The sequence below is a fragment of the Copadichromis virginalis genome, linkage group LG5, assembly GCF_057382275.1.
Source record: "Copadichromis virginalis isolate Kocher_CV1m ecotype Utaka linkage group LG5, C_Virginalis_male_GT1.1, whole genome shotgun sequence".
Classification (NCBI taxonomy): Eukaryota; Metazoa; Chordata; class Actinopteri; order Cichliformes; family Cichlidae; genus Copadichromis; species Copadichromis virginalis.
In genome coordinates, this window is record NC_140622.1 from 7625070 (window position 1) to 7753086 (window position 128017).

The 128017-nt window shown below is 41.8% G+C and overlaps 2 protein-coding genes across 7 annotated transcripts; both read left to right on the forward strand.

Annotated features, from left to right (window-relative positions):
- Positions 1 to 34985: 34985 nt before the first annotated feature.
- Positions 34986 to 110724, forward strand: klhdc8a (kelch domain containing 8A). 5 transcript variants are annotated; one of them, XM_085455693.1, is made up of 10 exons: positions 34986 to 35292; positions 38747 to 38797; positions 75214 to 75244; positions 75340 to 75538; positions 75824 to 76034; positions 84809 to 84973; positions 85052 to 85270; positions 105386 to 105487; positions 106093 to 106241; positions 109510 to 110724. In XM_085455693.1, exons 4-10 carry the CDS (start codon positions 75374 to 75376, stop codon positions 109561 to 109563), a joined length of 1065 nt encoding a protein of 354 aa, XP_085311819.1. In that variant the 5' UTR covers positions 34986 to 35292; positions 38747 to 38797; positions 75214 to 75244; positions 75340 to 75373; the 3' UTR covers positions 109564 to 110724. The 5 variants fall into 5 exon arrangements, with proteins under 5 accessions (XP_085311819.1, XP_085311818.1, XP_085311821.1 ...); XM_085455692.1 differs by having other exon boundaries at positions 75214 to 75538; XM_085455695.1 differs by lacking the exon at positions 38747 to 38797.
- On the forward strand, positions 60823 to 67338 carry LOC146708842 (sterile alpha motif domain-containing protein 3-like). 2 transcript variants are annotated; one of them, XM_085455689.1, is made up of 9 exons: positions 60823 to 61102; positions 62047 to 62242; positions 62412 to 62570; positions 62705 to 62792; positions 62988 to 63143; positions 63597 to 63803; positions 64068 to 64239; positions 64375 to 64454; positions 64559 to 67338. In XM_085455689.1, exons 1-9 carry the CDS (start codon positions 60823 to 60825, stop codon positions 64853 to 64855), a joined length of 1635 nt encoding a protein of 544 aa, XP_085311815.1. In that variant the 3' UTR covers positions 64856 to 67338. The 2 variants fall into 2 exon arrangements, with proteins under 2 accessions (XP_085311815.1, XP_085311816.1); XM_085455690.1 differs by lacking the exon at positions 62988 to 63143.
- Positions 110725 to 128017: the final 17293 nt, after the last annotated feature.

Genomic DNA, 128017 nt, shown 5'->3' on the forward strand with positions numbered 1-128017 from the left:
AAAAAAATTACACTGCAGATACAAGTGGCAGAAATTAGCTTCCCCAGAAAAGGAGTTGGGGTTCACCCTTAGAGATAGGGTAAAGAACTCTACTCTATCAGAGTAGAGCTGCTGTTCTTCCACATCAGAAGAAGCCTGTTGAAGTTACTCAGGCATTTGTCCTAGATGCTTCTTGGACATGTCCCAGGTGAGGTGTTTCAGGCATGTTCAACTGGATTACTTGGGGATGTCCTGGTGTCCAGAAGGAGCTACAAGAGGAAAACAGAGTCCTGGGCATCTCTCCTTACACTGCTGCCCCTTAAACCCAGAGTGGACAAACAGCAGAAAATGGATGGATGGATGGATGGATGGGTGGGTGGGTGTCCACTACTGTAACAGAATGTATGTGACAGAAAAAAATAAGGAAAAGCATGAAAAAAGTAACAAAATAACTGCTTGCATTGTATAAGTATTTGCGTTACTTGTTACAACAATAAAGTAACATTATTCTAATGAGTTTCTGTGTAGAGATTTAGCCAAAACAACATGACTGTAGTTTCTTTGTTTCTGAATGAAAACTGAAAACTTTTCAATAATTTCTTCTTCTTTTTTTTGTCCAGTTTACTCAAAGAAAAAAAAATGGAGAAAACTGAATAAGTAAATTAAACTAAACAGGAAAAGTGCAGGAAAGAAGCAAGAAGAGAGAGTGGAGTAGAAGAAATGTGAGGACGTAGGTGTGAAGAAGATGAAGCAGCGATGAGAGAGAGAGCGAGAGAGAGAGCTTGTATGTGACTGTGATGGCTCTGTCAGGTTCTGTTAGCGTGACTGAACCTTCAGTGTAGCTCCTGGTTTATGTTTGTGTGTTCATGTGAGTCCATATCTGTGTGTTTACGTGCACCTGCCACACTCCACACTTCATACAGAGTTTTTAATGAGGAGGAAAATTCTCTCCTCGGCAACCCGAAGTCTCTGCAAAGTCAGGGATGAAAAGTGAGAGAGAAACGGTTGTCTTCATAGAACAATTACAGTGACACTCCCCCTCTTTCTCCAGTAGTAAAGACACTGTGCAGCTCTGCACCAGCCACAGCAAATGCTTTGACATTTCAGAAGCCCGAAAATGGAGCAACAAAAAAAGTAGCTTTCTTTGTCAACAGAGCAAACGTCAGAGTTGAAAGGGAGATACAAGAGCGGTGGGGAATTTATTCCCTCTTTGTCTGTCAGTCTGCGTCTCTGTCTGTAAGTCTACATGTCTGTCGCACACATATTATCTCTATTTGTATGCTTTGCTGTTGTATGCATGCAGTAACTCCCCATATTTATATTTATTGCCTAAGGTTTAACCATATTAAATAATTCACACATATTCAGGTAAACACATTTGAATAATGCATCTATGACAATCATTTTTATTGTATGTGAAGGTAAAGGCTTAACGTTATGTTTATGTATTTCAGTTTGGGTTGGTTTTTTTTTTTTTTTTTACATCAGTGATGTACATATTATGCCCAACACCATGAGCCATGAACACAGCAGCAGAAGACACTCGTGGTGTCAGCAAAGAACAGGAAACTGAGGCTACAGCTCACACAGGCTCAATAAAGTGGAAAAAAGTGGCCTGTTCTGATTAGTGTTGAGTTCTGCAGTAACACTTTATAATACGGCCCATGACTAAGTGCATGAATTGCAATGCGTTATATTTAAAATTATAATGTAATTATCTTTACAGATAAATACTTAAGTTAAATTTAATATATTTAATATTATATAAAGATGTTAAAAGTCAAGTTTAAGCTACTTGATAATAAGGCCCTGAAAAGTACAGAACTTTTAGGATGTAAAATATGGAAATATTCTTTGTTTTCCTGTAAAAATTACTGTAATATTACTCAATACTTAACTGTACTTACATTTTAATTATTCCTTTGTTTCCTGTAAAAACCTTGTTACCCTGTAATTCTGGTGTACCTACCTTTAAGTACTTGTAAGTATATTTACATTATAATTTCAAATAAAAAACATTGAAATTCCATTTAATTAGAGGGTATTATGCCCTTAGTCATGGGTCATATTATAAAGTGTTACCCATTATTCAGATGGTACGGTCAGAATTTGCTGTAAACAACATGAAACAGAGCATTCTCATTCCTAACACGTAACATGGCAACAATTTGCCATGTCCCGAGGCATCTCATAGTAACGCGAAAGATAACCTTCCGTGTCCCTATGATACGCTTCGGATTGTGAAGGGAATCCAATAGAATAACGCTCCATGACACATACATATAGGGCCTTGAGGGTGGGCACGTTAACGGCGTCCAGTGGACGGTGTGTGTATTCAACCCCACCTCTGGCGCCGGTGCCCACCTCTCAATTTTAAATCCATGTAGACACTGAGGGTTCTCGGGAGGGGCCGTGCTAACACCTGCTGCTCTCTGGCAGCAGCACCATGCTCTCCCGTGTTTTAAATGCACCTTAGAACAACACGCAGCAACACTACACATGAGCAAGAGGAGGGAGGTTTGGGGTCTTCACACACCCCTGTTCTCTGCTGGCCATTGGGGCGGGGAGGCTGGAAGGAGGTGTTGGCTGTCCAATTGGGATCTGGGATGCGGGGCCTCCCTGCTGCTGCGGAGCCTGGGGCGGTCTGCTTGCCTCCACCCCGGGGGAAGGGTAACATCTCCTGGGTCTAGGTGCTGTTTCCCCCTCTGGGGGTTAGGGTACCTGGACCTGGGGTATAGAGTATGTTTGGGGAGTGTGATTGTGTGTACAGTATCCATTTATGTCTATCCCTACGTTGGGTGAGTGCTGAGTATTTGTATATGTGTGCATGAGGGTGGGAATGCATGTTTGTGTCTGTGTGTGCCTGTTTGTCTGTGTCTATATGTCAGGTCGGGTCTTACACTCCACCTCTCTGGGAACTCCCAGGCCCTCCAAAGGCCTGTCTCCCCTCACCACACTCCCTGCCAGTAAATGATGCCCTCAGGGGTGCCTTGGTGGCTCTTGGTGTCCGGGGCTGGGCGCTCAGGTATGTACCAGCTCACCCACGGTGACTACTTGGCGGGGCCTAGCGCCTGTTGCTCGGTCAGGCCCGGTGGCGCCTGTGTCCGGCAGCCTCGCCTCTGTCAGTGCGCCCCAGGGCAGCTGTGGCTACAATGTAGCTTGCCATTGCCAGTGTGTGAATGTGTGTGTGAATGGGTGAATGACTGAATGTAGTGTAAAGCGCTTTGGGGTCCTATGGACTAGAAAAGCGCTATACAAATGCAGGCCATTTACCATTTACCATCTTCCAGGGCGTAGGGGGCCCTCGGGCCTCCGGCCTCTGGGCCTGCGGCTCGGTTCACTCTGGCACAGCTGGCTGCCGGCAGAGCCGGTGGGCACACCACTGCAGCCCCCTCTGGCTTCTGCTTCGTGGCTTCTGGGTGACCCCTCATCTGGGGCTCTCCTCAGCTCTCCCCAGGAGGGTGGCATGGATGCCCCTCCGGTGGTCCTCCTTGGGGTCTCGCACTCTGGGGCCTCTGGATGTCTGGGTCCTGGATCTCGTCCATGCCTGCTTCATAAACTACACCTCTATTGGCTGATATTTCCAAGCATATTGTGCGCTGTTGGTCCTGCTTGCTACACAACAACATTCAATATTTAGTATTTACTGCTGTTTACACTTAGCTAGATTAACGTGATGGTGTTGTGTTCAGTATGTTGCTCTGTTTTTTTTTTTGCCTGTTTTCTCTTCTTTTTCTCTCAACAGGTGATCCAGGAGGTTTTTTCTCTCTCTCTTTCTCTTTTTAAGTGCCCTCTCTCACTGTCCCTCTCCCCTTCTGTTTTTCTTTTCCTTCATTTTTCTTTCTCCCTTTCCTATCCCTCAGTCATGTCTGTCCCGTCTGTAACAACTGAAAATAAAATAAAATAAATAATAACAACAAAGGTCGATCAAATGGACCAATACGGCAAGGCCGTGATGATCCATTTGGCAAAGTAAATCCATTGGGTATCCTTGTTGGTCCTCAGACAACAATTCTGACGGCTAAAGAACCAAATGGGACAGGCAAAAAAAAAAAGAAAAAAGAATGACGCTCCAGGCGGTAACACACACTCCAGCCGTGTATTCCAGCCCTAACCATTCCAAATGGTTCCAATGTTTCCAAAGGCGTAACATACAGACGGGTTGGGTGGCCGAAAGCATAACATACCAATGATTTGTCACATAGCGTCGGTACGTTACGTTCTGGGATGAGAACGTGTTGCATGAAAGTGTCGATCCATCCTGACTTGTATCAACTCTTTAGACTGGTGTTGTCGGTGTAATAATGTGGGGTTTTTTGTTGTTGGTACACTTGTTAGTTCCAGCTAAGCATCATTTAAATGCCACGGCCGACCTGAGTATTGTTGCTGACCAGGTCCATTTGGTACACACACCATCTGATGGCTGCGTTCAGCAGGGGAATGGATCATTGCTTGTTTTCCAGTTTCCAGTATTAGTTAACTCTCTTGTGGTTACCTTCTGAGATGACTTGCCTATCTCGTCCTCACTGTTTCCACCTCAGTGTACATCGAGTCCTGTCTCATCTCTGTCTTAGTTGGATTTCCTGCATTGTGTTTCTGACCTTTTTCTCGAATGCCTACCTCTCTGCACCTTTTTGTTGTATCACTCTTTTGGAATGTATTGAATGGCTTTTTAAATTCAGTTTACTTTTTGATCATTTATTGTGATTTTGCTCTACTTTTGTATGAAGTCCTGTATAAACCTCAGTATATCCCTTTTATATTTTACAGAATTGCTTTTAAAACATATCAAGTCAGTCAGAAACTATGACTCACTATAGAGGAGAAAATGATCAATAAGAAATGGTCAATTATTCTCCCCCATGTTCTTCTTTGGTATAAATGCTCTATCCTTATATAGGGCGACCATGGTTCAGGGGGTTGGGAAGTGGGGCTGGGTATCGTCACTGATTTCTAGAATAGATTCAATTCCGATTCACAAGGTCCCGAATCAAATCTATTCGATTCGATTTGAATCGGGGAAATTTTGCCTCAGTCAGAAATATTATAATTCTGATCACGTATCAGTACATTTCCATATTTTTATATCTATACAAAGAAAGCTGACACTTGCGAGACTTTATCAAAGGTGTAAGCACAACAGCAGATGCCTTTGTGTCAAAGTAGCTGAGGATAAAACACAGAAAAACATGAAGGTGATTTTCCTGGCCTGGGATTTTATAGCAGATAACCTTGAAAATATTCTGCAGTAGATCAAAAATGAAAGAAAGTCATTAATCAACATATGAATATTACCTGATGCTGCTGAAGTGAAGCAGAGCAAAGTTACAGGGGTTTTATTACAGACACAACTAAGCGTTTTGCAATTTTGCATAATTTTAAAAAGTTTACATTTGTTCAGAAGCCTACTGAACAGCAGAAATGAGGCTTTCTTTTCAGAAGTAAGTAAAAGAAAAACACAGCGGCCAACAGCGCTGTAAACAAGGAAACTGTTCTTGAAGTACACTGAGAAAGAGAGAGAGAGAGAGAGAGAGAGAGCTGTGCATGAAGTGTGATTTTATCGTGGTGGAAGCAAAACAGCAAAACTAAGAGTGAACTCATGACGATGTTTACGTGAAGCGTAGTTTGGATCTTCTTTTGCTGCTGGTTCAATCAATATTGTTTAGAGAGAGATAAAACCTGCAGCTTCAGAATCAGCGCAAAAAGGGCGTAAACACAAAGCAAGCCATCAGTGAGCTGTTGGCTTTAAGCCCCGACCGTGTCCGTGCTGTCGGGTGAGAAAGCCACATCTCACTGATTCTGAAACGCGGGTCCATGCTTTGTGTTTACGTCTTTGTGCAGAAGCCGTGTTCCTGCTCTCATTTACTGTTTTAAATGTTTGGTGGTTGTTGAAATTTTGTGAGGTTTAATTTGAGATTCTGGATTAATCGATTCAGGATTTTAATGAATCGATTTTACGTTATCCAAGCTAGAATCAATTTTAATTGATAAATCGATAATCAATACCCATCCCTATTGGGAAGCTCATCTTGTAACCGGAAGGTTGCTGGTTCGATCCCCTGCTCTGTCTGTCTTGGTCGTTGTGTCTTTGGGCAAGACACTTCACCTGCCGCCTACTAGTGTTGGCCAGAGGGGCCGATGGCGCGATATGGCAGCCTCGCTTCTGTCAGTCTGCCCCAGGGCAGCTGTGGCTACAACTGTAGCTGCCTCCACCAGTGTGTGAATGTGAGAGTGACTGAATAGTGGAATTGTAAAGCGCTTTGAGGGCCTCGAAAAGCGCTATATGAATGCAATCCATTATTATTATTATTACTTTGCAGGCCCAGCTGTTTCAGTGCTGATGTTGTGACACTTAGCACTCTCGGATCACTCGGGTGTAATAAAACAAAATGACCAAATAAATGATGCTGTACAAGTTACATGACTTAAATGGCATTAGTCACCAAAGAGATCGCAGTCAGTTGTTGTCAAAGTGACTTTTGTGCATCAAGATGAGTTGATTCCCTGTGATAAAGAGATGTGTCTAAGAAAAGATGCGTTGATCAGCACAGATTGATCTGATTGCAGTGTGTTTTTGCAACACTGGTGGACGTGGAGGTCGTCAACCTCTGGCTAATCAGCTGCTCACTGCAACTACTTGCAGTCAGTCTCTACCAGCTAAAAAAGTTCAGTGCTATCACTGGGCAACCACGTATTTCTGTTAATTACAAGGAGGTTGCCACAAGTTGCACACAGAACTTACACACTGGGGTGCTACAAAATTCTTCCTCTAAATCACTTTAAGGCAACATGAGAATCACAAATGAGGACTGCACAGAGGATAATGAAGTAAATATTGGAGTTATGGACCCACAGCGCAGTCATTTGGCGTGTGGAGTGTTTGGCTTCAAAGTATTTGGGTATTTTATTCACCAACTGCCTTTAATGGACCTCCATAAAGAACCTGATGATGTCTGCTGCTTAACAGAATGTGGAACTGACAATGCTCACTTATAGATTATATCTTTGTTCTTTTTTTATGACTGTCCTCACAAGAAAAACAGCAGGTTTGGGAACTTTTACAAATGTGAAAGAATCTGCCATATAGTGCAGGAATTTACAGTAGCAGGTGGTTGAATAACTGACACTGGTGAAAACATGAAGTACGGTGCAGTGAGAGGCTTTGGTTTTTGTTTTGGTTTTTTTGGGTTTTTTTTACTGTTTACAGTTTTAATGGGGAAGAAGCAAAGAGTGAGGAAAACGTTTTCCTCACTCTGGTTATTTATTTTGACCACACAGGTCGGTGGTCAAAAGTACAAAAGAAAAAGTCACTGGTAACTGAAAAGTAACTGAAAGATGGGTTGTTGTCTTCTGGACTCTAGACACGTTGATGTTCAGTTTGGTGAATTAGCAAAGGGGAGGCTGTGGCTGCCGTGTTGGCACAGTTGTCATTTTACACATCCATATTCCTAACTTCTAACCTTGGATAAGTTTGGAAAGGTAGGGTAGTTAAGGTAAGTTGTGTTTCCCTTCTACAGTCTTTTGTTTGTTGTTTGGCTGTGCCCACTCTGATGTTTTCTACCTCTAAAGAGAAATAAACTATTCTGTATGGAACTGAAAACCTGAAGCTTGGAGCAGGGGAGTCACTTTTGTGTCGCGCTTTAGTTTCCCCTAGGCTGTGAAACCAGCATGCACATGAATGAGTTTTTACTTTTATTTGATGGACAGTAAAGATTTTTTAGACAGGAAAGTGATGGAAGACACACAGCAAAGGCCCATGGGTTTGAATCAAACCCAGGTTGCTATATTAAGCCTTGCAGCATATGATTGCCTCCTCAACCAGGTCAGCTAAATTTATACCTGGAAACGTTTTTTTTTAATCCAGTGGATTATAACTGCTGTTTATTTGGGTATTTTGACATGAGCATCTGAGAGAACTGACTCACATGTACGGCCAGCCTCAAGTGGCCATTAGAGGAACTGCAGATCATTAACGTTTCTGTGTTTTCTTCATCTTGTAGCCCTGCAATGTGGTAGTCAATGAACTCCATAGATGTGTTTCAGTCACCACTAACCTTAAAGAAAATATTCAGCACCTTAGCTGCTACATCCTCCAGTACCAGTCCAGCCGGTAGCTACCTATACCCTGGTTGGCGGTCGTTGGTTGGCAAAGGGCATGATGCTTTTCTATAAAACCTGGAGCATCTTTCGAGAGAGCACTGTGCATGAACCAAGACACTGATGTAGGGCAAAGAAAGTGGAGCAGTTAGCTGTAAGATGTTTAAAGAACTGCCGTACACTCATGTAACAGTTCTATATAGCTTTTGCTATGACATGCAACATCTTTCACTTAAAGTAACCACATCTACTAACATATATCATCATCCTAGCAATAGATAAGCCAAGTAAGATGAATGCAGAAGTACAAAAACACATACAGTAGGTTGCAAAAGTGTTTGGGGCTTCTAGAGAAATGAATTAAGGACCAATCAGGAGCCTTGAAGATAGGAAAGCATGCTACTTTGTCAGAAGGGCTACATTTGATTTGGCAAGTTTTTTGCAGCAGATACCCTTCCTGACTCGACCACCAAGGGATTTACGTCTCCTCCTATGATCAAACTGGGGATCTTTTGCTTTTTACACTTTTGCACCTGACTAGACACAAACAGAGAAAAGAAGAATAAATCAAAGCAAGTGCTGCTCGTTTAAATTGGACTTGCAGTCCATTCACCTGTTCCTCAGGCGTATTAGGACCGGGGAGTAGAAAACCTCAGCAGCACTGACATTCTGATGGTGTTACTGGTGGAGCAGAGACACCCAATGGCAGCTTGGAGTACTGCGACTGCCTCAGACATCAGATCGTCACTTTGACACAGATCCGCTGGGTTGAAGTTGAAGTTGTGGTGACTCAGGTAAACAAATATGAAAATAACCATGTCTCTTCTGTATTGATGTAATTAACTTGCTTTTATCCAGCCTCTGATCAACTGTACGTGTTTGTGTGTGTCTATCAAATCCCGAGGCTCTTTGACCGTTATCAGAATTTGGATTCCAGTCCCGCCGTCTCAGTTCTCCGCAGGCTTTGTCAGCCACTTGGGATTTGGAGCAGACAGTGTTGCTACGTAGATATCCAGACATCAGGACAGAGGGTGTTTCCCCTGGGAGATAAGGGAGCTTGATGGGTGACTGTATCACAGCATGGCAGGGGCCCGTTTCCAGCCGAGGATAAGACATTGGACTGCAAATCGTTCTTCATCTGTGAAGCTGAAGGTCAAAAACTAAAGTTGTCTGGAGTCATGGAGGGAGATTTAATCAAAACGTGACTGAAATGCACAAATTGAAGGCTGTTGGTGCACACTGCTCCACACCCTCTTCTTTGACAAAACAAAGACACACTGATTGTATTTGTGTTCATGTTATATCTTAACATATATAGCACATACTGTATATATTTACATAGATATTTATTAGAATACCACCTCATTGAGGCGACTGTTGTGATTTGGCGCTATATAAAGAAAACTGAACTGAATTGAATTAGCACAGCATAAAATGACTTGGTGATTGCTTTTCTCATTTGCATGATGCAAAGTTTTGAATGTGAGGAGTAATATGAGCTTCATAAAGCAGAGAATTAATTGGAAAACGTTGCACTTAATTCCATCTATTTCCAGCAGGACCAGCATTGCCAGCTGGTGACCCAGACTAAAATACTTTAGCAGCAACTGAACACGATTTAGCCGACACTCCTGGTGCTTAGACAAAGTCAGGGTGTCATCAGAGTCAGGATCTCCTGTTCTCATGTTGCTTTCAGAATACATAAAATTGGTGAACACTTTTTATCTAGCACAATTACCAAACTTGAACTTTATAAGTCTCTATAACCAAATACAGTCGACATAAATAATGATGCAGGACACTTCTTGGAAGAACTGAACATAACTTAGTAACACACAGAATAGAGCTGAACTGTTTGGTGATTAGACTCCGATGACCAATCATGGCAGAACAGAATCTCAACAGTGATGGGATTTGGGATGGAACCCCTGGGAGTCTAGAGGCTGGTGCTGGTGCTGATGAAGATGGAGGTTTGGATGGAGCTCCAAGTGACCAGGGTGTAGCAGAGATGTTGAGGAGGGAGGTTGCATGAATGCGAGTCTGAAAGGCAGAATGCGAGTCTGAAAGGCAGAATGAGAGAAGACCAGTGAGATTTAAAGTACACAGGATTGAGGCTGATTGGCTCAAAGAAGATAAGCAAGATGATGATTGGAGCAGAGCAATGATGTCAGCACTGAGGTCGACAGCGTGGGAAAGTGGAAGTGATTGCAAGGAACAGACTAACAGCTGAACAACCAGGAAAGGGGGCTGAGGAGTTATAGATCCTCCTTATTGAACTTAGTCAGAAGCTTCATTATACTAGTTCTGTTTAACAGGGCATTGAACACTAAGCTAAAATGGGGAAGTAGGAAACTAACCTACTAAACACTAGCATTTTAGGGCTCTATTTAAATCTGCACACAGCTTTAAGAAGCTTCTGCAATGGTGTCACATTCAGAACTGAAAATAATATCAGTTTTGCATTAAAAATGGCATTCATTGTTCCGCTTTGTTGCAAGCCCAAACTCTGATTCTTTAAAGACACATTCTTTTTTGAATACACGTACATGTGTGCAGAAATCCGATCGTGATTGCCTTTTCTAAACACCAAAACCTCCCTAAGCCCTCAGCCCGGGGACAAAGCTGATATTTGGATTTTATTGTGCTGATTCTCTCAGCTCTGTGCCTGCTAGATTTATTGGGATGTTTCACCACTCGTTACACTGTGGATTCACACTTCCAAGGACATAAAAAGACAGAGTTGGTAATGATACATCCCTTGTATTGCAGCAAGCTGACAAGAAGGAGATTTCACCCTCTTTCCAGTTCTGATGCAATGCCTTATTCATTACAAGCCTATTGCAGCTGTCAGATGGTCTCTCATTCCTTTTTATTTCTTAGTCCCCTCAGGGTAATGTACATCTGATATCAAGTTAAATTAATTTTTTTTTTCTCATAGGCCGACTGTTTGGCGTGTTGTGGCGATGCCTTTTATGCGTTAAAATGGTAAAGCTCCCTCTGGAAGTAGGTGGGTGCCGATAGAAACTACTCCCCGGCGTTTCCCTCATGCCTGGTGTTGACTTTGGCTCGTTTTTCACTCTTTCATCCTCCCTCTCTGGTACATGGCGTGTCCCCCATTCTTCCACCCTCATCTCTGTTTGTTCTGATAACGAGCATCGAGGCGCACACGGCCTGCCCACAGAGAGAGCGGTGGAGAGAGTGGAGCTGAGAGAGAACGCTCTGTTTTTCATAGGAGACTCCTTGTGTTCCACTTTTGCCGTAATGGCCTATTTGTGTACGGCAATCTCACTCCAACACCTCGCCTCTGATGCCTGGTTTATTTTAAACAATGCAGCGTATGTTTCCCCAGACGTAATTATGCAGGCATGTGGGCTTGCGTATGTGCATTTGTCTTAATGCCTTCATGTGCATGTTTGTGTGTCTTTTTCCAACTATGTGGGAGGCCCACTCCCGCGCCTCTCATCTGTCAGCTCAGCAGGGTTGCTATGGGAACGACAGAGGGCCGACAAAAGTAATGATGATGCTCCGATTTGTTGCGAGGTGACCTTGAAAAAGCAGCCTCGTATGCAGGTGAGACACACCAGAGGCTTTATTTAAAAAAGGGTGAAGTTATGGCTCTGAGCCACCCCCACCCATTTCTGCAACGCTCTGTGACAAGAATCTCTCACGGTCGTCCTTTCAGCCGTTTTACATCTCTGAACTTGTTGAATCTCTCAATGGCCCATCTAGGGTTAGGGGTATGGTTTTTAATTTAACAAACTGTAAACCAAAACCCATCCCTAACACTTGACAGGTTTCTGTTGAATGAACGGGTGAGCCATCTATCCATCAATCCACCCATCGGTTTGGATGGAGGGCAGCAGGTGGCAGCATCACTTGTACCCCAATGCTTCCTTTTGAATGAACACGTGATTCATCCATCCATCCAGCCATCCATTTGAATGGAGGGCAGCAGGTGGCAGCATCACTTTATTTTGAAAGTAATAACTTCAATATTTACTTAGCATGTGGCCAAATCCTAAACCTAGCCCATGACAGGTTGCTGATCAATGGCCAAGAACAATGAATCAGAGTTTCTTGCTCACTTGTTTTCATCCAACCATCCATCCATTTGGATGTAGGCCTGCATTACTTGTACCCAAACCATAACTGTAATGGTTGCCAGGAGTCTGGTGTTAAAAAGCTGCTGCAATGAGGCAAACCTTCTGTTTCAGATGCTTCTTCAAATATTCAGAGTTTTACACACGAGAGCTGCAGATCACCAAAGCGCTGGTGTTGACGCTCAGCTTTTAATCAGACGCTGATGGAGTGGCATGGAAGCCAGGTGGAGACTCTTTCTAGGAAATTAGTGCCATTAACTGATCAAGTAAAGTAGCCAAAATGCACTGCAGTAGCATCTGTATTCCCTAATGGAGAGAAACTGCTAATAACTGTGTGTGCGTGTAGGTGTGCTCAAGTTGGGTGTCTGGAAAACAGCAAGAGTAACAAATGCTCATCTGTGTGCAGTCAGGTCGGTGCTCATGCATGTGTGTGCCGGCTGGGGAAATGAAAAATTGAGGTCACAGGAGGTGCAGACCTACTTTGAGAGATTCCGGTTTGTTTGTTAGTGTCAAGCAACCGCCATTTAACGCTGATCCCACCTCCTCATTGTCTGGTTCACATTGACCTCTATCACCTCCTTGTGTACGTGTGTTTGTGCGTGCATGCACTCATTATGACCACACCAATCAACCAAGGACCCACTATTGATTGCGCTGCTCTCTGTTCACCTTTCCACTTGTTTACTTGTTTTAGTGATTAGCTTGACCCTCAACAAGCTAAAGCTCATCACAGCTACTTTCCAATGGAAATGGGGAGGAAGAAGCACTCTGGGTAGGAAGGTCGGGGGAGTCGTGAATAGAGAGAGGGGGTGAGTGAAGGAGAAGGTGAGGAAATGAGGAGCTGAGGGAAGGAGGCGTGAAATCCCATGATGGGCTCTGCTCAGCATCCTGAGGATTACAGCAGCATCCACCAGTGCAGGGTAAGGCAGCATTCCTGATCTACACAACGGATATTTCAAAATGAAATATCCAGCAGTGGAAAGAAAACAGAAGTTCTTTTTATAAGATGATTATGGCACGAAAGTAAACAAAGGTTATGTTGGATTTATTTCACAACAGAGATCAAATGAAAAAAGATATAAGAGTGAAAAATGGTACCAAAATGATAGAAAACAGCATTGGATATTTTATGCTGGGTTCAGACATCCCATTACTTTTGTCTGTTGTGATAGTCACTGTGTCTTGCCTTTTCATGATTTAGAGACATGACAAATACTCTGATCAGTCATATTTGCAGCTTTTTCAAGAAGACATTTAACAGTCAGTGCGTATTTCATATATAATTAATATTTATTTTGCTCCCTCAGTTATATGAAGCTCACATCGGTCAACTTCACAGAAGGGTGTTAAGTAGAATTCCCTCCAAAAATCGAACATTTGAGTTTTTCTGTCGAGATATGTTGAGGCATTGGTTGGTTTTAAATTGAGAGTTGTGAACATGGATGCCCTCATTCTTATTGTAAAACCTAAAAATCTCAAAATGATTTCTTCCATCAAGAAGCCAATATTGAAGCACTTTTATATCCAACTAAAGAAATCTGCTAGTTAAAACCTCACTCTAGATGTTTAACATCTGTTTTGCGAAAAACTGCCATTTTTAATGTAATTTGGATTCTCACAGCTTGTGTAGTAAAATCCAATAAAACAGTGTCAAATTCTGTCATGAGAAACACAAACATTAACAGTGGATTAAAAAAAATCTTAGAAAGTCTGTCAAATTTGCCATGTTGCGGACATAAGAACACATTATACCAGTTTTTTTGTTTTGTTTTTTTGCTTTATTGTTGATTAACGATGCAAATGAACACTGATATAAAATTTTGCCAGCCTTTAAGTTGTAATGGTATTGGGTTGAACCTACTCATTGTTGTCTACAGAGACAACCAGAAAGGTCGATAAACCCGGGTGATGCCAATCTTTAATGCATTCTGCTCTCAACAATTTAAAGCCTCTGAGCAATAAATTAGGATACATCTTCTCTGTAGAATCCTTTTTGTTTCCACACTTCCACATCAAAGCAGTCTGAATGCTTAAGTAGAGTAGGAAAGCTACCATCCATCCATTTACAATTTTAACTCAACAGTGCATGAACACAACAGAGTTGAAAGACTGACTTCGAATTTCTTAAAGGGGACAATCTGAGACGCACTTGAAAACACAGTCAAGGTTAGCTGTTGTTAAAACTCTAACCACCTTCTATAGCTTCAGTCACTTCTGTTTTTGCATCAAGTTTGAAAGAATGAAGCCGCCATGGCAGCATGGGTGTTATACTGACAGCTTCTTCTCCTGATTTACAGGTCATGGCTAATGTCGTATTCAGACACATCCACCAGAACAAAACAAATAATTAAAACATTATGGTAGCCAATATGCACTGTGTTCCAACTACAGGGGGATCACACTCCTCAGCCTCCCTGGGAAAGTCTATGCCAGGGTGCTGGAAAGGAGAGTTCGTCCGCTAGTCGAACCTCGGATACAGGAGGAACAATGCGGTTTTCGTCCTGGTCGCGGAACACTGGACCAGCTCTTTATCCTCTCGAGGATATTTGAGGGTGCATGGGAGTTTACCCAACCAGTCTACATGTGTTTTGTGGACTTGGAGAAGGCATTCGACCGTGTCCCTCGGGGTGTCCTGTGGGAGGTGTTGCGGGAGTATGGGGTGTCTGGCCCATTGCTACGGGCCATTCAATCCCTATACAACCATTGCAAGAGCTTGGTTCGCATTGCCGGCAATAAGTCGGACTCGTTCCCGGTGGGTGATGGGCTCCGCCAGGGCTGCCCTTTGTCTCCGGTTCTGTTCATAATTTTTATGGACAGGATTTCTAGGCGCAGCCAAGTGGCGGAGGGCTTTCGCTTCGGTGGCCTCAGAATCTCATCTCTGATTTTTGCAGATGATGTGGTTCTGTTGGCTTCATCGGGTGAGGGCCTCCAGCTCGCACTGGAACGGTTCGCAGCCGAGTGTGAAGCAGCGGGAATGAGGATCAGCACCTCCAAATCTGAGGCCATGGTTCTCAGCCGGAAAAGGGTGGAGTGCCCACTCCGGGTCGGGGATGAGTTCCTGCCCCAAGTGGAGGAGTTCAAGTATCTCGGGGTCTTGTTCGCGAGTGATGGGAGAAGGGAGCCGGAGATCGACAGACGGATTGGGGCTGCGGCTGCAGTAATGCGGACGCTGCACCGGTCCGTCGTGGTGAAGAGGGAGCTGAGTGTAAAAGCGAAGCTCTCAATTTACCGGTCGATCTACGTCCCTACCCTCACCTATGGCCACGAGCTGTGGGTAGTGACCGAAAGAACGAGATCGCGGATACAAGCGGCGGAAATGAGCTTCCTCCGAAGGGTGGCTGGCCTCTCCCTTAGAGATAGGGTGAGAAGTTCGGCCATCCGGGAGGGGCTCAGAGTAGAGCAGCTGCTGCTCCACATCGAAAGGAGCCAGCTGAGGTGGTTCGGGCATCTGACAAGGATGCCCCCTGGGCGCCTCCTGGGTGAGGTGTTCCAGGCATGTCCCACCGGGAGGAGGCCCCGGGGCAGACCCAGGACACGCTGGAGAGATTATATCTCTCGGCTGGCCTGGGAACGCCTTGGTGTTCCCCCGGATGAGCTGGAGGAGGTGGCTGGGGAGAGGGAGGTCTGGGCCTCTTTGCTTAGGCTGCTGCCCCCGCGACCCGGCTCCGGATAAAGCGGATGAAGATGGATGGATGGATGGATGGAATATGCACTGACTCGATGCCCCTAAAGAAAACCTCTAAAAAGAAATTGTCCAGTCATAGCTTAGTGCCAAACTACCTTCATTTGGAACTTTAACCAGCATTTCTTTCAGTTACATGACAACCTTTTTCGTGGTGTTTCTATAGGTTTAGATGAATTAATCATTGTCCTGCTCAGTAATTGATACAGGAAGGTTTACACTCCATTGACATGGCTGATTCTGTTGTGGTACACTTCTGCTTTTGAACACATGCCATTGATTATGTATTGGTTTGTCAGGTATGTCACTGGGTCTGGGGGGTGGCTGTGGAGGTAGAGCAGGTCATCTGCTAAACAGGAAGGTTGGTGGTTCAATCGTTGGTGTGCCAAAAATCCTTCAGCGAGATAGTAACCCCAAGCTGCTCTCCAAAGCATCTGTTCATCCCGATTATGGACGTGTGTGAATGATAGATGGCATGCCATTTCTTGTTTTTTCATTTAATGTATTTTTTTGTATCCATGACCCTATGTATCTTTGTTGATCAACAAATGTATTGGCAAGCAGTCCACCTCATTACAACTACTCTAACATTGCAAACTAACAAGAGAAAAGATAATCCTTTATTAGTTCCACAGGGGAGGAGATTTCAAAAGAAATACAAAAAAGTACCAAGCAAGGTCATCAGTTGTTTCACTCATGCCTTTATAGATACATGTAGCCTGGCTAAAGTAAGTTAAAGTAGGATTTGGGAAGTGGGGGATCTCAAGATCATATATAATGTTAAAAAAAAGGGCAAAGGACTCACTCAGAAATAAATCCAGCAGACTTTTCTAAACAAACTATAATCCTCTGGCTTATGTCAGAGCTCTGCTCTGAGATTCACTGATATTTGTGGACCGAATCAACTGAATTTAACAAGATATAAGCACATGTTACATGACTTATTCAGCTAATTTCTAATCTAACACTCAGTGAGTGAATGTAATCAGCATCCAATATCTAATTTGAAGGTAAAATAAACATTTCCAGTTCAGAAGATTTCACTTTCCACGAAGTTCTTACCTTTGAAAATAATATCTCATCTTCCTCTCCTGTAATCTCTACATCTTTCTCCATCTCCAATGGTATCGCACTCTAACAGCTTTTGTGTCTCTGAGAAACACAGCAGCTGTACATTTAGCTGCTAAGACACAAACCACAGTAACTCTTTGTGTTTGGTGATATTTGATGAGCTGATTGAAAAGTTGCATTTGAACTTACGGCCCACGTCTCTGTTTTACACTGTTTATGCTTGCTCCTCTTTAGTATTGCTAGCTCAATGCTGAAGTTCAATGAATGCAACACATGAACCATGAATGAATCAAGAAATGAGAAGACAAAAATAAATGAGTTGAGCATGTGAGTGAGGTATGGGATGTAATTTTTTTTATTTCAGGTGAGGTATCTCCATGCTATTGTTAGAAGTGATGTCAGGTTGCAGCTCATGGAGGATTTACTCACGCCCTATTATGGAATAATCTGTCAGTCAGCTTTAAATACTCATTAACTGAAGGTTCCGATCACTTTAACCCATTCAGACGTCTCTTCTTCCTCATGTTAAGCAGGTTAATTGTTTTTTTTCCTAATTATAAAGATCATGGTTAAATCTGAGAGGGGCCCGCATTTGGTTAGCTTCCTCATGGCCTCAGTTGGTTTTTGCTCAATCATCTGGCTGTTTTAACAAAGGCTAGCTTGCAGTCTTTGATGTGTCTCAGGGATAAGGTGTTTCAAAAGAATGTTAGTAATCAAATGAAAGGACCAGGGCAGTTTTATGTTGACATTTATATTACAATCATGCTAGGAAAAATGTAGCTTGAAGACCATGGCACAACCAAAATCATTGGAACCTCATACAACATGCAGTCACTGTCTTAGAAACAGTTGTTTCACAGACAGTTGGAGAAATGTGGAGATTTTTATTTTGCATACCCAAGAGGACACAGAAGAACAAAGTCAAACTCAAGGCGAGCATTTATTGCTGAGATGTCCAGGAATATTAGGGAATGCAAATATCAAGAGAAGACTAGTAATACATGTCCAGGAATCACAGGGAAAACAGAACTAGGGAACAGAAGACTGAGACAACATATCTGCATATGAGTTGATGAGAGAGAAGAAACAGCTGGGGGACTACACACAGCTAAAAACAATCTAGATAAGGAGCAGGGGGAAGTCAAGATACAGAACAAACAAACAAAATATAACAGGAAATACGAAGGAATAAACAAGATTGGCTTAACCCGGGGAGGACAGAGGTCGGCAAAGACGAGAGATAAACACAGAGACGAGACTGAAGGAATAAAATGAAAATGCAAAGGGAACTAATGAGATAAAACCTCAAAGTCATCAGAAAACTACGGACTGGATAAGAATTAATACAGAAGGAAATCTGACAAACAAAACTAGAAAATAAATCATAACAAAATAAACAAAGTTTCTGTACTTTTAAATTAAAGCAACAACTCCCACCAATAGAAAACTAAGGACTAACTCAATACAAAAGATACCTAAAAAGCAAAGCACAAGTGGCAAACTTTCAGTTCAGTTCATTTTTATTTCAAACATTTCAAACATGTGCCTTCACAATCATTACAAAATATCTTTCCATTATTTGTTTGAAAAGGAGAAGGCAGAAGTATATACTTATTTGTCCCTACCCCCTCAGTCAACTTAAATATATACAAGGGCCACTGAAGAGGTAACAAAGAATATTAGCAGGACTATATTACTAAGGAAAAACTCCATGACAGAAATGAAGGACTGCCTGGAGATCCTTTATAGTTGTGTTCAAAGCAACTTTGGTGCATCTACACAGAGGTAAAAAGGCAATAGGACAGATTCAGTCTGCTATCAGACTATGATTAATGGGGTCAGGTTGGCAATTAAATGCAATCTGCTGGTGATAATGCAACAATCAACTGTGGCAACGTAGTGAAAATTGCAAACATGTTGCCATCTGTTGTTTGTTACACAGAAATTCATATTAAGTATTTACGTTCACAATTCAACCAGAATCTCATGACTCTGAAACAGATACATGTTGTTTCATGCAGTTATGAATTCCTCCACAATAGTGATGTAGTTGCTGCATGTCAGCAATTTAATTGCAAAATGACATTGGCGCTTGGCAGCCAACTTGCAAACCTTCACCAGTCTGTCTGAGAGGGATTACAGTCAGTGCAAGTCAGACCGTAACTGTGTGGGGGACAGGTTACCTCCAAATAGCCTAGACAACTTCTGCAATCGCCTTGCACGATTGTTCCATGCTCAACTTCTGGGTAATCAGTTAGACCTTAACTATTTGCAGTTGTTTGCTGAATGCAAAAAAATGCTTACAATGCCTACACCTGATGACCAGTGAGCTTTTTCTTTGCTGCAAGGTCACTGTCACTGCCTATTTTTGTTCTAGTAACTGAGCCATGAAGCAAAGCTTGTTGCACTACCCTGTCAATAAACGTGGATCATAATCAGGCAAGAAATTACTTTATCCTCAGGTTCGTATTAGAGCATGTTGAAGGACTTCTACTCTGCCAACCTACCCCTAGTTTTATTAAATGCATATGCGGAAGAACGGAGAGCGTAGCAGAACAAATTCGTACTGAAACAACAGAAATACAGTCTGACAGCATAATCCTGACTCAAGTTCCACTCAATAGACTTGTCACAGCAGGAAAGGCTCAGGTGTAATGGATCACCTTAACAGTGACTGGCTTCCATTAAGTGTCCCATTAATCTGTGTCAGTCACCGAGCATGCACAATATACAACAGAAGACTGGAAAGGGCTCATCTAACTGGAATGCTGCCTTCAATATTGACATCAGTAATGATGGCTGTGCCTTTAATGCCACCTCATGTGAAACTATTTGATGTGAAAAAGGTCTATTATACTTCAGGCTATGGGACAACTGTGTTTATTTTTTGTTGGTATTCAATACAACGAATCATTTATTCTTATTTAATTTCACAGTTTTTCAGAAATGTTACAAAAGGTCTGATCTTGGTAGAATCGAGACAAAGCACCAAACTTTCAGCATACTTCACTTCAGAGCTCTTGCCACAAAAACATGTCAGTTAAAAAATGTTTTCAGGGTAGAAAATGTTGACAAGCTGTACACCGTGTCCAGTCTGCAGAGCACTCACTGATACTTCACTGTTCACTTTCTATTTTGCGATTTACTTGTGATTCATCGCTTCTTGTGGGCAGATAGGGGACCTAAAATTTGAATTGGGCAACCACAGTGAATTTATAGCATCTCATTCAGCTGCAGTGAGGCACTCTTCTCTGCTGGAGGACCTCTTTCAGAAGCGGGCCAATATATTTTACATAATTATCCTGTCTTTCCCAGCATTAGCAGAGAATGTGATTACACCATGCATATTAAATGAAACCATGAAATGTAGAATATTGACTACCACTGTCAATTTCTAGGAAACAGAGACCAGGACACAACAAGAGATGCTAAGCAATCATCAGCACAACACATCATCAAGCTATTTCAGTGTGGAGTGTACTTACAGATGGCTGCAGGGCTGATTAGGATGCTTGATGAAGCATCTTGGTTATTTTACGGTACCCTTGATCATTTCTGCATGCTGGGAACATATGTAAGCTTTTCAGAGATACTTCTGATTGACACTGGTATACACGCCAAGTGAGATTATTGCTGTGTATTATCTGCTGAATGGATTCAACTGTCCATTTAGGACAAGATTTCTTTTTTAAATAAGTAAAATACCTGTTTTTAGGCCACTTGGGTCACATCCAGTATCGATAAGAAGACATGTGGCCGTTCAGCTTTTAAATGCTGAACAACTATGACTATGACTCTGTTACCACCAAAGTCTAAAACCCAGAAAATATGAAAAAGCTTGGCTTTGGTCTTGAAGGTCTTGAGTAATCAGCCCCCATCTTATCTTAAAGACCTGATAGTACCATGTCACTTTAAGAGAGCACTTCACTCTCAGACTGCTGGTTTACGTCTTTACTGCTGCTGGTTCTCAGGGTATGTAAAATGAGAATGGGAGGCGGAGGCTTCAGCTTTCAGGTCCCTCTTCTATGGAACCAGCTCCCAGTTTGGATTTTGGAGACAAACTCTCGCTAAACTTAACACTTCTTTTTGATATGGTTGGCTCAGGTGACACTAAGTCCTCCCTTAGTTATCCAGAATAAACGATATAGCCATTATATAACAGATCATTCCACTGTTGCTATTTTGTTGCTGTTCTATATTTAGTGGATAAGGTGGTACACAGAAGCTTCTGGGTTTGAATCCAGCAGCTGGCCGGGCTTTTCTCTGGGGAGTTGGGGTGTTCTCCCCACACTCGCAAGTGTTTTCTCTATGGCATGCTAAATCGTTCTGGTGCACAGCCAGCAAAGTTATAGTGACTATTAGCATTTAAGCTTCTAAACAATTTCTTTTCCCATTAGATCTACATCAAGTGGCTCAAAAAATATAATGCTTACTGTGAAGAAGTGGAAGAACAAACAGTGCCTTTCATATTTTACGTTGTCTGTGTTCTGATGTACGTCCCTTTTCTGTAACATCCCTTTCTGTTGTAAGTCATCCGCTACATTCATGTGGTCACCACATGATTCACAGGATTGATATATTGTGTAACCATATGATTAAGAGCTACTACTAATAGGAAATGCAAAAGGGAGGAAGTAAGCGCTCAGCTCACTCTACATCCAAGAGAATACATGTGTGCTGCTGAGCTGGATGTGCTACGATACAACCAAGCCAGTCATAACCGAGTGAATGTTGGTCTCTGCATTTGCTCTAGCTCACTGGTTCTGACCAGTTCAGGATGAAGCCCATTTTGTTTTACTATTACCCAGTTATGATGTACTCTGAACACATGATCATGATGGTTTTTGATCAACAAAGTTAGCAGTGAACTGTTGTGCAGAGTGGAACGTTTTTCTGCTAAGGATGTGTATGCATCACTCAGGGATTTCTATAAAGATAAAAAAAAAAAAAAAAACACGGCTTATCGCCTTATAAGCACAACTGACATGAATGACAGCTTGGCTCAGTGTCCACTGGATCTGTAAGTAAGTATATGTGAGCTAACAAAATTTCCACAAGTGGCCACAAAAATTGGTTGCAGCGTTTAGTATTTGAACATACACTACAAACTACGTGTTTACATGTAATTCTACAGTTGCTGTCAGGGTCTCATGCTGCTTTGTAAGGAATCTTTCCACGCAAAGTCAGGACTAAGTGTCTACAATCAGACAGCTGCTGTGTAATGGAGGACGTCAGATCCCAGGCTGCTGTCTATCAGTCCTCACAGGGAAAGGCAAAAGAGTCTCAACTGTCAAATTACTTTTTCAAGTTAGATTGGAACAAAAGCGGTTTGACTCAAACTTGAAGGTCATAACTGAGGAATTTATTCATTGTTTCATCTCTTCCTGGGCCAGAGCAATTACTCCTGTATATTCTAATCTCGCTTTGCATCCATGTACACTTCTGGCAAACTTCAAAGGGTTTCTTTGAAAAACACCCTTCCTCTTCCTCCCCAACCACCTCCATAACAAATTACCATACAAAAGTCTCCCAGCACATGATGCTACACTACACTGACTCTCTTCACAGACAGAGCTCCGCTGGATGATTGAAGTCGAGCTCCCCTGAATTTCCTCAGCTCGCTTCCGTGATCAAAGTGGATGAAGGCAGGCGGTTAGCAAGACGGCCCCAGAAGTGAAGCTCTGCCTGGGGCTCACTCTGGTCTTTGCATGGAGAAACACTCCTCTGCCTCGTACCGTCTGCTCTGCAGAATAAGCATTGTCTAGCTCATGCAGGCCTTAGGATTCTCCACTTACTTTTACTAGTTGGAGTTTTAAGCACAGCCAAACTTTTATTAGCATTTTAATCTTATGTGGTGTATGTTTCTATAAATTTAATAAATGTCAATGAATAATGCAGGAAGTAGTAGTCGTAAGAGTTCAACTGTGATCCCATCTGAAACATAAAATATAACTGTAATGTCTTTTAGCATTTTATAGCCTGATAAAGGCTTCTGCAACTTTTTACATCATTTTAGCCTTTTATTTAAAGCAGTGCAAGACCTTTACAAACTTTTCTTTCTTACACTCCTCTCCACTAGACTCCAACTAAGCGATGTAGCTGCATTACTGTAAAAGCCATGCAAAAAGCCTGTTACCTTTTGGAACCGGGCTGTCAGGAATTAAGTCATAATATTCAGTGCTGGCGTTGTACAATAAGGCCTGGCTTGCTTTTGGTGTTAGTTTCTCACACAGGGTTTGGATAGAGTTAACCCAAAGTCTCTGAGCCAACCAGTCGTCTTCTTCTACACCAATATGACCTGGTGTTGTATATGTGTGTATCATCATGTTGAATTAGAAGAGAGACTTTCCCAAAACTTCTGACACACAGTTCATCACATTTCCACAATTTGCATGCTAAAGTACTTGAATTAGGACATAAGAGACAATTAAGAGTATCATCCATAATGACTATATGTATGTATGTGGAAAAGATATATATAAATCTTATAAAGTTTGTATCTGTCTTGTGTGAAACTTGTATGAAAAGCATACAAGAGTGAAAACAGATGTAAGATCCCTTGAAAATTTATATAAATGAAACTTTTATGCTTTGGATACTTCCTAAAACAATATATGAAAGTAATGAGAAAGTGGCCACTTTCATGAGTAAATCATATAAGCCTTATATGAGTCACTATATGAAGTAGGCCACATATGCAAGTCCTTTATAAGTTTTTACTATTTCTTTTCCATATGGGTATGTTCACTGTGGACCAGTCTTCATCTGACCAACTTTACACAAACACGGTCAAGGGCCAACATCTATATGGCATACACAAATATTTTATATAAATGCCACATCTATATATAATTGTACATTTGGCAGTTCAATTGAGCACTGAATGCAATGTCAGATTAGAATGGTGTGTAAAATACAACAAATGATAGCATAATGATGGTAGTGTCGGTTTGTATTAGGGGTGGGTTTTGATTATCGATTTATCGATCAAAATCGATTCTAGCTGGGATAACGTGATATCGATTCATTAAAATCCTGAATAGATTTTTAAATATAAATTAATTTTTGCCCAAAACGCCAGAATCTCAGGTTAAACCTCACAAAATTTCAACAACCACCAAACAGCTAAAACAGTAAATAAGAGCAGGTACACTGATCCTGCACAAAGACGTAAACACAAAGCGCGGACCCGCCGACGCATCAGAATTACTGAGATGTGGCCTTTCTCACCCGACAGCACGGAAGCCGACAGCTCGCTGATTCTGATGCGTCGGCGGGTCTGCGCTTTGTGTTTACGTCCTTTTTGCGCTGATTCTGAAGCTGCAGGTTTTATCTCTCTCCAAACAATATTGATTGAACCAGCAGCAAAAGAAGATCCAAACTACGCTTCACATAAACATCGTCATGAATTCCCTCTGACTTTCGCTGTTTTGCTTCCACCACGATAAAATCACACTTCATGCAGAGCTCGCTGTCTCTCTCTCTCTCTCAGTGTATTTCAAGAACAGTCTCCCATCTAAAAATCTGTTTTCTGCATTATTCCCTTACTTATTATGCACAAGTCTACCGTTGTTTACAGCGCTGTCGGCCGATGTTTTTTTCCCTTTTACTCACTTCCGAAAAGAAAGCCTCATTTCTGCCGTTCAATACGGAACAAATGAAAACTTTTTAAAATCATGCAGAATTGCAAAACACTTAGCTGTGTCTCTAATAAAACTTTGCTCTGCTTCACCTCAGCAGCATCAGGTAATGTTCATATGCTGATTAATGGTTTTCTTTCGTTTTTGATGTACTGCAGAATATTTTTATAAAATCCCAGGCCAGGAAAATCATCTTAATGTTTTTCTGTGTTTTATCCTCAGCTACTTTGACACAAAGGCATCTGCTGTGATGCTCACACCTTTGATAAAGTCTCACAAGTGTCAGCTTTCTTTTTATAGATACAAAAATATGGAAATGTACTGATGCATGATCTGAATTATAATATTTCTGACTGTCTGAGGCAAAATTTCCCCGATTAAAATTGAATCGAATGGAATCGTGGATCGAATCGATTCGGGACCTTGTGAATCGGAATCAAATTGATTCTAGAAATCAGTGACGATACCCTAACCCTAGTTTGTATGGTCCCTATCTCTCAAACAAAGCGGGGGGTGCTAGTATTGCAAAATAAACCTGTTAACTTACTCTCATAAGCATTACTCTGTACACGTCTGTACTGATAAGCCTTTGTAAGTATGAAAACAGAAAGCACTTTTGCCCTCTTCAAAATTGTGCTACAGTAATCAACAACATCTTCTACCTCATGTGTTTGATCTGGTCAGTTTTAGAAATGTGGACCTGACAGATGATAAAACTGGTGCTAAGCAGCCAGTGGTCTGCACTCTTGTTGCAGCATCAGCCTAATTATCCAGACTCCATCAGTTGGTTTTCAGGAGTGTTCACAGCAATATCATGGTACCTACATCATATTGTAAAGCTCACAGCACACATTTTCTCTCACTTCCAGGTCTCTGTTTCTTTTTCTGTTCGGTTTTCTGACAGAGTAGCCTACATTCAAAATTCCAAATAATCCATATTTTATGCCACTGGTCCTTACTGGACAGTCTGAGCCTGAGCTTTTGGCACATGAACTCTTTCTGAATTCATTACTAAGATGTTTTCATTTCGTTAAAAATTTATTTTAAAATGATTTTTAATGATTCAACAGGTGGTATAACAATGTATTACCAGCAGGGTGTGCTTAACCACTGTGAGAATTAACAAATGGGATTTCTGGTGAAACACTGTGCTGTGGATCAGTGACTTTGGTAGTGTGTGTTTATTTGACCCAGTGATGAAATCATATTCTCTTGTAGTTTGATGGTTGCATCAGTATGAAGTTCAGCATCTCCGCATCACTTGCTAGGCAAATATATAAAGCACCAAATTAAAGAAACAAAACAAAACAAAAACAATATGAATGATAAGAAACACACGTTTGGGTATAAAATAACACAGAAAAGCTTATAATCTACATCTTTAATTCATTATTTTGACATGTTAACATGCTGTGGTAGGTTCTAGACCAGGGGTGTGGAACTCCAGGCCTAAAGGGCCGGTGTCCTGCAGGTTTTAGATCTCACCCTGGGTCAACACACCTGAATCAAATGATTAGTTTGACTTCTGGCTTTTGGAGAACTTCAAGACATGTTGAGGAGGTAATTTAGCCATTTGAATCAGCTGTGCTGGATCAAGGACACATCTAAAACCTGCAGGACACCGGCCCTCGAATGTGTTCCAGACATATACACCAATAAGGTATAACATTATGACCACCTGCCCTTGTTGAGATCAAAACAGCCCTGACCCAATGAACCACTTACTTCACTCCATCCGGTGTGCTGTGGTATCTGGCACCAAGCTGTTCAGAGGAGTGTGTTGCCCAAAGTGTGTGTTGACCTTCTCTAATCAACCCCCATCTACAGCCCTGCTTGTTAGATCTTCACTGAGTTCCTTGGACTTTCCTATTATTCTGAGCATTGGTCAATCTAAGGAGTGATGCCAGATGTAGTCGGTCATGGTCACCAAGTGAAACAGGCCTTTGTGCTGTCAAGTTAAAAGAGACTATAGAACTTTGAGCAGCAATTATTTAAACAACTTAGGTGAGTGGTTTGATATATTTGAGCTTGTATGTATACTTTTTCTGTACAATCATTCCTCTCTGGATAAAGGAACAGAAATCACTTAGCCCAAAATTATTATGATATTCATTGCCATGATGAATGCATATACATTTCTGACCACAGCTGTACATGTTGTTGCACGTGCATACATAGATATACTGGTGGATCCTGTGTTAGCAAGTTATTCTAAACGTATCATTTGAATTCTTTTTCTCCTGTCCAGGTGAACCCATCAGTTTGCTCATGGGAAGAGATTTAATCCAGTAATAGGATGAAACTGGAAAATTGTGATGCAGACGGGCACTGACAGTAATGGACAGATGGATCATTTTGCTGACTGAGGCTTCATCTTCTGAGCAGTAAGTTGAGCACTACACTGCGCAGTAGAGATTCTGCTACAAAACAGAGTTTTCTTTTATAAGTACACAATTGTTTTTCACAGTCTGAAAAAAAAAGCAATTTAGCCCCCCAATTACTGCTCCTGCTGACCTGGTATGAAACAAACCCCGCAGCAACATTATAACTCATACATGTGCCAAATACTATAAGCTGCAAGTTTTGCCAAGTAAAAACTGCTGGCTGTAGACAGTTTGACTCCCAGTTGAATTATAGATGTAGCAGCGGATTCCTTTCCCCAAGACCAGTGTTCTGCTCCAATGGAAACATCAGTGATGGGGAGTGACATGTCGACAAGCCAATTATGTGACTGGCCAGCTGTCATCAGCAACAGCATCTCCAAAGTCATCTCTGTCTCACTCACTGAGGCTTCAGAGAGCCTGAAAATGCAGCGCACTGACAGAGGACCACACAAATCCAAGGCTCTTAGATAATAATAATGCAGTTGAAAAGGCATGGTAAATGAGCTGCAAACTACACAGCCGCAACTGTGTGTGTGTGTGTATGTATGCATAGTGTGTGTGTGTGTGTGTGTGTGTGTCCAGACCTAAAAGAAAGAAAATGATGGTGCTGTATTCAGGCTAGGTCCCTGGAGGACAGGCAGCAGTGCTGACAACGAATTGGTACCCATCTTCAATGCTGAATTTCTGGGGCATGGTCTTTCCGTCTGCCTTTTTAAAAAAAAAAAAAAAAAAAAAAAAGAAAGGTGGGGGGGAGGAAAAAAAGGCGAAGGAGATAAAATAAGGGGTGCTTCATTTTCAAGAGGCACTGACAGTAACAAAAGCCGGACTGTCCATCTTTCTGTCACAGCCTGACGGACAGAATGTAGATTGTAGACTGATGAATGAAGATAATTGTGGCCTTCACTGCCCAGAGAGCAGCAACTAAAGAAATACTGTAACACAAAAAGAGTTGGAAGAGTCGTACCTTTTAAGTTAATTATCAACGCATGGGCAGTTTGTCTGAAACGATCATATCCCAGCTGATTATGCCACACATACTACAAGCATGCTGCCTGATGCCTTTTTAGAGCACTGTATTTAAAACAGTGGTCACACATGGATATAAAAAGTGCAAACACAAGTTTTAATTACATTTATCAATAACTATTAATAACAGACTAATATGCACATCAAGTTGCAACCCTGTAACGCTGCAACTACAAAACCACAAACCAAACAGTAATCACCAGTCTCACACGCTTCTGTAGTCACGTGTGGGCAGACAGACGAGGCATCATCTCATCATCATCTCATCATCATCTCATCATCATCTCATCATCATCTCATCATCATCTCGTGGGAGTTTTCATTTAGCCATCCAAGTTTTAAGTCATCATTAGTGAATCATTAGTGATACATGATTAGTGAATACCACCAACCCTAAACCTAAAATCTGTTTTGGTGCTTCCCAAAATATAAGGTGACTTTTAGTGTTACCACCTACAGTATGATGACTTAGACCAGAAGCTCTGCCTCTGGTCACATAAAAGGCTTTTATAACATCTGTCAACTGTTGGACATATTTGTAGTAACATGGTTATGACAGGTGAGGAAACAATATGAGATAACATATAGTGTAGATATAAGTTGTAAATGCAGTAAATGCAGTTTCAATCGTCCTCTGGGATTAACATCAGCAGAAAAACTGCACACCAGGAGCTTCATGGCAGCTGTGAAGTGCTGTGTGTGCAGCCCAGTGTTTTAGTACATACAGGAAATCTGCTAAAGGCACAGAGGCTAAAGTATTACTGTTTAATTGTGTTATAGGGTTAGTGCTCACCTATTAGTGCACTTCGCTCTCGCTCTGCAGGCCTACTTGTTGTTCCTAGAGTATTTAAAAGTAGAATGGGAGGCAGAGCCTTCAGTTTTCAGGCCCCTCTTCTGTGGAACCAGCTTCCAGTTTGGATTCTGGAGACAGACACTATCTCTACTTTTAAGATTAGGCTTAAAACTTTCCTTTTTGCTAAAGCATATAGTTAGGGCTGGACCAGGTGACCCTGAATCCTCCCTTAGTTATGCTGCAATAGACGTAGGCTGCTGGGGGATTCCCATGATGCATTGAGTATTTCCTTTTCAGTCACCTTTCTCACTCAACATGTGTTAACAGACCTCTCTGCTGAATCACACTTGTTATTCCACAGCATGTCTTTATCCTGTCTTCCTTCTCTCACCCCAACCGGTTGCAGCAGATGGCCCCGCCCCTCCCTGAGCCTGGTTCTGCCGGAGGTTTCTTCCTGTTAAAAGGGAGTTTTTCCTTCCCACTGTCGCCAAAGTGCTTGCTCATAGGGGGTCATATGATTGTTGGGGTTTTTTTTCTCTATATGTATTATTGTAGGGTCTACCTTACAATATAAAGCGCCTTGAGGTGACTCTTGTTGTGATTTGGCGCTGTATAAATAAAATTGAATTGAATTGAATTATAGCCTAGAAACATTCAAACACTATGTGAGAAGATTATGTATAAAAGCCAGAACCAGAGCTGCTTCTGCTCGGTGTGGTTTGTAAAGAACAAGCAGCAGTAAATTTTTTTATGTTTTTGCACTGAATAAGCCACTGCATAGAGCACATGATGTCAAACAAAGAACAGAATCCTTTTTAAACGCTGTGGTGGATGTGGCTCTATCTTAAAATCAGACAGAAAAGCTGTTTCGTATAAACTGTGACGTTTTTGGTCTTTGTCTTATCTTTTTCCCTCCTTCCTTCCTTGGCTCCTTTTTGTTTGTACCATCTTTGTCTGTCAGTGCTAACCTTTGCACCACTGTGGCTCACACAAGACAAAATACATTAAAAGCTATTTATTTTCATTACAGACTCATTTCTTTGAACTCGGACTACCAGAAATGTGTCCATTTATCTCCCTTTTACCACTTGGGAATGCATACACATGTTTTAGCTTTCAAAAAGGTATACTGCCATCACATAATTAGTTTGACTTCTAGCAGTGTAGACAGTAACCTTTCATTCCTCTGGCTGTTGTGAATGCATGCTGTGTACTTATCGTCTTTTAGATAAAACTGCTTGCTAACAGCACATTTCAAACTTTTTCTCCATATTCTGATCGTGCTCTTGCCGTTGTTTAGAGTTTCAGCCCATGAAAGCTATGCAGCTGCCTTTAAGAGGCCACCAGGTGGAGGAGCAGCAAGCAGTGATGGTTTTGTAATTAGTTTTAAGTCTCCTGTCTACTTGAAATGTCTTTCACAGTGTGGACCAATTTCAAATCCGCAGCTTGTACTGGACAGTGCAGCTGATGCTGTGAGGAGTCCCCCTGACAGGCCCCGTGAGGCCACTCTGTACTAAGGGCTACTGCTCATTGTCATATAAATGAAACTGCTGGCTGCTCACCTATCTTTTGATCCATTGTGGTCTTGGTTCATTTGCTCACGCAGCTGGGCATGACTCAAAGGGACTAAGCAGGTTTCTATGTCACATGGATATGAATAAAACAAACATAAATTAAAACAGGAGCATGAAAAAAGGTAAAGCAAGAAATAGAAGGAAAAGTTAGAAACAGAGCATTTTTATTAGACATTAGGCTGTACCACAGCATAAATAAACCATTAACGATAGCGCTCTTCCGTGAAAGTATTTTTAGTGAGCCCACATGTACACAGCCTCCATATTGTTTTGGTGAAGCTGCTGATCATAATGCATCAGGACAGGAGGTCTGTTCACAAAGGATAACACTGCTGCATGCTCACTGCTTTTTACAAATGTTTTCTAGTTACATGTCTGCAATTTTTAGTGATAACATAATTTTTGAAGACACTATATTAATTATAGAAAAAACAGGAAGTTCAAACATTCGTAATTCATCTCATGTTAAATTTAATTTCCTGTAACATACCTTAAAAAGGTATATTGTTGAAAATCACAAAAAGTGGCTCATGTCTACAGGGAAAAGAGTTTGGTCAGGGCTACTGTACATATTTGTACAACAGATAAAAACAAACAACTTTAATATTTTATTTTCCTGGGAGCATCAGCAGGTATGTGTGCGCTGGCTCCAACTGTACAAACACACTCTCACAGAACAGACTGTATAAAAGATGCATGTAGCATCCTGGTCCAGAGAGTGAAGCCACAAAACCTTAAACTTTCATTCTGTGTGATGACCAGTGTTGGTCAAGTTACTTGAAAAAAGTAATTAGTTACTAATTACTGATTAACTCTCAAAGAAAGTAATCCCATTACTTTACTGATTTCACTGACTTCAGTCTGACTGAAGAAGTCACTTGGATGAGTGACAAACGCTTCTCCCACAAAACGCTACGTCCAGATGAACAGAATCAACTTTTGGAGAATTTGTTACTTACTTTATTACTTTTTAAAAACATGATACACAACCTGAATACATAATAAAGCAACAGACCTTTCAGCCCAATTCTATTTTTCTGCATAATCCATCATATGAAATTGTTTTTATTAGTCTGAATCTTTTAACTTTATGCACATTGCATTAAGTAAAAATTTAATTTTATGCAACATTCTCTGTTGAACATTGTTAAACTTATTTTCTGCATATTCCAGATTATAAACTAAAATTATGTTTTATGTTTACATTCACTCTTTCAAATAGATTCAAGTAAAACACAGCAGAAAATAAATAAAATCAAAGATTGAGCAGCACTAAGTCCTGTCTCTTAAATCTATTGTCACCTGTTTAGCAGGAGTGGGGCGGGTGAAGGTTTGCCCGGTGCCACAGCAGTCATGTCAGTGGGAGGATCCGGGGGTTTCTCTGTGAACATCACATTCCCATGGCAGTGTGCTCGGTGCTCGCTCAGATTTGAAGTTAAATTTTTCGCGGTAGAAAAAAGTTTTCTTCCCACGCAGAGTGAACAGCAGACGCTGATATTTTTGTCACTTTTTACAGAGTCAAACTCAAAGTAATGTCAGTACTTCCAAGCATTAAATGCTGCACGGTCGTACTCTCTCCTGCACACCATATTACCCATTGTTGATCTGCACACGTCTGGTACCACGGACGTCGCACAAACAAAATTATGGTTTAGTAACACAGTAACGCAGCACGCTTACGGGAAAGTAACAGTAATCTAATCACTTGTTTTGCAATAGTAATACCTCATTTTACTCGTTACTTGAAAAAAGTAATCGGATTACACCAGCAACACATGACTTCTTCATTTTATAAAAGACCTGCGGATGTACAGAAATTTATGAGAACATGACCCTCGACACCCTGGATAGTTAATCTGAAGAAACACTTTTCTTACGGATTTCAGTCAGTAGTTTTAAGTCTTATTAAGCACAATATGATGTTCTTTTATATAAGATCTTGTTTATAGTCAAGGAGAAAGCTAAATCAGGGTATGGTGACTGGAGAGTCACCGTTTTTAATTTAAAACAATTACAAACTCATTTTTGCACTCTCTCAGATTCCTCCATCATCTGATGAAAAGGTTTTGTCTGTAGCTCTAAGTGAAATCTGTGGATAGCTAACTGATGCTGACCAACCCCTGCACCACATCCTGGACATCCAGCTAAACACGTCACCTGTAATATCCATTTGACCAAGATGCAAGATGGCAACAGTGAAAACTCTCAGCTCAAGGCTTCTCAACAGGGCTTCACTAGTTCCTGTGACACTAGAGTAAAAATAGGATGGTAACCTGCTTGTGACTAGGAAAAATTGGTGGTTGCCTGGTGACTGCTTTCATTTTTTTCACTAATTACAAGCATTTACAGAGACCAGATGTTGAGCATGCAACACTGTCAACCCTCTGGTGGGAGGCAACCATAGACAGTATTAAATTCTCCGGATGTGCTGTCCCCATCTTAGTAGCAGATAACACAGACGTGACGATGAGCAGTGGGTCTAACTGTGAAACTGCATATTTATTGACTAATGACTTGTGATTGGCAAGTCATCAGCCAAAGAGCATGTGGTTTTATGCCACAGACAATTCTCAGACAATTCTTGAAACATAATATGACCAAGATTTAAGCATTTATTTATTTATTTTTTATTCAACTTGACCCAAAACAAATTACGGAGCCCATAAATTCATCAGGAAAGTGTTTTTATAGAGATAGAGACAGAAACTGTTTTTTCTATTCGACTACAGGAAAAAAATAAGCTTTTGCAACCACAGTGTTTGTCACAGCATCAGGTCTTTGACTGTACTGTTTGTAAAAAGGAATTTATATTTCAGATCTCTGAGGTTCTGGCTGGACTCTGAATGTAAGCAGTTAACGTGAATGTCTGTGTAACAGATTTGTGATTTTGGTATATTTATCAGTTAATTACTGTAATATCGCAAACAGATTTAATGTAACTGCCAACTTGACCCCATTCAATCACAAACTGATCGCAGACCGAAAGGCGACTGAGTCATTCGCATTGCTGTTCTTTCGCCATCTCGATGCAGCAAGGTTACTTTGAAGTTGGCAACTGATTCAAACAGTTGCAGACCTCAACCTCCCATATTGTCACGGCGAGTGAGATGAGCCGTATAAAAATAATAAATGAGGATCCAATTGCAGGCAGTAGTGGAGGAGTGAAGGTGGTTTATTGGACACGAAATAAATATAGACAAACAGCAAATGGAGCACGAACTAAACTAGACTGGAGACAACTAAACTACTGAATACAAACCGGAACTCAAACATGAAGCAAGGTGGACGACAGTACAAGATGGTGACGGCAGGGAAACACACAGATGACGCAGGGTGGAAACACAGACGGACCAGCAACAACAATGACGGAAGACATGACTTAAATACACAGAGAACCACAGGGGAATTACACACAGGTGGTGGACACAGCTGGGAATAATCAACAAGACGAGACAAAGGTAAAAATGAACACACTCACATGAGACGCAGACCTTCACAATAAAACAGGAAACAAAACACACTTTACTAAGACACAGACTAGACAGAGACAGACTTGAAATGACATATGAAACTAAACCCACATCTTAGACCCAGATAAACAGAAACATGGAACTCTAAATAGACATAAACATTACCATAACACGACAAGAGAACAAGAACACAATCCCTGATGCAAACATAAATCAAAACACAATAAACTCAAAATACTGGGTCCAACGGACCCAGAACCGTGACACATATGCTGTGCATGCTTTGTATTCTGGGATTCAGCAAGGTACTACATGCATGAAAAGATCTGTTGGGCTAGCAAAAAGCCATGAAATGAACTTAAACTCTCCATGTTCTCTGATAGTTCTGAACACAACACCTTTTTCCTGTTTTCACTTTTACTCCTCCTGCCCCAGACACATCTGTCCCAAAAACCAGACTGAATTTCTAATGTAGTTTTAAGTGATGCATTTTGGTTTGCTTGGATTTCTCGCTGTGAAAAGAAACCAAATCACAGTAAAAACCGAATCAGACCAGACTAAATGAACTATGGGTGTGAAAACGCCTCAAGTACTGAAACTAACTCAGTATGAGCTAAGTATAGTGTGATAAATGTCAATATATTTGGCGCAATAAGATATTGTGACCTAACCTACAATCTTGTGTTGCATTTCTTTTATTATAACATCAATAGCAGCACAAAAGTGTAGCGCGTTGCTTCTAAGCCTATCTGAGTTGAGCAGAAGCTCAGCACACCTAAACAGAATGCAGCCATCATTCATTATTTTGATTCCAGCTCTGCATTTCCTGCTTTGATGTAAAATATCATAAGAAAAAAGATCAGCTAATGTTAGTCCGTCTGTGCAGGGCTATGTCTGCTCTAGAAAATAAGATCTAAGTATGCTTTAAGGAGATCAAATAGATATCAGTGAAACTGGAAACTGCATTTCCTAATTTATAACAGCGCCACGTCCATAAAGTATTCAGACCATCTCCTCATCTCAGCTAATCTTCTGCTCCTGTCTATAAGAGACGCAATGTCTTTCTCTTCCACTTCAAACACTTCAAGTGTGTCAGTGGGCTCTCCTGTACCAAATATAGGTTAACACACATGCCCCCCCCCCCCTTTCGGATTATACCGTCACACGGAATGAATATGAACTTGTGCGATGAAAACTGGAGATGAATGCTTCATCTCTGACCCACATAATGGCGATATATCAGGCTGGGTAAACGGATCTGAGCCGTGTTACCGCCTGCTCCTCCGCTGTGAGCTCCCGGTGCGGTGGGCGCTTTTAGCGGCGCGCCTCGTCTCTCATCTTCCTCCGCCTGGACCTGACTCTCCTCTTCCATCCTCTCTTCCTCTCTCCCTCTTTCCATCTCGGTACCAGAGGGAGGAGAGGAGGGAAAAACTGAGGCGACACACGCCGGGAAAAGGGGCGACGGAAACGGGAAAAGTAAGTAGCTCCGGAGGGGGAAATGAATGGAAGCGTTATCGCTCTCCCTGATAGACGTGACTCCCGGCTCAGTTGGGAAGTAATGCTGGTACTTTAGCTAGCGCCGTTTCAGGACTCGTTCCATTATTCAGGCGACACGATGGAAACCTCGAGAAAGTTACCTGCTCTTAACTTCAGCTAGTGGCTGTGACTTGGGTATAAGTAGGCTAGCGGCTCCATAGTGTCCGGTAGGCTAACATAAAAACTATTTTAAGAGAACCTCACACATTCATTGTCCCTTGAGAGTAACTGTTGTGTTAACTGAGGTGCTTTTATGTCTTATACCAAACTTATTACTTCTTCCAAACCCTGACTTTACACATTGAAATATAGTTTTTTGTACATCCTTAAGCTAAAAAACAGCACTTGTCTAATGGTTGTCCAGAGATTTGAAGAAAGGGGAGATATTGGTGATATAGCACTAAAGAATAGCACAGAGTAACAGTGAATGAGAGTCCAATATTATTTAAAAAGTAATGTAGTGAAGCCATGGGCAGCAGAGTGGAAACCTGTGCTGTAAGGTGCACATTCATACAACAATATACCCCAAGTTGCCAATTTATTGGATAAACTTGGTTAGAACTGATGCAGGCTAAAGAAGAAGCGGTGGTTCAGAGGTGGTGGTGCCTGGTTTCTTTAGCATTTATGAACAGCCTGTTTACTTGTTGTCAAATGGGGCCAGTGTAAAAAATATGTGGTACAAGCAGTCTGTGGGCTACTGTTGCTTGTGCTGCTGTTGGGCCATCAGCCAGTCGGAGAGAAGAGCAAAGTTATAACCTACAAAGGGGTGAAGAGAAACAAAGTGTTAAAAACAATGAAAAGTGTCCAGTGCAGTCACAGTGTGTTCGAACTGTATTTTTTAAATCTTTGATGTGTTGTTTTGTGTGCTTCTCCCATTCCTGGTGAACTCTGCTTTTCCCTTCCCTGTTGTGGCCCACTTGTCAACCAGTCAGCGTTCGACAGCTGCACAGCATCATCCATGTTTAGCAAAGTGCAAAAATCAGAAAGTCCTTACTGTCCCTGTATTTAGGAATACAATGAAATTTGAACTTCTGCTCCTATTTGCTGCAGTAAAATAAATAAACACATGTAAACATAACAAACAGTTTTCATATTACACATAATAATATGCATAATGCATGAAGTAGCATCAAGTGCAAGATAAACATGCTAGATAAAAAACTGGGAGTTATTTGGGGATTTTGAAGAACTGTACAGGAGCAGGTTTGCATCATTTGAAAACCCCTCTCCATAGACAAATACCTACTCAGACAGAGTTGCCATACACACACAGGCCTGCCAAGCTAAAGGTTATGAGGGTATGGACTGGGGATTCTTATAGATGGCTATAACTAGTGGATGAAATGTTACTATACTAATAGTACACTTCTCTTGCACTTCTCTAATTAGTTTTAACCTAAAGCTGTACACTCAAACCTCCATCAAGGTATGGTTAATGTTGAGGTATTATTAGGTTCCCATAAAGTTGTAACTGACTTGGACTGTTTACCTGTTTTTTCAAAGTTCACTAGTTCTCTTTCCCCAAACTTTTTCCACAGTCTGTGAAATAATGATTGATGATGATGGATCCATTGTTACAGTCCTCATGACAGTGATGACAGTGAATATAACGACCTTCCAGGCCTTATCTCAAAAGGTCACTTACTCAATATTCACCACGCTTGTCTGTCTTCAGTCTGTCTAGGTTCAGGCTCAGCACAGATGTAAAGGAGGAAGAATGACATTTCTTCCCTTCTCCCCCAGGGAGATTGTCACTCTTCTATTTTACTCTTTGCTCCAAAGTTGGAAATTCTCAGCTCAGCTTACACTTACATAAATGTCGAAAAACCCCAGGAGAGACATTGGTCCCTTTGCTCAGTGTTAACTACTGTTTCAAGTCTAACAACTACCATGTCAATTGGCAGAAGACAATTTATTTAAAGAGTGATCACCCCTTGGTGGCCATTGAAGAGGCTGCAAGTTTAGACTTGGTCACGCAGGTCACATGGGCCCAGAGACTAGCTGACGAACCCTGCCAACCCAGACACTAGGGAAAAATGTGTGTTCCTCGACTGGTTGGGAAGTAGTTGCTGGAGGTTACTGGTTGCTGCCAGGTAAAATCTGTTGCAAGAAAGGTGCTGCACCAAAGACCATCTTGTAATTGCTTTGGTTGCGAGCAGATTACAGTGGTTGCCGATAGTTTGCGTAGAAGATGCCAACTTGTCTGCAAACACTCAAAAACTAACCACAGAGGTGTAGTTACTGTTGGGGAAACCTGCAGTCAGCTGAGACTGAAGAAGTTACTTGGATGAGTGATGAAACGTTTCTCCCACTGAAAACGCTGCGTCCAGATGAACAGAATCAACCTTTTGGGATTAACTCACCTGGATGAGCATGTATTAAGATACTGTCGAAGAAGAACATTATGGAAAAACTTGACTAAAATTGAGTTTTAGTTACACTAAAATAAACAGGTTTACTGCATTCTAAAACTGAAAATTTAAGGTTTATCATCTTATTAACATCTGCCTGCAACCTCTTTCTTATCCACCTGTCATGCTTCTCCCTGAATCTGCAGCCCTTCAGTTCCTCAGCTCTGCTCTTCAGGCCTGAAACCCATCTGGTTTCTGCTCTGCATTTTACTCTTTATTTGCTCAGATCAATTCTCCACACTCAGCTATGTTTTCCTTGCTGCTCCACAGAGCCAGAACCACACCACACCGCAGATTAAAGACACACGTCCTTCGTGTGTCTTTAATCTGCTCTGTCACGGCTCAATGTTCCATCTGCGACCTGCAGTCCACTAGCTACTACGTTAGTGATAACTGATGACTAATTTTGCTATCGGATAATTGCTAATAGTTAAAAAACTAACTTAAATGTGTGCATCAGCCAGGTTAACATTTCTGATTACTGTTTAATACTTCAATGTTGTTGAAACCGGAGCTTTACTGACCTCTTTAAATTAATGCTACTGTGTTGTTCAGTGTTATGAATATTAACTACTCTGTGCCTGTCTGTGTGCAGCAGTGCTGTAAAGTTATGTGTCAGCTGGAGGAGGCAAAGATGGCACTGTTAGCATCAATATTGTTGCAAATGAAAATAGTAATTTGATATTAATTTTAGCATTGATTCACATTTGAGCATAGATTGTTTTTGACAACTCATCTGTAAGTGTCTATTGTAGCCAGCCAGGGACCAGTGAACTTAATCAATGGAAAGCCCATCACATGCCCAAATGGCCTGCAAATGGTCAGTCCACTTGCCTAACATGCTATTTTAATGGTCCCATGGTCCCTACTAAACAGACAAACGAGTTTGAGTTGGTGCAATCTTTGAACAGGTCATGAAATCTGAGGATTGTATAAGACAGTGAGGTGCAGAGTTTTAAAGTGCCAACTTCTTGACTTCACAGGTGAGGCTGAGAGATTACCCAGAGCTTCCTCTGTGGGATTCCAAACTGAAGGTAGTGCCATTAGTTTTCTTCTAGTTGGAAGGCCTCACCTCCAACACCTCTGCTTTTCTTTCACTACACCTTCTCTTCCTGCTCGCATCTTTTCCTGTCTACACATGCATTGATTGGTTCCTTGTGTGCGCACACCCACATGCTCAGACACACACATAAATAGCATTTCAGCCAATTGTTGTGCATAGCTCGCAGTGGTGCATTATGTTAAATCAATGCCTGCCTCGCTGTAACACCAGCACACCCATTATTCGTAAGACAAACTAAGGACAGAGCTCCTTCCTATTGATGTTAGCAAGAAATTTACAACTGATAATACTGTGTGTGCACACATGTGTGCGTCAGTGTGTGTGTCAGTCAGTGAGTGCTGTTGGGATGATGAGCCATCATCCCAACAGCCTGACAAGGCAAATGGCACTTAAAAATATCAGTCTGGCAGTAGGTCTCCAAAGTCACAGTTTTGTTTGACAGCTGGTAGCACATGCTTTGGGTGATATGGTTGTGTTACAAAACACACAGTAAACATGTATGTCTATGCAGAGTGAACTATTTTACATTGTTCACCAGCTGTATGAAGAAACTCACCAAATGAACAACAGATAATAACATTTTGCCTAAAATCAATGTAACAGTGAATAGTCACATTAGTTTAGTTTGTATGCACTTCAGCACAGAGTCAGTCTTTTTTGTCATTTTTGCTGTGAAGTAAACAAAAATTCATTTGCAGGTAACATTTCTTTAACTTGATAGTAACAGTAAGGACACTGTACACTGTAAAAAAAAATCCTACAAAAACAGTAATATTCTGGCAGCTGGGGCGCCAAAATAATACCATAAAATAACAGAAAATAACTTTCCCATGAAAATACGGTTATTTTCAGTAATGACAATACAGTTTGTTGCCCTAATTTTACATGGGATTTTGCCCTTTTCAAGTGCTTTTAAACATTAAATTAGGAACATTTTAATGTGATTAAACAATGAAATTACCTATAAACAAGGTCAATGAATGCGGCAATATGAATAATAATACTTAAATGTACAGAAATATACACTTAACAGTTGGTTTAAATAATAATGGATTGCATTTATATAGCGCTTTTCGAGACCCTCAAAGCGCTTTACAATACCACTATTCATTCACTCTCACATTCACACACTGGTGGAGGCAGCTACAGCTGTAGCCACAGCTGCCCTGGGACAGACTGACAGAGGCGAGGCTGCCCTGTCGCGCCATCGGCCCCTCTGGCCAACACCAGTAGGTGGTAGGTGAAGTGTCTTGCCCAAGGATACATCGAGAGTGTCTGAGCCGGTGCTCGAACCAGCAACCTTCTGATTACAAGGCGAACTCCCAACTTTTGAGCCACGATCACCCTAAATAACATTATTTGATGTAAAAAAAGTTCATAAGAATCATTTTATATATTTTTCCATAGCATTACATTTGAATTTAACAGTTCAATCTTTCAAATAACGGACAAATATTTGTGAAATTATGATACATTTGTGAATGTATTTTAACAATCTAAATATGCATATGTACACACAAATATATTTAAAAAACAAGAAAATTATGTTTTATTACATTTACAGTGATTTTACGTTAATTTACATTTGAAATGTAAAATCACTGTCTATTTATGTAAATTTAATGATATTCTAGAAAAACACTACAAAACTGTAAAATGCACAATAAAATACTTTTATATTACAATTTTTTTACAGTGTAGTCCTGTAGTGCCTTGAATGCCTCACAAACTGTGTCTGGGAGAAACATTTTCATGTCGCGTTCACTCATCTTGTGAATGATTTTCTGAAATATAAAGTGAAACTGCAGGATTCTTTCACATCTCTTTAGTAAATCAGAAAATAAGCAGGGGAAAAACTGCAGGGCTGCACAAAAACTGCAGGGCTGCACATGTTTTAACAAAAGGTTCTTATCTTAACTAAACAGTCGAAGCATCGGGAGCAGGATTAGCAAACACTAGGTAATGAACTGTGTGTGTGTGTGTTTGCACAAAAGTCCCCAGGTTAGATCTTTCCTGCTGATGACACAAATTGGTTGCTTTTTTGAGTTTTTGTTTTTTTCTTTTTGTAATATTGGCCTGTAGCCTCGTTCTGCTCTGTTATGTATGCAGTTTACTGAAACCAGAGTGTAGCCTGGCTTACATGACTCTGTTTTTCTGCTGCAGCCTCACATGCACCTGCGCTGCTTCTGTTTTTGGCTCATTGTTGCTGTCCTCATTATCTGTGCCCGAGTACATTTCAGGCCGAACTGTATACCCGTCAGCCAGTATACAAGTCAGTATATCTGATTACTGTACTCTCAGCACTGTCTTCATACTGAGTAGCATGGCAGCTGAGTTAGCAGTGATATGGAAACAAGTAGTGTCTCCACCTATGGTAGTTGTCTAGTTTGTTGAATACATGGCTGGCAACAGTATTGTATTCACTTAAAATAATGTCATGGGGTCACAGTTGAGTCTATATTTCCCACAGTTAGGCTCTGTTGGTGGTTTTAGTTGTGGTGCATGTCCATGTGTGGAGTGTGGAGTGTGTGTGCCCAAAAAGAGGTCAAGGTTTTTTCTTTGTAGAGAAATAATTTTGCTTGCCAAAGGCATTTTAACCAGCACCAAAGAAAACTCACAAGCAGCAAAGTGATAATGTTTTAGAATGAAAAAAAAACAAACAAAAATCAAGCGGTGTGTGGATGTGTTTAATTACATCATTCAACAAGCAGCACATACTTGGTGTGTTGGTCTTCTTAGAGGCCAGCTCTTCTTTATCCCACAGCTGGTGGATCAGCAAGCACAGATGTAGTGATCTGGTTTTGACAGGGTCCCACTTTTACACTGATAGTGACCTGAGTGCTTCATTAGAAACACTAGAGCCCAGCTTCTCCCAGCAGTATATTACAAGGTGGCCAACACGCACTCATGTCAAACTCCATGTTTCAGCACCAGCGTAACATCGTAAATGTTGAACTGAAGACTAATAGTCTCTCTAGTTTCACACCGTTTTCCAGGCTTCTTTTTTTCACTGCTAAATCCTGATTTTATAACAAAAAGAGGTTCACTGACAAAATCTCCGGCCACACTTTAAAGTCTTGGTGATTCTGTGATTTCAGCAGTATTCACATGTTGAATCTTCACTCAGAGGCACAGTGTGAAGTCCTATCAGGATAAAACTTCTTGTTAGCGGCTGTACTGACGATTTGTAGTCAACAGTTCTTTAGGTTTCTACATCGGTCATGAACTGTCTGAGTAACAGTTTAAAATGGAGCGTTTCAGACAGAGGCTGAACGAAGGTCCTGCAGCAATGTACAGTATAAAGACACAAGTGTGTTCAAAACTCTAAAATGTAACTTTTCTAGTTATAAATACATTTTCACAGCTGTTTATTCAACTGACAAAGATGCTTTTTTATCGTTACCAAAGTTGTACCACAGCTTCCTGTGTTTGATGAGGTGCAGTTTGTGTATAATCTATTCAGTAATAGTCACAAATAGCAGAACGATGCAAATTTCTGTCTATTTACTCAACACAGACTCATTGCTGTTGGATTGTAATTCTGAGTGTTTCGGTGGTGACTGAGCATGGTAGTAAGCCAGAAATAACCCAGGAAGTACACAGCGTACTTTATTTAATGAATTATGAAGTAAAATAATAGATATTTAGATTACTTACAGAGCAATCAACAGTTGTGGACTGCAGCTGATGCCAGTAGTTCTGTGTAAGCTTGGTGTGCTCAGCTTGTGTTACTGCTTTCAAAAATTGATATTTATTCAACCACAGCAGTGGTAGTTACTTTACCACAGGTAACCTGTTAGAGTACTTTGTAGTGTAGTTTGTTCAGAGTCTTTTACCCTGTGGCGTGAAACCCATACTTTCGGCTTGACAGCTCATTGAGAAAGGATATAGTACTCTAAATGCAACACTTTGTACGGTGCCACACCCAACACACCTGATAAAGCGGTTACACACACACACACACACACACACACACAGTCTCACGTTATTTTTGTGTTGCTCACTTCTTTTCCGAGCGTTTCAGTGGAGGGTGTTGCACTTAGTCGGTGGCTGATAAATCTTTTGCCGCTCAGCAGGTCCGTAATTACATCTGACCTGGTTCAGCCACAGCAACACGAAGTGGAAGAAATTTGAATTTCTTCAGGTCAGGTCAGAGACTTACTTTGGTGAGTAAAAATGGTCTGCTTGAACTCACAGTACACAGCTTGCTAAATTACTGTGTGCAGCACTGGAGCTAGTGATCGTCAGGGACCTGTAATGTTAGTCTAAGTCTTCTTCTGCCTAACAAGGTGAATGTTGCTGTACCACAGCAGGTGAGCAGCGTGTTACTGCGCATCGGTCTGTGGGACAGGGGGAAAAAACATGCCAGCCTGCTTGCTGGGTTAAAATTTTCAAGTACACTAACCTTACCTCCTGCTGATTTTATATCCATACGCCCAGAGGAGGGGTGTTACACAGTCCTGCACCCTTAAACGCATCTCCTACACCTAAACCGTTTCACTCTTTATAGAAGTGCAGCCTGAAAACAAATGCCCTCAATATGCACAAATGCGCTCACTCTGAAAGTCACCCACTTAAATCTTTAAAGGCTAGAAGTGCAGCTAACACACGCGCACGGACACACACATACACACACACATATTAAACGATGCTGCAGTAAAGGAACCGTTAGGGAGTTAATTCCAATTCTGCTGACAGTAGATAGGTTTTACCATTCTCTCTCACTATCACATAGTAATTACTTATAAGGCCACAGGGATTATGATGTCCCCAACTCCCCTCTGTAATAGAGCTCTTGCTCCATATAACCCTTTAGCTTTGCTTCCCAGTGTCTATCATCCCCCTAATTAAGCTGTCCCTCCCTCTCATTATCGCTGTATGTAATATCCTCCAACCATTAACTTAGCCCACTTCACCCACTCCTCACCATTACTAACCCCTCCCCCCTCTCGCTTCTCCTTCAGTTTTCCTGTCTTGTTTTTGTGCTTCTCGCTCCTGCTCTTTTCTTCACTCAAGCCTTCACACCACTGCCACACTGCATCAGCTTGGTCTAATTCTACTCCTACACAGCAGTGAAAGGAAGCAGAACCACAATGCCCTGAATATACCCGTGTTTGAGTTCGGGGAGTGGGGGTTCGGGGTGGGGGGTGCGTCTTCACTGACACAATACAGTACAGAGATAATTCAATATGCATTGGCCTTACGTAATCAGCCACGTTTTTCGGTGCAGGCACATCATGTCCAAGCATGCATCGTGCTTCGTTTTCTCAGCTCTGATCATGTTTGCTGTTTCCTAAGTGCCTGCGTCTATTTCCGTCTTGTCTCCATGGCTCCTGTCGCAGCCACATACAAAATGCAGTTGCATCTTCAGATGAGTTGATCCACAGCTTCAGCGTACTCCAACTCTCAGCTGAAAACACATTGAGACGTTTGTGCATCTGAGCATCAAGGCACGACTGTGTGTGATGAACGTCCCCTGGGATCTGTGTCCTGTTCTTTGTTGACTCCATAGTCCGCTGTTTCCTTATTGGTGGCTTTTGAACAGTTCCTTGTTGTATTTGAGTCTTGATAGCTCAGTTAAAAACAAACATCTTTATTAGTTGACCTATGAAGATAATGAAAAGTATTCTTTTCTAAGGACTGTGTAGCTCTATCTCTGTAACTGGAAAAAAAACACCCTAAAAATGGAAAAAGCAGGAAATGTGTACCGATTTCTAGGGTTGTGTTTGTTTTTATTTGTTGTTTTTTTTTGTTTTCATTTGTTTTATGTACATTTTAATTATCCCTTCATTCTTTTCATTTGCTCTCTACTTTGCTTTGGCTGACATTTTCCTTGTCTGAATTTCTACTTCACTGCAACTTACTGGTATTCAGGAGTCTTTCACCCTCAATCATTTCATAAGCAGTTTCATTCTTTCACAGTTTTTAGACTGCATGACTCAGGGCATTATCATTCCCAACGCGTAATATACCGACGATTTGTCACACCCGAGGCGTCTCATAGTAACGCAAAAGGTATCCGTCCACGTCCTTATAAAGCGCCCTGGGTTCTCACTATACTCCAATATAGCAGAGGCTCAAGCTGTCCATTCCAACACAAACACATGATAAATCAACAGTAAAATAGCTTCATGTTGTGGCCGTTACAAAGTGTATTCCAAGCTGATTCAGGATCTGAAAGTGAACAGATTAAGGTAATAGTGCTTTGTTATTATTATTATTTTTATTTCTCATGTATAGATTCATTCCCACCTAGAGCAGGTCGATATGACCAAAAATTTTTTTTTTCAAATATAATTTGAAAATTTGCGATAACGATATAACTGACGATATAATTGACACTAGACAAAATACTTTACAACTCCACAACTTTATTAGTGCAAAAAAAACATCAATGTATTTTCACTTAAACAAGCAGCTGATTTTTATGTGCATTAAAGTTATATAAAAATTTAACAGTGCAAATGCAAATTCCTTGCTGACAGTTTAACCAAAAGGCATTTCCAGTGGAAATTGGCCGACATATCCTCAGCATAACCATGTATAATATCCACAAAACTTACAAAGAGGTTATACACACACAATACGGTAATATTATGTTGAAACACAGTACGTATCACTCCGCGAGGCTCCTGCCTACGATAGCCATAATGCTCCGACAATCCATCAAGCGGTGCGGGTTTGTAGCTTAGCAAAGTCGTACTAAAACATTTGACAGATTTTCGAGCGCCGTGTACATAAAATTGTTTCGAGGTCAGTAAACACAACCAGAATTCATACAAAAGGCACACGGGATTATAAGCACGTGCGCATTCGCTGTCAAAATAAAAGACGTGCACCAGATAAGAAGTTGCAACGCGCGTTTGCGTACACATAAAAGGCACTGTTTTTGTCCGCTAGAGTGGGATTTTCACGGCATATTCTGCACCACATCTCTGTGCATTCATCATTTTTTTTGAAGCCAGCTCACCTCCTGCAACCACTTCTCCGAGAATACGCGCTTCTTTTGCGGTTCGGACTCCTTCTGACATTTCTTTGGAGGTGGAGGAACACCAAAGTAACTGCTTAAAGGAGCTTCTTCGACATCTTTAAGAGTTTTAAACAAATGTCTGTCCTCCTCCAGAAAATCTTATGTACACAAACGCGCGTTGCAACTTCTTATCTTGTGCACGTTTTTTATTTTGACAGTGAATGCGCACCTGCGGACCACTTATGTGCACCCCTGATTATAAGGGGCACTGCCGATTTTCAGAAAAATCAAAGGATTGATTTTAAGTGTGCCGCATTTTCCAAAAAACACGGTAATAACGACGGCCCGCTAGCAAGCTCTACCAAAAATAGTGCTTTGTTGTGTATCTGACGGACGAAAGCTAAACCAGTTCCAGCAGCAGTTGCAGCATTTTTACAAACCGATTCTGGTTCATCCGTTTCATTCAACGATCTGCTTTCACCCTGTGGTGGGGCGTGGTCTGCGGGGCCGTGCGGACGCACCTGCACGGCATCCGCAATCACGCCCGCCGTGTTAAAACACGGGGACTCAGGGGTTGGTGGTGGTGTGGTGTGACGTGAATCAAATAAAGTTGGCTCTGAACGTCGCTCCGTGGTCCCGCCGTGCCTTATTCATGCCACATTGGTGCCGAAACCCAGGAGGCGGCATGGCGGGTACCTACCAGAGCCAGGAAAGGAAAGAGCTGGCCGAGAGGGTGGCCGAAATAGCGGCCACCCAGCGGAAGCAGGCGGCGGAGGTGCGTCGCCAACAGGAAGAGCTGCGGAAGGAGAGCGAACGCCACCTGGGGAAGATGGCAGAGCTGGCAGCGCTGCTCTGGGCCTGGGCGCCACCCCCACAAGTGTGTCCCGAGGACAGTGAAGCGGTGGAGGAGCCGTGTGGGTCACCTCGGCTGCCGGAGGTGGTGGACGAGCCACGCGGGGGTCCGAGCCTGCCGGAGGAGGAGGAGGAGCAGCCGGGTGAAGGGCTGCTCCTGCCGGGAGCGGTGGAGGAGCCGCTCCAATCGGAGGCCGAGGACGAGGCGGGCGAGGGTCTACACCTGCCGGAGGCAGAGGAGTCGCTCCACCCAGAGGTGGGCGAGGGGCTGTGCCTGCTGGGGGCGGAGGCGCAGTGCGGGGAGCCGCTCCAAACGGGAGTGGCGGAGGCGGTGGCGGAGCAGCTGTGCGGGGAGACGGAGGTCCCTGCTCCAGGGCAGCCTGTGCAGCCGGAGTTGGAGGCAGAGGAGCGGGACAGCCCCGCTAGGCCGGGGATCGGCGGGCTGGCTAGTCCAGCCTCGCTGCCACCAGTCGATTCTGCGCGCCTGACGTCTGCCCAGCCGCCTGTGTGCAGGAGCTCACGGCCATGCCTGCGGGGCCGTGTCCGCTTGCTACGCGGCCGACCTCCGGACCAGCTTCGCCGTTGCCGCTGGATGCGCGGGCGGCCACCAGAACGGACGCTTCCCCGTCGCTTGGTCAGGGGCTGGGGCGCCGATGTTTAGGGGCCGAGTCTCGCCCCAGTTCGCGGGGGGGGGGGGGAGTAGGTTCGGCCAGATTGCTCCCCGGCCTCAATCGGGCGATGGGGGTATGTGGTGGGGCGTGGTCTGCGGGGCCGTGCGGACGCACCTGCACGGCATCCGCAATCACGCCCGCCGTGTTAAAACACGGGGACTCAGGGGTTGGTGGTGGTGTGGTGTGACGTGAATCAAATAAAGTTGGCTCTGAACGTCGCTCCGTGGTCCCGCCGTGCCTTATTCATGCCACACACCCTTCTCATTCTCTGTCGCCGCCATGCATGTATGAAAATGTGCGAAAATGTGCGTATGAAAACGAGTATGTGTAGTGCGCTCATGCACGTTTTACCCATATTCTATCGCAATATTTCATTTTCTTATCGTTGCGCAACATTATACCGATATTCGATATCCGTGAACGATATGATATGGCCCAGCCCTATTCCCGCCTACTCTCATTCCCAATGCGTAAAATAGTGACGATTTGTCACAATCGTAGCTATTTTACACGTTGGGATGAGAACCTGTTGCATCACTAGGTGCTTAATTTTATATACCTGTAGCAATGAGACTGGAAACTGGAGACTATGTTCACAGTTTTGAACCAGCCACTGTCAGTCCAACAGTCCGTTTTGTTTTAAATTGAACAAAAAGTGAGGGTAAAATATGCTAATAAGCACGGTTTCCAGTCTGTAATGTGTCAGTTTAAGTGATGGTATTGGTGTTGGTAAAGAGCTAGCAAACACAGTCAGCTAGCTAAGTTAGCTCAACCTTTTGTCCAACACAAGAATGTCCTTTTTCTGTGATACTAGATCTACATGACGCTACACTTACTAGTCATACATGATGCTCTGTGTTAGAGCAGTGTCCAGATGGTTGTGTGCAGCTCTGACTGTTGCTCAACACAGCTTAACAGAAAATCCACCACCTTTTGGTGACCAGCACCTAGCCAAATTCTTAAGGAAGCAGACCACAAAATAAGAAGAAATGACAAAACTCATGGAATCCTGTGACTATCCGGTTGTTCAGTCTGACGTCACTAGCCGGGTCTGGGCCTAAACGCCGCTGCAGGTCCATATATCAAACGATCACTATGGCATTACTGAGAGTTGAAAAACTGTCTAAAGTCTTTCATCTTTAATAAAATGATCAGCGTTCTCCTCTACCAGGTGTAACAATTGAGTTTAACATCCAGGCATCCATGAAAACGGAATTTATGACATTTAACGGAGTTAGAAGTTAGCTCGCTAGTTTCTATCTAAATACAATATAGCATGTCCTGACTGCGGGGTTTTGGAAACAAATTAAAACGTACAGCTCTGTTATCACTTCCAACATAAATGAAGACAGAAAACTAAAAAGCAGTGACGTTTGTAGGGTTACTGAAGTTTGGCTAGCTGGTATATAATGATATTCTACGTGACCGCTAGCGACACAGCTATGTTAGCATAATATAAACAAGCTAACTTTTTTTCCACTCGATAAAAGTTAACGTGAGTGTTCTCGGTGGTCAGGAACAAATGTAATCGCATGGCAGGATGCTGTAAAAGGACCAAACTTCAGCCAGGAGAACAACTTAGATAATCCATCCACAATACGAGGTTAGTCATTCATATACTGCTGCATGGGCTGGGCTGTAGTTACATCCTAAGGTTTTAAAAACTGAGCTTAAATAAATGATTAGCGGTAATAAAAGCCGAGGGAGGTCAACAGTGATCACTGACTGTTTTAGGAGCTTTTTGAGATCAAATAGAAGAAAATACAAAACATTAAACATGTTAACAACACAAAAGCCATATTAAACGCAGACTACTTTAGACCCGGAAGTAGGATTCGTCGCGTCATCACTGAACAACCGGATACTGGCTATAACCAGCTGTTATACTATACTGGAAAATGCTGTGAATGGCTGCATCCTGATATAAGAGCATCTTGTCATGTTGTCGACCACACATAAGGATTTACTTCAGCTTTGACACTAAGGATTAGTTTTGTCGTTAAACAGGTTAAATTGGCAGGCAACCTGACGTTAGGTGACTTCTCCATTCATCACAATGGAGCAGCTTTTTCCTGCTTGATAGGTGGTCAGTGTGTTTGGGTTTTAATGGACCGGTGGAGTGTTGTGAAAGCCAGAGCAGGAGAAAGAAAAAGGTGCTCTATTTTCTCCCCCTTAAAAGCGGCAGTGTTCTCACTTTTACTGCATCTGCCAGCTGAGCACACAGACACGCCCAAACACACTCGAATAAATGACACATAAAAACCATAAGGACAGCCAGAGGGAGGGAAACACAAGCGATCTGTTTGCCTTTTAAATACAGATAAGAGAGACGCCAACTGCTCCCCAACAGCCTCAGCCAACAATCAGCCACAACTGATTTAGTCTCTGCTCGCTCATTACAGGACCTGGACCCTGTGCTGGCAGATTTAGGCTGCCAGTTGACTTCATGGGTGCGAGCACAGACACAGGAACAGCTGCGCTGGAGCATTTTGTAATTTCAGTCTTGTGTAAAATATGTAAATGCTAATATAGCATAGCATGATGGCAAGCAGCAGCATAGTTTAAAGAAGCTCTGGTGACAGCAGCAAGATAATTACACCTCATTGTGATTTCCTACCACGAAGTCTCTGTCTGCTGAAAGCATTTTAATAATGATAGCTCATGGTGTGTTTGTTTGCATACAGCGGAGATAAGATTAGTGAAGAGAGCAGCCTTTGCATCTCTGGAGGCTGAGGGATGTAGTCTCTCCTCCTCCTGGCCTATTGATCTAGAGGTCAGCTCAGATTCACACAATAGAGTGCAACCCATAAGCCATCAGACATGTTCATTTTTCCCTGCTTTGTGCAGAAGCACATTTGCCTGTTATTGTCTGGAGCACTAAATCAGATGGAGCTGGGCAGCCAGGAATGCCAGAGCCCCATCTAATCTTCAGGCTGATCAGTGGCAGGGTTTCAGCTGGGAACAACAAGGTGATTCAGCCGGCTGCGAGGAGCTGAGCTGTGGATCTGTCAGCCGGAGAGGCTGAATATAGTAAGACTGGAATTTGCCACATGTTCTCTTGAGAAGAGCTATTGCACCTCAAGCTATTACAGCTAAGAGGCTATGTAAATGTCAGATAGAGTATACTGTGGCTGGCTTGAAGTAAAGCAGACAAAGGCCCTGCTGTCCGGAAACTCCTATCCAAAGGAAGTTCCTCTTTAACTTTCTTTAACTAACTCCTTCCAAAGTGTGCACCTCTCTTCAATATGGCAGTTTTACATGGCTCTCCCCAAACATTACCTGTCAGTGTGTTTCACACTTTGTGTTAGCATTTTCTTCATGTGAAGTCTGAGCTTCTTTAGCTTTCTCTGTCAGTGTCAGTTCAGCTATGGCAGCTCTTACTGCCAGTCCTTCTAATCATCCCACAAGGAGCCACAAACATAAAACTCATTATCAGCTTCTGAAACCAGATCCTCAGAATATTACTTAAAGTGCTAAAAGAGGCTTTTAGGTAGTGTGCTGCTCAAGTTTAGCAGTTGAATATGGAACAGCACTGGTTTTATTAAAATGTCACAGTGAGAACTGTGTGTTGCTGTGCAGTGCTGTTCGATATAAGGATATATATCGGATGACAATATAAAAACATCTATCGTTTCATTTTATACTATCGTTTGTTTTGTGGTGTCGCAAAATAAACTGTTTACGGCAATATTTTTTCATCGTTTTGATGGTCACTGTAGTGGTTATATTAATTCCTTAAAGTTCTCTCTTTCTCTTATATTTAATATAACCACACTACAGACGGACAAGCGCCTGTTTTTATGGGTTGTAGTTTGCAACAATGACCGTAAAACCATCGCGTCTCCGCTTGTTTATTTTCCACATAAACCTTTCACAATAAAGCTCAAGATCCTGTTGAGACTTTTCAAAATAAACTGAATTACGTGAAAGATGCAGAGTGTTTACGGATGAGAAGTAAAAAAGAGCCGCCAGGTGCCAAAAAATAAACCTTAGAATCAAACGCTAGAACAGGCTTTACCCCGCAGTACGCCGTGTAATAAATACAAAGAAAACGGCGGCCGTTACAACTTATGTCTAAAAATGTATAGTTTCATGCATCGGTTAAAACACTCGACTCCAGGTATACAACGCCCAGCTGGAAACACTTCACGCAAGTCGAGCTGCCCGAGATTCACAGAACTTTCAGAAAATGTAAATTTTTTGTGATTTATATCGTTATCAGGACGATAGATGTCTTATATCAGGATATGAGATTTTGGTCATATCGCACAGCCCTACTGCTGCGTTTAAATGTTCAGTTTCATCCAGTGAGCACACAGAGTGCTTTTGAGTTAGACGATAGGTGTAAGAAGACAGGAAGGATGTCACCAGCTGCATTATAAATGGATAGAAAGAGTTTGATTTGATTTGATATACCTTTATTAGTCCCACAGGGGAAATTTCAGGTTAACCCTCTCAGGCTCAAATTAAACTTTTTGTTGCTAATGCACAGTCCTGCAGTGATACTTCTGAGTAAAAAAACCTCATAAAATATGTATGTGGGGTAATCAGGTTGTTAGTTTTTAACTGTTGCAAATCTGCAATGCCTGCCTTGAGAGGGTTAAGGCTGCCGACCTATTGCACGCAATGGTGGCGCCATCTTACCCTCCGACCATACATACATTACACAAAAACATCACGTCACATGTTGTTAACCATTATCAGGTACACTTCTTGCTTTTCAAACCCAATCACAGGTTAGTTATCCATCCTGTCACAGTTTATGCTGTAAAGGCAGCAGAGACTAACTACAATTTTGGTTGAACTCTTTATCATTCAGAATTTGTATATGAGATATTTGACTTTTCCTTACTGATACAACTATTTTAGTGAAATTTTAAGGAAGGTGCTATTCATTTGTACAATGCAAGAAAAGAAGGAATCTTATGTATAAACTACAGTAGCAAATGATTTATGCACAGATTATTCTTTAGGTGTGCCGAATAGTGCTTTCAACTGATACTCAAAATTCAATTGTAAAGTTGAATATTTTAAAAACTGTTCAGCTGTAATCAGCTGGATTCCCACCAGAAAAGTTGTAGTAGCCAGCACTGCTGTGAGGCTAACGTAGCACCATCCACCTGTATCCACCTGTGCAGCTCTTACTGCATGTAGAGAGGGAGAGTGGTTAATGATTAGCCTAGCATAATCAAGGAACAGCGAATGAATATTAGCTGGATATTGAAATTAAACATTGAATGTATTTATTTATTTATAGTCTTTGTCAAGAAGTGTGTGAGAGCACAACCCTTCAATATGGCAGTATCAGAAGCCTTTTCTGATGAGTTAATGGTATCAATCGCAAGGCTTATTTAATACAGCACAATGTTTTTGATGGTCCCATTAGGGTCAAAAAGGAGGCTAAAGCAGGCTGTGCTTTGGGGTGACTCTATCTACTAGCTTGCATTTGAGTGTGCAGTGTCTGTGGGTTTGTCAGACCTTGTCTGTTGATATCCAGTTTCAAAACACCAAGATGGATATGGCAAAATGCTCAGCTGTATTTACATCTTGGATACTGTATATATCTGCAGACTCAATCAGCACTACAGGAAATAAGCACTGCCATTCTAGCCAGTGTGTGCCAACCTGGGCCATGACGACTGTCTCCCTTTTGTAGGCATTGGACTTAAAATTAAAGTATGGTTGAGGAAGTATTTGGATCTTAATGATTCTACTCATTAGTTTGGGACTATGTCTTTCTACATACATAGCAGAATAAATACGAAAGAACAGAAAAGTGAAGGAGTAAGATGTCCCAAAGCTCTGTGATCATTTACGAAATCATTTAATGGAGTCCGATTCACGGTGATGTTGCTCTCATAACATATTTTACCGTTTCGGTTGTCAGACGATGGACAAAAAATGGAAGTTTGATTGTTACTTATACCTGGCATGTTGATCAGCAGGCATACCAAGCTGCTGAGCTAAATGTGAAATAATAGTCATGACAACATCAGGTAAAAGAAACAGAGAGCAGCTGTGATGCTGACACTCACGGTGAGGGACGACAGTTTGAAGCTTAAAGCAATAAACTCATGGTATTTAAGTACAGTCAAAAAACATCTGTTACCAGGACATAAAGTGGAAGTTTGAAATATTGAAGAGAACAACCACTACTTTCAACATGAACCTGTCATCTATAAAGAAGAAGGTGAATTACAAGAAACAGGTTGCAGCTCCTGCATGAGCCACTCAGGTTTGTGAAGGAGCTCCGACAGGTTCCGAGTGTACTCTCGACTTAGCAATGAGCGATTCAATAAACATTCTGCTGGTGAGAGTTGGACTGGGATTTGTCGGGATCGGTCAAATTTCTGAGAGGCAATTTCTCCAAAGAAACGTTCAGCAATTTGTCTGAGGTGGGTAATTTATGTAAAAATAAAATGTGAAAAGCGAACACTCCTGTTAAGTCTGTTTAGAATAAAGCAATGCATTTAGCATTAGGCGACTGAGAAGCTATTCATGAATTGAAATTGTTTACCAAGACTTTCTGGCTCTGTTTTAATAGCAGTTACACTTGTTTGTGATTTTATTTTTTTAATAGGCCTAAATAAAATAGCCCATATAAAAACGCTACTAAATGACTGGTTAGTAGGAGTCAGTTTCATTGAGGTAATAATACTGGTGACTCCAGGTATAACAAAGTAACAATTTTCTAAGCTTTTAAACTTGAACTTGAATGATGTTGTTAGTCTGGTGACTCCTTCAACATGATTGGCTCCAGTTACGGGGTGGGCATCTCCACTGTGATATACATTGTGCCAGATGTCACCAAGGCGATATAGGAAAGCCTGGCTATCATGGTCCCCGTGCCTCGCTGGCTGACTCTGTGATAGGCAACATGTTTTGTTTGTTTGCTTTGCTCTCTCTCTCTCTCTCCTCTGCCGGGGCGGTGCTCATTACGGGCTCCCGCCCCTGGCCCACGCACCTATGCTCACCGGCACACCTGCAGCCAATCCCAGCTGATTGGAGACTTTCTGTGTGTGTGTGTGTGTGTGTGTGTGTGTGTGTGTGTGTGTGTGTAGATCTGCCCTGGACCCGAGAGAGCGTGTGTGTTTTTGGAATCTGCCGAGGAGAGGAGTTTGTATAAGATTAATCCCTGTTTCCCCTGGACCCTGGAGCCCCGGATCCCTTTCCCTGCCACACTGTATATATATTTGCACCTGGTGTCTCACTGTAAATAAACGCACTCTCTTTTGCCAAGGATTTCTGGTCTGCGCCTGAGTCCGTTTCAAACATTGTGACACTGGTGGACGAATGTCTTCCTGTGCCAAAAGCTCCTGATTGAAAGGAGATTGCTCTGGGCTTTGAGAGAAGTGGAATCTCCCCAACTGTGATGGGGCAATAGATATGAAACATGCAGTGATCCAAGCACCACATAACCCAGGTTTCCCAGTATTTTAATTACAAGGCAATATACTCGATAGTGGTTCTGGCTGTTATGAATTCAAGCTACCTTTTCCTGGTGGTGGAATTTGGAACCACTGAATGATGCTGAATGTCTGGGGCCTTCTTGACATGTCTTTTTATTATAGCTGAAAAAAGTGTGTTCATTATAACATTGTAACATTTATATTATTTCAAATATCAACCAAAGTATTTAAGTGTCATTTGAGTTCACAAACCTAAACTACACATACTACCCTACGATACAACAAGCTATATCTCTGTTTAAACAAAACCCGCCCAATTTACTGGAAAATGTTTCACCAGTACTGCTGTCCCTATAAGCATGTGAACTGGTGTCATTAAGTTCACAGTATGTAGGAGTGCTCCCCAAAAACGTGCTTGCACTCAACGCTGCACTAAAGAGGGCTGGGTATCGTCACTGATTTCTAGAATCGATTCTATTCCGATTCACATGGTCCTGAATCGATTCGATCCATGATTCGATTCGATTCAATTCGATTTTAATCTGGGAAATTTTGCCTCAGACAGTCAGAAATATTATAATTCAGATCAGTACATTTACATATTTTTGTATCTATAAAAAGGAAGCTGACACACGCAAGACTTTATCAAAGGTGTGAGCATCATAGCAGATGCCTTTGTGTCAAAGTAGCTGAAGATAAAACACAGAAAAACATGAAGGTGGTTTTCCTGTTCTGGGATTTTATAAAAATATTCTGCAGTAGATCAAAAACGAAAGAAAACTATTAATCAACTTATGAATATTACCTCTGAAGTTACAGCAGTTTTATTAGAGACACAGCTAAGCGTTTTGCATAATTTTAAAAAGTTTAAATTTGTTCAGAAGCCTGTTGAACGGGAGAAATTAGGTTTTCTTTTCGGAAGTAAGTAAAAGGAAAAAAAAAAAAGCGGCCGACAGCGCTGTAAGAACGGTAGACTTGTGCGTAACAAGCAAGAAAATAATGCAGAAAACTGATTTCGGGGATAGACGGGAAACTGTTCAGAGAGAGAGAGAGAGAGAGAGAGCTGTGCATGAAGTGTGATTTTATTGTGGTGGAAGCAGAGGGAGTCCATGACAATGTTTATGTGAAGCTTAGTTTGGATCTTCTTTTGCTGCTGGTTCAATCAATATTGTTTGGAGAGAGATCAAACTAACAGCTTTAGAATCAGTGCAAAAAGGGCGTAAACACAAAGCACGGACCCGCCGAAACATCAGAATCAGCGAGCTGTCGGCTTTCAGCCCCGACCGTGTCCGTGCTGTCAGGTGAGAAAGGCGACATCTCACTGATTTTGATCCGCAGGTCCACGCTTTGTGTTTACGTCTTTGTGCAGAAGCCGTGCTCCTGCTCTTATTTACTGTTTTAAATGTTTGGTGGTTGTCAAAAATTTGTGACGTTTCACCTGAGATTCTGGAATTCTGGGCAAAATACATTTATATAAAAAATCTATTCAGGATTTTAATGAATCGATATCACGTTATCCAAGCCAGAATCGATTTTAATCGATGAATCGATTATTAAAACCCACCCCTAGCACTAAACTGTTATTGTGTGGCCCGAGTTATATAGAAGAATGGGTTTCAGAGCATAGCCACACTATTTCCCTGTTCTCAGTCTCACTGTGAGTGCAGTCCTCGTATTCACCGGAGCTAACAAGAGAGATGAAATGAAATAATATTAATTGAGTTGACTGACAGCAAATTAAGGCACTATAAGTGTAATGAAAGTATTAGACTTAACATTAGCATGAGGGCATTCCAGAGGGCAGCGACTGAATCCACCCTTTTCAGCTGCATCATCTCACTTGAGTCCAGTTTGTGCATCCTTCAAAAAGTATTGAGAGGATAGAAGGAAAAGCTGTTTGTGCAGCGGGTGAAATACTTATAAACTACTGATTATTTGCTGTTAGCTTCCTCCATGTTAAGTTAGCTCTCCTGCTAATAGCTGGTACTCTCCTGAGGTGTCTTTTTTCTTTGTCTTTTCTTCTCTGAACTCAAACATGCATATCAATAGAGGATTTTACCAGATAAGGCTTGTTTGAGCCAAACCCTGATTGATTCAGACTGTGCTGGGAGAGCTGTTGGCCAATAAACAATGCCTTGCTTAAATGCCTATGTGCACCCACAGAGAGAGAGGGAGGGTACACACGGGGTCAGTTGTAGAGCAGAATAAACACACCATGTGTTTGATCTCACCTCTAAATAATGAAAAATAGGTTACTCCACTGAAAAACAACCTGGTGTAGGAGGTTACTGAAGCCTTTTCCCAGATTTTAGCCCAACCTCTAAGACAGACTTGAAAGGAGGATTAAAGCAGAAATCACATGATGTGTTTTTTCAGAACATTCAAAGATTGCTGCTGCATTTCACTTGTAATGTTGTTGGTGCAGTAGCCAAGATGACAGTCTCTTTCATTCTAAATGTACAACCCGTTTGTAATCTGCAGGACCATGATGGTGATGAATATAGATGTCTTTAGTCTATTTGCAGGATTTCTCCCAAGCAGATTATCCTGTAAAAACAAGCTGAAGCAAACATATTTATGCAGATCAGGCACAGGAGCTGCTTGATGTTGGCATTTGTTTTGGCATCCAGTTGGCTTTTTCACATACATTTTCACATACATTTAACATGGTACTCCAGTAATTCAGCATGGCATTTATGTAATGTCAGGATCCACAAGATCCCTGACTTTTAAACACCAGATTGTTGCATCCTGTATTTCCTTCAATGCATTTCTTTTATTAGACCCTTTCTCCCTGGTAAACACAAACTCCCCAACACCAGTTTCTAATCTAATTTGCATGTCACACCCACATACATTTAGCTGTGAATGTACTGTATGTGATTACGCATGCCGTGCCACATTACAGCGTGCGATCACGTCAGATTCAATTGTTCAGGCATCGTGTAACTATTTTCATTGGTTACTGTGGTAACAACCTAGATAGTATGTGTGCATGCTAACTGCTGTGATTTCCCAGCACAGCATGAAACAACATGCCGTTGTCTATAGTGATAATGTGTCCTGTCAGTCTGTCCTAGCGGCACCTTGTCACGGTGAAGGAGTGTCTCTGTGACAGACGTGTTTAGGCAGTTGTTATTCTGAGCTTATTGGATTCTGGATGCCAGCGTATCCATGGGTGTGTTTACAACCATTAGGTTCAGTTAAAATGTGTGGTTTGATTCTTGGGTGAAAGACATATGGTCGAACACAGGATTTTTTGATAACACGGATAAGGGAACTGCTTCTTTGGTACCAAGCTGATGACGAAGTTCTGAAAGTGTGGCAGCGCTTGTTTGTTTTTTTAACGGTACCACAGGTGCTGGAGATACGGACAATGGCAGCAACATGTGGAGAGTCAGAGGTAAGCTAACAAAGCTTCAATTAGCGGCTAACGTTAATGTAGCTGTCCTTGACCATATGAAACAGGCTAATCACTCTTTTGATCAACTTGTCATTTGTTTTGATGTTAAATGACAGCTTACAGAAGCAACCCTCTCTCTTAGAGAATGCTTTGTTCATCAAGCGACCAAGCTGGAGTATTTAAATGATCTGATGTGGATTGTACCAGCTGGTGCCTGTGGTGGTGATTGAAAGGTTAAGCCTTTTACATGCAAATTTCAGGTTGGCAGCAAGTGTCACACCAAATCAGGTGAATGAGAAGTGAGACCGTCAAAGCTTGAAACCCATGTGGTTAGTTTAGCCTAAGAAAAAGACCAAGCACTAATATGTGTATGTGTGAAAGACTTTGTGTGTGGTCACCAGTATATGAACCTAGACAGCTAGATCAGAAATCACCAACACCGTCCACCAAGACAGTACAAATATGTGGGCTGCAAACAAGCAGAGTGCGAATAATCGACAAACACACACAGAGCTTGTTGCTTAATCTGCCAAACATCATACAGACTAAGGGTATTTTGTTGTCCCACTCAGACGAAGAGGGCAGCCAAAAAGAACTGATATGTTCTGATACACGAGCAAAAACTTCAGTCAGACACTGAGATGAAATTTTTATCCTACCTGTTTCCCGTCAGTGTGTGAGGGCAGCGTGGATGAATCCTGACAGCTGAGATGGAGCACAGGATTCATCCAAAGGAGGGCTGCTTTACTACGAGTAAGTCCACCATATAAATGTGAAGCCTGTGTCAAATGTGTAAAAGAACTTTGAACATTATTTTCCATCCTGACAAATACAACATTTATGTAGTTACTTCTGCTGTTCCACTGCCACTTTTCCTGCTTGTTGGATGCTGCTGCAAATATGTAGTCTAAAGAAGCTGACACACTACTCACCATAAGTAATAAGAGGAAATCAGTCCGTCTAATGCAAAATCCTAAAAAAAACTTTACTGATGCCTGAAACGTGTCATTGTAAGATTTAGACCCAGATGTTTCACATCTGCCTAAGTCATACTAATAGGTGTAATTTGATAGATAAGACAGTTTTTAAAAATGTTACGTAACAAATATGTGAGAGGAATAAAAAATTGAACTGAACCTTTAACATCTGCAGCAGTCAAATGCAGTACACATATTATTGCAGTAACCCAAAAACATAAAAGTAAAATTCCCCTATGAAACATTTGCTGCTCAGTAGGCACTTTCATCTTTGAAACTTGACTGCTTTATTGCTACTTCTACAACTGACTACCTCCTCCATCACTAAGAGTTGTGCTTGTAACATATTTAAACCTTATTTTTTGACATTCATTCATATACACTGTTCTTTCACTCCCTCTATCAGTTCTGCATGAACTACTGTCTTTACTGTGGAGATTCATGAGAAGTGAATATTAAAAGCTTTAAAGGAAAATGGTTTGTGAAGTGTAAGCTCTGAACAGTCTGCTTAAATGTTAAAATGAGAGTGTTACATAAGTAAGTAAGTAGGTACACTTCTATAAACTCCCAATGACTGTCCTGATGTATTGGCCCTAAAATAGCTGAAAACTGTGAGAGTTTAGAGAGAGAGAGCGATGGAGAGAGAGACAGGAAGGAACTGCTTGGTAGGGTCAGTGGTCAACTGTTACTATAGATACATATAGATACATACATATCTACTTGGCTAACACCCAAGGTTATTACAATTAACTGAAACCAAGCTGAAAACTAGAATTAAGAGTGATAAAACATTTTAATTAACTTCTACTAAAGTGTTTTAGGTAGAATTTAGATTTTAGTTAGTTTTTTTTTTTTAGTTTTGAAAATAATGAAAACAGCAAATCCTGTGTTTTCATCTCACCTTACTCCTAGAATCTTCATGGGTCGCAGCAACCCTCTACACCAGCGGTCCCCAGCCTTTTTTGCGCCACGTACCGGTTTAATGTCAGACAATATTTTCACAGACCAGCCTTTAGGGTGTTGCAGATAAATCCAACAAAATAAAATGATACGACCAAGACAAAAACTGTGCTATTTTGTAAATATAATAATAAAGGCGAATTCACTGTGTAATTCTGTAACTTTATTAGCAGTGTCCTCCGGAAATGCGCCAACAACATTGAGCATAACATCCTCCTCTCTGCCCCTTAATGCTCTCTGGTTGCTATGGTAACACGTAAATATTTATTTCAAAATAAGACACACAACTGCACAGTCAGAAATAGGGGTACGGAAGGGGTACATTACTGTGCCCCAAGGTACAAAAATGACATTAATACAGTCTAAGGACAAATATTGGACCTCGGGGGAACTATCTGTACCTTTTTTAGCATCTGAAAGGTACATACATGTTCCTTAATTGTGAAAAGTACTTATTTGTACCCATTCTTTCAAAAGATAAAGTACAGGTTGATTAAGCTCTTTTTGATTAGAGTTTTTTTTTTATTCTTTTTGACAGTAATTTATTTGCAACTGTATTGATTTAAGCATATATTTTAGTGTTTTTATTTTATTTTTTATTATTTTCATTGCTGTTGTTGTTTTTGTATTCCCTGAACCCCCCTTATTTTTAAGCTGCTTTAAGAACGATGAATTTATTTGAAAGAAAAAAAAGTAAAAATGCATTTAAACATTTTTTTAAGAGAGTGTTTTTTTTAAAAGTATAATTATTTGGATGAATTGCAAAAAAGCACCCTTATTGAACTCGAAGTGCGAGTTGAGCCCATCCTCACAACATCAAACAAAAAGTAGAAGAAGAAACTCAACGAATAGCTGGTGGATTCTAGAATTTTCTGTAAATGCAGCAGGTGCCATTTTGTTTTATCAACGGACGGAGATGGATGACGAACTTGCAAGTCCTGGTGTGCTCTGTTCACTTTCAACCGAGGAACTCTTAACAAAAATACAAGAGTGGGGCTTAGATGTCACCGAAGCTGAAGCTCAGCGTTTCAGAGGTAAGTTTTATTTAAAGAAAAATGTAGCGTAATTACTAATTATTGGTTTAGCCTAGCTTAACGTATATTAGCAATTTAGCTAGTTTCGGCACTCTCTTAGCTCAAATTATGTCTTTTTACAAACGTTTTTACAAACGTTTCATGTGTAAAGTTGAGGTCACAGTTCTGAAAAATGAAAAATGTGTACACATAGTATTTGTATAAGTTTGAACTTATATATGTGGTTCGGCCACAGTCTATGGGTTCGGTAACCCCTGCGCAGCGGAACGGCGCGAAATTTGATTCCCTGGTAGCTGAATGCAGTTTACCATTAGTGTATTAATGGTTTAATAAAATCACGTTTTTACATCCATTCCAAGGCCATCAACACACATGGGCGGCTGAATATAACGTTTAAAGGAAATATCTTGACGCCGCACTTGTTTAAAATATAACAAGGGTGTTGCAGCTGGGGTTTGATAGTCGCGTTTTAAGCAATGTGGGAACTTTTTCAGCATGTAATCTGAGCTTGTAATACGGTCCTGCGGGTGTTATCGCTATAAGTAATCGGTCTGAAAGAACAGACGGCAAAAACTGTCGGAAATCTGGAGAAAGGAGTCACCTTAGTAGTGAATATTAACACATTACAGCATTCTAGTCTTTTTTTTTTTCTTCCAAACTTGAAAGGGCACAAAAGCATGCAGGACTCTGCTCTCCTGTGTCCAGTAGTCCCAAACAAACATCTAAATTTAAAAATGAAAACTTTGCATATCGAGAGGATTCACTCTAAAAATTTGGTTTATTTTATTTAATTTACTGATTTTTTTAATGAATATTTCTTTGAACTGAAAGAAGTTGTACAAAAGGTTTTAATGTGTGTGATATACGGTTTTTACCCATGTAAAAATGTGGTGATAAATATCCTTACATTGAATTTAAAGTTTGTACTACCATTTATCTTGCAGACAATGAGGTTGATGGTGACACAGTTGACTGCGGTCTTACTGAGACTATGGTTGCATACCTTTTCCAAGGATCCTTCAAAAAGCAGGTTAAATTCAACCAATTTGTGTCAAGGATGAAGGAATCTTCAGTGACGCTGACTCTACAGACTGTCTCTCCAGAAGACTGGCAACCATCTACTTCGTCAACTTCAATAAGGTATTTTCTTATTTATAATGAAGTTAGTATGTCTGAAGCATACATGTTGGCCGTTATGCACTTTTAGGATTTAGTTAATATGATCATTGTTTCTACCATATGTATTGTTACTGTAGTGTTTTATACTTCAATTCATACAATAAAAACAAACACTTAACTGTTTTCACAGCAATGAAAATACTTTGAGACTGCCAGCCTCTTTTGAAATTCCAAGATTTTCCAAAAATCTGCAACTAAAACTGGACAACAAAGAACCGTGCCATAAAAATCCAAGGGACAGACACACAATAATCAGAGTTCTATATGAAGCTGTGGCACAGTATACTATGTAAGTTAATCAGGGTAATGTTAGCTTGTTGCTTTAGAAAAAGCTGAATCTGTCATATTGAAAATAAACTCACACTTGATAAAGTTTGTTTGTCAGCAGTTGCTCTAACACTTATGTTTCTTCTTATATTACAGGTATCCCACAAATTCTGAATATGTGCAAGCTGTGAAGACGCTGGTAATGAAGTATCCTTTCCTCAAGGATCGTGAGGGAAATGGTTATGTAAGTTAAATTTTAAATTTGCATAAGGTTCCTTCAAGATTACAAAGTAAAAGTGAAGCTTTTTTCGATCTTGTTTTGTTAGTAAGACAATCTGTAGCCTCTCAGTAGGTTTGTATGAAGTATGTTTACTGATTCTTTGTTGGGTGTATTTTGTGTAGATTGTTTTTACAGTAACTTATGTTTCTGTTCAACAAGCACACATGGCATATGTCTTTGAGACGTAAATTCAAATCAGAGCGGGCACCACTAGTCGACAGTGAGGCAGTGAGGCGTTGTAAGGAGAAGTTTGGTTCTACGAGGAGAGGGCAGCCTAATAAATGTCAACGAACAAGTCAGAGAAATGTTTGTCAGGTTGGTGTGAGGGACATCTTGAGCTATAAAATGTTCTTGCCTCTGTTATTACATCTAAAACTAAGGATTAGGGATGCAACTGTACCCCTTTTTTCAAACCGAAACAATACCAATACTTGGATTAGAGCACTTGCTAATACAAAGTACCAGTGCTAATACTTCTACCTCACAAAAAATTATTAATTGGAAGGCGCTAAAAGAGGGTGAACTAGATTTAAAAAAACATTTTAAATATGACTCCAAAACTAAAATTTCAAGTTAACAATTAAGATTTTATGTGAAATTATTTCAGAGTTTCCATATTTTAAATATTGGTTCATGGTATCGGTTAACTTTAAACGATACGAGTTCTTTGTGATGCACAGATCGTGTCAGCTCTAATTGTATATTTAGTCTTATGTTGGGTTTCTAATCTGTTTTGACTTTCTCTTCTCACTCTTGCTTTCTTTCAAGGGACCATGCGTCCAAGGAGAGGATTTATTATCCATAGACGCCCACTTAAAGGTCTTACAGTGCCAATATCAGAAGATGCAACCAGATACCATGGTGGTTCATAACCGTATGCAGCAAACGTTTGCTTGGCGGCAAAAAGAAATTGCAGATGGTATGCCTGTGGAAGATGTGTTGAAGAAGTACCCCTTCTTAGGGATGCCTACTGGTGTAAGTCAGAAAGCTGAATTGAACTTGGAAATAGCTGTCACATTTAACATGTTTATAGTAGTAAATTTTATTTGCCCTTGACCTTGTTTTCTTCATCTGTCCCTCTTTCCTTTTTTTGTATGTTCATGTAACTTCTTACAGTATTGTTGTTAAATTCTATAAAAAAAAAAATTATGCAGCACCATACATAATTAATATCAACTTTAGATTATTTCATTTTCATACACTGTTATTTTGTACTGAAAATGAATTTTTTACTTGTAGCTGTGCAACGAACTCGGGTGGATCCAACCAACAACGGGTAATGTAAGCCAGCGATTTCGTGAAGGGCTCTCATGTGTTGCAGCAAAGGTGATTGGCCTTACACGAGGGAAAACCCCACTCTACCAGCTCTACCTTGATGCAAGAAAGGAGGCTCTCACTGATGACCTACCAGGTATTTGCTTTTTTTTTTTTTTAACTTCAAGGCTTCCATTTTATATAATTTTTATAGGTAACTGGAAATGCCAGATAAAATGCATGGGTGATCTTGTGTTTTTTTTTTTTTTTTTTTTGTTTGTTTTTTTGGCAGATCTTGACACAAGGGCTGCACTTTTATTCCTGCCATACGTCTTCAAGGAGAAACTGGATCTCTTTGTCATACTTGGAGAGGTGTGTGTATTAAAATATTTAGTCTATATAAAAGGAAAACAAATGTATCTTTTGTTAAGAGACTAAGATATTGCTTTCCTCTACCTTCTCTTTTGACTTCAAAGGTTCATCCTAAAAACCCCTATCCAACTGTTCAGCTACTTCATGAAGACTGGAAACCAGTGTTCTCCAGAAGCGCTCCAAACATTGTGAAGTTGGATGGCAGTGAAGTGTGCACAAGCTCGTGTATTTTTGAAGGAATCATCTCTTCTTTCTGCTTGTATTTTGTCTTCAACCTTGCTTATCCAAAACATCTGAAGAACACCCTGATTTTTCTCCAAAAGTACATTGTGAAAATAGATGAGGGTGAGGACCGGCCTCTGCCAATCACAGTCACCAGACAAATAAATCTTCTGTATTGACCACCATGCCTCAGCCATATCAGTGCTCCAAATGTGGCAGAAGAACCTTTAGTTTGACAAAGCTTATTCAGCACATAGGACTTATTCATTCCCATGATGCCGATTTTGATATAACCTGTGGACTCAGTGACTGCTGTTCTTCCTTCAAAAAATATGAATCTTTCAGACGACATGTGTATAGGAAACACAGAGAACAGGTGTTGTGTCCCCATAAAGACTTAGATGAAAATGAGCAGGAGGTAGTCAGTCCACATCCAAATGAATTTGCAAATGACATAACTGAAAATATTGAAACCCCTCCATCCTGGGATGAATTTTTGATAAATTTCAGAGACAATCTTTTCAAGTTCATTCTTAAGTGCAGAGAGAAAAATTCTTTACCAGCCTCTGTTCAGGAAGAAATTATGGAAGACGTGAATTTTCTGATGTGTTTTTTCAAGGAGAACTACGATGCTTTTATAGCATATCATTTAGAGAAAATGGGTCTTGACGTGTCTTTGTGTCCAGAGCTTAAAAATGTCCTGCATTCAAATGAATTTTTTGAGAAGGCTTCAACAGCTATTCGATCTCCTTATTTGGTCAAAGAACATTGCAAATCAAAGCTCAACATGACAGAGCCTGTTCATTGCAAATTAAGAGACTCTGTGGGTCATACAGTTGGCTCGTATTCATATGTGCCTGTTGATAAGGTGCTAAAAAATTATCTTTCTCCTGAAGACATACAAGATCACATTTTTTCAAGTGGCAATTCGGAAACTGATGAATTTCTAACAGATTACTCTGATGGAGAAATCTTCAGACATCATCAATTCTTCAAGGATAACCCAAATGCACTGCGACTCCATTTTTATGAGGATGAATTTGAAGTACTTAATCCCCTAGGATCTAAACGATCCAAACACAAACTTAGTGCATTTTATTAGGTAGGCAATTTGGACAAAAGGTACACTTCTCAGCAGAGACACATTCATCTAGCGTTATTGGTACGCTATTCTTTTGTTAAGCGGTGTGGTTGGCATGTTATCCTTAAACCTTTGCTTGATGATTTGGAAAAACTTTCCACTGATGGCTTTACTTTTACCATTGATAAAACTGAACACACTATTCATGCTGCTCTTGCAACTTTATCTTGTGATAATTTATCAGCTCACATGATTGGTGGTTTTTCTATGTCATTTAACACTGGTAGAATTTGTCGGTATTGCATGGCTTCTTATGAAGATATGAAACAATCCTTTGAGGAAGAAAGCTTTGTTTTAAGAACATCAGAGGTTCACCAGTATCATCTTGCACGAATCCAAGAATTTCCGGATGATAAAACAATATATGGTGTAAATAGTTCATGTCCTTTTGACAGACTGAGTTATTTCAGTGTTACGCAAGCTTTACCACCTGATGTGATGCATGATCTGTTGGAAGGTGTAGTTCCTCTAGTTATGAAACTAGTGATTTGTAAAGCCCACACTGAGAAGCATATTACAATTAGAGAGATCAATGAAGAATTGCAAAAAATGTCCATTGGTCAGAATGACAAAACAAACAAACCAGTACAGTTATCAGAGAGACTTCAGAGTGTTGGTATTGTTGGATCAGCATCTCAAAAGTGGTGCCTGTTCAGATTGCTGCCATTTCTGATGGCAGACCGTGTGCCACCTAATTGTAAATATTGGCATGTTTTTCTTCTATGTCGTGAAATAACAGAGATTGTAATGGCTAAAAAAGTGCGAAAAGAGAATATTTTATTGTTGAAGTTGCTTGTCCATGAGTTTCTCACAAAACTGAAAAGTGTATTTGGGGATGTAATTACACCAAAGTGTCATTATTTAATCCACTATGCAAGACTGATTGAAATGTTCGGCCCTCTACGTTTGTTATGGTGTATGAGATTTGAAAGTAAGCACCAGTATTTCAAAACGTTGTCCCGCAATTGTAGAAATTTTATGAACATTGCTACAACTTTGAGCAACAGACATCAGTTCAGACAGTGCTGGGAGTTTTCTAACAAAAGTTTACTTGGTGAATTTGAAAATGTTTTTGGAAAAAGTGTGACTACATCATTTTTGTCATTACCACTGGAACTGCAACAAGCACTGACAGTCTATTGTGGCTTTTCTGAAGTTGATAGTGCTAAGAAAGCTTTCCAGCGTGTGTCAGAAGTAATTGTGAACAGTGTCAAATACTGTGTAAGAGATGTGTTTGTCATTGATGTACTGCATTCAGAGAAGATTCCTCTGTTCTGGCAAATTAAGTACATATTTAATATTGACACAATGTGGGTCTTTTGTGGAAAAATTCTCATTCCTCTGTTATATGACAACCATTTTCATTCATACAGTGTTAGAGTTGATAGTGAATGGACGTTGCTAAAACCTGGACAGGAAATTGATGTTGCAGCTTATGACACATACTCTGTTGATAACAGTTTGTATGTAACAGTTAAGCAATGTATTTAAGAAGGTAATAAATGTGACAAGTATTTTTGACTTTGTATCTTCAATTTTTCAAATCTTGAGAAGAAAAATATAGGAAATCTGTGTGTAGATACTGAACCTTTAGAAATACATTTTTGTACTCCTTTTAAGGGTTCTTTTTTGTACTTTATACTAAGGGTACAACTTTGCCCTTTAAAGTACAGGTTTGACGTGTAAAAGGTACAAATTACAAGGGTACAAATCAGTACCCACAGTTTAGGGTACAGAACGGTACCTTAGAGGGTACCACCCCAGTGACAAGCCATTGTACCCCTATAGGTACATTTCTGTACTTTAATTTCTGAGTGTGCAAGGTAACCAATTCTGATAATTTCAGTTCCTTCTGCAGATTATTCCAGGAAGCAGGGGCAGCGTATTTAAAAGCCCTTTTCCCCAGTTCTGTTCTGATTTTTGGGACAATCAATTGTATGATTTTGTTCGAACGAAGGTTGTATTGGTTGTGGTTTTTACACATATAAACACATAAATAAGATGGAACCAGCCCAAGGAGAGATTTATAGATAAAGATCAACCAATGGAAGAGTCTGCGAATATGCAAAGATGGACATTTAGCAGCAGCATACAAAGAACAATGATGTACACGATTTCCATAGCCAGTAATAATGCTCTCTCCAAGTCTACAAAACACATGTGAACATGTTTGGGCTGGGTCCCACATAGCCTTGGTTGTCCTCAAGAGAATAAAGAGCTCGCCCCAGTGTTCAATAACAGGACATAATTAAATCAATGATTTACATAATCTTTTAAAGCAAAAATGAAATAAATAAATAAATAATGTGAAAATAAATGTGTAAGTAAAGTGAGTAGAGTCCCTGAGGAAAAGTAATGCTGGATTTCTTCCTTGCAAGTTTGATTAAGAAGGGATTAACTCGCATGGCGGCACAGTTGGATCCAGTTTAGTCATCTCAAGTATTCTAATTTGTTGTATCAAATGTTATTAGCAGTTGGATCCATGCCTTGGCTTCAGGTTAGCTTTTGCAATCTCAGTATTTGCATATTCATTTTTCTGAGGTCTATGAGCAGAACGACCAGCGGAGAGACTTCAGATGTTTCTCCTTCGTGATAACCTGTTTGCCACAAATTATGTTCATTGTCATTCAAACTTGGATGGATGGTTGATAACACAATAATGACTCGTAAGACACAATTTTTCATTAAAATGCATTTCAGTATGTTTCATTTAACGAATGAAGGTTTCACTAGTTTTACATTCAGATTAGAGTCCCTGCACAGTGACAGCAGAGGGATAGTAGGAAGGCAACCTAATTAAAAGTTTCAAGTTGGAGGCATGCTGATTGTAAATGACTTCAGATGATGCTGGTAGGCTTACTGTTGATCTCAAGCTGTTCAAGCAGTTAATTGAAAAACAAAAAAACAAAAACGATATGGCAAACCAAATTGGTTACAGATTGCAATTAATGCACTCTGTGAGCTGGGCTGGATGAAAACTACCCAGCCTTGTTAGCAAATCCCCCTCGCCCCCCGCTGGGGTCAGACTATAGGAACACAACCGCTTTTATTTGTTTTTCATCCGTTTTCATAAGCTATTATTAACAGCAAACCAAGCGATAAGCAATCACAGGCAAACGACGTTAAAAAAACAAACCCCAAAAAACAAAAGCAGCACCTCTTGAGAAAAGCCTAACTGTTGCTATGGCAACATATCCCTGCACAATAAAATGTGGGAGATTTTATTTTGAAGGATGGTCCTCTGTATTTTCACCCTTTGTCCTTTATCGTCTCTGTTTGTGAGGTGATCAAAGGTGTGACAGATAAAGCTTGCCAGTAAAATGGACAGAGAGGCGGAGAGTGTACCTTTCCAAGGTGAGGGGGCATGTTTTTAAAAGGAGATGTAAAGCTTTAAAGGATAAACTGCTTAGAGAGTGTGTTTAATCACAGCTGGATAATTTAACAGTTGCCTTTGTGTGACCTCCAAACACCTGAGTTTGGGAGCAATAACCATCTGTGGTCTGTGAGACAGAGTGCGTTTAAGGTGATGTACTCTGTGATGTAGTCAAAATTAGCCTTGCAGTGCATCGTGGGCTTATTCTGGAAAGCTTCCTCCCACGTCTGTCACAGACTTCCTCCCCCTTTCCTCGCTGGAAACTGTGTGTAGGCAGGAGAAGTGGGTTACACGCAGGAAAGAGAAAGCTCCTGAGGGATGACATAGGAAAAAACAACAGCAGGGCCTGGCTTCACAACGACAAGGAAGGAAAGTTAAACATGAGAGATGCTGACTCACTTCAGACTACAGCTGCTGCTCATCTGAGGATACCTGTAAGAGGTGGATATTTAAATTCACAGTTACACATGAGCAAAGTGATGCAGGGAAAGGTGTGTGACTTGTAGTCAGTTATCCCCGTTCTGCAAAAGTCTGTCATGGAAGCAAGGTATTTTGTGTCATTGGCTTGTACATTATATGACAAGATGACTCAAGCAAGCAATTAATATTTTTTACTATGTAAGAAGATAAGAACAGGTGGATGGTTCTTTTTAATAAATACAACTTAAGATGAAAAGGGTGGAAAAGGGTAGTGGGCACTCTGGGTTAGGAACAAGTGGAGGAGTTTAAGTATCTTGGAGTCTTGTTCACGAGTGACAGGAGGTTGGTAGACGGATTGGCGCTGTGGCTGCAGTGAAGTGGATGCTGTACCGGTCCGTTGTGGTGAAGAGACAGCTGAGTGTAAAAGCGAAGCTCTCAATTTACATCCTTACCCACACCTATAGTCACAAGCTGTGTGTAGTGACCAAAAGAACGAGATCATGGATACAAGAGGCGGAAATGGGCTTCCTCCGAAGGCTGGCTTTTCCCTTAGATAGGGTGAGGAGTTCAGCTATCCGGGAGAGGCTCAGAGTATAGCTGCTGCTCCTTCACATCAAAAGGAGCCAGTTGAGGGTTCAGGCATCTGACAAGGATTTCTCCTGGTCATAGCCAGCCCAATCCACCAAGTACTGAACCACCTGGCCCCGGCGACAAGAGTCCAGAATTCCACGGACAGTTTAACCCCAATTGATGATTCTGGATGGGTGGGGGCTGGAGACCGTAGTGCCAGCGGGGACGTAATGTGTTGTTTAAGCTGTGACAAGTGGACCTTCATAAAAAATGTAACCGATAAATGACCCGACTGACTCTGGCTGCGATCTCGTATGGGCCAATAAACATTGGATTGAGCTTCTTGGATTCGGTATGTCTATTCAGGTGTCTTGTGGAGAGCCAGACCCGGTCCTGTGGTTGAAATGAATGGTCCAGGAAATGTTGACAGCGATGTTGTTTGGTATATTGAGCACTGAAAGTATATAACATGGCCAAAGAGACAATTAGGTGGAGATGAAGCATCACAAAAGCATCCCAATTGTTGGTTGGCCCATATTGCCTATTCTGAGGGTGGTAGCCAGATGTGAGACTGGAAGAGGCCTTCCAGAACCTGGCGGTGAATTGGGACCCCATATCGGAGATGATGTCCTTGGGGAACCCATGTAGCCAGACGACATGTTCTAGAAAGAGTTTGACCGTCCATTTCGTAGAAGGGGGGGCGGATAACGCGACCAGATGTACCGCCTTGTAGAATTAATCCACAAGGGTAAGGATGGTGTTGAGATTGTTAACAGACAGATAGAAGTGACAAAATCATTAACATGGGACCACGGATGTCTGGGAACAGGGAGGCGCTGAAGGTCACCAGCAGAATGTTGGGTGGAGGATCTGACCCGGGCGCAGATGTCACAAGCAGAAACGAACTCACGGATGGCCCAACCCATAGAGATCCACCAGAAGGCATATCAAAGAAGTTGGAGGGTCGTGTTGGGTTCCAGATGGCCCAAAAGCAGGGAGGAGTGTGCTCAGACCATGCCCTCCTGACGACATTTGGAGGGAATGTAAAGCCAACCTGCAGAGGTGTGTGGAGGTGCTGGTTCGGCAGACAGGGCAGCACAAATGGATTCCACCAGGGGCCAGCGAAAGGGTGCTGAAAACCAATGGGGGCACGTAGGAATAGTTCCTGGTCCAATGTGTGTCACGGTTTGCGGGGCAAGCCATGTTGTGTTAGTGCAGGAGGACCCAAAATGCAGGCAAAGGCTGATGGTATGAGTGGCGAGGACAGAACTAAACATAGACCTAAACTGGGAAAACTAGTAACAAACAAAACCTGAAACCAAAACTCACAGAATGACACACAGAGAAAAACACAAGGGGGCTACACAAGGGATGATGAGTGAAGAGAATGAAGAGCAGAGAGACGTGGAGATTCACCGTTCCAGGGAGGAGCTCGATGGGCATGTTGTAGGAGCGATGTGGGGGTAGATTAGAGGATCCCTTTTTACACCCGACCTCAGAGAGATTGTGGTAGAAAAATCAATGGACTCCGGAAGTGGGAGTTCTGTGGAATCCATTTTGCTGTAGACACTGAGTACCCCAGCCCAGGATCTGGCTCCTCCTGGTGGTCCCTGATGGACTTGCGAATCGGCTGGGTCTGGAACCAGATAGGGTAGGACTGGAGAAGGTGGCCGTCTACTGAAGTGGCCAGAATGAAATGGTCAACCAGGCGTGAAGCGGCTGAGCTGTACCTCTCTGGAACTGGAAGAGTTCTAGAGAAGTACGAGGTCGTGACATAACTGGTTGGTCTATCTTCAAAGCTCATCAAGAGTCTTGGAAGCCTCATGTCCTGCCATCTTATCTCAGATGTCATCGGTCAAACTCTCCATAAATATTGAAAGGAGAGCAGCATTGCCCCAGTTTAACGTAGTGGCTACAATATGGAACTCTGAGAAAAAGTGACACATGGATTGCTTACCCTGACGTAAATGATATAGTTGCAACTCCACCTCCACTTCACTACAAGGGGGATCGAAGGTCTTCTTTAACTCCTCCGCAAACAGGGCATAATCATTGCAGGCTGGGGACTTGGCATTGTAAAGGGCCGCTGCCCATTCCTGGGCACAGGCAGACAAGAGGGAAGTTAGGCTAACTCCTGGTGCACTGATCATGGCTTTGGAAGCGGTGGAACCAGGATGGAAGAATGAACAAAGCTGGATAACACTTATGGCACCTGAGGCGCGCGCTGGCTGACAGTGGCAAGGGTTCTAGAGCTCCTGACATGAGGGAACCAATGTCTGAGCGGAGAACAGGTGGGTCAGTCTCCCTTTTAAACGCAAACCCCGTGGTGACCTGACCACTACCTGACAATCTTTCAGTTTTTGACAGTTTCTCTGAGCATTCAGTGGTCTGACCTTAGGATGAATTTGTTGGGACATCGGCTCCAGGGCAGACTGGCAACTATTTGGAATGTTGTTTTCCTCAGACAATAATCCTTTTCACTATACAATCATGGACTTCAGATAGTTTGGTAATGGCCCTGTAACCCTTCCTAGAGTAATGAGCAGCAGCAGATGCTTCTCATTGTTAGTCCACAGCATTCAGGCCTGTGTAAGCACAGTGCCAAGAAGGAAAGACATCAGCAAACTATTATAACTTGTGCTTTTATATAGGCTCTCAGAGGTCATCATTAATTAATCAAGTTAAGTTGATTATCAACACCTTGTTATAGTGCATATGGAAGGTATTTACAGCTTGTTCCACATTGTGTCATGTTAAACCTTGTTGCAAAATGGATTAAATTAATTTTTCAGCTCAAAATTCTATTCACAATAGCCTATGATGAGCATATTATCAGCAAAGTGTGCTTTTTAGGTATTTATCATAACGTGTTTGGAAGCACTTGGAAGTGTCAGTGAAAACAGCAAAACCTTAAAAAGCATTAATAGGTTAAAAAAATAAAGTTAAATGAAGGTTACAATCTTCCTATTTGAATATTGACCACAACATTAAACAGAGGGATTCCCATAATTGACAAAACTATACATTATGTATCTCCAAAAAGTTGATTCTGTTCATCTGGACGTAGCTTTTTGTGGGAGAAACGTTTCGTCACTCATCCAAGTGACTTCTTCAGTCTCAGCTGACTGCAGGTTTCCCCAATCTTATAAACAGTACATTTGCATAATGACTGAAACCAGCCATATATACATATACATTATGTAGTCCAGCTGGCAGGGCAGTGGCATACCGCCTATATCCATTAGAATCCATCTAAGGTGAACCAAACTCTTCCACCTACTGCTGGGTCCATCTCAGTGGAAAGGATAATTGAAAGGCAAAAAGTACACTGAAACAAAAACAATCGGGTGCCAAACACATTAAAGTGACTCCAGGTCACAAATTCTGCTTCCCATCAACAGACTTTGTTTAGTGCATGGGTGTCAAACTCCAGTCCTCAAGAGTCGGTGTCCTGAAACTTGTACGTGAGTCCCTGCTGCAACACAGCTGAATAAAATTATTAGGTCATTAGCAAGATTCAGCCATTTGATTCATGTTACAGCAGCTCATGAGTGAATGAACATGGTGCAATAAAAGTACATTTTTCAAACACTTACATTTATTTAAATGTACTTGAGCAGGGTTAGGGGTTGCCACCTCAGCATGCAGTCAAGTTCTGTAGAGACTTGGAATTGACCTACTTTTATTCAGGTGTCTTGCAGCAGGGACACATGGAAAAGTTTCAGGACACCGGCCCTCAAGGACTTGAGTTTGACATCCCTGCTCTAAACTATGTCAGTTATTACGGCTTCAGACCTTAATGCAGGGTTTGCTATGTGTGTGCGCTTAGTCTTACAAGAGTTTCATGTGTGATGCAGGTGATGCATGGCTATTTAAATTCTTCCTTTTAAGGCCGTGGCCCCATCTCCTCTCCTGCTGCAACTTTACTCCTCCCTGTGAAGGTGCTTGCACCGTCTCTACATGATAGCACGACTGTTTTGTTCTTCCTGATCTAATTATCTTAATTTGATTTTTGCACATATGTCACATGCAATACATTTGCCAATTTATCCATGGACTTCTTTGCACAAGTGATCCATTTTTCCTCACATCATAATTAAAGTTTAATAAATCTTTGTAAATCTTTATTCAGTTGGCAGTGTGACTTCGTTCTTTGTTGCAGCCTAAGTATAACACAGTACACACAAACCGAGGAGCAGAAGGAAGAATAAATCTATGAAAAATGTCAAAATTCTATTGCAAGAAATATCCCTGAATGAATTTAACTCATAACATTTGCTTAAATTGTGTGTCTTGACTTTAACTTCTTGTCACTAATCTAATGTAAACAACAATCTTTTTCTTTTTCCATTCACTAAACTTTGTTTTATCAAATAAAAAAACTTTATGGCGTCGTTGTGACATCATATGACATCATAGGTTGTCATTTTAAAAAAATATTAAGTGTGTTGTACATCTTTGTCAATGCCCTTTCATATGATATATTACAAGATCAGATGCTTAGCCAACAGAGGTATTCATGTCCCCCAAGGTCTTGTGTATTGCTGTGAAGTTTGATGACGGTCCATAACGAACTGTGGGTAATATAAAGTTTTACTGATTTTCACAGTTGGTGTGACCTTGAACCTGACCGGTTTTTTAGCAAAATTAAATAAACTCAAGCTGTTATTGGCATCTATTTTCTCTTGAAAACTGTGGACGACTGCACTGCTGACACTAACAGAGACAGAGAGACAAACAAACTGAATCGATTACATACTCCCCCACTGGGGTGAGAAAAATGAAAACATGATAAGTACAGTTCATCAATGACAACAGATCTGACTCTGATTGCATGAAAGCCTTAACTTATTTTAGATAGCGTCTAACATGTTAGACGCTAAAATTAACATGTTGTTGTAAACATTCATTCTGGTAACTCAACTGAAAGCTACATGTACACTACCATTAAACACTGCCACTGATTCCCATCTTTATGCTGTGCTATGTTGCATTACTAAAACCATTTTTGCCTGATGCTGTCTCCGCTCCAGGGCCCAGTGTGAGGTGGAAGACCATCCAGAGGTGAGGAAACACACCTTTCATCTTCTCAGCGTTCCCTGAATAATCCTGCCCTTAACTCTTCTCTGGATCTGGGCCTCCGCCTACCTGCTCCCCAGCTCCCCAGAGAGTCTCCGACTGGGTGCCGATGTCATGGCGGTGCCCAGTGCCCAAGAGTTTCACTGGCAGAGCCTGGCTCGACTGCCCAGCGGCCGTGTCTATCACACTCTGTCTGAAGTGGGGGGGCAGATGTACATGCTGGGGGGCTGTGACGCTGCAGGAAGGCCATGTCCATCCCTGGAGCTCTACTCCCCAGAGGTAAACAATGTGGACAGCGGAGCTGATAGTTTACTGTTTTCTGAGCAGGAATTAATAAACATAAAAATCTTTCAGTCCGTTAAAGACACAAATACACTTTTTTAAGCTAGAAATGAAACAGATATGAATTTATAAGAAACACGCAAGCATTGAATCTGTTTGATGTGTATGTACCCTGAACTAAAGGAGCCATGGACTTTATCTGAACACAGAACTCTAATTTAAAAAGTTAAATACAACCCAGTTCTTTGACAGCTGACGTGTCTTCCTCCTCGCAATTTTCAGGGGGACCGGTGGATAAGCTTGCCCCCTATGCCCACTCCTCGTGCTGGGGCAGCTGTGGCAGTTATGGGAAAGCAGATCCTGGTGGTGGGAGGAGTGGGAGAGGACCAGAGCCCTCTGAAGGTGGTGGAGATGTATAACACAGAGGAGGGGAGGTGGAGGAAGAGAAGTGCTCTACGGGAGGCACTGATGGGTGTATCCATTACAGTGAAAGGTATGGATTATACAGAAACTGTATGCACCACACACTGCGTCTGTTTCTGTTTCTATAGCAAGTTTCTATTATGCATTTTAAGCAAAATTACTTTGTAATGGTTACTGAAAATAATTAGAATATTCCTCCTTAATTGCCCCCTTACAAACAACTATTCATAGTTATGGTAGACTTGCAACATGCTAGCTTTTACTCCAGAGTTTGCACTTGGCCTCAGTTTCATATACTTTTAAGAGATTTTGACTTCTGTAAAGGTCTTTGGCTTTGCTTGTTTGTCATTTTGTGTTGTATTACCCAACATGTTCTTCTGTGGATTCTGTTTAATGGTGACTGGTAAACATCTCATAGCTACGTTGTGACTACATACTGGCAGTAGAGGTTGTATTATTGATCAGGACTGATTGTGAAATGAAATGAAATCAGCAGTTTTGAGGGAAAAACAACAAACAATTTTAAAAAAATCAAGATTCATACGTCGGGATTGTACTGTTATATCTCTTTGTGAGAATATGTACAGTCCATGGGAATTGTTGATATTGTAGAACTGTAATAACACAATGATGCCATTTGAATACTAAACCATCCCACTCAGAAAATCTGTAAGTGTTGTTGATTTCAGCTGCAGAGCAGACATGTGAAGAATACCACCAAACACCATCCTGGAGTTAAATGTGTTCTGAACACATTTAACACATTTAAATTTCCTCCAAGCTGCCAGGCCACACTGCGTTCTTGGAAAAATTTAGTTGTAACTTTTGCTGCACAAAGAGTCAAACCAAATACTGAAAGTAAAAACGTACATTATATTTTTGATTAGCTGCTGTTTTTCAAAGTGGCCACTGTTAGCTTTGATGACAGTTTAGCCCTAGCTGGCCTTATGTTTACCAGTTTCATCAGGTTACCACCTAATAGTTTTCAGTTAACAGGTAAGCTATCTTACGGATCTACCATTAGACAGATAAGCTAACAGTAACTCCTGGAAGTTTTGGCTTCTTAATGTTTCTGTGTTCATGTGTTGTATTCTGCTTAGGTAGTGTTATTGTACAGCAAATAGCCCTTCACTGGTGACACATCTGGTGATTTATTCAGCATTCCAGGCAGCAATGTGGTTTAACATTACAATAACCAAAACTCATCACCAAAATACTCTCAGGGCCATTTGGACAGGTAGGATAGTGATGAACAGCAGCTTTAGCTCACCTGGCTGCCACAAACAAGTGTTCGAAACCCTAACACAGTGGTTCTTAACCTGGGTTCGATTGAACCCTAGGGGTTCGGTGAGTCAGTCTCAGGGGTTCGGCAGAGCCTCCGCCGTGACATGCATGGCTCATTTTGTGCACCAGTAAAAAACATATCTATGTCTTGAATTTCAAAAAAATATCATATTTTATTTTTCACTAAAGAGGGGTTCAGTGAATGCACATATGAAACTGGTGGGGTTCGGTACCTCCAACAAGGTTAAGAACCACTGCCCTAACAACACATTTCAGAATGAGTTTAATGAGTCCAGAGTGAAGGAAAAGCAACCAGTAAGTGCTCAGCATATGTAGAAAACTTGGAGACTGTTGGAAAGGCTCCACATGATGACCTCATGAGACTGAAGAGTGTGCAAAGATGTTTTCAAAGCAAAAGTCGGCTGCTTTGAAGAATCTGAAATATAATATAAAAGAGCTTTTAGGTTTGTTTACTCTTCTCTCTGCTTTCACTGTTCTGTATTCTCTTTTGATCTTCTTAGTATAAACCTACACTGTAAAAGAAATAAAGAAAAAAACAAGTAGTGAGCATTCACAGTGAAGTAGGGAACATTAATAAGATCTGTTACAGACATAGACATACTCCTCATCCTTAGTTGGGGTGTATAAGTGTGTGTGTGCCAAAGAGCCATTTAAAACCTTTTCTGACAGCTTGTATATAAACATACATTAATAGGTCAAATTGCTGATGGACCTCATGAGCGGGCTGCTCATTTGTCTTGCTTTCAGCTGTGTTTGTCATGATTCGTTGTGTGGCAGGCAGGAGGAGGACCCAAAATGCAAAACTCACAGACACGGGGATGAACTCAAAAAATCACAGCTTTAATGCTGGAGAGGCAGAACGTAGGAAATACAAAACTAAACTGGGAAAACTAAATACAAAGCTCGCCAAGAGACACAGGGAGGAACACACACAACATGAGGGAGAACGCGACGCCGAACAGAGGGAGACGCAGACAGAAATACACAGAGGGTTAACGAGGAAAGTGGGAACACACGGGGAACACAGTTGACACAGATAACCATAACGAGACAGGGCGGGGTGAACATAACACTGACGGGAGACGGGCAGAGTCAAACAGGAAGTACACAGAGGTTCAGACAGGAGGAGAGAGCACGGGGAGAACACAGACATAACAGGCTGGGGAAAACATGGAATAAAACACGAAAGGGGACAAGGGCTCATGAATACATAGAGGGGCACACAGGGGGTGAGAGTCACAAAGGGAAAGCACACAGGGAACAACATAACAGGGCAACTCAGGAAACAGAACCTAAACAGGGAACGAAATACAAAAATACAAGAAACTAAGAATACTGGGCCCACATGGCCCAGGACCATGACATCACCCCCCCCCCCCCCCCCCCCCTTAAGGGCTGGCACCAGACAGCCCAAACACAGAAAAAACCAAACGGAAAACAACCCAGGGCGGGCGGCGGGGGCCCAGGACGGAGGGCCAAAACAAAAACTACCACCAGAAGCACAGGGGACAGTCCAGAAATCAGTCCAGCGGGCCAACCCAAAGGGCAGCAGCACCAGAGTCCGAACAGTTCAGGGGGCCGACTGTGCGGACGGCAACGGCGGCGACACGGAAACAGTTCAGGGGGTCGGCCGCGCGGAAGGCAACGGCGGCGACGAAGGAGACGACGGAGCAGTTCAGGGGGCCGACCGCGCGGAAGGCAGCGGCGGCGGCGAAGGAGACGACGGAGCAGTTCAGGAGGCCGGCCGCGCGGAAGGCAGCGGCGGCGGCGAAGGAGACGACGGAGCAGTTCAGGAGGGGCGAAGGAGACGGAGCAGTTCAGGAGGCCGGCCGCGCGGAAGGCAGCGGCGGCGGCGAAGGAGATGACGGAGCAGTTCAGGAGGCCAGCCGCGCGGAAGGCAGCGGCGGCTCTCCAGTGTTAGGCGTGCTGGCCATGGCCCGGTGGGCACAGGACCAGTCGAGGCAGGACCAGACGAGGACGAAGACTCTGAGGCTGCAGCAGGCGAAGCACAGGCTGGAGCTGCAGCAGGCGAAGCACAGGCTGGAGCTGCAGCAGGCGAAGCACCGGCTGGAGCTGCAGCAGGCGAGGATGAGGCGGCCGCAGGTGGCGGCTGGACAGGCTCCTCGGGCCCTCCAGCTGACGCGGCGCGAGGCTGAACGGACCCCTCGGACCCTCCAGCGGAGACAGGAGGCTGAACGGGCCCCTTGTACCCTCCAGCGGAGACAGGAGGCTGAACGGGCCACTCGGACCCCCCAGCGGAGACGGGTGGCTGGACGGGCCCCTCGGACCCTCCAGCTAACGTGACGTGAAGCGGTGGTGTCGCCGCAGGGTGCCGGATAGGCACACCTGGGAGTCCAACAGCAGCTGCAGGACAAACAGTTATGTAGGCCCCTGGCTGGACTAGGAGCTGAGGAAACACAGGCTGCTGAGGCACAAACCCAGAGAGAGAGAAAGCAGGTAGAAAACAGTCTATAGGGCTTAACATCTTGGCACGAAAAACCATGAAGTGAACAGTGGTAGGGACCACCAGTTCTGAGCCAGCAATCATTAGGTTCCCAGAGTCTGCATCAGTCCAAGGTGGCTCACAGGTTACTGGCCCAGTCTCAGTAATCCTAGGAGAGGCCAACATAAGCTGGTTGGACTTGACCGATGGTAGTGTGCGGCTCAGAGGAGCTGGTTCAACCATACGGAAAACAAGAATTGCCACTCGATCCACAAAAACAAGGCTTAGATCATCAGGAGCTAACTCCTGAAAAAACAGTAAATACACAGGTATGGACCTAACCAATGTCACCGTGGTAGCATGACTGTGGTGTGTTGGATGGATGTGTTTGTTGGAACCTGCACCCGCAGTGATCTGTGGCGTCAGAGTGATGACTATATTGAGTGGAGAGACAGATACAGGTAAAACGGTACGTAAACCATTAACTGAAGCAGGTGACACTTCAGGCTGAGAGTGAGTGGTTACACCATTGTTCAAGGCTAAAATCTTATCCAGTGATGAGTTCACAGAGACAGGAGAAAACGGTGTCACATTAACCCTGATCTCAGCCTCCATCTCCTGAGTGGAGGTACTGGTGCTGGAGCAAAACAGTTCAGAATCACCCTGTGTATGACCTTCAGGAAGACAGAATTCATATAGTGACGTTACACAGTCCAGGTTACCATGATCAGCATTTATGTTTTCATCTTGACAGGTTAGAGTGAGTTCATGATCGGCATTCACCGTTTTCAGTTCATTAAACACAAGAGTAGCAGGGAAAACAGGATCACTAGTCATGTTACACTTTAATTCATGATTTGCCAACTCTGCAATATCCTTGCTTACTGTGGCTTCAGAGGGCCCCGGAGGTGAGAAAACACAGTTCTTGAGGTCAGGCTCAGAAACAGATAGCTCAGACTTGGATGGAACCTCAGACATGGTAAAAGACACAAAAGGAAACACCTTCACCCCACTACTCACACGATTACCCTGAGAATCAGTGGAAGCCTCTTTCAGTCTATGTGTAGATTTTGTGGTCCCTGCAGGATTGAGTGAAGCAGTCATGATCGACTGAGAAGGACTGCCTCTAGCCTGTGGCTTGGTGAATAGCTCATTGCTAGCCATATCACCGGCTAAGTCTGTAGTTACTTCACATGCCGTCCGCTCAGAGGAAACTTGGGGTGACAGAACAGGATCACTCACCTCCGAGCGTCGGGCGATGCGGTGACGACGCGAACGCCGTTTTCTTTTGGCCGTGGGCCCCGTAGACGTGGGAGATGGAGGCTCCTGAGGCGTCGCAGCGGCTGAGGAGGCGGTAGTAAGCGGAGTGGCAGGCGGGAGTCCCAGGCAACCCCGGGGGCCCCCAAGGGCTAGCCGTGTCCCGCGGAAAACCTCATCGTAGGGGGGAGCGAGCCATGGCTCCCCTCGTAGCTCTTCCTCCAGTTGCGCGCATACGGCGCGCTGCCGCTCCTCGAGGTCGGAATCCGCGCCCCCCACAGCCACCTCGTGTTGCTCAGTGGAGGGCAGAACGGGCCGTGGCGGTGCGCGACAGCGGCGGGAACGCCGTTTCCTCTTAGGGGCGGCCGTGGGCTCAGCCTGGCCTTCCGTGGCGACCGGCTCCTCGCCCTCAGACCACATCCGTGCCAGGCAGGAAGCAGGAGACGAGTAGCCCGATCGCGGCGGCGAGGGTGGGTGGTCGGTCTGTGGTGGGACAGCTGACGAGAGCTCTTCCTCGGTGATAAGCCAGGGCTTCCAACGGAGCTCGTCCTCCCGATACGCCCGTAACACCTGCTGCCGCTCCTCTTCACCGAAGTCGCTGGCCTCTGGCATCTCCGTGCGCCACGCAGTGTAGACAGGCGGTGGCGAAGATGTAGAAGCCGATGAGAAGCGAACAGGCGGCGTAACGGTGGTGAGCCCCATGGTCCCGATCCTGACCGTTTCCGGTTCTTTCTGGGACAGCTGCCCCGGGCGGATGCCCACGGCGGACACAAGAAAGTCCCGGATGTGGGGGCGCAGCGCGCCGAATAGCCACGGGAGCCCGGACACCATCCGCTGAAGACGGACGGCTACGGTCTCCCGGTATTCGCCTCTAGGCAGCGTCGCCCATTCCTCACAGTGGTATTCCACCGTGTAGACCAAGTCTTCCTGGAGGTCCGCGGAGGGGTTGTGAGCTGCTGGGTCCAGTTCGTGGTCGCGTTCTTCTGTCATGATTCGTTGTGTGGCAGGCAGGAGGAGGACCCAAAATGCAAAACTCACAGACACGGGGATGAACTCAAAAAATCACAGCTTTAATGCTGGAGAGGCAGAACGTAGGAAATACAAAACTAAACTGGGAAAACTAAATACAAAGCTCGCCAAGAGACACAGGGAGGAACACACACAACATGAGGGAGAACGCGACGCCGAACAGAGGGAGACGCAGACAGAAATACACAGAGGGTCAACGAGGAAAGTGGGAACACACGGGGAACACAGTTGACACAGATAACCATAACGAGACAGGGCGGGGTGAACATAACACTGACGGGAGACGGGCAGAGTCAAACAGGAAGTACACAGAGGTTCAGACAGGAGGAGAGAGCACAGGGAGAACACAGACATAACAGGCTGGGGAAAACATGGAATAAAACACGAAAGGGGACAAGGGCTCATGAATACATAGAGGGGCACACAGGGGGTGAGAGTCACAAAGGGAAAGCACACAGGGAACAACATAACAGGGCAACTCAGGAAACAGAACCTAAACAGGGAACGAAATACAAAAATACAAGAAACTAAGAATACTGGGCCCACATGGCCCAGGACCATGACAGTGTTTGTTTAAGACATTCGTGATAGCTGGAGGGTTTCAGCCCAGCTAATCCCTGGGGACATGAGACTGTTCCTTCAGAGTGTACACAGAGGGAGACAGATAACCATTCACACTCACATTGCCACCTCCAGAAACTCTGCAGACTACTCAAATCTGACTCCGGTACCACGTGGGTACAGTTTTATTACCCACAGGCTGGACACCACAGTAATTAGAACTTTTGCTTAACAGCAAAGCCGGCTGGGGCTTCACAGTTTGCATGAGTTCTCTGCGGGTACTCTGGCTTCCTCGCACATGCATGTCCAAAGATATGCACGTTAGGTTAACTGGCAATTTTAAGTCGACTGCAGGTCTGAATGAATATCATCAGTGTTTGGATGATGGATGTCCAGAGGCTCAGCTCAGGACAAATACGCTCTCCCTGAAACATACAATGAAACACAAACCCGTGAGAAACATCACTCACGTGCGGCTGTCTGATCACAGCTGTTTCACAGAAAATATGAATGCATTAGCATGTGGGCAAAAAATTAATCATGTTAAGTGAAACAAAGAAAGATACAGTTATATTTTTGAAACAATGGCTAAAATAACCACTCAACGTTCCATTTAAGACAAATTTAACCCAATTTTAGCCTTTGTAATGTGCACTGGTCATCATCAGCCAATCAAGGAAACATATCAAAGTTGCTAAGTGCATGAATGGGAATCAGTCACAGTTTGGTGAAGTTATCTTTTGAATAGGTTTTGGCTGGAGGTGATTGTTTTATGGCTGTATTGAGTTATATATGGTCTAAACTGATGTCTAATGTAGGCCGTTATTTATAGCGTTATTCAGACTAAACAACCCAGTTTTCAATGAGTAATTTGGGGTAAATAAAGGACAGAAAAACTATTTCCATCAATGTGTGGTGCTTGCTTGGTATTATTCCTGGTGTTGAGTGAGTCACACATATGCCAGGTCCATATGTATGATTGCCACCCTGAGCTCAGTTATACAATAGCTATCTGTCACCTTGTTAATCTCCCAATTGTCACGTTATCTATTGTCATCAGTGGAGAATAACTTTAGTCAAAATTAAAACCATACATTTTCTGTGCCCATGTGTAGTTCAAACTCTGAAATTTCATAGGAAATAAAAGAGTTATGGCTAATTTTATGTGCCTAAAAATGAGAGCAATAAAAACAAACAAGATGCATCCATCAAGAATTAACTGTGCAAAGTGTGAAGAAGATAATCAGAGTAGCTGCTCTCCAGTGTGAACTTCAGAACAACACTTGGGTGCACTTTAATTTTTACCAAAAAGTCGGCTCTGTGTTGCTGTCTGAAGTCATTGGAGCGATATTTGGGGGCTCTGATTTATTCCTACATTTTGCAGCTAGTATGACCGGTCTTCTCAGGGAGCTTCTCTATGACTCCGGTGCATCTGTCAGTGTCCGAGGGAACGCAGATAGATGCTGTATACACATAGACTTATTGGCTGTGTATGGGCTCCATTGTGCTCCCTCTATCTCCCTGACCACTTTTCGATCCTCTGCCCTTTGCTCGCACTTTCATCCCCCAGCTCATCCCGAGCAGCTGAAAAAGAGACAGATCGTCTGACAAAATAATCAATAATAGCAAATTAAAACAAATCTGGTATTTCTGAATGGAGCGTCAGCCACCACATTGACTAAATGATGCCATTTTTATTGACGTTTGTGGGATCGTTATTTTCTGGATATTTAATAATGAACTTGTGGTAATGAGACATTCTTTTCCCCAAATGAATATAAAGTGTTTTTGCAAACTTTCTTCCCCTCTTGTCACTAATGCAGATGCATTGAGGTTAGAATCTGAAGTCAAGTGGCTTTGTAAAGAAACACTTGACTAAAAATGCAGATTGCTTCCCTGCAGCTCTTTTCCTCTTCATTTTGACGATTAATGCTGCTTTTCTCACGCTTCGACACTCGCCTTCGCTTTCGATTCTTATGCTTGGGGTGTCATGCCAAAGTGCCAGACGTGGACTCTTGCATTTTTATTCTACTGCTGTACTTTCTGTCCTTCGTCTGTCAGATTTTCTTGCCTTGTCACAAGCTAACTTCTCATCCGTGTCTGCCTGTGGATGAGCAGATTTTTTAGCACTTCATGAAGTGCCCACAAGTTGTTTCCATCAGCTAGGATGCGGTGGAGAAGTGTAGCTCCACTTTTGTAATCATCGTGATATAATGTCTGAAATGTCCTGTCTCTGTGCATGTGTCTAGATGGCCGTGCTCTGGCTCTTGGGGGAATGTGTGCAGACCTGCTTCCCCGTAGTATCCTGCAGCAGTATGACCTTCGAAAGGACGTGTGGGCGCTACTTCCTTCCATGCCGACCCCACGCTACGATGCTAACACACATCTGCTTGGCAATAAGCTCTATGTGGCAGGTACTAACACACGAGCACAGCTATTATGTCTGCACTTTATTTGTCACTCTAGTAGACAACCTTTTTTTTACCCTTAAGGTGGCCGTCAGTGTAAGCGACCGTTAAAGGCCTTTGAGGTGTACGACACAGAGACGCGATCTTGGACTACGCTACCCATGATGCCATGCAAACGTTCCTATGGGGGTGTGATATGGGACCCAGCTGGCAGGCTGTGCCTGTTAGGAGGACTGCGGCAGGGCGGGGGACACCAAAGCTCCAAGTTCACCAAGAACGTCAATATTTTTGACACCAACCAAGGTACAGCGCTTAATGATTTTAATCTGTATGCTAGTTTTTAATTTGTTTTTCACATGTACAGTGGGGCAAAAAAGTATTTAGTCAGCCACCGATTGTGCAAGTTCCCCCACCTAAAATGATGACAGAGGTCAGTAATTTGCACCAGAGGTACACTTCAACTGTGAGAGACAGAATGTGAAAAAAAAATCCATGAATTCACATGGTAGGATTTGTAAAGAATTTATTTGTAAATCAGGGTGGAAAATAAGTATTTGGTCAATAACAAAAATACAACTCAATACTTTGTAACATAACCTTTGTTGGCAATAACAGAGGTCAAACGTTTACTATAGGTCTTTACCAGGTTTGCACACACAGTAGCTGGTATTTTGGCCCATTCCTCCATGCAGATCTTCTCGAGAGCAGTGATGTTTTGGGGCTGTCGCCGAGCAACACGGACTTTCAACTCCCGCCACAGATTTTCTATGGGGTTGAGGTCTGGAGACTGGCTAGGCCACTCCAGGACTTTCAAATGCTTCTTACGGAGCCACTCCTTTGTTGCCCGGGCGGTGTGTTTTGGATCATTGTCATGTTGGAAGACCCAGCCTCGTTTCATCTTCAAAGTTCTCACTGATGGAAGGAGGTTTTGGCTCAAAATCTCACGATACATGGCCCCATTCATTCTGTCCTTAACACGGATCAGTCGTCCTGTCCCCTTGGCAGAAAAACAGCCCCATAGCATGATGTTTCCACCCCCATGCTTCACAGTAGGTATGGTGTTCTTGGGATGCAACTCAGTATTCTTCTTCCTCCAAACACGACGAGTTGAGTTTATACCAAAAAGTTCTACTTTGGTTTCATCTGACCACATGACATTCTCCCAATCCTCTGCTGTATCATCCATGTGCTCTCTGGCAAACTTCAGACGGGCCTGGACATGCACTGGCTTCAGCAGCGGAACACGTCTGGCACTGCGGGATTTGATTCCCTGCCGTTGTAGTGTGTTACTGATGGTGACCTTTGTTACTTTGGTCCCAGCTCTCTGCAGGTCATTCACCAGGTCCCCCCGTGTGGTTCTGGGATCTTTGCTCACCGTTCTCATGATCATTTTGACCCCACGGGATGAGATCTTGCGTGGAGCCCCAGATCGAGGGAGATTATCAGTGGTCTTGTATGTCTTCCATTTTCTGATGATTGCTCCCACAGTTGATTTTTTCACACCGAGCTGCTTGCCTATTGTAGATTCACTCTTCCCAGTCTGGTGCAGGTCTACAATACTTTTCCTGGTGTCCTTCGAAAGCTCTTTGGTCTTGGCCATGGCGGAGTTTGGAGTCTGACTGTTTGAGGCTGTGGACAGGTGTCTTTTATACAGATGATGAGTTCAAACAGGTGCCATTCATACAGGTAACGAGTGGGGGACAGAAAAGCTTCTTACAGAAGACGTTACAGGTCTGTGAGAGCCAGAGATTTTCCTTGTTTGAGGTGACCAAATACTTATTTTCCACCCTAATTTACGAATAAATTCTTTACAAATCCTACCATGTGAATTCATGGATTTTTTTTTCACATTCTGTCTCTCACAGTTGAAGTGTACCTCTGGTGCAAATTACTGACCTCTGTCATCATTTTAAGTGGGGGAACTTGCACAGTCGGTGGCTGACTAAATACTTTTTTGCCCCACTGTAGTAAAAGTAGAAAGAATTCTTGCCATATGCATATCAGGATTCATTGCATATCAGGACAGATAATCGTATTAGAACTGCACATCCAGAACACACCAGCTCAAGTTTGAATCTTTCACTAAACTTAAGCGGGGCTCAACTTCAGAGCTGAACAGAGAGCAAAACATGAAACAGATCTGAGGCGTTCAAAGGCAAGTATGCGTCATACTCTTTTACATGCAGCTCTGTATCCAAAACTTATCAGGTTGTGAAAGAATAATTCAACATTCTGCAAATTATACATATTTGCTTTCCTTCTGAGAGCCTGATGAAAAGTTCAGTGTTGAAATAGCAATTCCAATCTGTCCTCAAGTCCCTTCATTGCCTCCGTTATCATTTCCCTTATGCGTTATATAGAATGGATAAAAGAATTTTCTAACCTAAAAACATTTGACAGCTAAATGTGTGAAATCTCACGTTTGATTGAACCTAATGTCAAAATGACTATGACTGGGGGAAATATTTCTTAACGAACAACATTATATCAGAAATCTGTTAACTCCAGCTTGACAGCAAGACTCCTGCATGCAGTCACTGTGTCAAGCTAATGTTTGCCAAGAAATACTTCCAGCATGCTACTTCCTATAGTCATGTTTAAACCAATATGTTGTCATTCCAGAGCATCATTTACTACTGTTCTGTCAGCTGCAACTGGTGTCTCAGACAGACACACACACACACACACACACACACACACACACACACACACACACACACACACAGTAGGATTGGGCGATATGCACTATAGTCCAGTCATCCTGCTTTTTTGACTGACTGATAGAATTGCCACCAGGGCTCCAGAGGTTAATGTACGCCCACCAGGGTAGTGCTATCAACCCTCCATACGGCACACAATTGGGCTCAAAAGCTAAAAGACTCAGTAGTGTGCAGGTGAAGGAGCAACACACAAAAAATGAATGATTTAGCTTAACTGTAATTAGTTAGCATAAGTGGATGGATCTCAGCTGAACAGTTGAAACAGTGTTAAGTCACACATTTTCGGTCTTTACCCTTTTAGCTCACACCAGCAGTTCTACTAACTCATCCAGTCTTTTTGTGTGTGTTTAAAGTATCTCCTGTTTATCTGCTCCACTCTTTACTGTCCTCCCCACATACAGCAGAGATTTTCGCTGTCAAAAACACTCAGCAGGAAAAAAGTGAAGAAGAAATAAACAAGATCATCACATAATGCTGTAATTTAAATAACCTCCTCTTTTCTATCACTTGATGATAGAAAATGTTCACATCATTCTATTATTTAATGACACACACACTCGTTTTCATGTCTTAGTGAGGACAAAGAATTGACAAAACGCTTTCCTCAGCTCTATAGCCTAACCCTAACCACCAGAAATGAATGCTTAACCCTAACCTATTTGTAACCTAACCCTAAAACCATATTTTAGGCCTCAAAAATGCCTTCAAATTCATGAGAACTGGCATTTGATCCCCACAGTGACTGTTGGGCCCCCTAAGTATAGTGCCATTCCAATTTCTGGTTCTAAAAAAGACCCAAACACACACACACGCACACACACACACGCACACACAGACTTACATCAATTTCAAGTCACGTAAAAGTCCAGGCAGGAGCGTGAAATAACACATTTTTCCTTCATAAACTTTTATTGCACTCAAACTATTTGAATTTCAGCACCATGGACAGCTCTAAAACACAACTGTTTGTAATGGTGAACCTACACAAATTCGGCTGCATGCACATGCAGGATATAGATCATATGTACACACACACACACACACACACACACACACACACACACACACACACACACAAGACTACTCCATGTAATCTGCAAATCCATTTGGTTTTGATTAGTTTCTTTTGTTAGCTTAACAAATTGTTGTTGTTCTATTAAAACACAAAGTATAGAAATAAAGTTCTGTCAATCAGGCATTTTTGCTTTGTTTTATCCCAACGCTATAATTTATTCCGTCAGTCACTCTGACTGCCAAACTGTCACCAGACTTATATATATCGCACACAAAAGTAACATCAGTCTGTAAATGTCAGCGACCTGAGGAGAGTATCTGCTGGACTTTTGAACAGAGCCTCTTGGAAAATATGAACGTATCATAATTCATATTTTTGACCACACTCGTCTCCATTTACATGACCCTGCGTGCACTCTCATCTTCACACTGTCATTTCTTGCATTCTGTGATTATTGATGGCTTGTGTTTTTAAACATGAAGGCATAAAACAATGATTTCATTGCACTGCTAATGTACTTATATAAAATGTGAAATCGAAATTTAAACGCATGCAGTAATGCCTGCATGCTCTGGTTCAAAAATACTGCGCTGTGAAAGGGACACTTCAAATCCAACAACGAGTACATGTCCAGCTAATAGATCCAACCTGCAGTATTTATTGATTTATTTATTTAGTTATAGGTGGAAAAACTCCACAGCTGATCCTTTTATATACAGTTTCTATATAATTTCTTTGGATTTTTTCTTAACTCTCCTTTCGTGCTCTGCACATCTCTCAAAAGTTGCTGCAGTGATTTTAATGCCCAAACCAACTTTTACAGACAGGTAAGAGAGTGCAGACCGTCATTAGCGTTACAGCGGATTCCTTTGTCACGCGTTAGGTGATCGCTCAAACATCTCTCCCCACAGAAGGACAACGACCTCCAGACCAAATAACCCTCTCTGTGCCAGCCGTGATTTTAACACATGTAAGCGGTATTCCAGGAATCACTGACAGAAAGTTACATCGTTTTCAATGTATGTTCACAAACTTTTTATACAAACTTTAAATGAGGGATTGTTGCTTTTCTTATTATACTGCTTGTTGTTCAGCTGCCGCTCTTCATTGGCACTGGAATTATTGGCACCTCTTAATGCTCAAATAGCCTTCTACAGACAAGCAGCAAGACCCGTCTCTGCCTGTCTGTGAAACTTTCTTAGTGAATGCCATTGATGTGTTTTGTCCGTTAATAAAATTAATCACAAAAGATTTTCGATTTTTACATTATTGTTTTTAAAAGTATACAGTCCAGAATGTGTACTAAAACTGTGGTAATACATCTGCAAACTTTGTGACATCATTTTGAATTTCTAACAGAGTGTAACTTAAAAATATATAGAAGTAATTTTTACTTGGTGCAATAATCTGACAAACCAGAACATGCCTGGTTAGTTTATTTAGGTCACTCAGTCAGAGAAACCTTTTTTAGCGCACAGCTGAAAAGAATATCATTCTTTTTCTTTTATCTTGTGGTAACTGTGAGAGCATGTAATCTCCTCCTTGAAAGAAATTGACTGTTTCAGCTGAAACAACAAAAACTGAATATCAGGAAAACCATAAATTTATAGAATTCACATAGTATGGATGGCATTTTTTGGTAGTCTTCTAATGTCCCGTTTTCGCAAAGGCACCATGAGGTTGTGTCACGGCTGCCGAGGCGAGCCGTGTGGAATAAATGAGGATCCAGTCGCAGGCAGTCGTAGAGGAGTGAAGGTGATTTATTGAACACAAAAGAATGTGGACAAACAGCAAACGGGGCTCGAACTAAACTAAACTGGGAAACAACTAAACTACAGAGCACAAACCTGAATGAAAACGAGCAGAGGAGGATGACGATGAACAACAGGGAGAAGACACGGTGGATACACAGACTGACACTGAGTAATACAGACGAACCGGCAACAGGCAGGAGAACACACAGGGCTTAAATACACACACCAGTAATCAGGGGATGAGAGACAGGAGGGCAACACAGCTGGGAGGAATCTGGGCTGACGGGACAGGGGAAACGTAAACTGATCACACTCACATACGACACGGACCTTCACAATAAAACAGGAAACTCAGATACATGGAACCAGACAAGACATTGAACTAAACAGACAGATTCACAAACAGATGGGGTGACACCATAGACAGAGACACAGACTCAAAGGCAGACCAAATATAACACACAGAACTCAAACAATAATAATCATCATCATCATCATAAACTAGAAAATGATAACTAAAAGCGCTGGGTCACCGACCCAGGACCATGACAGGTTGTTTCTATTTGCTCAATCAAACTCTGCCCAAAAAGCTGTCCTACGCATATCTATCACAATAACGCTGGTTGAATACACTTTAATTTGTATGGTTGGTTAAAACAGAGCTTGAAAAAAACATTCCCCTCTAAGATACAAGAACGGGACTGAAAATCCTTTACAAAGCAGCCAGTGTCCAAAGAAACACCTTCATAAAGCCTGTCTCAGAATTAATTAACCTCTACGTCTGCACATCTGTGTATTTAATTTTCTTTTAAATTGCATCTATTTATTAGATTATATTGAAATGGATGAATGAAGAACTGTTTACTGGAAATAGTTTTGATGATCTGCAAATGATGATGCCCAAATTGACTGTAAAGTTTTATCCATTTATTTTACATTTTCAAAACTTGAATCAAAGTTTTTATATTTTAATCGGTGAAGAGGTTTACAACAAAACCTAGCAAAAGAATATGAAATTCAATTCAGTTTTATTTATATCGCTCCAAATCAAAACAGTGGCCTTAATGCGCTTTATATATATATTAGGTAAAGACTCTAGAATTATACTGAGTAAACCATCTATAGCTAACTTTTCTAGTCTGCAACTGAGTGAAACGACGTATTTAAAGTGGAAAGTAGATAAGAGGACAGACTCCCAGTGGCTGACTGCTAGCTGACAACTAACAGTCAGGCGGTATCTGTCTATTAAAGTAATTCATTACACTACTCACTTATTTCCACATTGCACTCTCATATAATGAAGAGTTAATAATATAAACCCAATGCTACAGTCCCAAACGCTAACACAAATCCCTATCCTAATGAGGACACATAGGATATTTTATAGTGTCTACAGAAAACCAGTGAAAGCCGTTGAAGGCAGAACACACAGACTTTGAAGGTTCCGGCTCCTAGGCTCAATTTAGTATTCGCTCAGCTTTAACATTCTTCTGGGATCTTTGTTAGCTTTGTGTTATCATGCTGTTTGTCCTCCCTGCACACAAACTGAAATCAGCTGATTGCAGCTAATTTCTGGAGGACCTCTGTGTCACAATTAAAATAATGGTAGCTGTAATGTAATTCAGTTACTTCGATACAGTAACTTGTTACATTACTGCATTACTGAAAAATGTAATGCATTCAAACATTACCTTCCATCCATCCTTCTACTCTCATTTCCTGTCTTTATTTTGCTTTTCAAAAAAGAAAAGAAATGCTAATTCCTACAGAGCACAATGAAGACTGGAGGACTGAGCACCGCTTGACTTCAGCTTGATACGTGAGGGATGTTTTCATAGCACTCAGAGGTTTCATCAAGTCTTCTACCCAAAAATAAAAGTCATTATCTCGTTTTTGCAATTGCGTCCCTCTTCAATTAGACCCTGCTCTCTTACAAAGCAGCAGAGGTGGGACCAAGTCATTGTTTTGCAAGTCTCAAGTAAGTCTCAAGTCTTTATCCTCAAGTCTCAAGTCAAGTCTCAAGTAATGTCAGGCAAGTCAGAGTCGAGTCTCAAGTCACTGGTGTAAAAGTCCGAGTCAAGTCACAAGTCTGAAACTTTGAATTTCAAGTCCTTTCGAGTCTTTAAAAAAAAAAAAAAACGAAAAAATAATGTTGCAGTTATGCTAAATGTAAATATTAGACCATGTAATTTTAAAATCTGTGTTTTTCTCAACACATGACAAAATAGTGAACTTAGAAAATATACACAAATTGTGAAATTGCACCTCTTTAAAATGCAGCTCAATTAAACCTAGCTCCAAGAATAGTTTTCACCGACAGTTCTGAGATAAGCTGCATGTTATTCTTGGATGTGGTTGTAGGACCAGCTTTAAAATCGCATGACAAAAATATCATACACATTAAAAAAAACTGTATCACCAACGTAGCCTGGACAACATTTGCTAGTTAGATGAAGTCAGCTATCTCATCTTAGCATATTTATAATTATACAGTTCTTGGAGTGAGTGCATACACTCATGAAGTTTAGTAACTTCAGGTCACTGCAACAAGCCCAGGTACAGTTTACCGACGGATGGGTGCAGGACCTTGAACTGCACCGTGTAGAACGAAAGACCATCGTACGTATCATAAGTTTACCAGTCTCACAAATTGTCGTCATAAATACACATTCCTTAACCGTTTATTAATAGGACCTTTGAGCTCAACGGTAATTAATTAGTAGTGGAAATAATTTCTGGTAGCGTTACAGAAATGTAGCAGTGACAATAATATTGTATGCTGTAATCACCGCGCGGATAGGAGGCGGCTGGCTTGACCGCGGCTCACAAATGACGGCTCACTTTACCGCAGTCTGTAATCGCACTGGGCAATTAGTGATACAAAAAACCTGTTTTATCCTGTGAATAAAAGTATATGTTTTTGTCAATGTACCATAATAACAGAAGCGAAACGCAATATTGTGTCAGGACAATTCACTATTTATGCACAATAAATAAAGGAGCATAGCGCGACAATTTCTGTTCAGAGCCAGACTTGCTTGTAACCTATATCACTAATTATGTTATGAAAATGACGTATTAACTACTAAAAAACACTGACCTTCGTGTAAATGCTTGGAGCAGACTAACCTGTGAGCTGGAGTGTTCTGGGACGTTATATTTGGTCTTTGAATGGCTGCAATCCAGGCCATTCGTCGCGTCTTTGTTACTTCGGAAACATGGCTTAAACAATTTCTCTTCAACGACGTAATCCGATAACAACCGATCTCTTTACCCGTCGGCTTCCCGTGGCTGTCATGCGACCGGCTATTGCAGTTAATAATACAACAGCTTCTTGACATTTTTGTGTTTCTTTTTATCGCTGTATAACTGATTTTAATTGAAAGCCTGCGTGCGCTAGTACCGCTTGCCACGAGTTCCCAGAATCCTTTGCGGTTCTACCCGTGAATGACCTCACATTTTCAATCTCTATATAATATGCATGTTAAATTTTATATTTGGGGTAAAATATCAAGTCTTTTCAAGTAAACCGGTTCAAGTCCAATTCAAGTCCCAAGTCATTGGTGTAAAAGTCCAAGTCAAGTCACAAGTCTTAGAACATTTTTTCAAGTCAAGTCTAAAGTCATAAAATTAATGACTCGAGTCTGACTCGAGTCCAAGTCATGTGACTCGAGTCCACACCTCTGCAAAGCAGTGATTAACATCAACCTCACCGTGCAGATAGCTGGTTTCTTTCCTTGCTTAATTCTGTGCACACTCCATGTCCCTAAACACAGTGACATGACTTATCCCTCTATCCAGCAAAGGCACCCCAGAGTAACAGGTGAACAAATTGAGAAGAGACCGGAAGGAGAAAAGGGAGAAGAAAAATCAATAAGTCATTTTAGACAGCTGGAAAAGTGGTCACACTTTGGGATCGGTCGAATGAAAGCCAAATAAAGCAGAACATGGGCGTGATAATGTTAATGTATGATAATGGGGAGAAAGTTTGCTTTATGTGTGACAGAAGAGGAAAGATGAAAATAAAATAACTTCCAACACACACAAACGCTTGATACTGATCCAGGCAGACGTGCGTGCACGCACACACACACACACACGAACACACACACAGCCATACCCCGTTTCTCCAATCTAATTTTGGTGGAGATGAGATGGGAGATGAGCTGCTGAGGGAGGGTTGGGGATGAGAAGCACTTTAAATTACAAGATCCAGAAACAGATTGCTTTATCATCCATCTGCAGCAGTATCTCTCCACACATACACACACACCATGCAATCTGCTGTCACACAGTGATATTGTATTACTGTTCCATTTCATATTGCCAGTATTAAGACACACGCCTGTTAGCGAATGTCGCAATGTGGGCAAGACGCAACAAGTACAAAGGAAATGCAAAGAACGAAGCTGTGGCAAGAAAATTGCCTGAAAATGACACATTTTTGTTTTAGAAAAAATATTTAAGGTGTCAGTTCACCCAAATTCCACCCATGCATTCTCTTCTGCTTATCCTTGTCAGTCGCGGGGATGGCTGGAGCCTATCCCAGCTGTCTTGGGGCGAGAGGGAGGGTACACCCTGGACAGGTCACCAGTCTGACACATAGACGACCATTCGCACTCACATTCAAATTCAAATTCAAATTCAAATTCAAATTTTATTTGTCACGTACACAGTCATACACAGTACGATATGTAGTGAAATGCTTGGACAACTGCTCGTGACCTAAAGAGAACAAAAAAGGAAAAGGCTATGAATAAGATAGGAAATAAATATGAAAAATTAAAAAGGGTAAATTTAACTAGGAAGGAATAAAATATAAATTAAGGTTAAAAATGAAATAACTGTACAACACAAATTAGAATGAAGGGTAAATTTAACTGGGAAGAATAAGATAAAATATATAAATTAAAGTTGAAAATAAAATAACTGTACAACAAAATACACAATATAGAACTATATAAGAATGTATGAAGAAATCTAAATATAAATAAATATATACACAATAACAGCAGCTGTACAAGTATTAACCGGAAATGAAGAATATAGTGACCAGTGTTGTGCAAAACCAAAGTCCAGAAAGTCCAGTGTGTGTGTAAGAACCGTATGTGTGGGTCAGTACTGTGTGGTGGTGTGATTGAGAGACCGTATCGCCTGCGGGAAGAAGCTCCTCCTCAGTCTCTCTGTGTTGGTCTTCAGGGAGCGGAATCGCTTTCCTGACCTCAGCAGAGAAAACAGTCTGTTGTTGGGATGGCTGAGGTCCTTCACCATCTTCCTGGCCTTGGTCCAGCACCGCCTGCTGTAGATTGAGTGCAGGTCAGGGAGCTCGGAGCGGATGGTGCGCTCAGCTGACCGCACAACCCTCTGTAGAGCTCGTCTGTCCTGCATGGTGCTGTTCCCGAACCAGGTTAAGATGTTTCCCGCCAGGATGCTCTCTATGGTGCACAAGTAAAAGTTCCTGAGCACCTTGGAGGGCAGTTGGAAGTCTCTCAAGCGTCTGAGGTGGTAGAGACGCTGTCGGGCCTTTTTCACCACGGTGTTGATGTGACAGGACCATGACAGGTCCTGCGTGATGTGAACTCCGAGGTATTTGAAGCTGTCCACTCTCTCCACTGGGCACTCGTTGATGACGGGGGTCTGGTAGTTCCTCTCCTGCTTAGTGCTGAAGTCCACTATCAGCTCCTTTGTCTTACTGACGTTTAGAAGGAGGTTGTTCCTCTGGCACCAGTTCTCCAGATTCGTAATCTCCTTCAGGTAGGCCGTCTCGTTGTTATCAGAGATCAGGCCCACCACGACGGTGTCGTCAGCAAACTTGATGATGGTGGTGGAGCTGGTAGTGGCCACGCAGTCATATGTGTACAAAGAGTACAGCAGGGGGCTCAGAACACACCCCTGGGGGGCTCCAGTGCTGAGAGTGGTGGAGGCTGAGACATGTCCGCCCATCCTTACTGCCTGTGGTCTGCCAGTTAGGAAGTTGGAGATCCACTGACACATAGATGAGCTGAGTCCCAGATGCTCCAGCTTGGTGGTGAGTGTGGAGGGAATTATGGTGTTAAATGCAGAGCTGTAGTCTATGAAGAGCATTTTAACATAATTCCCCCTTCTAGTGTCCAAGTGAGTGAGTGATGTGTGGAGGAGATGAGAGATGGCATCGTCTGTGGAACGATTTGGACAGTAAGCGAACTGTAGTGGGTCCAGTGTGTCTGGTAGTGAAGAAATGATGAAGTCTCTGACCAGGCGTTCAAAGCACTTCATCACTACTGAGGTGAGGGCTACAGGGCGATAGTCATTGAGAGAAGCAGGGTGGGGTTTCTTCGGGACAGGAACAATGATGGACTCTTTGAAGCATGTGGGGATCACCGACTGAGATAAAGAGATGTTGAATATCTCAGTGAACACAGGAGCTAGCTGGTATGCGCAGTCTCTTAGGATACGACCTGGGATGCCGTCTGGTCCTGCTGCTTTCCTGGTGTTCACTCTCTTGAAGGCTCTCCTTACTTCATGCTCGGAGATGACGAGCACGTTTCCGGTGCTGGCAGTATCTTCCTGTCTGCAGCCGTTAGCGTCGCTAACACTAGCATTGTTGGAGACCTTAGCTGCAGCCTCGAAGCGAGCATAGAAAGTGTTCAGCTCGTCTGCCAGAGTCACGGCCGCGTTCGTCATACCGGTTGTTGGTGCTTTATAGTCCGTTATTGTCCTTAGTCCCCGCCACAGGCTCCTAGAGTCACTCTGTTGGAGTTGTGACTCTAGTTTCCTCCCGTAGCGCTGCTTCGCCTCTTTCACCGCCCTCCGCACGTTATATGACGCGGCTTTGTACGGGTCCATGTCCCCCGTCATGAGTCCCGTGTTGTAGGCAGCGGTGCGGGATCTCAGAGCGTCGCGGATGGTTTTATCCACCCACGGCTTCTGGTTGGGAAACGTTGTGATAGTCTTTGTCTCCACGGTATCATCCGCTAGTTTCCCGATGAATCCCACAACCGCTTCCGTAAACACGTTGACGTCATCGTCGGAGCTGTTTCTGAACATGCCCCAGTCTGCGTCATCGAGTGCGTCCTGTAACGCGGCCACCGATTGATCCGTCCAGCGCGCGACCTTCCTCTGAACCGGAACTTCCTGTTTCAGCCTTTGTTTGTATTTTGGCATGAGGAAGATGGCGGCGTGATCAGATTTGCCAAACGGGGGGCGGGATTGTGCCTTGTAGCCGTCCTTGACCGTAGTGTAGCAGTGGTCCAGTGTCCTTTCACCCCTGGTGGGGCAGGTGATGTGTTGATAAAAGTTCGGCGCTGCGCGTTTGAGGTTGGCGCTATTAAAGTCCCCCGTCACAATAAGCGCAGCGTCCCGGTGTTGTGTCTGGTGCTGTGTGAGTGCCTCATGCAGCTCGCATAAGGCGGTGACCGTGTCCGCTTGTGGTGGAATATAAACGGCACTTACAATGACCGATGTAAATTCCCGAGGTAGATAAAAAGGACGACACATGATGGACAGTAGTTCCAGATTTGGTGTGCAGGAGCGTGTGAGAGGAACAACGTTCGCACTGTTGCACCAGTTGTTGTTCACCATTAAACACACACCGCCTCCCCTTGACTTCCCCGAGTCCCGTGTCCTGTCCATGCGGTGAACCGAGAAGAACTCGGCCGGCTGGATGGTGTGGTCCGGCACCGCTGGGTTCAGCCATGTCTCGGTGAAGCAGAGGAGATTGCAGTCCCGAATGTCTCTCTGGAACTTTATCCTGGCCCTGAGGTCGTCAAGCTTGTTCTCCAGTGACTGGACGTTGGCGAGCAGGATGCTAGGCAGAGGTGTGCGGTGTGCACGAGCTCTCAGCCTGTTCCTGACGCCAGCTCGCTTCCCTCTAGGCCGCCGCCGCTTCCCTTTGTTCTCCCTCGAGATCTCACTCGGCCAGCTCGGATCCGGAGTTAAAAACTTCGAATTGTGAGTACATTGTATACCAATAGAAACAAGAGTGTCACTGTCATACCTAATGTACCCAATGGTGATGATTTTGCCGATTTAGAAACGCTGAAAACTAACTTAAAAAACAAAGACAAAGAAAAAGTGGTCGGAGCAGTCGTGACGGCAGCCGACCTCACCGGCGCCATCTATATATACATTCACACCTATGGGCAATTTAGAGTTTCCAATTAACCTATCCCCACTAACTGCATGTCTTTGGACTGTGCGAGGAAGCCGGAGCACCTGGAGAGAATCCATGCAAATATGGGGAGAACATGCAAACTCCACACAAAAAGACCCCGTCCTGATGGTGGAGTTGAACTCAGGACCCTCTTGCTGTGAGGCAACCATGCTGCCTGAGTAATGTTGCACCCAAATTACTCAGGAAATATTTTTCCCACTTTCTTCAAGTGGTAACTCCTGATATGGACAGTTTATTTTTTCGAAGTTTAGGTTTTTTCATGTTTTTTTGTTTAGTTTCCAAAGTAGTTGATTTCAGTGTTGTGCACCACACAAAGAAAATTCCGTTCATCTCACTTTAACAGTGTTGTTAAGGGTAAAGGCCCAGGCTCATGTCTTAGAAACTGGACAAAAAGCTGTTTAAATATTTTGCAAGGGTCCTGGAGCTACTGGAGCAATTTCTCATGGAATTCAACTTGAAAAATATCCTCTAACTTAAGTTTATGTAGCATTCTTACAATCCCTGCTTGTGAGGTGATACTTGGCTGCAGAGCTGCTGGTGTTTGAACTTCAGCAGAGATGTGCTGAGGTGAGGTGCAGCTGATGATGGCGAGCTATCGGAGATCGTTTAACAGCAGCTCTGTGAAACAGAATTGTTCAAATAAATGATTTGTGCAAAGATACGCTAAACTAAAGGTGACAAACTCTGAGACTAACTCTTGAGGATGATTGGTTAAACATCCATTCCAAGATGCAACTAAAAATATCCAGATACCAGAAACAAGACAATTTCCCAAAGAATTCCAGTCACCCTCCTGTCATCAGCTGCTAATACGAACCTGGACCCCATTTTGCCTTTAGGGCTCTCTTGCTGTGAGGCAACAGTCTTAACCACTGTGCAACCCAGTGAGGCTAACATGTTTTTTAAAACCTATTAATAAGCAAAACATTTTTACAGTATGTAACAGAATGATGAGCAGATGCCTCTCCAGTACGTTCTTTATACTATAGATGGACCCCAACGTTACAATCTAGAACTGCAGCAGGTTGTGGTAGTGCTTCTCCTGCTGTGCATTCCCACTGAGCTCCAGCATTGGTCCCCTATTAACAGTGGCTCTCCAAAGGAAAAGAATGACTTCAGTCCAACACAAGGAACATTAACAGTACCAACCTGAATCTCATGTCTCCCTACTTTGGACGATGTAGAACTAGCTGGTTAGCAGCGACTGAGCTTTCAAAACAGTTTGTTGCCCGGTGGTAAATCAGTAGTGTTGTTGTGCTGGATGACTCGAGTCATCTTTCTTGTTTTTTTGCTTAATATGACTTTGGTCAAATCCCGAGAGATTTAGCTTTAGAGAAAGAGAGTGAGTGAAAATAAAAGAGAGAGATGAGTGGCGGTGGTTAAGCAAGCTAGAAAGTGAACAGAGAGAGAGAGAGTGATGTTAACAAAAAAAAAGTGATGAAATTGGAGAACAGAAAAAGAGATGCAGACAGCTGAGATTTAATGTGATTGTTATGTTTTTATAATCCTGCTTGTAAACACAGTTGTCACTACGTCAGTTGACTAATTTGTCTAATCTTTACGGATCTTCACTGCAGTAGAAATGCAGACATACGAGAACCTGAAGGGAAAAAGTTACTTTGGGTGGAAAAACAACATCTGTGGGCTTCTCAGCCTGCATATGAACCATCCAATCAGCTTTTCAGCTTCAGCTTTATTTATATCACATCAGTAGACAACAACTTTGTAAGGTGCCTGTTCACTTGGCAATGGTGGGGAGGAAGAACTCTCATTTAAAAGGAACTGAACCAAGGTCAGGGAGGCTCAGCCATCTGCCATGGGTCAGTTAGAACGGTGAGGAGAGACGGTGGAAGGAGACAGAAAAGAGGGCATAAAAAAACTGAGATTAATATTTCTAGTAGTAGTAGGTGTGGCCTACACCTTTTTCTATGTTTGTTTGATTCCTACTGTCACTTATAAAATGTTATTAAATAATACAGTTTATATAACAACGCTAAAACATTCTGGATGTCTTTGAATTAAAGTAGTTTGCATACTAATTGCAATTTATATTCTGACTACACTCTAGCCTTGTGTGTATAGTATTTTGTATTGAATTTTATTTTATTTTTTGTTTAGTTTAGTTATTTATTTTCATTTATTTGTGTGTGGGGAACTCATAAAGTAAAAATGTCATTGCTAAGCACCACTGCTGTGCGGCATACATGACAATAAACCTCTTGATTCTTCCTAAATTAACCAAATAATAAGTCGAGATTTGTGCTTGAGTCTTCACCAATGGTAAAAGTTTAAATCTTCAGTAAGCACAAAAGCTGTGAGCTACAGATAAACCTCAGCTGGTGTTTCAGTGTGATTGAAAATTTCAAATTCAGTTGCTTTTCTGTTACAAACCTTCAGCTGGAATAATGAATTCTGCTGCTTTTACTGCATCTAATAAAGCAGCACTTTCCTTTGTTCTGCTAAAGCTCGTACAGCTCAGGCAACATGAACAATAACCACAAATGATGCAGTCCCCCCCGAGACCTACTTATAACAAACGAACTCCCATGTTGTGACTGTGATTTATGTCCCGCTTGAGATAATTTAAAAAAACAGAAGGGACTAAAACATAACAAAGCAGATGGAATGAAGCAGAAATGAGAATAGAGCAAATGTGGACTGGCTTCTTAGACCAGCTTGTAATTATTAGAAATGACAGAACATCATAGTGAGATACATTCTGTCCAAAAGGATCATCTGTGCGGTCAGCAGTCTGTAAGATTTCAAACGTGACATACCCAAGCTATCAAAGAGCGAGAACCAATCACCATCCCTTTCTAGCTTTAATCATGAGGGACAATTACAGAGGAGAGCCACAGACGAAATTACCACCACACAGACTACAAAGCCCAGTCTTCAGAGAATCGCTTCATCTCCTTCATTCCATTGTCTCGCTCTCTCTCTATCTGAAATCCTCTCTCTGTGTTTTCTCTCTCGTTCTCGCCTCTTTATTCTCCTCTGCAGTCTCCCACCAGAGGAGAATAATGCATGCTGGTGTTTTCCCCGCATCCTACAAAGAAAATCTTGGCGTGAAGACTTGTGTAATCCCTCCAAAGCAAATAGGAACGAGGCCTGCAGTTGCAGCTCAGTCTCAAAGGATTGAACCACAAGTCTGTAGAAGGATGTGTTGACACAGCTGTAATTTAAAGACAAAAACCCAGCCTGCAACACTGTAAGCACTCTTTGAAAATCAGCTATTACTGTCTGAATTCTTTCTAGATTGATGCCTGTTTTTATGAATACAAATATAGAAGAAAACATCAAAGACGAGGTTATAGAACTGCCCTTTTGTAATGAAGTCTTTAACAGACGATGTAGTGCAGTGACGAGAGATATTTTTATTCAACCGCTAAAAATAAAAAGCAGACACAGGAAATGCACTGTGCTCTGAAGTGGCTCGTTTTGTAAAGACGATTTACATATCACTACATGAGATTGTTTTGCTGTCATACAGCACTTTTGTTATATAATATTTCAAAATACATCCTACAAAAATGACCCAGTATTACTGGACTAAATTACCATCAATTCCCAAAATAACTAATCTTCTTAAGGTTTAGTTTAATCAAAAGACTCTGTTGCTGCAGCTTAAATGTCGATGATTCAGAGCATACATCCAGAATCTTTCACAATGCAAAAATCAAGCAGTTTTTAGATATTGCTTTGGACAATTTCTGGTGAATCAGGTCAGGATATTTTCCACAACTGTCCTTTCTCACATGCAGCAAACAGCAGGAAATAATCTGCTTGAGATGTCTTTGCACTGGTAGGGTTGGTACAATACTAGAATATCAAACCCAGTACCAACACTTAAACTACTTGATGCCATTTTGACACCACGGGGGAAGAATGTTTTTTCTTAATACAAAGATAAAAATAGTACTAGTCTGGATGTTATATGGCATTTTTCTACTTTCGTGGAGGACTCAAAGCACTTTTTACACCATGCCTCGTTCACCCATTCATACAAGCACTTTTTTTTATGCCTAAGTGTTGTCGATCTAACGTTCACACTTCAATGATCGAAGAGCAACTTTGGGTTAGTTTCTTGGCTGAGGATTCTCTGGCATGCTGCCACAGAGCAGCCAGGAATCAAACCACCAACTTTCCAATCACTGGATGACCTGCTCGACCTCCTGAATACAGCCAAACCACCAATAACAACAATGTCAGTCACAGGACTGTACTTAAGTTGTCTGACATAGTGCCAAAAAATACAGTAACATAAGTACAGCCCAAAAGAATAAAATAAAATAACAACAAATTGAAAACAATATTGTGAGGTTGTCAGAGGTTGTCCCGCGCTCGTCATGTCTCATTGCTGATCAAATAGAGTTGGTAAGGCTGTCGTTAGTGGCTGGGAGAGTTTTTCCTGCCTCAGTCACACTGTAGACACATATAACTGTATTATCCTGTTTAATGAACACCGTCTATTAATCGTACTACTTTAATAATAATAGATTGCTATTGTGACTGTCAGTAATTGCTGGCTACTGTTTATGTGTTTGTATGTCAGCTGGAGGAGGCAGAGGCGCCACTCTTGATATCAATACTGTTGCAAATAAGTATTTAATCCAGTAGCTGTTTTTAGTCGTGATGAGTACCTGAGTATCAATGGTTTCAGCAAGAAAGCTCAGTCAGACTATTGAAATTTGCACTGACTTTGTACTGTAGAGCTGGAACACTAAAGCTCCATTAACATCTGATCCAAGTCTGTTGGACATTAGTGTTATGAAATGACTCACATACAGCCTTAAAGCTGTGATTGTGTGTGATTATCAAAGCAATTTGATAATAAGCGACATAAAGAAGCTAAAGCTTATCTGCTTATTATGCATCACATTATTCAACATTACAACCATGTTTTGGTGGTCTAACCTGATTCCTAACTATAAATAACTTCTGGGTTTTTTTGAATTGCACAGATGATGTTCAACACCAAGACAGGATTTTTTTGCTATGGAGAAAACAGAACAGAGTGGACGGCCAGCTGTGATCTCTGCTCTGTTCCCTTTAGTTTAACTTAACCAGGCTGGAAAGAGAAGCACGGCTCTTCATTACACACTGCTGCAACACACAGCAAGACTCACCATCTGGCTTCTTATCTCGTTTTCATTCTCTACCTCTGTTTGTCGCTCTCGACCTTGTCTCTACCTCTTAAAAAGATTGAGTAGGAAGAAAGGGAGAGAGAGAGAAAGGAGAAAGAAAAATGGTAGGAACAAGGCAATGCGGAAGAGAAGGTAAAGAAGGAGAATGGGGGGAAAAACAAGTGCAAAGAAAAAGCAGAGAGAGAAGAAAGGTGAGATAGACAAAGATAAAGTGTAAGACATTCCTTTTCTCTCCTGTTCTGTCTCTATCTTTTTAATTCTCCCTCGCTTTCCTTCACTCCCTAATGAAGTTATCTGTCTTCCTCTGTCACGATTTTCTCCTGTCTGGGTTTTCTTCAGATAAACAAAGCTTGGCAGCAACAAAGCCTGAAAGTAAAATGAGAAGTTTTTGCAGAATCTGTTGGGGAAAGAGAAACATTGTTTTCAGGGCTGAATTTCCATTTCCTGTTACTATCAACTACACATTTTATCATCGTGAGTGCCGCAGATGTCACTTCCCCGTGACAACCACATCAGACAGCACTGAAGAAAACACTGTCCGTCTTAAGTTTTGGTGATTAAGGAGATTAAATTATAAAGTCTTTCCCACCTGTCTGATGATTTTAATGTTGTTACCAATATTTTAGGATTAAAGCTGCCAATAGCTGTTTGATGGTGGATAAGAATTAGCGCTCAATTAACCCTGCACCTGCGTTCAATTCCCAGCAGTGAGGCTTCAGTTTTGAATGCAGTGGTGTTATTGACACAATCAAACAAATGTGTCCAAAATGCTGACTTTAAGTCATTTGATTACATGTAATTTTGTTACACAAGTAATAGGTGTTAAATTTAAAAAGGATCTGGTTAAATGGTCTGAATGGTTAGTATACATTCAGATCATACCAACCACAATTATAAATATATGTGTAGATGGTAAATGGACTGATTCTTATATAGCGCTTTTCTACTCACTGCATGCCATATCACTGTTTTCAGTGCCTTCCGACTAACATTCATACTCCGATGGAAGCATTGGAGAGCAACTTGGGGTTAGTTTCTTGCCCAAGGATATTTGGCATACAGGCAGGGAGCTAGGGATGTACCCACCAATGTTCCAATCAGCAGATGACCTGCTCCACCAACCTCCTGAGCTACAGCCCGATAAGGCCTCCTAGATGCACTGAGGACTGAAACAGAACAAAGTCTCCCAGCAACTTGAAAGCTTGGCAACATACCTTACCAGCTCTGCAGTGAAATATGATGATATGACGGCTATGACAATGTTTCCGGCAGCGTCAGCCCAAATGATAAATGTTTTTTCTTGTTGACTTTTTCAGTGTCCTAACACACATTCAACTAGACTCCCTCCCAACATTATTTTGACCCTCCTTTTCTCCCTTCCTGTACTTTGAATTCGTTATAACCTTTTTCTGTCCTTGTTGCCTGTGTGTGTGCGATCCTTGTCCTGGCTGCAGCTGCCTTGTGGGTGACCTGTTTGGGTAGGTCATCCTCTGAAAACTCAGCAGCATCCTATCTCGCTGAAGGTGGACTACGGTGCCACCAGACTTCACCTCATCTACTTTATGAGCTTGTGCACACACACAAACATGCTCACCCCAGCTGTCGCTTGTTATCCTTTCCCTTTTTTCAGGCACCTGGCTGAAGTCAGAGGAGACAGTGGCGATGAAAACAAAGAGAGCTGACTTTGCTGCTGCCTTCCTGCGTGGACGGATGGTGGTCGCAGGAGGACTTGGTAAGAGAGATGAACTGCAAACTAATTTCTGCTGATCAGCTTGATTGAAAAACCTACACACAAGGACTTGATGATTTGTAATCACTTTTTACTGCCTGAACACTTTGCTGGGCTTTAGATAGTCTGAATAAATTATCAGTGGCAGTTTTGTTAACTAAGCAAAATCCTGAAACTTCTCTGTAAACATGAGCTTCCCCCTGAGAAATCTCCTGCACACCAGCAAGTATAACAAGGCCTCACAAGCAAGTTCAAACATTTGATACATTTTACTGTAACAATCAAGAGAAGATTATTATCTCCATTTGCAGTAAAGTATACTGTAATTTATACTGGCATGGCTCTCTTGTGGGACCTCCATGCCCTTCCACATGCATACATGAAAAGCCAAATACCAGGACAGCAGTAAGAAGATCCCAACACAGTACAGAGCAGCCATCAGTGACACAGATAAGACATTCAGTCAGAAACAGAATGAAAGGACATGTTGGGATGGACGTGGGTTGCAGACTAAATACATTTTAGTCTTAGCTTTGTAAACTGGATGTATAGAGGACTAGAATAAAGCATAGAGATTATTAGCTGAGCTGTTCTTCTCCATTCTTTAGGTCATGAGCCTTCAGCACTAGACACTGTGGAGGCCTTTCATGCTCAGAAGAAGAAGTGGGAAAGGTTGGCTCCAATGAACTTCCCCAGATGTTCCGCTTCTTTTATCGTCATCAGAGACCGCCTCCTGGTAGTGGGAGGAGTCAACCAGGTACACATGGACTTAGTATAAGTGGAAGGGTTATGTATAGTCTGTAGAGTAAACCAGAGAATAGTTGCATTACCTCACCGCTGAACAATCAGGACAGCTGTATCCATAGTGACAGATGCTGTCTCTCATAAGCAACCCACAGTTCACCTGTTTATTTGTTTCTAAACCTCAGCAAGCAGCTGTGATTTCATGCCGAGCGGCACTCTGTGGTGAAGGACTAGTGAGTAATACGTTCTGAAAAGGACCTTAACAGTCTGACTACCTGCTCACTGCACATCTGTCCCATTGAGATAGAGCCTCTGCTGATCTGAGCCTGCTTTACACAAAATAGCTGTAAGTGGGCTGAAAATAACATCCCCGCTCACACTGGTATTATTAGCAGATTCCCTATCCAGTTAAAAAGATCTTTATTTGCATTTCCATGCATTCTTCTTCTTGTCAAAACTTGGTGACTACATTACCCACAATGCAGCCATATTTTTTTTGCTTTTCCTGCTCCAGTGGCATCACCTGAGGACATTTGTCAGACTTCACGCAGCTCCCTCTGGGACCTCAAATGACTTTTTACAAAGTTTTTCCACACATGCAGTAGTACTCCTTGTTACCTGTAAACAGACTTTGATGTGTAAAAGCTCTGGAGTTTCCCTTCGAGCGCACTTTATAAAAAGCCTTTTTTGAAGTAATGTGAACAGAAAAACAAGCAGATCTCTGTTGTGTGTCAGGTTCTGAATTCAAACAGCAGCAAAAGCTCCCCTGGCAGGAACTCCACTGCTTAAATAGTGAAAGCAGAATTATACTATTTAATATCAGGTTCATAGTGAACGAGCTCACTGCCTTAGAGGCCTAGAGACCAGCCAAATAAAATCCCTCATCTGATTGCTTTGGTTGTTATAAGACTGCAGTGTTAACTTGTAGTTTGCATGAAAGATGCAGACCGGACTCACCTTTTACTCTTCAAGCTGTATTGGAACTTGAAGATGTTTGACACACGACGGAAACAGAGCATGTAGAACTTCAGTGTAAAAGTAACAAAGCAAAACCAACATTTTTCACTGCAGATCATTTATCTGAATTTCAGGAGCTGGGCTGCCCTCCAAACACTCTACTTCGAATGATGCATCTATTAATTAACGTCCATTTATTTTTGTTTCACTGCTCCATCCTCCCTCCCCCTCTTCTCCGATGTCACCATCTCAGAGGTATTGGAGGATTTGTCATCCACATTTGGGGTTGGGATCCTCGGTAGTGAAAAGGTTGACCCACCTCTAGGCCTGTGTGACCGGGGCCTAACTCTGTATTTAACAAGGAAAAGGTTTCGTTTTCAAACACCACAAATCTATTAACCGCAGCATGCATTTAAATGTAGTTTTAATTTAGCGGTGTTATATTACATCACGTACTCCACTAGTATTTATTTGACTTTTAAATAATCTGTCTGAGAATATATGTAGACTCCAAATCATTCAACCTCTGTTAATATGAGTAAGAAAATAGTATTAGCTGATAATAAGCAAATGTACACTGCACATTAATGGGAACCATTTGTCAGTGGAGCAGATTGTGAGATTCAGTATTCAGCATTTTTCCAATTATTTCCAATTAAACAGCAGTGCAGTGTTTTTCCTGCGTAGAGAAAGACCTAAAAGATGTTTTAGCAGAACAAAAAACACCAACAGTTTTTTTTAATAACCAGTTTTTTAAATCGTACTCTTGATGTATTCAAGTATAAAAGACAGCGAGACACATAGAACTGTTAAATAAAGTAATACACTCACTGATCGACGCAAAATGACTGACTTGCATGTGCAGTCACGCTCCCGCCAGCCCCATCGGAAGGCTGAGTCCGATCTGGAAAAAGGCCACAGTATTACTTCTATTTACCTTTAAAATAAGTCCATCTCTTGCTTTGTCACCGGTCTGTGGTCCTGAGCAGTAACCTGCTCTGTAAAAGCAGCTCCAATTCACGAGTGATAGCCTGTCAACACTGAAGTGGACCGCGCTACCAGCAGGCTAGGAGGAGCGGACATGTCCGCTGAAGGTAGTAAGTTTATTTCAGGTGAGGGAGGAGGAGGGTCAGGTAGCAGTCAATAACAAATTTATAGTCAACACAGTCGTATCTATTTTTATGCCCAGTTTCCAGGTTACGCTTGGAAAAGGTTGGACTCAGAATGGCATGGTAGGTACAGACATTGATCAGTTTTGACCATTTGATTAAATCCTGGATGGAGGAGATAGGATCTGGAAAGAGTACATTTAATAAACATAGCATCACTAAATGGAAAAGGGGCACATTATGTCAGTGAAGGCAGGCCGACAACAGCAGAGCCACATCATCAGCACTTTCATACCTGCAGTCCAAGCTGCACCATCTGCTGGCAAGAACGAGCGACGCTTCAGTAGCAGCACATACACAAAGTTCAAGCCAGCATCATATATGCTTTCAACTGTTTCAACAGTCCGTGTATCACCAAATCTGATGAGGAGCTTCAGTCAAAGTCAAAAAGACTTTATTTATCCCCAAGGGGCAATGTAAAGTCCTGTCCTCCTCTACGTACTGAAGGTTTAGATTTAAATGTATGCTTCCAATTCAGTTAATAGATGAAGAGATTGACAATGAAACAACACAACAGCACAAGTGCTTCATACACAGTCACAGAAATAAGCAATAAATACTCCTTAGACTGGCTGACGCAACTCACTAAAACAGCAGCACATATCTTAGCTAGTTTTTGTTTATTTTCTTCATTTTTAGTGTTTTGTTTTTAGCTACTAGCACTAAAAACTGAGGGTTTTATTGCTGTGTTGAAATTTTGGACCAGTCTAGAGATTAATTCATTCACACATTTCCAGACGCTGTCAGTCATTGATGACAGATTCGAGTGGCTTAAGAAAGTCAGCCTGTACATAGAAAAATGGAGCACTGTGTAAAACTGTTGGAGAGGTTTTGTGTATAAAATGTCTCTTTCCCAGTTTTGTAAGTGCAAGCTGAGCCTTAGCTAAACATTGTTTCTGTTTAGCTACCAATTACCTGAAAGTGCAAATGGTTCATCCACGTGACAGACAATATTGGACATTTTAGAAATTGTGACACATCCAAAAAGATCATATTACATTAAAATGCTGTACATATTTACTAAGAATGGGAAGAAAAGTAAATTATAACATTGAAGTCAGGGACCAAATGTGTATTTTAATTTATTTCATATATCTGGATTTAGTTTCTATGGAGACATCTCTTCAGCCTTTGATGGCCAGTCTTTTCTTTCAGGTTCCCAGCTCGGCACACGAGATCCTCTACATTAAAGAAGAAGAGTATCTGTAGCCTGTAGCGACTGACGCCCAGATGATCGCAGATGATCGCAGATGAGCCGTGATTCCACTTCCTCCTTCCCGAACACCCGTTGTGACTGTAGTGCAATATTTAAGAACCATCACAAACACTGAGAAATGAGTGCAAGTCTGACTGCCTGATGTAATGTATCGGATAAGACTGCCCCCTGCTGGGCGTAACTGGCACTGAGCCCCACATGTCAGCACACAGATGCACAATGGAGGAGCTGGCTCTTTCTTTTTACCGAGCTGATCCTTGATACCTTTATGTATGCAACACTTCTACATTGTACACTGTAGTGCATACTTGAGGAAGGAACTATTTTGTAGCTATCGTGTCTATTCCTGTGGACAGAAGATACGTGGAAGATGTATTTATATTGCATATATAGCGGTTTCATATCTGCATTCATTTGATTTACGTGTAGCTTGCCGACTATTGAGCAAGGGTAGATTTCAATTTAGCTAAATGACACAACTGCAATCCTTATCTCTAATTTAATATGATCTAGAAACAGTTGAGCGTTTGGTTAATAAAATATTCAGTAACAACATTTGCACTGAATCAGTCAACACTGAGTGGGAGCTTTGCCTTCAATTATTTCTAGTGTAATGTGTTGTAGTAATTACACTCAGAATGCTGTAATAAAACTCCTCCGTGCTGTAATAGTGCACATTTGTGGCCAAATGTAACACTTTGCATCCATGAAATGAGACTTGTGTTAAATAACCGTGTTTTTTGTGGTTAAACTAGTTACTGAATTGCTGTTATAAGCAAAGGAAGGAATCCTGTGGGACTTACAGGATGATTGTAGACATTTTATTCCTGCAGCAATACACTTTCTCTGCGTTTTATAATGTTGTGTAGTGCAGTAATATTGTAGTCGTCTCACTCAGGTTATGTTCTAGGTTGACTTTTGTTTGTCTGTTCTTGTAGCTAACAACAAAATCATCTCTTTGGTTTATGTTCTGTGACAGATGATTAATCTGTGGAGTTTTTATATTAATTGTGATGACAGTTCAGCCTTTGCAAAATGTTATCTCAGTCTGCACCGTGATCATGATCAGTCATCGTTCCTACACCCGATCATGCCACACTATAGTGTAAACATGTCATATTGTTATATTCAGTGAAATAAAAGTTTGTATTACACCTTTTTCCCCACAAGATGGCAGTGGTGACACATCATTCTGAGCCTACACAACACATTACAGCTGCATCACAGGCGGTCGAGGTCCATTTGTTCATAGAGACACATTAATAGCCTCTTGACATTTAAAAAAATATTTAATTGCTGTTAAGAAATCTATTTCACTTTTGTTCAGTTAAAATGACCAGAAACACTGTTGATAACGTGGACGTGCATATGTTTGCTGCACAGCCACAGTGCAGATATCCTTAACCCCCATTGAAATGCCTTGAAATTCATTGTGTTTTGGTGGAGATGCGTTTTTTTTTAATTATTATTATTATTATTATTATTGTATGATGATTCCAATTACTGTTGAGCCTCTTTGAATATTTCCATGTGTTTGTGTGAAAAGTAATAAAATAGGTAATTGTGATTATGTAACTAAAATAATGAAATACAGTTATATATTATATTGTTTACTATATTTAATAAGACTCAGGTCAAGTTTTTTGCACCACTGGACTAACAATGACAGCAGCAGTCTGATACGGTGATTCATGGGGAAGAAGATCTTTAGCATATGAAGTGTAAGGTGTCGACCCTAGCTTTATCCCCGACCAATCAGAGGATGTCATTTTAGTTGATTGCCAATATTTCTCCCAAGTCTTGGCAATCAGGGAACAAAGGAAATAATCAGTCTAATTAAAAACTCACAGACAAACAAGATTAAGTCTGGTTGAGTCTGTTTTGCCTGTCTTCAAATACAGTTAGGCTTTAGATTTAGAACTCAGGTTAAAGTAAAAGGTAAACCTTATATCTTGACTGTTTTCACAAGAAAAACAGTCAAAACAGTCAAAAACTGTGAGCTTTGCTCACTGACTGGGACAGGTGGGAGGGGACAGCAGGGAGACCAGGTGCCTGGAAACCACCTGCAGTGATCCTAATCCATCTGGTAGACAGTATGGCCAGCAGAAGGTTGTTACCAGGGACAGCGACTTCAGTCCAGTGCCCCTCAGCAGCTCAAAGGAGGGTGCTGAAGGGCGTCAAGGACCTAGCCTAGGTCCCACGGGGAAACCGAGGCCACGGCCCGCCTCTGGCTGGGACTGCAGGAACTGCAGGATGGCATCCGCTGTAGTCTCTTGGGGGTCCAATTGTGGACCGTGCACCTGAATATAACAATCCTGAGCGAGGGAGTAGGCAGCCCTGGTGGATCTGCACGGGGCTCCTGCAGCTTTAGCACATGGGCTGGCAGCCCTGGGTATGGAATTTCACCCTCTCAGGGGCTAGGCAGCTGCCAGAGCCCTGTGGGGAAGGGATAGGACAGAGATCCGCTCGCCTGGGACAAATATGTCCTTCCGAACTGGGAGCTCCCACAATGTCCCGGCCAAAAGCAACAGAACGCCGAAACAGAGAATATGTGGAGCCGGGGGGGGGGGGGGGCACTGGATAGATAGGGTCCTACAGCCATCCTGCTGATCCACCATTGCCTGTGAGACACCCACTTTTCCCATCTTTGCCGTAGGCATGTCAGGGAAGTGGAGACCAGAGTCAGCATCCTCCTCCTGATATCCACCCTACTGTCTCCTGCCCAAGGACAGGGGCAAGGTAGGGGCCACTGGAGAATAGGCCCGGCCTCCCAGCAGAGGGAAACTGCAGGTGGATGCCCTGGGTCATGAGCACGACGCGAGATACACCCCCAGAGCAGACCAAGCCACCCTGTGCTGCCCGGCAGAGAGGGAACGGCCAGAGGAAAGCTGAGCCTCAGCTGCACATGCCTCCCTGTTTCTGGTGCATGCAGATGCTATGTCTGTAAAAGATCTCCACCTTTGAGGTCCCCAGGGCCCTATGCTGGAACCTTAGAAGCCACCTGGTGTGTGGAAGACCTGGGCTCCCTTCTAATTGCAGAGCGCCTGAGCAGGCCACTTGTTATCTCTTGTGCAACACCGTGGCTGTCTCGAGCCTGTTGAAGGAGTTGGGCTGTCCCTGGGCCAAACATGACTGCAGAGTCGACAGACAGTCTCATCAGAAAGTCCTGGTCGTCCAGCTGGAGCTGGGACTGAGAGCCAAAGATGGCACCGCAGCACCCACAAAGAGGCCAAGGCACTACCTGTAGCGATAGCAGGCTCCTTCGTGAGGGAAGCCAGGTGAGCGGAGGCACCTGCAGATTGCCTATATCGCTGGGGTCTCCAGAACCTGCCAGGGGTAAAAGAAATCCTGCGAGACTGTTGAAACAGGCTCCCCACCACACACACTGTCACCACACACTAAACCACATACTGTACCAAACCCTGTACCGCACAAAGTACACAACCACTCACTGGAACAAGTGCAGATCAAGTGTCTTAGCCTCCTAAGACCCAAACTCTTTCATGGCATGCATTTTTAATTTCTCTTTGCTATTTCAGTTGAGTAATCATGTGGAAAACTTTTTATTTGGTGTCTGAACACAGCAGCATTTTTCCTGAGTACAAAAACAAAATGAGAAACAACAATTGTGTCCCTTTGAGCAATATGGCTCAATTGAAAGAAATTTGAAAGTGCAAAACTGAGTATTGTTATCTTGACAACCCAAAATGTGATGTCCCCATATGTGGACGCCATGTCCTAGGAGGAGAAATATCCACGCGACATGACCTGGGGGGGGGGGTCATTCCCCATACATATGAAAATGTAACAGACTGCAGAGATAGTCTCAATATGATAGAGACCAGAGAGATCATCCAGCTTGTTATCAGCACTCAGTTCTAAATCTTCTATCTCTGATAGTATAAGAATCCATTAATGTCTATAGAATTGACAGGATCACTGCTGACAGGTTTTTAGAGGTGATGCTTTTTCAGGTAAGGCCTTGTATATTCCAGCAAGACAATCCTAAACTGCATACTGCATCTGTTACAACAGTATGGCTTTGTAGGTAAAAGTGTCGAGCTTCTGCCTGTAGTTCACGCCTTTCACCAACTGAAAACATTTGGAGCCTCATGAAAAGAAAAATATGACAAACAAGACACAGAAGTGTTAAACTGTAGCCTGGATCAAAACATAAATGGGATAATTCCCTTCTACCAAAAGTCCAGAACTCAGATCTGATTTCATTTTTCAGATGTTAAAAAATCTGAAAAATGAAATCACAACCCTGTGTTTGTCCCTCTGTCAGCAATGACGCATACATTTCATTTCCATTTTCATGAAGCAGCTGTTGGTTTATAGCATTTATCCCATGAAGGACACATTTTTTTATTGTAGCCATTACCTTCAAATGCTCACACATCATTTGGTTGAGTTGAATTTGTGTTAAAAACAATCTGATTTCATAATAGAAGCTTGAGTGAGGGTGAGTAACTATTAAGGATGCAGACTAATAGTTCCAAAGAGTCATTGTACTGATTTACACTGTTAAACATGTTGTAGACAGCTCTTTAACAAATGATATATTGCTTATAGTTTAGCTATGCAGTATAAAGACACACTGTTTAGCCACACTATTAAAGCACACCCTTGCTTTATATACATGTCAGCAGCTCAGACCCATAGGGGCATGGAAAAAGATTTGATAGGTATCCGGTGTTTTTCGACACCATGACTTTGTGGAACCTTTTGTTTGTTTAGGTTTGGGGCCGGGCCTCTGTGAATCAGACATGTTCCTATTCATCCAGCAGATGCAAAGTCAGAGCAGAATATTACAATTCTGAATGTCAGCATAGTGCCTTAGCTTCTTTGTTGTGCGTCCAAGATGTTCTTGAGCAGTTGCCTTCGTACACTGTCGAGCAGTATTGTCCTGCTTGGGGAGACCACTCCTGCTGGGGGTGTCCTTACCATGTTTTTGTTCTGTAACATATGATTTGGAGGGGCAGCACGGTGGCACGGTGGTTAGCACTGTTGCTGCACAGCAAGAAGGTCCTGAGTTCAATTCCACCATCAGGCCGGGGTCTTTCTGTGTGGAGTTTGCATGTTCTCCCCGTGTTTGCGTGGGTTCTCTCCGGGTACTCCGGCTTCCTCCCACCGTCCAAAGACATGCAGTTTGTGGGGATAGGTTAATTGGATAATCCAAATTGCCACTAGGTGTGAATGTGAGTGTGAATGGTTGTCTGTCCTTGTGTGTTAGCCCTGCGACAGACTGGCGACCTGTCCAGGGTGTACCCCGCCTCTCGCCCTATGACAGCTAGGATTGGCTCCAGCACCCCCCGCGACCCTGAAAAGGATAAGCGGTAGCGAATGGATGGATGGAACATATGATTTGGGTATTACATGTGGTTTTCCAATAGAATATCATAAAATAACAGTAAATAGGACTTTTATATTCTATTTGAGAACTCAAAGGATATTCTTTCTATACTTTTTGTACATGAGTATTTTTTATGTAACATTCACATTGCAACAGATGCATCTGAGACCAATATGGGGTTAGTATCTTGAATGGAGATGGGAGCACCCAGGAATTGGATCACCAACCTTCCAATCAGTAGATGACTTGCTCCACCTCCTAAGCTACAGCTACTCAGCAGTTTACACCATGAAGCCTAAGCTACTTCCTACTATCGGTTCACCTGGTCTCCTTGGGATTTACTGGAACTATGTCATGAATTTAATAGTCAGACAACAACAGCGCTCTATACAATAATCTGTATCTGATTCTGGCCACTACGTTATTTATAGTGAAAACAATACAAATCACCAGATTTACCATTTCAAGACTGGACACACGCACACACACGCACACACGTTCTCTCTGTCAAGTGAAGTTTTTGCTGAGCATCTATCTATTCATTGATCAAACAGGATGTTGTGGTGGCAGGCTACCAATGAAAAGTGTTGTTTTACAAAAAAGTGATTTAAAGTTAAACTACATATTTGTGTGAATGGGTGGATGATTGTGTATCCAATTGTTAAGTGATGACGTGACGAATCCTACTTCCGGGTCTAAAGTAGTCTGCGTTTAATATGGCTTTTGTGTTGTTAACATGTTTAATGTTTTGTATTTTCTTCTATTTAATCTCAAAAAGCTCCTAAAACAGTCAGTGATCACTGTTGACCTCCCTCGGCTTTTATTACCGCTAACCATTTATTTAAGCTCAGTTTTTAAAACCTTAGCATGTAACTACAGCCCAGCCCATGCAGCAGTATATGAATGACTAACCTCGTATTGTGGATGGATTATCTCAGTTGCTCTCCTGGCTGAAGTTTGGTCCTTTTACAGCATCCTGCCATGCGATTACATTTGTTCCTGACCACCGAGAACACTCACGTTAACTTTTATCGAGTGGAAAAAAAGTTAGCTTGTTTATATTATGCTAACATAGCTGTGTCGCTAGCGGTCACGTAGCACATCATTATATACCAGCTAACCAAACTTCAGTAACCCTACAAACATCACTGCTGTTTAGTTTTCTGTCTTCATTTATGCTGGAAGTGATAACAGTACGTTTGAATTTGTTTCCAAAACCCTGCAGTCAGGACATGCTATATTGTATTTAGATAGAAGCTAGCGAGCTAACTTCCTGCTAACTTCTAACTCCGTTAAATGTCATAAATTCCGTTTTCATGGATGCCTGGATGTTAAACTCAATTGTTACACCTGGTAGAGGAGAACGCTGATCATTTTATTAAAGATAAAAACTTTAGACAGTTTTTCAACTCTCAGTAATGCTATAGTGATCGTTTGATATATGGACCTGCAGCGGAGTTTAGGCCCAGACACGGCTAGTGACGTCAGACTGAACAACCGGATAGTGTATAGCGCTTCCGTTTTCTTTAACACACTGTTAAATTAATATAACACTAAAACAGACAGGCTGTGTCTAACTACTGTCTGACACATTTCTTGCATAATTTATTTTAAATTTAACAATAATCAGACCTCACAGAATGATCACTCAGCACTGCAGTTGCACTTAGAGGTTAATAAAGTCAGTCAGCTTTTTGCACTCACGAGTATTGCATTTTAAAAAGTGGCACATTAGAGTCATTAAAAAATGTATCAGGCCGCTGCTTAATATAAGGTTTAGTGCAGAGCATTGATAAGTACTAAAATAGTTTGCTATGTTTCTGTAATGGCTAATCCACCAATAAGCACAAGCTTCCTTACACAAGGAAACAAAATTATATTTTTAATGGTAAAATTTAATTATTGTTGTTAACCAAGAATCTTACAATTACAGTTATTTTATTTCAAATTACAGAAATTTTACCTTTAGTGGTTCAATGTCACGCTTCATTGCTGTGTTTTAAATTCTATCACTTCATCAGTCAGGGTCACAGGCTGACTGATGGAGCCCATCAGGCTGATGGAGTCCATCGGTTTTTACATTTTGAAATTCTACTGATGCAGCAAAGGAAAGTGACACTTTTTTTTATTTTAGAGAGGCGTATTAAAATATTCCAGTTCGTGATTAAAGAAAGTGATATTTTTTCTTTTCTGACACAATTAGTTGTTGAACGAATGTGTCTCATTGAAGTGACACTAGTGAAATACATGTAACCTTTGTGTTTGGTGCCCAACAAAAAGTAGAAAATCAGCTATTTTCTATTAGAATTCAGTTTTGATTCAGCATGTGAGAGTTGAAAATCAGAGCTTAGGCTTCGTTTGTTTCCTTTTACAAAATGCTCTGATGACTTATAGACATTTCTTCCTGTTTAAATCCCTTCACTTCACCAAGAGCTTGCTCACAGGGCATCATTTGAATGTTAAGGTTTTCTCTGTATTATTACCTTACAATGTAAAACAGCTTGAGGCAACTGTTCTTGTGATTTGGCACTATATAAATAAAACAGAATTGAACTATAGGAGACTTCAGAAGGCATTATCACAGGCATTTTAACACAGCAACTATCTGAAAAATAATTTCATACTAGAAACAAACCAATTCAAGTTGGATCCATACAGAAGGCAGTTATTCTTGTAGGACTGACAGTTCAGACTGTGGTACTGGGAAATGTTTCTTAATTGTAAATTTGGTTTTCTGTTAAATTGATTCCTTAATTCCTTTCCTATTAACCTCCTGAAGGTTCCTGAAATTGATACTGAACTCTTATCGCTTATAGTGGAGTTGACACTGCAATGGTCTGGTGCTGCTCAGGCAGGCAGAGAGAATGGAAACTTCTTAAGAGGATTCTGGAGCTAAGAGGATTCATTCTTAGATTTAGTTCACATGATGCAGAACATTGAGTTAATACAGTGAATCTAAAGATGTTTTCTAAAGAATGGCAGACTGTATATTTATGTGATTACAGTGAAGATGTGTAGGCCAACACATTGAGTCATGTTCGGTGACTCTGCCTTGGTATTTGAAGAGAAACTGACAAAGAATCATGTGACAACAGTTATTCAACACCTGAAATTGCTCAGACAGAGATTTGTCAGAACAAATGTCTACAAATCTGAAAAACAAAAACAAACATAAATATATCCTAATAGAACGTGCTATGCAGCCTATTATCTGTTAAACTGTAGTAACTGTGTACTTTATATTGTCAGTATTGCCATAGTGCAGTCTAAGAACAAAATGGTGAAAGGCATTAAAGTTCATTTGTGTTGGTGCAGCAGCTTCAGATGCTTCTGTGAGGGAAAAGCAGATTTCAGAAACTTGTGTTGACCGTCACTGATTATCTCCACCTAAAATATGCATAGATTTACACAGAGCAACTGTCATGGTCCCTGAGTCTGGGGCCCTTGGTTTTCTGGTTTTCTCTTAGCTCATCAATTCTTTTTAGGTTTTGAGAAGTGATTAAAATTCATGTTCTGTATTATTTTATAGTTTTCTTTGGGGTGTTATTTTGTACCTTTGTGCTTGTGCGTTTTGTTATTTTCTGATGCGTGTTACTGCCTTCTTTTCATTTTTCCTGTAGTTCTTAGTTTAGCTGTAGATGACTTTATTCATCTATCTCTCAGTCAATCAAAGACACGTACTGAGATATGGTTAATGTGGTAGAATGGAGGATAAACTTTTCTTAAACCATACCCTGTAGTTTTGGTACCAAACCTTACTACACTGTGACGGGAACCTAAAGACCCAAAGGCACCTCTGCCTAAGCCCCAATACAGGAAACCACAGCACGTGTTTAGATGTGCTATATCCATGTTCACAGGAAAGCAACTGAAACTGTAAGGCAGTCCTACACATTATCTGGCAAGTGTTTAAATGCTGTGTAAGAACCGTGTAAATATATAACTTAGAGCTATACTATGAATAAGATGGTCAAAGGAGCTTGCAAAGAACTGAAGAAGCTTCTCGGATGAGAGGTGAAACGTCTTCAAGTAACTTAAAGAAGTCCAGACGCTTTGCAAGCTCCTTTGACTACGATGACCTGGATAACTGAGAACCTTCACAGACATATGAATAAGATGCCTTTGTGTAATGTGTAAGTGTAAAATGAATGGTGCATGGTTGTCAACTGTGAAAACTTTGTATAAATGAATAAGATTTAGGCTCACATTTTAAACAGCCACGCAGACACTATCTTTATAATCTCAGTATCAGACTCAATTAGCAACACATTTGAGCTAATCGTCTTTGACAAACTGATCCCAGTGGTATGTTAGACAGTTGGCTGTGATAGTGTCTGATTTTTTTCTTCCAGCTCTGTTGATCCTTCATACCCTGTACTCTAAAAAGTTTCAGATATCAGTATAATTAAATAATTCATTCTGCAAATGCCTACTCATGGTATAGACAGGCACGATAACTAAAAAAGTCAAAAAGTCTTAAAAGGTGTTAGTTTACTTGATCTTGGAAGCATGATGCAGAGATAGACCGAGGATTACGGTAAAACTTTGATTCTACGGTAATAAATGTTTTGATTTTTACACAGGTCTCCCAATAACTGTTTATAAAATCTGATGGGTGACACCTTTTGCACTTTGCACCTTTCATACATAAAAACACACCACTGATTCAGTGACTAGTTAGAATGTAACAATTTTAATCACAAAAGTATTCTGTAAACTGTAGCGATGGAGCGCACACATGGAACAGTGGGACCCTGTTTATTAACTGACGGGTGTGTGTAACTACGTCAGCTATGAACATTCTTTGCTTCAGGTTACAACCTGAGAACAAACCTGAATAGATTTTGTCTCTAGTGAAATAAGAAAAGCCACACCGCTGTTTGCCAGTGAAGAATAAAGAGCTAACAGAATGAAGTTGTGTTGGTCTGGACATACAGTATAGTATGTGGTGCCTCTGGCGGTTAATGATCCTCCAGCCTACTTCCAAACCAGGAAGTGAGGTGAGAAGGGAAGACAAAACATCACTGGGCCCCAGCAACGTCTCGGCAAAGTGGCTGCCCTTGGCAACACCAAGGCGGTCTGTGCCAGTTTTAGCCCACTTCTGTCCCTGGGCTTCTTTGAGCCCAGAAGAATGTCAGGGGGGAGATTTGGAAAGCTTCCCTCAGTTCAGGATGAATGGCTGTCCCCCGCACTCTCTCCCATCCCCTTCAACCTTCCTCCTCTACTCTGAGGGGAGAAGCAGAAAACTGTGGCAGGCTTCAGTTGGAGTGCTGCCTTCTTCTCCTCACTACATCCAATGGTGAGGGCTCTATCACTACCATCATCCAATCATTTCATTCCATCAAAGTATTTCTCCTGAAGGACACAGTCACTACTTGTGACTCATTTTTAGGTTTTCATCATTATCCCTCTTTGTAATCGTAACACTGCACTCAGAAAGTTCATTTCTGGCATCTGGAGTAAAACTAGATGCCCTAAAAGATGACAGAACGTGTGAGAAATGCACATATTTAGGTTATCATCACACAAATCTGGATTAGTCATAAAACAGATCTCTTATATTTGTAAAATAAATATTGCCAATATATTTTGCCCAAGGAATCTTGGTACGCAGACCGGAACAACCAGGAATTTAAACACCAACCTTCCACCTAATAGATGAGCTATGCTACCTCCTGAGTTACAGCCAACCCAAGTAAGACCCATCCTTCCATTGATTTTCTTTTGCTTATCTGGGTCTAGGTCTCAGCGGCAGCAGCCTAAGAACAGACTCCCAGACGTCCTATAGTCGCTTAGTTATTCTGTCCCTTTTTGGTCACTACCCGAGTCTATGACCATAGGTGAGGGTAGGGACGTAGATCGACCAGAAAATCGAGAGCTTCGCTTTTGTGATCAGCTCTCTTTTCACCATGGCAGACCAATATAGTCCCCGAATCACTGCAGATGCCACCCCAAACTGTCTGTCAATCTTCCCACCCTTCTCCCCTTACTCATGGACAAGAACCTGAGATGTTTAAACTCCTCCTGTAGGGGCAGCAGATTTTGAGGTGCTAATTCTCATTCCCACAGCTTCACAGTCAGCTGCAAACCTCTCCAGTGCGTGTTGGAAGCCACCACCTGATGAAATGAACAAAATCAAATCATCTGCAAAAGGAGATGTGATTCTGAAGCCATCTGTCCTTATAACATCTGGTTTTTCCCATAAAATATTCCAGTTATCTGTCAAGCCCATTATTGGACACTCGGAAAGACAGCAGTTTAAGGAGAACATGTAGCTAAGTGTGTCACTATTGGTCCAGCTGGGGAGGAGACCAGCTTTAAGTCTATAAAGTCACAACTCTTAGACACAATTCTCACTTTGGATATAAACAGAAGGATGGAGAGTGTGCTGAGCAGTAAAATAAATATATGATTTTTTTTTTTTTTTTTTACTGCTCTGTGTGCTTGTGGTGATGAAGTTACCAAATTAGCGATCATTTGGAGAAATATTGACTTATATTTGCAGCAAGAGTTTTGCAATTTATGGTTATATTTTTTATATTCTTTATGGATCTCTGTCACCTGTTCTACTAATAAAGTCTCTGACAGGCAGTACTCAGTTAATCCATTTTGTGTAGAAGAAGAGTCAAAAAGCATGTCAAATAACCCCTTTCATGCATATGCACAGAGAGCCTGGAGCAGAAATAATGAGTTAGGAAAGTCTATAACGACTGTTATAATAAGTAATAAATCAGTAATAAATCAGTGTCTCCAACTGGGGTTTTAGGGTTTGTCAGGGAAATTAATGCAAAGAAAGCCTGGCTATGCTGAACTGGCTTCATGGTATATCGTACCAGGTTCATCTTTGAACCTTCCTCTGGATAAGGACTGATGTTTAGCTATGTGATCCTGTTCATCACATGAGAGAAAACTTATCAACACAATGATAAAACTGAAAAAGGTATGGCCCACTGAAACATCACACACACATTTAATGGGATCAACAAAGCTGTTGTCATTCAGCTGAATGTAAAGGCTTGATTTGACTTTTCTTGGATTAATTTGGGATCAAAGTGTAAAGGGAAAGCGTGTGTCTTGATGTATGATCACCAACTCTAGTAAATGAGTTCCGAACATTCAAATGGTTGCTCCAGCAGAGAAGTGCAGGATGAAACCAGTGTTAAAAGAAGCAGTGCAATGATTAAAAAGTTAGACAGACAAAATCTGAACAACAACAAGACTTGCTATAAGTAGAAGAACAGACAGTAACAAACAGCCATACCCATTAACTGTCTTGTCCTGTGAACATGTGTGGACTTATGGGTGTGTAAAGAGTAACCTCCTGCAGTCAGCACTTGGTTCACTCATTAAAGAAAACGGAAATCACATCATGGAGAGACAGAAAACTGGAAATCGCTGACAAAAATAGTTCATGTCAGGTCAGAAGATCTGTGGAACCTTTCTCTTCTTAAGCGACCATGCCAGTTTTTTCATCGCATTGCAGAGAGACTGATTTGTTTGGCAGTTTTTATGTTTAGCATTTATTAATTCAACAAAATGACATAACAGCAGTTGATGAAAGGCTGGAGGACAGCATTAGTCATTGTCATGTTTGTACCTGCTCCGGATGATTATTCCTGTTTTAAAATTTTGTTTTGAGGGGGATTTTTACATTCCTAATAACATTACACTGACTGACACATGCGCTTGCTAACCAAGAAGCTTGCTAACCTAGCTAACTATCACTTGCTAGCTGATAAGGTGATGTATGGTTTGCAGGACCAGAATACCAAATGGCAAACTAAGCTCCCGCTGAAGTCCCAAAAGCGACAGCACTGGAAATGACACAGTGGAAATTAATAAAGATTTCACTGCTGATAAAAGACAGGATGTAGCGTTATACTGGATGGCAAATGCATCTGTTTGGTTTTTTGTACAGTGTGTTGTAAGAGGGTTACAGCTTCCATGTTCGTTCTCTTTACACTGTTGGAAATTAAAGCTCAGTTTTCACACTTAATGTGTGTCATAGTTAAAGTGCCAAAGTACAAAACATGTGTAGCTAAGGTCTGTATTTTAATAGCAGTAGATGTATAAAGTTATGCGAGGGTAATGACAATTAACATAACCTAATTCAGCTTTGACTTCACTGCTCTCATGCCCACTACCATCTTCTGAGAAACACACACACACACCTATACACACACACACACACACACACACACACACACACACACACACACACACACACACACACACACACACACACACACACACACACACATACCCACAACAGGGACTTTTCTGTACTGCGCAAATAAAGTTGTTTCCATAAATTATGCAACAGGTCTGGAAATCTTGTGCTCACATCAAATATGAGCCACAGACTAGAGGGTCACCCCACAGAGCTGCTGCAATTTATTGCTGCAGTATAGAAATGTTTACATGGTCGTGGTGACTGAAGAGGATCTGCAGAAACAGAAAATGCAAAAAATAGACACAAAGCCATCAACTGGTGGCCAGACTTGTACAAACATAACAAGCAATAACACTTACCAGCTAAAGATGGCGGTTTTTATTAAATAGCATGAAATGTTTTCATTCAGCTCAAATAACAGTGCTAATGACAGAAACTGACTGTAAGCACAGATTTATTAAAATAGTCTATGTTCACCTTTCTCTGCTGCCACTGCTTCAAATTGGAGTGATTCTTCTTTTAATCTATGTCGTGGATGTCGTGTACTGTTATTCCTCTCTGTACCTGAGGCACTATTTCAGCCTAATAACTACCAATCGATGTGTCTCTGCTGCTTTGCCAGAGCAATCACTTTGACTGAGCTAATGCTGAAAAAGCACAGAGAGGAATGACTGTTCCAAACAAGCAGCAAGTCTCATTTTAGTAAAATGTGCCAATTTTAGACTGGATCATGTCTAAATTGTGTGTATCTATGTTTGTGTTTGAGCAGAATTTGATCTTCGAAATCTAATCACGATGCGTGTGTGTGCATGTGGAGTAAGCAGTGAATAAGCATTTTCTGCAGAGCCATCCTTAACATCTCTGTATCATTATGGGTGCAGCTGTTTCTGCTGTATCCCATTAACTGTGTATGAATCACTACTGATGGTCAAGGACTCTTTAGTACCTATTATCATTCAGCTTTTAAGCAGGGACAGATACATTTCAGTGCAACAAAGATGGTGATGATACAGCAGTATGAAGACATGGACTTATCTTAACTTCAATAATTACTTCCTCCAAACCATCAACGTGTCTTTTAGACCCCATTCCTACAAAACTGCTCAAAGAAGTCCTGCCATTAATTAATTCTTCGATCTTAAATATGATCAACCTATCTCTAATGATCGGCTATGTACCACAGGCCTTCAAGCTGGCTGTAGTTAAACCTTTACTCAAAAAGCCTCTCTAGACCCAGCAGTCTTAGCTAATTATAGGCCAATCTCCAACCTTCCTTTCATATCAAAAATCCTTGAAAGAGTAGTTGTCAAACAGCTAACAGATCATCTGCAGAGGAATGGTTTATTTGAAGAGTTTCAGTCAGGTTTCAGAGCTCAGCACAGCACAGAAACAGCTTTAGTGAAGGTTACAAATGATCTTCTTATGGCCTCTGACAGTGGACTCATCTCTGTGCTTGTCCTGCTAGACCTCAGTGCAGCATTCGATATTGTCGACCATAATATTCAATTAGAGTGGTTAGAACATGCTGTAGGTATAACAGGTACTGCGCTGCTGTGGTTTGTATCATATCTATCTAATAGACTCCAATTTGTGCATGTAAATAGAGAGTCCTCTTCACACACTGAGGTTAATTATGGAGTTCCACAGGGTTCAGTGCTAGGACCAATTCTGTTTACATTATACATGCTTCCCTTAGGCAGCATCATTAGAAGACATAGCATACATTTACACTGCTATGCAGATGACACCCAGCTCTATCTGTCCATGAAGCCAGATAACACACACCAATTAGTTAAACTGCAGGAATGTCTTAAAGACATAAAGACCTGGATGGCCGCTAACTTTCTGCTTCTTAATTCAGATAAAACTGAGGTTATTGTACTCGGCCCTGGAAAGCTTAGAAATATGGTATCTAACCAGATTCTTACTCTGCATGGCATTACCTTGGCCTCCAGTAATGCTGTGAGGAACCTTGGAGTCATTTTTGACCAGGACATGTCCTTCAACGCACATATTAAACAAATATGTAAGACTGCTTTCTTCCATTTGCGCAACATCTCTAAAATTAGAAATATCCTGTCTCAGAGTGACGCTGAAAAACTAGTTCATGCATTTATTACTTCCAGGCTGGACTACTGTAATTCATTATTATCAGGATGTCCAAAAAACTCGCTGAAAAGCCTTCAGCTAATCCAAAATGCTGCAGCAAGAGTCCTGACAGGGACTAGAAAGAGAGAGCATATTTCTCCTGTTTTGGCTTCCCTTCATTGGCTTCCTGTTAAATCCAGAATTGAATTCAAAATCCTGCTCCTCACATACAAGGTCTTAAATAATCAGGCCCCATCTTGTCTTAATGACCTTGTAGTACCATATCATCCTATTAGAGCACTTCGCTCTGCAGGCCTACTTGTTGTTCCTAGAGTATTTAAAAGTAGAATGGGAGGCAGAGCCTTCAGTTTTCAGGCCCCTCTTCTGTGGAACCAGCTTCCAGTTTGGATTCAGGAGACAGACACTATCTCTACTTTTAAGATTAGGCTTAAAACTTTCCTTTTTGGTAAAGTATATAGTTAGGGCTGGACCAGGTGACCCTGAATCCTCCCTTAGTTATGCTGCAATAGACGTAGGCTGCCGGGGGATTCCCACACAGCAAATCCAGCATGTCCAAATTAACACTGTCGGATTTGATTTCAACACTATTAAAGAGAGTGTTAATTTAACTCTTTTTGGAGAGTTGGTACGTTAACTCTGATTTAGTGTTAAACACCAAATCTGTCTGGAGTTGATAATTTAACACTTGGTGTTAAGAGTTTATATATTAACTCTCAAAGAGTATTTTAGTTTAACTACGTAAGAGTTATCTTCTAATTCATTCTAAAAAGTGGGAATTTTACTGTTCTGAACTTCTAGAAATTTCTTTTGGAAATAAACATTTACTAAAAAGATGCAATGGTTTTTGAAAAACATTTATTCTGAACTGTGCACCACAATTTCAAAACATTTTCTGAAAGATGTAACAGTATACATGTTCTCACTTTCATTAGAATTTTGTTTATCAAAAGGTCTGACATGGTAAATGCAAATAACAGCGTTCTCATCACTTATTTCTTCAATACAATATGCATGTCCTTCATTCATCCCTTTGTGGAACTTCAACGCACTTCTGCTCTCCCCCATATTCCATCTTCACAAGCATATCCTGTGCGGAGATTGAATAAAAATTAGTTGACACTAATTAATGGCACAAATAATCCAGTAAACAATTGCAGCACAGTAAAAAAAAAAAGGAATCCTCTTTGAGCCATTACTTGTGTAAAGTATTTTCCCAAAAGACAAAGACACAGGCAACAGGTATACTGAACTAAATGTAAAACCTCAACCTTTTTAATTTTTACCTAAACCGTGTGCACAAAACTCTGGAGGGATCTATGCTAACGTAGAATCCAGTCAGGACATCTGCTACTGCTGTTTGCTCGGTTTTTGTTTACTTTTTTTATGGGCGCTCATTTTCAGGCTTCAAGTAGCACCATTATACCAACATTTCACATTCTAGACATTGTTTTAGGTGTATTTGACCAAAAATGTGACTGAAAATTCACATGCAAGCTTTTTTTCAAGGCTGTGGTATTTGCCTGCAAACAATACCTTTCAGCTAGCTAAAACAGAATATTATGCTATCACCGAGCAACATGGCTAATGCCTTTCACACAGCTTTGTCTCAACTCCAAAGAGCCACAGAAGTAAAAGCTCATAATAACAATTGAAACAATCTTTGAAAAAATGACTTACCAAGCATGGCAAACAACTCAAATATGTAGAGCAAAATGTTCTGAAACGGCTTCACTTCAGCTTCGATTGGAGCCGTGCTGGGGGCGGAGTCTGTGAATTTACTCTGTTGGTGTCATAGCCCCTGTAGGAGTTCAGAGTTAAGAGGTCAAGAGTTAATGTTTCCATTGTAACACCTCCAGATTTGACAGAGAAACACTCATTTTTAACACTCGATTTTAACTACTATCATTTTACACCTCAGAGTTACATTAAAAGAATGTGACTCTGCTTAGAGTAAAATTAACTCTACTTTTGCAAGAAGACTATTAACACCAAAACATTTAACACTTTTGAATTTGCTGTGCATGATGCATTGAGTTTTTCCTTTCCAGTCTCCTTTCTCACTCACTATGTGTTAATAGACCTCTCTGCATTGAATCATATTATTAACCTCTGTCTCTCTTCCACAGCATGTCTTTTATCCTGTCTTCCTTCTCTCACCCCAACCAATCACAGCAGATGGCCCCGCCCCTCCCTCAGCCTGGTTCTGCCTGAGGTTTCTTCCTGTTAAAAGGGAGTTTTTCCTTCCCACTGTCGCCAAAGTGCTTGCTCATAGGGGGTCATATGATTGTTGGGGTTTTCTCTGTATCTATGAAGCGCCTTGAGGCAACTTTTGTTGTGATTTGGCGCTATATAAATAAAACTGAACTGAATTGAATTATCTATCTATCTATCTATCTATCTATCTATCTGTGTGTGTGTATATATATATATATATATATATATATATATATATATATATATATATATGCTAGCAGGCAAGGCATACATGGAACGCCATAACCAAGTGGCCGGCATAGTGTACAGGAACATCTGTGCCGAGTAGAACCTGGAAGTCCCGAGGCTAACCAACCAGACATAGTGGTGGTAGACAAACAGAAGAAGACGGCCGTAGTGATCGATGTAGCGGTTCCGAATGACAGCAATATCAGGAAGAAGGAACACGAGAAGCTGGAGAAATACCAAGGGCTCAGAGAAGAGCTCGAGAGGATGTGGAGGGTGAAGGTAATGGTGGTCCCCGTGGTAATCGGAGCACTAGGTGCGGTGACTCCCAAGCTAGGCGAGTGGCTCCAGCAGATCCCGGGAACAACAT

What these genes read in the sequence shown, in the direction of transcription:
- klhdc8a (XM_085455691.1), top strand. An exon ending in AGGTGGAAGACCATCCAGAG is followed by an intron (nt 75,245 to 75,339) that starts GTGAGGAAACAC and finishes CCTGCTCCCCAG; the next exon opens with CTCCCCAGAGAGTCTCCGAC. An exon ending in TATTTTTGACACCAACCAAG is followed by an intron (nt 85,271 to 105,385) that starts GTACAGCGCTTA and finishes CCCTTTTTTCAG; the next exon opens with GCACCTGGCTGAAGTCAGAG.
- LOC146708842 (XM_085455689.1), top strand. Translation starts at nt 60,823, where the DNA reads ATGAATTGCAAAAAAGCACCCTTATTGAACTCGAAGTGCGAGTTGAGC. An exon ending in ACTTCGTCAACTTCAATAAG is followed by an intron (nt 62,243 to 62,411) that starts GTATTTTCTTAT and finishes CTGTTTTCACAG; the next exon opens with CAATGAAAATACTTTGAGAC. An exon ending in GTCAGAGAAATGTTTGTCAG is followed by an intron (nt 63,144 to 63,596) that starts GTTGGTGTGAGG and finishes CTTTCTTTCAAG; the next exon opens with GGACCATGCGTCCAAGGAGA.